We start from the raw sequence: 133,859 nt of genomic DNA on the forward strand, positions 1-133,859 counted from the left end.
GGAACTACTCAACCGCTAACCGCGACTACTATAGAGGTAACACTCAATTTTCCGTGAATAACACGGCAACAAAAAAAGGGGCCAAAATTGTTATCTCACTGTTACTAAATAACCAACCTTGCTCGATGGAGCTTGATACTGGGTCTAGATATACCATTATGCCTTGGGAGAAGTTTAAACTGTATATGCCTAATATGTCTAAATCTGATCTAAAACAAACCTCTTTAGTGATCAGAGATTTTCAAGGGGGGGTAATCTCGGTCCTGGGAACAGCAAATGTACCTATTGTATTCAAGAATGTCAAATGTACCCTACCCATGCTTATTGTAACGGGGGCTAAGCACTCTCTATTGGGGTTGGCTTGGATGGAACCTTTGGGGATTGAAATTTCGGGAGTGTGTAATGTAAACTGTGATAATATGCCTAACTTTGTGCAAGAGTTCCCTGAAGTGTTCAGCCCCACCTTAGGATCGTATAAGGGGCCCCCTATATCATTTTCTATTGACCCCAAGGTCCCACCAGTCAGGCTAAAACCTCGCAGGGTTCCCCTTCCGCTTCTCCCCAAACTAGACCTGCAGCTTGATAAACTTATAAGCCAAGGTATTTTGGTCCCTGTGGAACAAGGGCCATGGGAAACTCCCATAGTTACGCCTCTGAAGCCAGATGGTTCTTTAAGGGTTTGCGCTGACTACAAATCTACCCTCAATAAGGTCCTCCAACACCACCCCTACCCCATCCCGGTGGTACAACAACTCCTACACTCCCTGGGGGAAGGGAAAAGGTTTGCAAAGATCGACCTCGCGCAAGCTTACCAGCAACTCCCGGTCGATGAACAAACAGCAAACGCACAAACAATTGTAACGCACAGGGGGGCTTTCAAATGCACGAGGTTACAGTTTGGGGTAAGCATAGCCCCAGGAATATTCCAGAGCATTATGGAACGCCTATTGTCAGGGGTAAATGGGGCCATTCCATATTTTGATGACATCTTAATTGCAGGGGAAAACCAGGAACAAGTAAACAAAAGAATAAGGGAAGTACTTAAGAGGTTACAGGACAAAGGCTTAAGAATCAAGCCTGACAAATGTGTCTGGGGAACCAACAGTATAGAATTCCTAGGATATAAAGTAGACAAAGAAGGTATCCACCCCACAACAGAGAAGCTGAGAGCCATTAGGGAAGCCCCAGAGCCACGAGATAAGAATGAGCTGCAGGCATTTTTAGGCCTCCTTAATTTTTATTCCGTTTTTTTAAAGCAGAAGGCAACAGTAGCAGAGCCTCTACATCGTTTACTCCAGAAGGAAGCCCGCTGGACCTGGGGGAAAACTGAACGTGAAGCTTTTTTCCAAATAAAGCAATTATTAACTTCTAAAAGTGTAGTAGTCCAATATAGTGCTTCACTACCCATTAGGCTCACGTGCGACGCTTCACCGTACGGCATAGGAGGAGTCCTAGCTCACGTTCTGCCTAATAAGACAGAGGCCCCAATAGCGTTTTTCTCAAGAACCATGACCAGCACAGAGAGGAATTATAGCCAGTTAGACAAGGAGGCTCTAGCTTTAGTGGCAGGGGTAAAGAAATTTCACAATTACATTTTTGGAAGAAGTTTTGAATTAGTCACTGACCACAAGCCTTTACTAGGTCTGCTAGCCCCCAACAAGCCCACTCCGCCTTTTATGTCTCCAAGACTGATCAGATGGGCTCTTTTCCTCTCAGGGTACCAGTATGATCTCACCCACAAGGGGGGGAAGGAAATCAATCACGCAGACGGCCTCAGCAGGTGCCCCATAACAGACTTAGTGGAGGACCCTGCTCCTTCCACAGATGTACTAATGATAGAACTCGAGGATAACCCACTAACCACGGCCAAAGAGGTAGCTGCACACACGCAGCAAGATCAAATCCTTAAACAAGTGGTAAACTGTGTACTTAAGGGATGGCAAAATGATGCTGTGAAACTTGAATTGTGTGACTTCAAAACCAAAAGACTTGAGTTATCTTATGTAAAGGGTTGTCTGCTGTGGGGAGATAGAGTGATCATCCCCAAAAGCCTAAGGGAAAAGGTACTCAAAATGTTACATGTGGGCCATCCTGGGATTGTCAGGATGAAGAGCCTAGCAAGAGGGCATTTATGGTGGCCAGGTCTGGATGCTGATATTGAGAGCTGGGTCTCGAAGTGTGAACCATGCCAAGAGTCACGGCCTAATCCCCCCAAAACAACTCCGGCTGAGTGGGAGCAGCCTGCGGGTCCTTGGTCAAGAATCCACATTGATTTTGCTGGTCCAGTGGGGTCCCAGTATTTCTTAATAGTGGTTGATGCGTTCTCCAAATGGGTGGAAATAATAGCAATGAACAACATAACCACAAGTGCCACCATCAAGGTATTGAGTAGACTGTTTGCCTCCCATGGTTGCCCAGATATCTTAGTGTCTGACAATGGGCCACAGCTAACAGCCAGGCAATTCGAATTGTTCCTAGATGGCCTAGGGGTCAGGCATGCCCTCATCTCGCCTTACTTGCCTTGGGCTAATGGATTGGCAGAACGTTACGTTCGTGTGGCAAAGGAGGCATTGCGCAGGTCAGGCCCTGGGGATGTACAACAAAACTTGGACCAATTCTTACTCACCCAACACATCACCCCTAACTCGCACACACATGTAAGCCCTGCAGAGTTATTAATGGGAAGGAAATTAAGGTCACCACTAGATAGGTTGAACCCAAGGTTCTGTATTAATAATAATCAAATGTGTGTAAAACCTGAAAGGGAAATGTATTTGGGACAAAATGTATATGTAAAAAGTTTTGATGGAAATGTAAACTGGATGAAAGGAATTGTTGTTAAGCAAAATGCACCAAAGACTTATATTGTAAAACTAGAGGATGGTCGTTTGTGGAAACGACACATAGACCACATTCGGAAGCGAACAGAAAATCAATTGCCACAAACCGCTGACATGGACTCTCCCCCTTCAACAGACTTTAACACACTGCCCGAGTTAAGAAACACGCAAAGAGACTTATCGGGCCAGGGGGAGCCATCCAGCGACGCCGAGCCATCCTCATCCTCCGAAGCCTTCGTTGGGCCCGCCAGGCCAAGTCCGCCGCGCCGGGAGAACAGCGGCGAGCCATCCTCCACAGTCGGTGTCGAAGGAGAAATTGAACTGCGCAGGTCAGAGCGAGCTCCACGGAGGCCCCACCGATTGGACGACTTTGTCACATGGCTTTCATGATGGATGTGTCCAACTATGAGGGGAGGGGTGTTGTATCCTGAAATGGCTACCTTGTATTTCCTGTAAATAGTTTGTTCCGCTTTCCAGCGCTGTCTGAGCCGAAGCAGGAAGTCGCTCCTGATTGGCTCAGACGCGGCTGGCTCTTGCTTTGGCGGGAGCCGCAAATGTATAAAAGAAGCGGCTTTTCCAAGCAGAGTCAGTCGGTACTCGCTGAATTGTCACTTTGCCTTGCTGAGCTGTCACTTGTTCTCTGAGCTGAATAAAAGTACCGATTTGCTTGAACCCTGTCTCTGGGTCTACTTCAGGTTTTTTGCTCTTCCTTCCTCTTTCTCTTCTTTTTTCTTGCACTGTGCTTTTATACCTATGGTGGAGTTTACATATAGTTTTAAACATTATTGCGTATAATTTATCTTCTGGTTACCTGTTATTTATTGGTATTATTGTGAAAAAAAATATTTTTCTAGTGTGATGCAGGAGTATTTTGTCTTTATCCTTTGTGCCATCTTATTGCTGCTTTTAATATTGTTGATGGCAAAATTAATAATATTTTGTTAATTTGGTGTATTTGCACTGTTCTGGTAATTTATTTATATGTATGTAATATGTTGATGTCACTTGAATATATTTTCTGCGTTATTAACATATTATTAATCTGTCAAACAAGTGTAGTGGCAGGGTTTAATTTTTTTTAAAAGGTAAATTTATTACATAATTGGTATGTCGCAAAATAAAGTAGTTTTAAAATGGGGGGGCAGACACTTAGGCGGTATGGGCCCCCAAAATTCCTGATGGCGGCCCTGGCTGCAGCATTCAACTCTTCTACACTGATTCCCTCCTTTTAATTTTAGGGGCTAAATAATGAAAGAAAAGAGGAGATCCTGCTGGGAAAATTCATGTATGATACCGAGAAGGAATTAATTCAGACATTCCAACTGAAGGTAAACTAGAAATGGGAGAAGTGGGATAGAGGTAAAACTAAAGTAGGATAGAGTAAAACCGAAGGGGCTGTGTCAGAGGGAGTTGTTTTGAAAGAATCTCTCCAATTTCTGCCCCATCTACTAAAAATCAGGCAACTTTTAATTCAGTACTTTAAGGAGTGGATTAGGCCAGAGCTGGAAAACCAGAGCTCCTCCTGAGGAAATAGAGTTTAGATAATCTGTGGCACTATACAGATAGTCCCCGACTTACAACAGTTCACTTAATGGCTGTTCAAAGTTTCAGTAGCATTGAAGAAAGTGATTTATGACCATTTTTTCACACGTGTAACCATTGCAGCACCCCTATTTGTACACTTGACACCTGACTCACATTTTGGACAGCTGCAGTGTCTCGGGGTCCATGTGATTAACTTTTGCAACCTTCTGACAAGCAAAGTCAAAGGGGAAACCAGATTCACTTAACAATTTGTTAAGTAACAATGTATTTCTAATTAAACAAATGTGGCAAGAAAAGTCGTAAAATGGGGCAAAACTCACTTAGCAAAGTTCTCACTCAGCAACATAAATTTTGAGCTCAATTGGGGTCATATGTTGAGGACTATATATATTGATGGGAGCTAATGGGACATAGCAAAACAAAAAACCCCCACCACAAATCTTCTTTCTGATGAATAACAATCCCAAAGCAGTTATATCAGCATTTGGGAAACAGGTCTACAGATTTATTTTATTTATTTATTTGATTTTTATGCCGCCCTTCTCCTTAGACTCAGGGCAGCTTACAACATGTTAGCAATAGCACTTTTTAACAGAGCCAGCATATTGCCCCCATAATCAGGTCCTCATTTTACCCACCTTGGAAGGATGGAAGCCTGAGTTAACCTTGAGCCGGTGATGAGATTTGAACCGCTGACCTACAGATCTACAGTCAGCTTCAGTGGCCTGCAGTACAGCATTCTACCTGCTGCACCACCCCGGCTCTTGTATATAGATATACGGTATAGGCTTTGTACTCTTCTATTAAAACGATAGAGCCATTCAAGAGGATGACTTCATCTCGATTGCTTTTTATTATGATTGTTCTTTTACCTCATCTACATTTCAGAATGAACAAGAGAAGGCATTCCAGTATGTAAAGATCAAAGTGGAGAGCAACTGGGGAAATCCAGAGTACACTTGCATTTATCGAATCAGGGTGCATTGAAGGATTGCCAATATAAACCATTTGGGCAAGAAAGTGGATGAAATCTCCCAAGATAAATAAAGAAAAACAGGAATATGAACATTTATACTGAGCAAGTGGAAAAAGCACCTAGAACTTGCTCCAGCTTTTCCCACCAGGGGAAAATGGGAAATAAAACATGAGGATATACTAATGATGTTGAGTTATTTGACTAACAGGTTTCAGTTTGATTTCAGTTGAAAATTCAGTTAGAATTGTTGTTAAAGTAATGTAGTTGTTAAACTAATGCAGTTGTTAAACTAATGTAGTTGTTAAACTAATGTTGATTTCAGTTGAAAATTTAGTCAGAATTGTTGTTAAAGTAATGTAGTTGTTAAAGTAATGTAGTTGTTAAAGTAATGTGTAGTTGTTAAAGTAATGTGAGTAGCATGAGTAGATTCTGTCCAATTTCTCAAAAAGATGAGGTGACTGGAGGTGATCTCCCAATAAAATATTTCAGTTCAGATTATAGCATAGAGGCAAATGTACAGAGATATTAAAAGTTCAAATAAATGAGTCATATTTCCAACAAAAATTACCTTAATGTGGAAGACTAATAATACACACAATGAGTATCACTGTATCAAGAAATGGGGTAGATATCCATGTAGTTATAAAATTACGTCTTAATGAATCACTCTGTTGACTGAAAAATAATATGTATCAAGAAAAGCAGTGTGATGAAATGTTAAGGAGCTTTCAACTAAGGCTCACCCTCCATAGATTTGTACACACTGAACAACCTTTCAGCTTTAAATTTACAGCTAAGTCGAAAAACATTTCAATAACAAAAATATACTTTCCACTCAGTTGATGAGCCTGGTGTAGTGTTGGCTATCTTGTTTAACAGGTTCCAAGCCATGCAATGCTTCTATGGGTCAATAAATCCTTTTTAGGAAGAAAATTATTTGAAAAGATAAATATAAGGCCAATGATTGCAACAGGCAAATTAGTTGTTAAAGAAAGTTAGCTTACCAGAACCAGAAGAATTTGTCTGCTTTCACCTTAATTCCACATATCTTTTTCCTTTAGGGAAAATAAATCAGAAAAGGTTAGCATTGTGGCTATATGTGTCATACTCATGTGGTGGGCATAGCCCAACCAAATGGCTGGGTTCCATAATGTGATAGGATAAAGGTGAAGCCAATAGTCCAAGACTTAAAACTGTCCAGTTCATTCCTATTTATTCCAGGCTGCACATGTATTATAATAGTTTCCCATGCATAACTCCCTAGATAAAATGAGATCTTTCAAAAGTCATCCATACATACATATTTCTTGTGTGAATGAATGAGTGAAGACAGCAAGAAGACATGAAAAGCGCCTGGGAAGATGAGCAAATTATCAGCAAATGAATTATATGGGCTCCTCAGTTTGGGCTCAAGACAATGGAGAATATGTTGGCAGATGATGGGACGCCCCCAATCGCATGCTGATTGTCATTGGCTCTTTGCATTTTCTCCCACTCTCTGGAAATCAACCCAAAAATTGTCATTGGCTCCCAAGGAACAAAGTGAAAAAAAAATTAAACCGGGGGGGGGGGGAGTGTTGGTAATGACCTTTAAAGTGTTGGTAATAAACCTGGCATTGGACCAGAATACCTCCGGAACCGCCTTCTACTGCATGAATCCCAGTGGCTGATAAGGTCCCACAGAGTTGGTCTTTTCCGGGTCCCGTTGACCAAACAATGTCATTTGGCAGGTCCCAGGGGAAGAGCCTTCTCTGTGGCGGCCCCGGCCCTCTGGAATCAACTCCCCTCGAAGATTAAAATGGCCCCTACCCTCCTTGTCTTTCGCAAGTTACTCAAGACCCACCTATATTGCCAGGCACGGGGGAATGAAGACATCTCCCCCAGGCTTTCTTATATTTTATGTTTGGTATGTATGTGCTGTATGGTTTTTTTAAATTGTTGGGGTTTTATATAATTTTATTATTAGATTTGTTCCATTGTTATACTGTTTTTTTATTACTGTTGTGAGCCACCCCGAGTCTTCGGAGAGGGGCGGCATACAAATCTAATAAATTGAATTGAATTGAATTATCAGAAAGTCAGGATTGACTAGGACAGTGATGGTGAACCTCTGGCACCCGTGCCACAGGTGGCATGCAGAGCCATAACTGCTGGCACATGAGATGTTGCCCTAGCTCAGCTCCAGCACACATGTGCACGATTTTCAGCTTTTGCAGAGGTCTAGGAGGGAGTTTTTGGCTTTCAGAGGACCTCTAAGAGGTGGGGGAGGGTGGAAAATGGGCCTACCAGACTCACCAGAAGTTGGGAAACTGGGTGCTCATGGCCTCTGGGGGATGGGGGAAGCCATTTTCTCCCTCCCCAGGCATTGGATAATGGGTGTGGCCACTTGCAAATGCCCAATAGTGCACGCACACTGGTGCTTTTGGCACCCAAGGAAAAAAAGTTTCGCCATCACTGGACTAGAATGTTTGACTTGTCTTCTCTCAGGTTCAATCAGAAAAATTCTTTACCATTTGTCCACTAGTGAGTTATAAGACCTTATGACAGTGATGGCAAAACTTTTTCCCATTGGGTGCCAAAAGAGTGTGTGTGTGCCAACACCCACAATTCAATGCCCCTCATGCACCATGCACCCCTCTGCACATGCACACATGATGTCCGCATTGCCCCATGCATGCATGCATGTCCCCCTCCCCCATTTTCCAACTTTTTTTGGGGGGGGGGGGCTTAAGTCTGCTTTTTGCCCTCCTCAGACTCCAGAGTCTTTCTTGGAGCATGGGGAGGGCGAAAACAGTCTCCTCCACCCCCAAGGCCTTCTAGAGGCTGAAAATGTCCCATTTTCCAACTTCTGGTGGGCCCAGTAGGCCTGTTTTTCACCATCTCCAGGCTCCAGAGGCTTTCTGACACCCGTCAAGCGGGTGCAGAAGTTGGTGACAAATCAGTAGCTTGTCACACTTGCCTGATGTTTATGGGAACTTGGGAGGGGTGATTTTCATGAGGGAACAGATGCAACCACAAAGCATTCTTTCGAGTGGTTCAAGGCCATGCTATACCCACCCACCTGGGCGGAAGCGGAGGAAGGACTTGCCCCGCTGGTACAATCTGAGTGGGCAATGTGACAAGTTTGTGGGTGGGGGGAACAAGGGATGTGAACTTTCAACTGAGTGGGAAACTCAGATTCAGGTTTTCCAGTGTGGGTGCCAGGATGGCTTCGGAAATAAATTGGAACTTTGAGGAGTACTTTGACTCAGATTCTGATTTAGTTCAGATGTTACTTCGAACCTTGACACCTCCCCTACCCCCACTAGAGGCTGAAAATGCCTTCCCAGAGCCTCCGCATGAACCAAAAATCAGCTGGCTGGCAAGGACACGCATGCTGTAGGGAAACAGCTTGCGTGCTGGCAGATATTATTATTATTATTATTATCATCATCATCATCATCATCATCATCATCATTATGTCGATACAACATAGAAACGAGATCACTATGCTGGATTTCGTATTTCATCACCAGTCGGGCGCTTCCCAAGCACCTAGGACTGCGTGATGTAGTGGCAAATTATGTTTGCCGATCCCAGTAAAGCGGCGTTTTGCAATTGACAGATGGAGATTTTGTCAATTCCGATGGTTTTCAAATGTCCACTGAGATCCTTTGGCACTGTGCTCAGCGTGCCAAGTACCACTGGGACTACTTTCACTGGCTTATGCCAGAGTCGTTGCAGCTCGATTTTTAGATCTTCGTATTTCACTAATTTCTCTAGCTGCTTTTCCTCAATTTTGCTGTCCCCTGGGATTGCAATGTCAATGATCTATACTTTCTTTTTCTCCACAATCAGGATGTCTGGTGTGTTATGCTTCAGAATTCGGTCAGTCTGAAGTTGGAAGTCCCACAGTAGTTTTGCTTGCTCATTTTCGACCACTTTTTGGGCTTATGATCCCACTAGTTCTTTGCCACTGGTAAATGGTAGTTCCGGCACAGGTTCCAGTGGATCATCTGTGCCACAGCATCATGTCTATGCTTGTAGTCAGTCTGTGTATGCTACAAAAAGATCGCACAGACTGACTACAAGCATAGATTATTATTATTATTATTATTAATAATAATAATAATAATAATAATAATAATAATAATTGGATTTCTATGCCGCCCCTCTTCGAGGACTCTGGGTGGCTCACAACATATAAAATATACAATACACAATATCTTAACCCAATTAACTAATTAAAAATCTAGAAATCCCCCGCGTGCTACCTAAGGCCGCGTGCTTCACCATCACAGCCTTAGGACAACATCCAGCCATTGCTGAGGCAATATATCCCTAATAAAGGCCAGTTTCATATTGCCATATTAGTAGTTCAGCGACATTGTATAATGCTAGAACAGTCTTTATGGGGCAATGCCAATTCTTCACTTTGAGGGTTAAATGTCATGCTAAGCAGGACTCAATTAAAAACCTTTTAGCAATCTGTAGTAAATTGGTAATATTGGTACTATGGTCCTAGATGTTGAACAATAGCAACAGAAGTACATTTTTTTCTGAAAAATAAGCTGCTGAATATAGAATTGGTGAAGAAGTAGAATATTGTTTTCGATGCATCTCGGTCTTGGTGCTGAAGGCAAATATTGGGCTTAAAGTAAAATGCAATCAGGGGTGCCCCAGCCTTTGGATGATGGGCTTTGAAAAAAAATTGTTCTAATAAGCAATCTAGGTATTGCACTTTAAATGCAATGAAATCTGTATCTTAATAGAGGCATTAGAAAGTATAATGAGAACAGAGATAATGAAATGCTTGTCCTTAAATATTTTACTAGAATTAAGATTGCACTCATATATAATAAGCAAATGTTATAAAATCCTGTCGAAAATTTCTATGGAGTATAGTATATGTTCTTCCTTAGCCTTGGGTGAATTAACGAAGGGCCAGATATTTTAAATTAGTAAATATTGCAGATTTCAACTCAGAAAACACAGTAGTTCATTTAACATAGAGAAGGGCAATGTATAACAAAATTCAGAGATGACATTTGCTCATGAAATTTGAAAGAAATTGAATGCATGGGGTAGTAAATAATTGCTTTGGAACAACTCTTGAATATAGGTGTTGTTTAATATTACTGTATTTTTCGGAGTATAAGACACACCAGGGTATAAGACGCACCTAGATTTTAGAGGTGGAAAACAAGAAAAAAAGTATTCTGAATCAAATGGTGTAGTAATATATTATTTAATAAAATACCAGCAGAATGTAGTAGAATACTTTTTACAAACATGTATCCTTTTTACAAACTTCAAACTTGACAGCTTTAAGACTTGTGGACTTCAACTCCCAGAATTCCCCCTCCAGTCATGTTGCTGCAAATGGGGTAATTAGAAAGTAAAATTACCCCCGTTTTTGTGAAAAATGGGCTGGTTTTTTGCCCGTTTTCCTGCAAAAATGGGGTGGGCGAAGGGTCCTGGAAGTCTGCAGGGAATTCCTAGGTGCTGGGGGATGGTAAAAATGCTGTTTTTGCAAACCCCAGGCCATTTTCCACCCATTTTTCCACCAAATGGGGCATTTTTGTCTCCTCCCCAGTCCCTAGGAGCTCTTTGCAAGCTTTCTAGGCCCTTTTCCCACCCCATTTTTACAAAAGAATGGGTGGAAAATGGTCCATTTTTTTTGCAAATATGGGGGCAGTTTTGCCATCCCCCAGCACCAGGAGCTCCGCAGGCTTCCCAGACCCTCTGTCCCATTTTTGCAAAAAACAGGCACATTTTTTCCAAAAGTAGGACACTGGAGCTGGGCTTAGGGACAGCAAAAATGGCTATATTCAGTGTATAAGATGCGCCAACATTTTCATCCTCTTTTTTGGGGAAAAGGGTGTGTTTTATACTCCAAAAATATGTATCATAGCCAGAAATGATATACATCCCAGCAGCCCAAATTACAGCAAACAATGGATTGTCAATATAAAAAGTTGCACTTCTGTATAGAATCATGAATATCAACTTAAAACATGTAAAATTAACTATTAGTTAAATATATACTTTGGGTAGGTGCCATAATTATATGTTCCAAACAACATATAAATTTTAAGATAAAACCGCTAAAGAAATTGTGGCCAGTATATGGTCTGTCTTTAGAAAGTAATAATGAAGGCTGTAAGTTCATGTTTATTAATCATTCACACCCAATTATTCCTTATTCCTTTCATTCTTTGTTCTCTAGAAAGATGCTTTGATGGCTTCCCTTTTATTTTTTTTACAACATGAAACTTCCCGTATATACTCGAGTATAAGTCGACCCGATTATAAGCCGAGGCACCTACTTTCACCAAAAACCTGGGAAAACTTATTGACTCGAATATAAGTCCAGGGTGGAAAATACAGTGGCTACTGGTAACTTATAAAAATGGAATATTCTTCTATTGTAGCTTCTTAAAATTGTTTTTGTAGGAGAATAAAAAAACATATGAAGAATGGTTGCAAGAACTGGATATATCTAATTTAATGAAAAAAGGGACCATGGGAGACATGATAGCATTCTTCCAATATCTCAGAGTTTGCCACAAAGAAGAAAGAGTCAACCTATTCTCCAAAGCACCTGAGGGCAGAACAAGAAGCAATGGGTGGAAACTAAACAAGGAGAGAAGCAACTTAGAACTAAGGAGAAAATTCCTGACAGTTGGAACAATGAATCTGTGGAACAGCCTACCACCAAACGTTGTGAATTCTCCAACACTGGAAGTTTTTAAGAAGATGTTGGATACCCATTTGTCTGAAGTAGTGTAGGGTTTCCTGCCTAGGCAAGGGGTTAGACCAGAAGACCTCCAAGGTCCTTTCCAACCCTGTTGTTATTATTATATTATATAACTTTTTTCCTTCCAAAATGCTTTTTATTTATTGCATCTTTCTTCCTCCCCTTCCAAAATCTTTCTTTTTTTTAAATTCCAAAAACCTCTTAAAATATCTTTAGGAATGTTATCTTAATCTTAAAACCTGTTATCTTAATCTTCATTACAATATCATTATAATTTTCTTAATAATTGGGATTTCATATACTCTTTCAAAACAATTGCTTAAATCAAACTTCCATGTGATAAATATTCAGATTTTCCATTTAAAACGTATTTCATAAGTTAAAATCATTATTACTATATCAATAGATCAGTAAATAACAATTGGGGGTTACTCAATCATTAACTGTAAAATCTTTCTTCTACATGATATTTATCTTGCATAAGGAGAAACCATACTCTTAAAAAAAGTTAAATCTATTCATATTGATTATGTAGAACGAATGATTAATGACAAAATTCATACTATTATATTATCCTAACCTTCGTATTGTTTTAAACAAGTCAGCATTAACAATCTGCTTGGGTAGGATAAATATAGTTGGAAGAAAAAGTTTAATTACACAGAGTTATCCCCACTTTAAGCAACAATTTCTTACAAAATAACCTATCCTGTTAATCAAATTTAAATGGGTAACTTACATTTTACTTGTACATTTTATTTATTTGTAAAATATCTTTGCTGGCTTGATGAGAAGAGAAATCCATGGTTCCTTCCTTCTGAAAGTCTCTTCAACTCTCCCGCCCCTTCCCCCAGTGCTGCCTGTAGAGGAGGAGCTGTGATTGGTACAGCTTGCTGCCAATCAGATAGCTCTCTCAGTGCCTTTCTGTGTAGAGAAGGAGCTGTGATTGGTTCAGCCTGCTGCCAATCAGGCAGCTCAGGGGTAGCAAGAGCAGAAAGAAAAAAAACCTCCTGTTGCCAGCCATGAGGTTTCTTTCCTCCCTGCCTTTCACATCCGAACTGTGGAACTTTGGGACAGTTTTCAGGTCAGTGAAAGTTAGTGACTCTAGTATAAGTCGAGGTTGGATTTTTTCAGCACTTTTTTTGCTGAAAATATCGACTTATACTCGAGTATATACGGTAATTAGATGGGTGAAGGATGGAAGCTTTTCAAAAATCTCTTTTATGTTTTTCCATTGATTATGAATTTCATCTGCATAAATAAACCATCCTCACTGGATAAGTGCTGAAGAACCTGACATTTCCAGTTTTGTGTTTTTCTGTTTTCTCCTCTTCCTATCCTTGTGAGCTAAACCAGGCCAGATTTTAAAGAGAAGGATTGTTTGTGCATGTATTTATAAATTCAATTTGTAATTTCTGAAAATGATGGTCATTAAACAAATCCATTCATTTGATTGGACTTTTTTTTTTGCTGACACCAACAAAAAAATGACAGAAACTGGCAAAAAAACCCCAACCATTTGAATTATGAATAAAACTGTAACTCTCGTATGGGGTTCCTTGTAACAATGGAAACGTGGGAATTATAATCAATAAAGGAGCAAATCAATGTTGGAATCTGAAACCTATGTTTGGCTGTCTTTGTGCATGTCTGTACAGCATACCCATCTGTAAATTTCAAGGAGCAAAGAATTCAGTGGGTAGGAATAGTGGGCGCTGAAGGTAGGAAGAAATAGGTAGCCAATAACTATTTAGATAATAATTTTGTTCCTTGGGAGCCAATGACAAAATTTGGGTTGATTTCCAGAGAGTGGGAGAAAATGCAAAGAGCCAATGACAATCAGCATGCGATTGGGGGCGTCCCATCATCTGCCAACATATTCTCCATTGTCTTGAGCCCAAACTGAGGAGCCCATATAATTCATTTGCTGATAATTTGCTCATCGTCCCAGGCGCTTTTCATGTCTTCTCCCTGTCTTCACTAATCCATTCGCACAAGAAATATGTATGTATCTATGACTTTTGAAAGATCTCATTTTATCTAGGGAGTTATGCACGGGAAGGTATTATAATACATGTGCAGTCTGGAATAAATAGGAATGAACTGGACAGTTTTAAGTCTTGGACTATTGGTTTCACCTTTATCCTATCACATTATGGAACCCAGCCATCTGGTTGGGCAATGCCCACCACATGAGTATGACACATATAGCCACAATGCTAACCTTTTCTGATTTATTTTCCCTAAAGGAAAAGGATATGTGGAATTAAGGTGAAAGCAGACAAATTCTTCTGGTTCTGGTAAGCTAACTTTCTTTAACAACTAATTTGCCTGTTGGAATCATTGTCCTTATATTTATCTTTTCAAATAATTTTCTTCCTAAAAGGATTTATTGACCCATAGAAGGATTGTGTGGCTTGGAACATGTTAAACAAGATAGCCAACACTACACCAGGCTCATCAACTGAGTGGAAAGTATATTTTTGTTATTGAAATGTTTTTCGACTTACCTGTAAATTTAAAGCTGAAAGGTTGTTCAGCGTGTACAAATCTATGGAGGGTGAGCCTTAGTTGAAAGCTCCTTAACATTTCATCACACTGCTTTTCTTGATACATATTATTTTTCAGTCAACAGAGTGATTCATTAAGACATAATTTTATAACTACATGTATATTTACCCCATTTCTTGATACAGTGATACTCATTGTGTGTATTATTAGTCTTTCACATTAAGGTAATTTTTGTTGGAAATATGACTCATTTATTTGAACTTTTAATATCTCTGTACATTTGCCTCTATGCTATAATCTGAACTGAAATGTTTTATTGGGAGATCACCTCCAGTCACCTCATCTTTTTGAGAGATTGGACAGAATCTACTCATGCTACTCACATTAGTTTAACAACTACACATTACTTTAACAACTACATTATTTTAACAACTACATTACTTTAACAACAATTCTAACTGAATTTTCAACTGAAATCAACATTAGTTTAACAATTACATTAGTTTAACAACTACTATTTTAACAACAATTCTAACTGAATTTTCAACTGAAATCAAACTGAAACCTGTTAGTCAAATAACTCAACATTATTAATATATTCTCATGTTTTATTTCCCATTTTCCCCTGGTGGGAAAAGCTGGAGCAAGTTCTAGGTGCTTTTTACACTTGCTCAGTATAAATGTTCATATTCCTGCTTTTCTTTATTTATCTTGGTAGATTTCATTCACTTTCTTGGCCAAATGGTTTATATTGGCCATCCTTCCATGCACCCTGATTCGATAAATGCAAGTGTACTCTGGATTTCCCCAGTTGCTCTCCACTTTGATCTTTACATACTGGAATGCCTTCTCTTGTTCATTCTGAAATGTAGATGAGGGAAAAGAACAATCATAATAAAAAGCAATCGAGATGAAGTCATCCTCTTGAATGGCTCTATCGGTTTAATAGAAGAGTGCAAAGCCTATACTGTATATCTATATACAAGAGCCGGGGTGGCGCAGCAGGTAGAATGCTGTACTGCAGGCCACTGAAGCTGATTGTAGATCTGTAGGTCAGCGGTTCAAATCTCATCACCGGCTCAAGGTTGACTCAGGCTTCCATCCTTCCAAGGTGGGTAAAATCAGGACCTGGGTTATGGGGAAAATATGCTGGCTCTGTTGAAAAGTGCTATTGCTAACATGTTGTAAGCTGCCCTGAGTCTAAGAAGAAGGGTGGCATAAAAATCAAATAAATAAATAAAATAAATCTGTAGACCTGTTTCCCAAATGCTGATATAACTGCTTTGGGATTGTTATTCATCAGAAAGAAGATTTGTGTTGGGGTTTTTTTGTTTTGCTATGTCCCATTGGCTCCCATCAATATATATAGTCCTCAACATATGACCCCAATTGAGCTCAAAATTTATGTTACTGAGTGAGAACTTTGCTAAGTGAGTTTTGCTCCATTTTACGACTTTTCTTGCCACATTTGTTTAATTAGAAATACATTGTTACTTAACAAATTGTTAATTGAATCTGGTTTCCCCATTGACTTTGCTTGTCAGAAGGTTGCAAAAGTTAATCACATGGACCCCGAGACACTTCAGCTGTCCAAAATGTGAGTCAGGTGTCAAGTGTACAAATAGGGGTGCTGCAGTGGTTACACATGTGATAAAATGGTCATAAATCACTTTCTTCAATGCTACTGAAACTTTGAACAGCCATTAAGTGAACTGTTGTAAGTCGGGGACTATCTGTATAGTGCCACAGATTATCTAAACTATATTTCCTCAGGAGGAGCTCTAGTTTTCCAGCTCTGGCCTAATCCACTCCTTAAAGTACTGAATTAAAAGTTGTCTGATTTTTAGTAGATGGGGCAGAAATAGGAGAGATTCTTTCAAAACAACTCCCTCTGACACAGCCCCTTCAGTTTTACTCTATCCTACTTTAGTTTTACCTTTACCCCACTTCTCCCATTTCTAGTTTACCTTCAGCTGGAATGTCTGAATTAATTCCTTCTCGGTATCATACATGAATGTTCCCAGCAGGATCTCCTCTTTTGTTTCATCATTTAGCCCCTAAAATTAAAAGGAGGGAATCAGTGTAGAAGAGTTGAATGCTGCAGCAGCCCTGAAGGACAACCTGGAAGCAGTTCTTGGCCAACAAAGTCAGGTCAATGCAGAAACAAAAAAAAAAAAAAAGGACAAGCAGGCAATCTTTTAATGGTGAGCGGAGTTATTTTATATGAAACGGGCAGAGAGCTACGGAGAGTGGTGTGATTTTTCACCCTGGTGATTGCCAGATTGTTTTTAACATGTTTATTTTATTGATTGATTGATTGATTTTGTCCACTACACAATGAGGGTTTTAGTGGGTATACACATAGTAAAATACATGATGTAGGTTATATAGAGGATATACTCATAGTAAAATATATCTAAGAAAGAGTAGAAGAGAATATAGAGGAATGTTAAGATGCCTATGTTAGGGCTTATGTCAGAAAGCTATGCTGCTAATTTTCAGCAACTCTGGTGTACTGATCTGGACTCTGACTTTCCCTGGAAGTAGCAGGCAAAGGTTTTGTCCATTTCATCCTCCTCCTCCCACATATTGTATTCCAAATCACTATCCTGTACAGGGGTTGTAGTGAAGGCAGGAAATGTCCCAGATTATGGGACCTTATGGAAGTATCCTATGGAGTAGGGAAAGGGACAGTCTTTAAATGAATTCATATGGGAAGCAGCAAAGAAATTGTTAGTCATTTTCTGAATTAAAGACACCAGGGAAGGTGAGGCCGTGTCGTTGGATAAGAGAAATTAATAGACTACTTAGGGTGGAAGCTGATAGAGTTGGGCAGATATAATTGCTTGTCTTAGAATTCTACAGGGGGAATGGCCATTTAGCTCATTACTCCAAATATTGCTAGTTTATCCAGCCTCTACTGATAGGTTGCCAGTCCAGAGAACCTGGCAGTGTATTATGTACCAATCCCTTCAAAAGGAGCTTTTTGAAGGGAGCAATAGCTTGCATATCCCAAATTAAGGTATTAATTAATATTTTTCTTAAATTTGTATCTTACTTTTATTTGTTACAATTTAAGATCTGTACACAATAATGGGCTGCGGCCCCCATGGGAGGGGGACACAGTGGGAGTTGTAAGTTCATGCACTATTTATAGAATACTTAATAATTTTTTTATTGTCCTTCCTTCTCTAGTACCTTAGTATGATCCTTAATTGCTTTTAAAATAGGAAATAATTAAATAGTATGTTTTACCCATAAACACTTTAATCATTTTAATCATTATCTAGAACTTAACTTTTATAGCAATTAAAGAAAATTGAGCTACTTGCTTAATCTGTTATCATACTGAACCTTATGGGTTTAGTACAAAACCTTAAAATGTTACTGTGCTCCTCAACAAATAATGCTGTCTATCATTTGTCCTTTTTGTGGCTATTCAAATAACGTGACTTAATCAACAGAAAAAGAGTTGTCAAGCCACTACCACCCAGTCACATGACCTTTAAGCCACCCCGGTGACCTTTAAGCCACCCTGGTCACATGATTGTCAAGCTACTCCCACCTGGTCACATGGCAGGCAAGCCACACCCACAAAATAAACCATGCCCACAGTGTGGCAGTAAACATTTTGGCAGCTCATTGCTATATGTTCATAATGCTCCCACCTCCCATTTTCCCCCAAGAACTTTGAGAGATGAATTGGTCTGAGGGAGAATGACTGGCCTAAACTCTGCTGGCTTTTATACTAAAGGGAGAAATAGAACTCGGAGCACTGATTTCTAATCCTTCATCTTAACCTCGATACCAGAATGGCTCCATATCCTATTTCAGCTCAATATCAAGGGCATAGTAGCCTTGGTGCTTCCTAAATTGCAGTTCTTTTAATGAACCTTAGAGGTAAGATATACGATAAGTTAAAACAGTATTGTACTCACATAAACCAAGAAATCTTTTAAGGCGCTTGTGATTCCTTCCGAAAAAGCTATTGCTTTAGAGATGTGCTGAGCTGTAACGGCTGTGAGTCGGACTTTTTCAGGCAGCTTAATTACGACTTGGCCTTCAGATCCTGAGAATGCCCAGCAGTTTCCAGGGTAAACATCCGGCTACAAACAGGAGACCATTCACATAAATAAAATGCTTAAAATTGGAATCACTCTATAATATGGAAAGAGATACATTGCTCTGGGGTTAAAATGGTTTATACAAGAAACACCCCCAATTTGGTGGTGGGGTATGTATGCTTGTCGTGTGGTGGGCACTTTTCACTATACACTTGTTTTATGTTGTTGGTATCTTAAAATTGTTACAAATCAATTAAAAAAATGAATTCAGGTCCTGCAGATTGATTTGATGTGTGAGTACAATAATTACTGGGGTTTCTCCAGGAGTAGGGTGAACTTTATTGTGAATGTGTGACAAAATTACTTCTGACCTCTAATCTGTGTTTTCTCTGGCTTATTAAGAGGTCAGATACACCAGCAAAGTAAACTATTAGTGGGTAAATAGAGTTTTGTAATTAAACCAGAATAATATCCCAACTAGTGTAAATTTTCCAATCATTTGAAACCAGGAAAATGTCATTCTTCCCTCATTCCTCCTTTGTAAATGAGGCATTCCCTCTTTCTCATTCTCTTTCTGTCTATCTGCCTTTTAATCTCATTGAGGGGAGTAGTGAAGAGGATGGGCAAGAAAGGACCAGGATCTCCAACATTTTTATTTTTATCCCACTAGAAATGAAGGGAATGGATGACGAACTGGGAAAAAGGATTACATAAAGTGAGGAGAGTACAAGGTGAAAAGAACAGAGAAAAGGGATGGATGGGATTAAAGAAATATTCCCAGAAGGTTGGCAGATTTATTTTATTTTTTAAATTTATGTGTTTGTTTATCAAAACGTGTAAATAATAGCAGGTATTGATATAAACACAAACATAAGTAAAGTAGGGACAGCCAAATAGGACAATAAGACAGGGATGGTAGGCACAATAGTTTGCTTATGCATACTCCTTACTAATAAACTTAGTGTGTGTGTGTGTGTGTGTGTGTGTGTGTGTGTGGATTGCTCAAAAAAAATAAAGGGAACACTCAAATAACACATCCTAGATCTGAATGAATGAAATATTCTCATTGAATACTTTGTTCTGTACAAAGTTGAATGTGCACAACAGCATGTGAAATTGATTGTCAATCAGTGTTGCTTCCCAAGTGGACAGTTTGATTACACAGAAATTTGATTTACTTGGAGTTATATTGTGTTAAGTTTTCCCTTTATCTTTTTGAACTCTCTCTGTGTGTGTGTGTGTGTGTGTGTGTGTGTGTATTTATCACCAAGCATTTATCACCAGCAGCCAATGTCCAGAAAGCATAAATAAGGAGAAACAGTCTACACTATAGCAATAGCAATAGTACTTAGATTTATATACCATTCCACCGTGCTTTACAGCACTCTCTGAGATGTTTACAACATTAGCAGCCCCCATTTTTACCGACTTCAGAAAGAAGGAAAACTGAATCAACTTTAAACTGGTCAGGATTGAATTTCTGGCAGTGAGCAGTTACCCTGCAATCCTGCATTCTAACTACTGCGTCATCACAGCTTTTGCCATCATTTAAAGTCTTCTTAAATACAGCAACTCAGAACTTCACAAACTATTCCAGATATACATTCAGAAACAACATACAAAGGAGAAGATTTTGTTCTTCTCTGGAATATTCTGTTTTTGAGCTGGAGAGTTTTGTGCATCCCTCCCCAGGGTTGGGCTACTGCCCGGATGGGAGGGAACGCAGTGGAGTAGCGAAATTCAAACTCCACCCTAGACCACCCAATTTGCACTGAAAGATGTTGAAAGAAAATGTAGCGCGTCCTGCATAAACCACGCCCACAGTGTGGTAGTAAAAAATTTAGTAGTCCTTCACCCTCCCTCTCCCTGCTCTAAACCAACCGAAATCATATTATTGTAACTTCTGAACTCTGCCTTAGTTTAATGCAATTAAACGCAACAGTTAGATTTTCAAGTCAAAACAAAATAGGCCCTGAAGAACTGCAGAGAAAGTTTGCAGAGCCATTCACAAATATGTGCATCCTTTAATTTTAAGGAAAGCACTGAGCTTTCCTTAAAATTAAATGAAGTCAGATTTTATCAACATTTCGATGTGGAATACAAGATCTGGAGGAAATCCAAGGGCTATAGTGTAGGCTAGATTGAGAAGTTAAAGAAAACATTCAGAAGAAAATAATGACATGTATATAGTTATGAGATAGAAACTGGACTCGGGGCAGTACTATTTTTCTAGCTGAGAAATTGTACTATTCTTCTGAATTAACTAATAGCAATCATAGAAATACTGCACCTGTAAAATAGTTTCAGGGGGGTTGGCTGAAGAGATAAATGGAAACCAACAGTTTTCCTGGTGCAAAAAATCAAAACTCTTAGATGTCCTGTCTTTATCGATTGTGGCTCCTAGATAGACAGACAGATGATTATGTAACCTCAAGTTGTTTTCTATTTCTAGTGAACATTGAGATGTATTTTCTTATGACAGATTTTTTTTAAAGTCTAGAATTGGTAGAGTAAAATACAAAGAGATTTCTTATCAGAAATTACATTCATTCACATGTAATTTCCCAATATTAGTTCCCGCGTAGTCTCCATGTAGATAGATGATACTTTGATAAAGGCTAGAATAAGTACAGAATAAAATATAAAGAAACTTTTCATCAGAAATTAAATTCACTCATATATACTGTAATTATCCAATAGTAATTCATCTTTTGTAGAGTTTAGTGTAGAAAGAGAATAATCTGTCAGATATGATTTCAAATCACTTTCTTATTTTCCCCCCCCCAAGCTTCAGTTCAGGGATTTAAATGTGATGCCCATTAAACATTTAAATCAACCGAAGCTTTCAGATACTTCTCAAGGGCAACCAGGTTCTCAAGATCCAGAACTGGATGTAACTACTGCACAATTCGCAGTTTATGCAAAGTTACTCCTGCTATGAGTTGCAAACCCAAGGCCATTCCATCTTTCAGGACATTACCTATTGACTTTTGAGCCCAGTCAGCCTTCTGTATATCGTCTTCAAAAATCTTCTTAAAAGCCAAATTGAGGATATCAATCATTTCCTGCAAAGGAGAAGAAAAACGCATCAGAGAAATGGTTTATACAAATATCAGTTACATACGTTAGACATCATAAGTTATGAATAGAACCATAGACTTAATTCCAACTGTTAGCAACAGATACACAAATATGGACAATAAAACATCATGTCAAAAAAGCCAAAATTTGCCAATTTGGCAAACGGTTTGTTTCTCAAGTTTGCTGAGTAAAGACAGGAAATAAATGTGCCCAAATGAATAGCCCATAAAGGAATATTAACTGGTATCTAATAATATTTTTCTATCAGATTTTAGCTAAGGAGGAATGGTTGCTGGTGCTTAAAACAGTGTGTACCACGATTCTTTTAGATAGCATTAAGATGTTTTCATATGTCATTTAAGTATGTGAAAAGATGATGTCTATGAAGCATACACTATAGCCAGCCCTGGGACACGGGCATTTGGGGGCTAATGTCAAAAGACAAAAATTTATATCAGTGCAGAAATCTCTATGCAATGCTCATGCATTTTAGACATAAAGGCTGGAACTTCTGTGGAGAAGAAAAGTATGTAGAAAGGAGAGGTGATTTAATAATTCTTAGAGTCATCAATCGATCCAGACAGACTATCTCATGTAGCAGGTTGGAGATGTACAACTTTTGGTAAAGGATAATCCCATAATTTACTATTTTATTTAATTTCTATACCACTCAACTCTCAAAAAAGAGTAATTTTTTTGTCTTCACCATAAAGACTTAAAACATAGTAGAACACCTTTTATTATAAGCATCTCTATCATGAGCAGTGGGAATCCTATGACTAGGGCAGTGGTGGCGAACCTTTTAGAGACTGCAAGCCAAAACCCACTTACTTGTCGCAAAGTGCCAACAAGGCAATTTAACCTGAATACTGAGTTTTTACTACCTAAAATAATGATAAAGGCAGAGTTCAGCTAATTGTTCTACGAAAAATGTGATAAATGCACTTTTATGCCCCTTCATTTTTTCTGCTTTTGAAATATTATGCTCAATAACAATAAAAAAGAAAAAAAAAAGTAATATAATTTCTCTTTCTCCTTTCCCTTCTCTGCTTTTCTCTCTTTCCTTGCCTCTCTTCCTCTCTCTGTGCATCTTTTTCTTTTTTTCGCTTCCTCTTTCCCTCCCTCACTTACCCTCTCTGCTTCTCCCTCCCTCTTTCTCTGCCTATTTCTCTTTCCTTCCCTCTATTTTCCATCCCTCTTTCTCTCCCCCCCCCCCCACTCTTTCTCATTGCCTCCATCTGTTTCTCTCCTCTCCCCCTCCAAACTGGGCTGGGAATCTGGAGGCTGATGAGCCCAGGAGCAGTGCACCAAAGTTCAGCTGACTGGCAGGGAGGCATGGCACCCCAACACAGGCAGCTCTGCAGGAAAAGCAACTGACATCCGGGAGGCCAGAAGGAGCCTAGACCAGGGGTAGGCAAAGTTGTCTCTTCTATGACTTTTTTACTTCAACTCCCAGAATTCCTGAGTCAATCATGCTAGCTCAGGAATTCTGGGAGTTGAAGTCCACATGTCATATAAGAGCCAACTTTGCCTACCCGTGGCCTAGACGATCCAGGGTTGCATTGCGGCTCTGTGTCGTAATGAATTTCAGGAGGAGGGGGACCCCATATCCTCCACTGTGAAACACCTGAGCTATCAACATTTTGTTGATATTGTGGCGACCAAAACTGGATGCAACATGGAAAACTAGTGCCCAGTATGAAATTATAATTTACCCTTTTGCAGCAGGAAAGAAACCCTCACTATGGTTCAATGTTTTCCCTACTGTATTTTTTAAGCATATTTGGTACGAGTGAGGCTGGGCATGAGAACAACTAACAGACTTCAGTTTCGTAAAAGGGGAAAAAATGACATTCTATGGTAGCTAATAGATGTGCAAAAGAAAATGATAATCTGGAAAGATTGAAACCAGAGAATTTCTGAGATTAATTGCAGCTTCCTACTTTCTTCTCTCCTGGTAAGTCACTTTCCTGAAGGATTTGCTTGGTGGACTGCAGAATCCCTTTCTGTATGTTGCTGATCTCAGAATGCATTTGATCTATTTCGTTCTTAAGGTCCTGAATTTCATGGAATTGATCTTCCAGCAGATGTTGAGATTTCCTTGTAATAAAGGAGGGGAAATGGGTGTCAGGATTATATGCAAAACTCTGAAAAACTGTTAAATGACAAAGCAAAAGGATACAAACCCTTTCTATTGTTGCTTCCATCTAGTGTTGCCTGGATTTTTGCTGTAGACTAGTGTAATACAGCTGGTCCTTGACTTACAACCATTCATTTAATAAGTCTGAAATTACAGTGGCACTGAAAAAAGTGATTTCCGACCATTTTTCACATTTAGGACTGTTGCGGCCTCCCCATGGTCACATGACAAAGATTCAGATGCTTGACAACTGATTCATATTTATGACGGTTGCAGAGTCCCAGTGTTGTGATCATCTTTTTGCAACTTTTTTACAGACAAAGTAAATTAGGGAAGCCAGATTCATTTAATAACCATGCTATTAACTTAACAAAGGCAGAGTTTCACTTAACCAGCATAGTAAGATAGTGGTAAACAGGGGCAAAATTCACTTAACAAATGTCTCATTTAGCAACAAAAACATTTGGGCTCAATTGTGGTCGTAAGTTGAGGACTGACTGTAATCATAACTGTTTTCCAGACCATTCCTTGGCCTGCAATGCACCAGCTAATTATTGTGGTTACATAAAACTGTATATTAAGGCATTTCCCCCGAATCTGAAGGATATTAGAATCAAGAAGGGAGATATTAAGCATGCCTGACCCCAATACGGTAAACCAGGGATGTCAAACTCAATTTCATTGAGGGCGCATCTGGGTTGTGTTTGATCTTGGGGGGAGGTAGGCGTGGGCATACTGGGCATGGTCAGCTCAACATCACTTGGTGGCAGCAGAGGCACCAAGAAGCCAATCTTTACTGTTTCCAGGGCAGTCCCGCGGGCCGGATGTGACCCATGGGCCTTGGATTTGACAGCCCTGCCCTAAATATAGTCAGGAATGAATCTTTTTGAATTCAGGGGAACTTACTTCCACAGAAAGGTGGATAGAATTGCAGCTTAAATATTTTCTCCTTGAGTGTGAAAGAATGTTGCACTGTAGTCTCTAACCAAAAGCAAATGCATACTTATACAGAGAGGACTTCCAATGTGTTTTCAGTCTTAAGATTGCCTCCAAAGTGATTGGTGTAGGCCAGGAATAGGCAAAGTTGGCCCTTCTATGACATGTGGACTTCAACTCCCAGAATTCCTGAGCTAGCATGATTGGCTCAGGCATTCTGGGAGTTGAAGTCCACAAGTCATAGAAGAGCCAATTTTGCCTACCCCTGGTGTAGGCCAAGGATGGGATTGGACAACCTATTATCTTAACCCTAATGTACATGAGATAATGAAGCATGAGGCTTACATTCCTAGACCAAGGCATGCCTGGCTGGTGAATTCTGGAAATTTGCCAAGGTTGGGCAGCCCTGTCTTAGTTCCTGTAGTTCTAAGCCTGGCTGCATTTCAATAAGCCACATTCCCCAAGATTTGTACAGTTCTTTTCCTTTAAACCATAACTTTTCTTCCATATCTTAGGTTTGAAGGGAGAGGGGCCTCTTTCCAATGTTTTGGTTTATTGGGTGACGATTTCCAGACTTTTTTTTTTTTTTTAAACTTGTGTGCATTCTTGTTTTTAACTATTGTATTTTGTAAATTTCCCAGAGTCATGAGATAGATTTAAGCAGTTTATACATTTAATTAATGAGTAAAGTCTTTTTCTTTAAAATATTTTGGAGGGATGTATAATAGCCTTACCAGAGATTGTTCAGCTCAGTTTCATTCACTTTTGCTAGTTCCTCTTGGAAGGAAAAAAACATATATGATTCAACTTTTATATAAACAATTTGTAACATGGACCTCAATCATAGTTAACTGTAGTTAATTTATGACCATTTTAGAATATATATAATATATATATATATATATATATATATATATATACACACACACACAGTATATGCTTCTTGACTTAAATTCAATTCCATACCTACCCAGCCAGAATTATGCAGTAAATTATAATCTTATCATTTAGTGATTGCCTCAGATAGTGAGAATTTACCATTACATAGATGATGAAAAACTAACTTTGGAATCAATAACCACATTTATCTTTACAACATCAAAACTGTAGAAATGGTGGTAGACTTTAAGAGAAACCCTTCCACCCTTCCACCTCTCACAATACTAAACAACACAGTATCAACAGTAGAGACCTTCAAATTTCCAGGTTCTATTATATCTCAAGACCTAAAATGGTCATCTAACATCAAAAACATCATCAAAAAAGCACAACAAAGAATGTTCTTTCTGCGCCAGCTCAGGAAGCTCAAACTGCCCAAGGAGCTGCTGATACAGTTCTACAGAGGAATCATTGAGTCTGTCATCTGCACCTCTATAACTGTCTGGTTTGGTGCTGCAACCCAACAGGATCAACACAGACTTCAGAGGATAATCAGAACTGCAGAAAAAACAATTGCTGCCAAACTGCCTTCCATTAAGGACTTGTATACTGCACGAGTCAAAAAGAAGGAGGGGAAAATATTTACTGACCCCTCACATCCTGGACACAAATTGTTTCAACTCCTACCCTCAAAACGTCGCTACAGAGCACTGCACACCAAGACAACTAGACACAAGAACAGTTTTTTTCCGAACGCCATCACTCTACTAAACAAATAATTCCCTCAACACTGTCAGACTTTCTACTAAATCTGCACTTCTATTCTACTAGTTTTTCTCATCATTCCTTTCACCCATTTCCTCCCATGTTGACTGTATGACTGTAACTTGTTGCTTATATCCTAAGATTTTTATTAATATTGCTTCTTCATTGCTTATTTGACCCCTATGACAATCATTAAGTGTTGTACCATATGATTCTTGACAAATGTATATTTTATTTTATGTACGCTGAGAGCATATGCACCAAGACAAATTCCTTGTGTGTCCAATCACACTTGGCCAATAAAAATTCTATTCTATTCTATTCATTTGGTTACCTATCCTCATTGCCTTGTGCTTATCCCATACCCTCTGGTAGAGCCAATACATTTTAATTTATGTTTGCTTGTTTGTATCCTACTTTCCATTATATATATATATTTACAAAATATCCCAACATACCTTCTTCCTCTTATTTTTCCCACAATAACAATCTGAAGCGAGTTAAGGTGAGTGTGTGTGACTGGACCAAGATCACCCAGCTAACTTTCAAGGTTAAGGCAGGACTAGAACTCAGTGTCTCCTGGTTTCTAAGCCGGCATTTTAATTGCTATATCAAACCCAAGCAAGCTGTCAAGTTCGGATGTTACTAGAGGTTGAAAATGCCTTCCTAGAGCCTCCGCATGAACCAAAAATCAGCTGGCTGGCAGGGACAGCATGCTGTAGGGAAACAGCTTGCGTGCTGGCAGATATTATTATTATTATTATTATTATTATTATTATTATTATTATTATTATATGTCGATACAACACAGCAAACGAGATCACTATGCTGGATTTCGTATTTCATCACCAGTCGGGCGCTTCCCAAGCATCTAGGCCTGCGTGATGTAGTGGCAAATTATGTTTGCCGATCCCAGTAAAGCGGCCTTTTGCAATTGACAGATGGAGATTTTGTCAATTCCGATGGTTTTCAAATATCCGCTGAGATGCTTTGGCACTGCGCCCAGCGTGCCAAGTACCACTGGGACCACTTTCGCTGGCTTATGCCAGAGTCATTGCAGCTTGATTTTTAGATCTTCGTATTTCACTAATTTCTCTAGCTGCTTTTCCTCAATTTTCTGTCCCCTGGGATTGCGATGTCGATGATCCATACTTTCTTTTTCTCCACAATCAGGGTGTCTGGTGTGTTATGCTTCAGAATTCGGTCAGTCTGAAGTCGGAAGTCCCACAGTAGTTTTGCTTGCTCATTTTCGACCACTTTTTTGGGCTTATGATCCCACTAGTTCTTTGCCACTGGTAAATGGTAGTTCCGGCACAGGTTCCAGTGGATCATCTGTGCCACAGCATCATGTCTATGCTTGTAGTCAGTCTGGCTCACAACATATAAAATATACAATACACAATATCTTAATCCAATTAAATTAAATTAATTAAATTAATTAAATTAAATTAAATTAATTAAAAATCTAGAAACCTCCTGCGTGCTACCTAATGCTTCACCACCACAGCCTTAGGACAACATCCTGCCATTGCTGAGGCAATATATCCCTAATAAGGCCAATTTCATATTGCCATAGTAGTAGTTCAGTGACATTGTATAGTGCTAGAACAGTCTTTGTGGGGCAATGCCTATTCTTCACTTTGAGGGTTAAATGTCATGCTAAGCAGGACTCAATGAAAAACCTTTTAGCAATCTGTAGTAAATTGGTAATATTGGTACTATGGTCCTAGATGTTGAACAATAGCAACAAAAGTACATTTTTTTCTGAAAAATAAACTGCTGAATATAGAATTGGTGAAGAAGCAGAATATTGTTTTCGATGCATCTCGGTCTTGGTGCTGAAGGCAAATATTGGGCTTAAAGTAAAATGCAGTCAGGGGTGCCCCAGCCTTTGGATGATGGGCTTTGAAAAAAATTTGTTCTAATAAGCAATGTAGGTATTGCACTTTAAATGCAATGAAATCTGTATCTTAATAAAGAGGCATTAGAAAGTATAATGAAAACAGAGATAATGAAATGCTTGTCCTTAAATATTTTACTAGAATTAAGATTGCACTCATATATAATAAGCAAATGTTATAAAATGCTGTAGCACGATTTCCATGGAGTATAGTACATGTTCTTCCTTAGCCTTGGGTGAATTAATGAAGGGCCAGATATTTTAAATTAGTAAATATTGCAGATTTCAACTCAGAAAACACAGTAGTTCATTTAACATAGAGAAGGGCAATGTGTAACAAAATTCAGAGATGACATTTGCTCATGAAATTTGAAAGAAATTGGGTGATATTATTAAATATAACACTTGAATGCATGGGGTAGTAAATAAATGCTTTGGAACAACTCTTGAATATAGGTGTTGTTTAATATTACTGTATTTTTCGGAGTATAAGACACACCAGGGTATAAGACGCATCTAGATTTTAGAGGTGGAAAACAAGGAAAAAAGTATTCTGAACCAAATGGTATAGTAATATATTATTTAATAAAATACCAGCAGAATGTAGCAGAATACTTTTTACAAACATGTACCCTTTTTACAAACTTCAAACTTGACAGCTTTAAGACTTGTGGACTTCAACTCCCAGAATTCCTCCTCCAGTCATGTTGCTGCAAATGGGGTAATTAGAAGGTAAAATTACCCCCGTTTTTGTGAAAAACGGGCTGGTTTTTTGCCCGTTTTCCTGCAAAAATGGGGTGGGCGAAGGGTCCTGGAAGCCTGCAGGAAATTCTTAGGTGCTGGGGGATGGCAAAAATGCTGTTTTTGCAAAAATCGGGTCATTTTCCACCCATTTTTCCACCAAATGGGGCATTTTTGTCTCCTCCCCAGTCCCTAGGAGCTCTTTGCAAGCTTTCTGCGCCATTTTCCCACCCCATTTTTGCAAAAGAATGGGTGGAAAATGGTCTATTTTTTTTTGCAAATATGGGGGCAGTTTTGCCATCCCCCAGCACCAGGAGCTCCGCAGGCTTCCCAGACCCTCTGTCCCATTTTTGCAAAAAACAGGCAAAAATGGGACACTGGAGCTGGGCTTAGGGACAGCAAAAATGGCTATATTCAGTGTATAAGATGCACCAACTTTTTCATCCTCTTTTCGGGGCAAAAGGGTGTGTTTTGTACTCCAAAAATATGTTAGCATCATAGCCAGAACTGATATACATCCCAGCAGCCCAAATTACAGCAAACAATGGATTGTCAATATTAAAAGTTGCACTTCTGTATAGAATCATGAATATCAACTTAAAACATGTAAAATTAACTATTAGTTAAATATATACTTTGGGTAGGTGCAATAATTATATGTTCCAAACAACATATAAATTTTAAGATAAAACCGCTAAAGAAATTGTGGCAAGTATATGGTCTGTCTTTAGAAAGTAATAATGAAGGCTGTAAGTTCATGTTTATTAATCATTCACACCCAATTATTCCTTATTCCTTTCATTCTTTGCTCTCTAGAAAGATGCTTTGATGACTTCCTTTTTATTTTTTTTACAAAATGAAACTACCGTATATACTCGAGTATAAGTCGACCCGATTATAAGCAGAGGCACCTACTTTTGCCACAAAAACTGGGAAAACTTATTGACTCGAATATAAGTCCAAGGTGGAAAATACAGTGGCTACTGGTAACTTACAAAAATGGAATATTCTTCTATTGAAGCTTCTTAAAATTGTTTTTGTAGGAGAATAAAAAAACATATGATGAACGGTTGCAAGAACTGGGTATATCTAATTTAATGAAAAAAGGGACCATGGGAGACATGATAGCATTCTTCCAATATCTCAGAGTTTGCCACAAAGAAGAAAGAGTCAACCTATTCTCCAAAGCACCTGAGGGCAGAACAAGAAGCAATGGGTGGAAACTAAACAAGGAGAGAAGCAACTTAGAAATAAGGAGAAAATTCCTGACAGTTGGAACAATGAATCTGTGGAACAGCCTGCCACCAAAAGTTGTGAATGCTCCAACACTGGAAGTTTTTAAGAAGATGTTGGATACCCATTTGTCTGAAGTAGTGTAGAGTTTCCTGCCTAGGCAAGGGATTAGACCAGAAGACCTCCAAGGTCCCTTCCAACCCTGTTGTTATTATTATATTATATAACTTTTTCCCTTCTAAAATGTTTTTTATTTATTGCATCTTTCTTCCTCCCCTTCCAAAATCTTTCTTTTTTAAAAAATTCCAAAAACCTCTTAAAATATATTTAGGAATGTTATCTTAATCTTAAAACCTGTTATCTTAATCTTCATTACAATATCATTATAATTTTCTTAATAATTGGGATTTCATATATTCTTTCAAAACAATTGCTTAAATCAAACTTCCATGTGATAAATATTCAGATTTTCCATTTAAAACGTATTTCATAAGTTAAAATCATTATTACTATATCAATAGATCAGTAAATAACAATTGGGGGTTACTCAATCATTATCTGTAAAATCTTTCTTCTACATGATATTTATCTTGCATAAGGAGAAACCATACTCTTAAAAAAAAGGTAAATCTATTCATATTAATTATGTAGAACAAATGATTAATGACAAATCCATACTATTATATTATCCTAACCTTTCTATTGTTTTAAAAAAGTCAGCATTAACAATCCGCTTGGGTAGGATAAGTATAGTTGGAAGAAGAAGTTTAATTACACAGTGTTATCCCCACTTTAAGCAACATTTTCTTACAAAATAACCTATCCTGTTAATCAAATTTAAATGGGTAACTTACATTTTACTTGTACATTTTATTTACTTGTAAAATAGCGTTGCTGGCTTGATCAGAAGAGAAATCAATGGTTCCTTCCTTCTGAAAGTCTCTTCAACTCTCCCGCCCCTTCCCCCAGTGCTTCCTGTAGAGGAGGAGCTGTGATTGGTACAGCTTGCTGCCAATCAGATAGCTCTCTCAGTGCCTCCTTTCTGTGTAGAGAAGGAGCTGTGATTGGTTCAGCCTGCTGCCAATCAGGCAGCTCAGGGGTAGCAAGAGCAGAAAGAAAAAAAACCTCCTGTTGCCAGCCATGAGGTTTCTTTCCTCCCTGCCTTTCACATCGGAACTGTGGAACTTTGGGACAGTTTTCAGGTCAGTGAAAGTCAGTGACTCTAGTATAAGTCGAGGTTGGATTTTTCAGCACAAAATATCGACTTATACTCAAGTATATACGGTAATTAGATGGGTGAAGGATGGAAGCTTTTCAAAAATCTCTTTTGTGTTTTTCCATTGATTATGAATTTCATCTGCATAAATAAACCATCCTCACTGGATAAGTGCTGAGCAACCTGACATTTCCAGTTTTGTGTTTTTCTGTTTTCTCCTCTTCCTATCCTTGTGAGCTAAACCATGCCAGATTTTAAAGAGAAGGATTGTTTGTGCATGTATTTGTAAATTCAATTTGTAATTTCTGAAAATTATGGTCATTAAACAAATCCATTCATTTGATTGGACTTTTTTTTTTTTACTGACACCAACCAAAAAATGACAGAAACTGGCAAAAAAAACCAACCATTTGAATTATGAATAAAACTGTAACACTCATATGGGGTTCCTTGTAACAATGGAAACATGGGAATTATAATCAATAAAGGAGCAAATCAATGTTGGAATCCGAAACCTATGTTTGGCGGTCTTTGTGCATGTCTGTACAGCATACCCATCTGTAAATTTCATGGAGCAAAGAATTCAGTGGGTAGGAATAGTGGGCGCAGAATGTAGGAATAAATAGGTAGCCAATAACTATCTAGAGAATAAGTACTGAAGTAGTTGAACTGAAAATAAAAATGCAAAGTTCTCAATTAAAGGAAGACAGAGTTAAAGAGACAGTTGAAAAGGAATCCTCAGTGAATACAAAGTAAGTTTCTGATATAAAAAGGAAGAATTAGCTCTGAACGCTTATTGCTTTTGAAGATAATTATTTGGATAGTAATACAGTGATCTCTCGGTTAGCGCGGGGGTTACGTTCCAAGACCTCCCGCGCTAACCGATTTCCGCGTTATACTGGATGCGGAAGTAAAAACCACCATCTGCGCATGTGCACCATTTTTTTATGGCCGCACATGCGCAGATGGTGGAGTTTGCGTGTGGGCGGCGGGGAAGACCAAGGGAAAGTTCCTTCAGCCGCCCAACAGCTGATCTGCTCCGCAGCGCGGAAGCAGCGAGGAGCAGAAGATGGGGTAAAGGCAAAGGGGAAACCCCATCTTCGGCTCCTCGCTGCCGCCGCGCTGCGGAGCGGATCAGGTGTTGGGCGGCTGAAGGAACCTTCCCTTGGTCTTCCCGCAGCCCAGGCAAAGGGGAATCCCCAAGATCGCTTGCCGCTTGCCGCTTTGCAGCTTGGAGCCTTGCTTCGCCTCCTTCGCTGCAATAGGCAAGCGGCAAGCAATCTTGAGAAAGAGAGAGAAAGGAGGGCAACTTGCCAGTCCACGCCCCCCTGGATGAACAGCCTCGCATGGCCCCAGCGCTGGGCTCCGCTGTTGCCTCCGCCCCCATTCGGCTCTGCAGCTGAGAGGCCTTCCCGGCAGAGCCCTCCCCAACAGCTCCCGCCGCCAGCGCAAAAAAGAAAAGAAAAAAAAATCCCCAAAAGAGGCAGGCACAAAGCGGGGGCACAAGGGGAGCTGCCCGGCAGAGGTTGCTTTTTTTCTTCTCGTGGGCAAGTGGAGGGGGGGAGAGAGAAGGGAGGAAGAGAGTGTGAGAGAGGAAGAAAGAGAGAGAGAAATGATAGAAAAAAGGGGAGAAAAAAGAGAAATGAGAAAATGATTGAAGCATAGTGACAGGAAAGAAAGAGAAAGAGACAGAGAAGTGACTCTTGGTGATGACGTATGACGTCATCGGGTGGGAAAAACCGTGGTATAGCAAAAAAAACGCGGACTTATTTTTTAATTAATATTTTTTGAAAAACCGCGTTGCAGCGTTTCGCGCTAATCGAGAACGCGCAAATCGAGGGATCATTGTAATTATATAAATATCCGGACCTTACAAAAGGATTGCGAGAAAGGATTACCTTGAATGCCTTTTCTATATGCAAGAGTTATTAATTAATTTATTTTTTATTTCATCAAGAATGCATTAGATCAGGGGTCTCCAACCTTCGTAACCTTAAGCCTGGCGGACTTCAACTCCTAGAATTCCCCAGCCCAGGTTGCTTTGCTGGCTGGGCAATTTTTCTTTGCTTTGCTGGCTGGGCAATTGTGGGAGTTGAAGTCTTCCAGGCTTAAAGTTGCCAAGGTTGGAGACCTCTGTATTAGATAACAGATATAAAAACATAATTATGAATACATGAAATGGATATGAATAAAAGGGACCATTAGGGACAGAGACGGTAGGCACACTGGTGCGCTTATGCATGCCCCTCAATGATTAGTATTCCTAATTTTAATATTAGTGATTCCTAATAAAGTAATTGTATATAATATAGGCACAAAACATATAAAATTATGTGTTGCACTTATTGGGCTGTATTAATTATGATATCAGGATACCTGAGCTGTCCCCATCCGAAACGTGAAGTCAGCTCTGAGGGGCCCTTGGATTCTCTGAACTTTCTGCTTTCTTGCAGATGTTTCATTACCCTTTTCTTTGTACCAGTGAGAGTGTGAAAGATTCTTTTAAAGGGCTAAGTAAAGGAGGTCGAGCTAAAATGATTCTCTCAGGCAATTTAGCAGGCCAGAAGTGAAAGCATTATAATACATGTACAGCCTGGAATAAATAGGAATGAACTGGACAGTTTTAAGTCTTGGATTATTGGCTTCACCTTTATCCTATCACATTATGGAACCCGGCCATCTGGTTGGGCAATGCCCATCACATGAGTATGACACATATAGCCACAATGCTAACCTTTTCTGATTTATTTTCCCTAAAGGAAAAAGATATGTGGAATTAAGGTGAAAGCAGACAAATTCTTCTGGTTCTGGTAAGCTAACTTTCTTTAACAACTAATTTGCCTGTTGGAATCATTGGCCTTATATTTATCTTTTCAAATAATTTTCTTCCTAAAAAGGATTTATTGACCCATAGAAGGATTGCATGGCTTGGAACATGTTAAACAAGATAGCCAACACTACACCAGGCTCATCAACTGAGTGGAAAGTATATTTTTGTTATTGAAATGTTTTTCGAGTTACCTGTAAATTTAAAGCTGAAAGGTTGTTCAGTGTGTACAAATCTATGGAGGGTGAGCCTTAGTTGAAAGCTCCTTAACATTTCATCACACTGCTTTTCTTGATACATATTATTTTTCAGTCAACAGAGTGATTCATTAAGGCATAATTTTATAACTACATGGATATTTACCCCATTTCTTGATACAGTGATACTTATTGTGTGTATTATTAGTCTTCCACATTAAGGTAATTTTTGTAGGAAATATGACTCATTTATTTGAACTTTTAATATCTCTGTACATTTGCCTCTATGCTATAATCTGAACTGAAATATTTTATTGGGAGATCACCTCCAGTCACCTCATCTTTTTGAGAGATTGCACAGAATCTACTCATGCTACTCACATTAGTTTAACTACTATACATTAGTTTAACAACTACATTAGTTTCACAACTACACATTACTTTAACAACTACAGTGATACCTCAAGATACGAACCCCTCGTCTTACGAACAACTCGTGATACGAACCCGGGGTTCAGAAAATTTTTGCCTCTTACGAACTTTTTTCGAGTTACGAACCAGCACCCCCCCGAACCCCGAACCCAGGTTCGGGGGGTGCTTGGAAGCCCCCCAGGAAGGCTGCGACCTTTTAAAACAGCCGCGCCGCTTCCCATCTGTCTCCCGTGTTCGGCTTCAGGAGACAGATGGGAAGCGGCGCGGCTGTTTTAAAAGGTTGCAGCCGGCCTGGGGGGCTTCCCAGCACCCCCCGAACCCCGAACCCAGATTCGGGGGGCTGCTGGCAAGCCCCCCAGGCAGGCTGCGACCTTTTAAAACAGCCACGCCGCTTCCCATCTGTCTCCTGAAGCCGAACGGCAAAGCCGAACTTCCGCGTTCGGCTTCAGGAGACAGATGGGAAGCGGCGCGGCTGTTTTAAAAGGTCGCAGCCTGCCTGGGGGGCTTGCCAGCACCCCCCCGAACCCGGGTTCGGGGTTCGGGAGGTTGCTGGGAAGCCCCCCAGCCCGGCGGTCACCTTTTAAAACAGCCGGGCGGCTTTCCAGCAGCCTCCCGAAGCCGAACACACCCGATTCCCGAACCTCCGCGTTCGGCGTTCGGAGGCTGCTGGAAAGTCCTACTTCTCCCCCCCAGCCAAAACCCAAAAGCCTGTTTGCTGCCACACGATTTAGCCAGGACAGGAGCGAAGTGACGTGGAGGAATGGGGAGCTGAAACCGGGCGGTTTCAGCTTTCCATCGCTTCACGTCACTTTGCCGCTAAATCGTGTGGCAGCAAACATGCTTTGGGGGTTTGGCTGGGGGGGAGAAGTAGGACCTTCCTAACTCCCTCCCCCCCAACCAAACCCCCAAAGCATGTTTGCTGCCACACGATTTAGCGGCGAAGTGACGTGGATGGATGGAAAGCTGAAACCGGGCTGTTTCAGCTTTCCATCCCTTCACGTCCCTTATGCGCTAAATCGTGTGGCAGCAAACATGCTTTGGGGATTTGGCTGGGGGGGAGAAGAAGTAGGACCTTCCTAACTCCCTCCCCCCCAGCCAAACCCCCAAAGCATGTTTGCTGCCACACGATTTAGCGGCGAAGTGACGTGGATGGATGGAAAGCTGAAACCGCCCGGTTTCAGCTCCCCATTCCTCCACGTCACTTCGCTCCTGTCCTGGCTAAATCGTGTGGCAGCAAACAGGCTTTGGGGTTTTGGCTGGGGGGGAGGGAGTTAGGAAGGTCCTACTGCTTCCTCCCCCAGCCAAAAACACAAAGCCAGGCAGCCTCCAGCCACCAAAGGAGCCTTCTGATTCTCCCCGCTTCTCTGTCCCGCTCATTACCCGTGTCCGGCAGAAGCTGCTGCCCGATTGCTCTTAGCCGGTGGGATGCAAAGTGCTGGGGTGGGGGGGTGTCCTGACAGGCCCCCCCCACCCCAATGCGAGCGGCAGGGAGCCACCCATGGACGGCAGAAGATCGCTCTTGCTGACCTGATGCCTCGCGGTGAAGCCGGGCAAGAGCGATCTTCTGCCGGCCATGGGCGACTCCCCGCCGCTCGCCCATGGCCGGCAGAAGATCGCTCTTGCCCGGCTTCCCCGCGAGGCATCAGGTCAGCATTCTGGACGGGCGGGCGGCAGGCGAGGATGGGGGAAGCCTCGTCGGCAAGCCGGGCAAGAGCGATCTTCTGCCGGCTATGGGCGAGCGGCGGGGAGTCGCCCATGGCCGGCAGAAGATCGCTCTTGCTGACCTGCTGCCTCGCGGGGAAGCAGGGCAAGAGCGATCTTCTGCCGGCCATGGGCGACTCCCCGCCACTCGCCCATGGCCGGCAGAAGATCGCTCTTGCCCGGCTTCCCCGCGAGGCAGCAGGTCAGCATCCTCGGCGGGCGAGCGGCGGGGAAGCCGGCGGCTGTGGCAGCTGCTGCAAGAGGCTTCCCCGCCTCCTCAAAGCAGCCTCCCAAACCCGAACTTTTGCTGAGAAGCCCCGCCGCCCAGCTGTCACCTTTTAAAACAGCCGGGGGGCTTCTCAGCAGCCTCCCAACGCCGAAGCCCCCAGGCTGTTTTAAAAGGTGACAGCTGGGCGGCAGCGTTTTTTTTGCGGTTTTTTGTTCTTGTTGCACGGATTAATTGACTTTACATTGTTTCCTATGGGAAACAATGTTTCGTCTTACGAACCTTTCGTCTTACGAACCTCCTCCTTGCACCAATTAAGTTCGTATCATGAGGTATTACTGTACATTACTTTAACAACTACGTTACTTTAACAACTACATTACTTTAACAACAATTCTAACTGAATTTTCAACTGAAATCAACATTAGTTTAACAACTACATTACTTTAACAACCACTACTTTAACAACAATTCTAACTGAATTTTCAACTGAAATCAAACTGAAACCTGTTAGTCAAATAACTCAACATCATTAGTATATCCTCATGTTTTCTTTCCCATTTTCCCCTGGTGGGAAAATCTGGAGCAAGTTCTAGGTGCTTTTTACACTTGCTCAGTATAAATGTTCATATTCCTGTTTTTCTTTATTTATCTTGGGAGATTTCATCCACTTTCTTGCCCAAATGGTTTATATTGGCCATCCTTCCATGCACCCTGATTCGATAAATGCACGTGTACTCTGGATTTCCCCAGTTGCTCTCCACTTTTATCTTTACATACTGGAACGCCTTCTCTTGTTCATTCTGAAATGTAGATGAGGGAAAAGAACAATCATAATAAAAAGCAATCGAGATGAAGTCATCCTCTTGAATGGCTCTATCGGTTTAATAGAAGAGTGCAAAGCCTATACTGTATATCTATATACAAGAGCCGGGGTGGCGCAGCAGGTAGAATGCTGTACTGCAGGCCACTGAAGCTGATTGTAGATCTGTAGGTCAGCGGTTCAAATCTCATCACCGGCTCAAGGTTGACTCAGGTTTCCATCCTTCCAAGGTGGGTAAAATGAGGACCTGGATTATGGGGGCAATATGCTGGCTCTGTTAAAAAGTGCTGTTGCTAACATGTTGTAAGCTGCCCTGAGTCTAAGGAGAAGGGAGTCATAAAAATCAAATAAATAAATAAAATAAATCTGTAGACCTGTTTCCCAAATGCTGATATAACTGCTTTGGGATTGTTATTCATCAGAAAGAAGATTTATGGTGGGGGTTTTTGTTTTTTGTTTTGCTATGTCCCATTAGCTCCCATCAATATATATAGTCCTCAACATATGACCCCAATTGAGCTCAAAATTTATGTTGCTGAGTGAGACCTTTGCTAAGTGAGTTTTGCCCCATTTTACGACTTTTCTTGCCACATTTGTTTCATTAGAAATACATTGTTACTTAACAAATTGTTAATTGAATCTGGTTTCCCCATTGACTTTGCTTGTCAGAAGGTTGCAAAAGTTAATCACATGGACCCCGAGACACTGCAGCTGTCCAAAATGTGAGTCAGGTGTCAAGTGTACAAATAGGGGTGCTGCAATGGTTACACGTGTGAAAAAATGGTCATAAATCACTTTCTTCAATGCTACTGAAACTTAGAACAGCCATTAAGTGAACTGTTGTAAGTCGGGGACTATCTGTATAGTGCCACAGATTATCTAAACTCTATTTCCTCAGGAGGAGCTCTGGTTTTCCAGCTCTGGCCTAATCCACTCCTTAAAGTACTGAATTAAAAGTTGTCTGATTTTTAGTAGATGGGGCAGAAATTGGAGAGATTCTTTCCAAACAACTCCCTCTGACACAGCCCCTTCGGTTTTACTCTATCCTACTTTAGTTTTACCTCTACCCCACTTCTCCCATTTCTAGTTTACCTTCAGCTGGAATGTCTGAATTAATTCCTTCTCGGTATCATACATGAATGTTCCCAGCAGGATCTCCTCTTTTGTTTCATCATTTAGCCCCTAAAATTAAAAGGAGGGAATCAGTGTAGAAGAGTTGAATGCTGCAGCAGCCCAGAAGGACAACCTGGAAGCAGTTCTTGGCCAACAAAGTCAGGTCAATGCAGAAACCCCCCAAAAAAGAATTTTGAGTCTTGACAAGCAGGCAACCTTTTAATGGTGAGCGGAATTATTTTATATGAAACGGGCAGAGAGCTACGGAGAGTGGTCACATGATTGTCAAGCTACTCCCACCTGGTCACATGGCAGGCAAGCCACACCCACAAAATAAACCATGCCCACAGTGTGGCAGTAAACATTTTGGCAGCTCATTGCTATATGTTCATAATGCTCCCACCTCCCATTTTTCCCCAAGAACTTTGAGAGATGAATTGGTCTGAGGGAGAATGACTGGCCTAAACTCTGCTGGCTTTTATACTAAAGGGAGAAATAGAACTCGGAGCACTGATTTCTAATCCTTCATCTTAACCTCAATACCAGAATGGCTCCATATCCTATTTCAGCTCAATATCAAGGGCATAGTAGCCTTGGTGCTTCCTAAATTGCAGTTCTTTTAATGAACCTTAGAGGTAAGATATACGATAAGTTAAAACAGTATTGTACTCACATAAACCAAGAAATCTTTTAAGGCGCTTGTGATTCCTTCCGAAAAAGCTATTGCTTTAGAGATGTGCTGAACTGTAATGGCTGTGAGTCGGACTTTTTCAGGCAGCTTAATTACTACTTGGCCTTCAGATCCTGAGAATGCCCAGCAGTTTCCAGGGTAAACATCCGGCTACAAACAGGAGACCATTCACATAAATAAAATGCTCAAAATTGGAATCACTCTATAATATGTAAATAGATGCATTGCTCTGGGGTTAAAATGGTTTATACAAGAGACACCCCCAATTTGGTGGTGGGGTATGTATGCTTGTCGGGTGGTGGGCACTTTTCACTATACACTTGTTTTATGTTGTGGGTATCTTAAAATTGTTAAAAATCAATTAAAAAAATGAATTCAGGTCTTGCAGATTGATTTGATGTGTGAGTACAATAATTACTGGGGTTTCTCCAGGAGTAGGGTGAACTTTATTGTGAATGTGTGACAAAATTACCGTATTTTTCGCTCTATAAGACGCACCTGCTGATAAGACGCACCAAGATTTTAGAGGAGGAAAATAGAAAATAAATATTTTGAGCCAAAAAGTGGGCTAAAATATTTATTACAATAACAGAATAACTTAACATGAACAATAGCCAACAGCAGCATTAAGAACCATCATTACTGTAAAAGATAAGGTCTCTAGTCATTGCGAAATCCCAAAAATTCCTCACAACTGTCCGAACTTGTCACGCTCAGTGGCTCACTATCACTGGTGTCAGGGTCTTCATAAAGGACATCATCCTCTGAACCATCCAAGGCATTACTGATGCCACATTTCTTGAAGGAACTTACAACCGTTTCATCCTTCACGGCTTGCCATGACGGTTTCACCCACTCACAAACTTGAGTGATGGTGGGCCTTTTCATTCTTCCAGTGGGTGTCAGGTCATGATTCCCAGCAGCCATCCACTTGTTCCACTCCTCTCGCATGAACACTTTAAATGGCTTGTTAAGTGAAACATCCAGAGGTTGCAACTGGCTAGTAAGCCCCCCAGGAATGACAGCTAGATGGGTCTTTGCTAATTTAAATATTTTTTTTGTGTTGTCACTGATATGTGCCCTAAACTGGTCAAGTACTAGTAGGGCAGGTTTCTTCAGAAGCCCTCCAGGGCGTTTGGACCACACTTTTTCTATCCATATTTTCATTCCACCTTCATCCATCCATCCTTTCTCATGAACATGGACAATAACTCCACGTGGGATCACCTCTTTCGGCATGGTTTTTCTTTTGAAAATTATCATTGGAGGCAACTTGGTGCCATCCGCGCAGCAGGACAACACAACAGTATAATGGGTTTTCTCATGTCCTGAGGTCTTCACAGTTACGGTTTTTGCACCTTTCACATCAACAGTCCTGTTTGATGGAACATCAAAGGTTAATGGGACTTCATCCATATTTCCAATCTGCCCTATTTCAAAGTCATTTTTCTTTCTTGCATCAATAACAAATTTATGGAAAGACAGAATCTTGGATTCATATTCTTTAGGCATTTTTTGCGCAATTCTAGTTTTGGTGCGCATAGCAAGGCCAGATCTTCTCATGAACCTGTAGCACCATGATGCTGATCCAGTAAAGTCGTCAATGCCTTTCTCTGCAGCAAGACGCTTGGCTTCATATCTTATCATTTTCGTGGAGACTGATAATCCATTGTTCCTGTGATGTATGATCCACTCTTTCATTTCCACATCTATCTGTGGCCATTTTGCAGTATGCCCACGAAAAGTGTGTTTGCTTTTATCTGCTTTTTGCAGTGCTTCCTCCTGTTTCCTCCATTCCCGTATCATTTTTTCAGTTGGAGGTGGCCCAAACTGTCTTTCAGCTGCCCTGTTTCCATGTTCTTTGGCGTATTTTACTACCTCCAGTTTAAATGGGATTTTATAGCTTAGCCTTTTCTGCTTTGACATCTTTGTAAAATTGGATGCAGCAGGAGACTACGGTAGTGTTCTACAACAAAAATGTAATGAAAGAACTGTCATCAAGAGCTGCCATCTGCCCAAGGCACTATTGTGGTGGCTGGGTACTGTATGGGACACTAATATGGGGGCTGGTTACTATATGAGACACTTGTGGGGGGCTGGCTACTGTATGAGACACTTGTGGGGGGCTGGGTACTGTATGGGACACTAATATGGGGGCTGGTTACTATATGAGACACTTGTGGGGGGCTGGCTACTGTATGAGACACTAATATGGGGGCTGGGTACTGTATAGGACACTATTGTGGGGGGCTGGCTACTGTATGGGTTCGAATATGGGGGGGCTGGTTGCTGTATGGGACACTACATGTACATGTATGTGGGGTTGCCCTAAAGTTGCACAGCCCCACATACATGTACATGAATGTGTTAAGCTGTCACTGAGTGATTCTGTGTAGTGACAGTTCAGACAATTCATGTTGTGTTTTACCTTTTTTTTCTTTTTTTTACACTTTACTGTTCACTCTCTTCTCTCTTCATCCACATGTACCGGTATACAAGGTGCAAAACTACAATTCCCGTCATGCCTGCACAGAAAAAAGCTGGTCAGGCATGATGGGAAGTGTAGTTGGACTACAAGCGCCGTACTGCGCATGCGCCGGCACCATACGTGACACGGCGCTTGCGTCACATCCCCCCGTCCTCTCCATCTAGTCCGCCCTCCGCCGCCGCAACGGACCAGAGAAGAGAGAGGCGGCGACAGAGGCGGCGGTCTCCAGATGAAGACCTCCCCTGGACGGCGAAGCGAGACAGAGGCTGTCCGGGACACTTTTGGTGAGTATATCGCCGCCGCCCCCCTCTGATCCAGCGCCTCCCCCCCTCCCTGCCTGCATCTTCGCTCCATAAGACGGGGCTGATTTTTCATCCTACTTTGGGATGAAAAAAACTGCATCTTATGGAGCGAAAAATACAGTACCTTATCTTGTTTAGGAGAGTCCAACATGGTGGAAGTCAATCGGAGAGGATAAAAATAACGTCCCTACTCTACGACTGAGTTTTAAAACTGAGCCCTCTGGGGCAAGTAGGGGGCGGGACAGAATTAATTATTTAAATTCAAACTCAGTCCCTACCAAGAAGACTAGAGTATAACCCATGTTGGACTCTCCTAAGCAGCGCATTGGAGAAGCAACTGACATCCGGGAGGCCAGAAGGAGCCTAGACCACGGGTAGGCAAAGTTGTCTCTTCTATGACTTTTTTACTTCAACTCCCAGAATTCCTGAGCCAATCATGCTAGCTCAGGAATTCTGGGAGTTGAAGTCCACATGTCATACAAGAGCCAACTTTGCCTACCCCTGGCCTAGACGATCCAGGGTTGCATTGCGGCTCTGTGTCGTAATGAATTTCAGGAGGAGGGGGACCCCATCTCCTCCATTGGGAAACACCTGAGCTATGGTGGTGAATATAAAGCATCATGCGAGAGGTGGCATGCAGAGCCCGCTCTGTGGGCATGTGCGTCATCGACCCAGCCTAGCTCCATCGCATTTCTTTGTCAGTTTCATTTTCAGGGAAACAAAAGCTTGTGGGACTAAAAAAAAATTTCACTCAATCAATTCCAACTTTGTGAGATCTTCTCCTTTCATGAGAAGTTGGAATGGATTGAGCGAATTTTTTTTTCATTCATTCATTCATTCATTCATTCATTCATTCATTCATTCATTCAGTTGTGTTTCTGAATGGTTGTCCCTTTTCCATTCCCAACTCAGCCAGTGTGGACAACTTTCACCATAGGGTTTTGGCCTCTGTGGAGGAAGGTAGGATCATTAAGGAAAAGTCAATAGACGGGAAAATTCTTAGGATAAAAATGCTAAGGATAAGAATGGGAATTTTGATAATGGCAAAGGCCACTCAAGGGCATTGCTCGTTCTTTTCCCAACCAGAGGTTTATTAACAAGTCATTCTGAGGGTTGCTGCTGCTTCATGTTTTTTCTCTCTCCTCTCTTTTCCTTGCTTGATATCTGCCATAAAACAATGCGTGGTGTGATATCATCAAAGAGGGTGTTTCCTTAACCCCTAGTGCCAATGGTATCACACTATACATTATGGCTATGCTAGCTGTTGCATGAGAAAGGGAGGAAAAACCTAGGCCAGGGGTAGACAAAGTTGGCTCTTCTATGACTTGTGAACTTCAGCTCCCAGAATTCCTGAGCAAGTCATGCTAGCTCAGGAATTCTGGGAGTTGAAGTCCACATGTCATAGAAGAGCCAACTTTGCCTAGGAAGATGCATCTATTGAGTTCAACCAGTTCAGTTTAAGGTGTTAGCAACATTGTTAGGTATCAGATAGGGGCCTTTCGCAAACTGGATATGCAGATATGGAATTGGAAATTGCCTGCATGTAAAACAGGTCAAGCATCAAATTCTAGGCAATGCTCAGGTTATTAAATTGTTTGAGATATGGAAGAGTAAAATAAATAGTAGAGTTGATGAAAACCAGCAAGAGGATCAGCAGAAAGACTACTTGTGAAGTAGAGGAAGACATAACATAAGCTTTCTTACTGCAAGTAATGGAGGAAAGAGGCAGCTTGAGTCTATGCAAAGGATTCAAGAGGTCCATGGGTGTTTCAGCTGGGTTTATTTCAACATGGCCAACTCTCCATAGGATGATTCACTGCGGGACAAGAATTACAGTAATATCAAAGAAATGGTGGAATAGAATCACTGAAGAATGGAAAATTTAATATTTTAATATGTATTTTAAATAATAAAATTGAATTGTTAAATTGTCCCATGGCGAGTTGTCCTGAGGTGAGTTGGCCATGGTGAGTTGGCAGTGGCAGGCTTGGTTGCAGCGACTTGGCTGGGCTGGATTGATTGATTGGTTGATTGATTGACTGACTTACTGACTCAATCATTCATTCATTCATTCATTCATTCATTCATTCATTCATTCATTCATTCATTCATTTGTGTTTCTGAATGGTTGTCCCATTTCCATTCCCAACTCAGCCAGTGTGGACAACTTTCACCACCAAAGAAATTGCTGAATACGTTCGCTGGAGAAGATATGTGGTTTGGAGAATCTGAGAGAAGTAGACTTGAATTTAGAGGGAAGGACTTGGGACTAGGAAGAGAGAGAGAGAGAGAGAGAGGAACTGCAAATGGGACCATGCAGAATCTGTTACTTTTAAAGTCAAGGAAGGAAGAAATTAAGGAAAATTACTTTGTGCATAAAAGGCACCATTAAAACACAATAATTGAATATTTTATAGTTATAATACATTATTTTAATATAAAACATGGATTTATAAACAAAATAATTTTTAAATATTTAAATTCATGGGGATGTACATGAATGCGCAGGGTCGGACACATATGGGGGGTCAAAAATGCATGCAGGCAGTGGAGGTGCAGGGGGTCACTTGCATATGCATGGAGTGGGGGAGCATAGGGGGAGTGCGCACATATGCAGGGTGCATGCAGGGGAGTTGTGTGGGCAATTGCGAGGCTGGGTGTGTGTCGCACAAGCATTGCATTATGGGTGTGCAAGTATGCTTTCGGCAAGTGACAATAAAAATGTTAATCACCAATGTGTTAGGGTAACACCTCTTTAGCCTATTTAAAGTCTTGCATGTCATCTAATATATTATTATTATTATTATTTATTAGATTTGTATGCCGCCCCTCTCCGTGGACTCAGGGCGGCTCACAACACAATAAAACAATTCATAACAAATCTAATAATATACAATTTAAAATTTAAAATAGTTAAAAAAAACCATTTTTAAGCAGACATACCTACAAACATACCATACATAAATTATATAGGCCCGGGGAAATATCTCAATTCCCCCATGCCTGACGACAAAGGTGGGTTTTGAGAAGTTTACAAAAGGCAAGGAGGGTAGGGGCAGTTCTAATCTCTGGGGGGAGCTGGTTCCAGAGTCGGGGCCGCCACAGAGAAGGCTCTTCCCCTGGGGCCCACCAACCGACATTGTTTAGTTGACGGGACCCGGAGAAGACCGACTCTGTGAGACCTATTCGGTCGCTGGGATTCGTGCAGCAGAAGGCGGTCTCGGAGATATTCTGGTCCGATGCCATTAAGGTCTTTATAGGTCATAACCAACACTTTGAATTATGCCCAGAAATTGATCGGCAACCAATGCAGACTGCGGAGTGTTGGTGTGACATAGGCATATTTTGGAAAGCCCATGATTGCTCTCGCAGCTGCATTCTGCACGATCTGAAGTTTCCGAACACTTTTGAAAGGTAGCCCCATGTAGAGAGCGTTACAGTAGTCGAGCCCCGAGGTGATGAGGGCATGAGTGACTGTGAGCAGTGAGTCCCGGTCCAAATAGGGCCGCAACTGGTGCACCAGGCGAACCTGGGCAAACGCCCCCCTCGCCACAGCTGAAAGATGGTTCTCTAATGTGAGCTGTGGATCGAGGAGGACGCCCAAGTTGTGGACCCTCTCTGAGGGGGTCAATAATTACCCCCCCACAGTGATGGACGGATAGATGGAATTGTCCTTGGGAGGCAAAACCCACAGCCACTCACTCTTATCCGGGTTGAGTTTGAGTCTGTCGACACCCATCCAGGCCTCAACAGCCTCCAGGCACCGGCACATCACTTCCACTGCTTCGTTGATTGGACATGGGGTGGAGATGTGAAGCTTGGTATCATCAGCGTACTGATGATACCTCACCCCATGCCCTTGGATGATTTCACCCAGCGGTTTCATGTGGATATTGAATAGCAGGGGGGAGAGGACCGACCCCTGAGGCAACCACAAGGCAGAGACCTCGGAGTCGACCTCTGACCCCCCACTAACACCGACTGCAACCGACCGGAGAGGTAGGAGGAGAACCACTGAAGAACAGTGCCTCCCACTCCCAACCCCTCCAGCCGGCACAGAAGGATATCATGGTCGATGGTATCGAAAGCCGCAGAGAGGTCAAGAAGCACCAGGACAGAGGATAAACCCCTGTCCCGGGCCCGCCAGAGATCATCCATCAACGCAACCAAAGCAGTTTTACAATTAGAGTCGAGCTCCACCCGGATCTGAGCAATTTTATCAGCGAAAAACGTGTTAAAATCCTCGGCACTACTCTGCAAGGGCTCCCCAACTCCCCCCTGATTAAGAAGGGAGCGGGTCACCCTAAACAGAGCGGCCGGGCGGGATTCCGCTGATACAATCAAGGCGGCATGATACGCGCATCTTGCCGCCTTGAGCGCCACTTTGTAAGTCTTAATAAAAGCTCTTACAAGTGTTCGATCGGATTCAGACTCACTCTTCCTCCATCGCTTCTCTAGACGTCTCTTCTGGCGTTTCAACTCCTGGAGCTCCTCGTTGAACCATGGAGGTCTACGGGGTCTAGCGCCACGGAGAGGTCGCAAAGGCGCAATCCGGTCAAGAACCTCTGCAGCAGCCCTGTTCCAGGCCTCTGCAAGAGACTCCGCCGAACTGTGGATGAGTGCCCCTGGAATAACCCCAAGCGCCGTCTGAAAGCCCTCTGGGTCCATGAGGCGTCTGGGGCGGAACACCTTCATTGGTTCCGCCTCCCTGCGGGGAAGGATTGGAGCCAGGAAGTCAAGCCATAGTAGAAAATGGTCTGACCATGACAAAGGCAATGCTTCTAAGCCCCTTAGTCTCAGACCATTTCTCAATTGCTCGGAAAGGAATACCATGTCAGGTGCGTGCCCTCCCTTGTGAGTCAGACCCTGTACTACTTGAGTCAGGTCCATGGCTGTCATGGTGGCCATGAACTCCTGTGCCAACCCAGAGGTTTCGCCGAGTGACGGCAGGTTGAAGTCCCCCAGGACAATGAGTCTGGGGAACTCCACCGCCAACCCGGCTACCTCCTCGAGTAGCACAGGCAGGGCTTTTGACACGCAGCTGGGAGGCAGGTACATGAGAAATAAGCCCACCTGAACCCCTAAGTCCAACTTCAACAAGAGAGACTCGCAACCCGCAATTTCCGGAGCAATGAGTCTACGCAGGCAAAGGCTCTCCCTGGCTATAATAGCCACTCCTCCCCCCCTTCCCTGGGGTCGAGGTTGATGCCATATCTGAAACCCGGCTGGGCAGATTTCAGAGAGAGGAACACCTCCCTCTGGGCCCAGCCAGGTTTCAGTAATACATGCCAGGTCGGCCTCCTCATCCAGGATCAGATCCCGGATGAGCTTTATTTACCACCGACCTGGCATTAAGCAGCAGCAACCTGAGCCCAGGGCCAGAGTTACACTCATCACCAGTGCCCAAGATTGGGCTCACAGAGCCAGAACAAGGGACCGTCATTAAGCAACGATTCCTCGTTCCCCTGGAACGGCTAAGTCTGTGGCCCCCGCCATATCTGCCTCTCCCCAGCAACACAGGGATATTCCGACCCTCTGCCACCCCAGAGATCGGTGCCCCTTCCTCTCCTGTCTCCCGAGCGTCAGGTGGGCCAAATCTATCATTCACACTACTATCAATCAACTCATCCATACCATAACCCCACCCACCCCCACCAACCCAATCATACCAATCATTCCATTCATACCCACAAGTATATTTATCCCAGTCATCCATTACTTAGAACCCCAATTATATTAAAAAGCAATTAAATTAGTAACAATATAAAATAGCAATTAATAGAAATATTAATATTAAAACACCATTAAAACTGAATAAAAATAACAATAAAAATACAGAAAATACAAATATAGGTAATAGTGAATAATTCAATTCATTTGGAAATCCGGTCAGCAGCAACTAATAAAAGTGCTAAAGTTCTCAAAATGCCAAGTTTCCCAAAGTGCCAAGTTTTTCAAAGTGCCAAGTTTTTCAAAGTGCCAAGTTTCTCAAAAGTGCCAGGCTTCTCAAAGTGCCAAGTTCTCAGGGGCAGAGGTTATTCAAAAGTCAAGGATCATTCAGCATCTCTCTCTCTCCCCCCCCCCCGCCCAGAATAGGGAGGGGGCGTCCATGTCTGTATAACTCTCCCACCACCAGACCTTGATCTACCAGTCCTCCTCCCTTGGTCTCCTTTCAGTCTCCTCTCTCCTATCACAATGGTCGGTCCTCCGTCCGCCAGGTCTCCTCCAGCGCCGAGCGCACCCACCGCACAGCTGCTCGGTGTCCCGGTCTGCCTGGCTGGTCGCATTGCCCTCAAGAGCGTCCTCCTCCAACACAGTCCAACTCATTCGGCTCACCCGACTCACCGGCTTGTTCATTCATGGAACTCACCCCAAACTCCTTCACTCGTCCCCCCAGCCTCAATCTTGGCGTGGGAACGTTCCCGGAGCGAGAGAGGAACTCAGGAAGAGGACTCAGAGGCGGGGCAGTTCGCTCGCTCCACAGCGGCCGCCAACTTCCGAGCCCCAGCTGATCAGGGCTCTCAGCTCTCCGCTCTCCCACGGCAAAAACAGGGAGAGGACGCCGCACAGGAACCGGGCATCAAGATGAAGAACCTTCGGCCCACCGAGTATGCACGCCGGCTCACTGAATATACACGCCGGCTCACTGAATATGCACCCCGGCTCACCGAATATACACGCTGGCGGCCGCCATCTTCCGAGCCCCAGCTGATCGGGGCTCCCAGCTCTCAGCTCTCCCGCGGCAAAACCAAGGAGAGGACGCCGCACAGGAACCGGACACCGAGACAAGGAACTTTCAGCTCACTGAACATGCACACTGGCCTTCAAACTAGTTCAAAACCACCTATATTTTTGATGTTAAAACCGTAGCCCAGCGGAGCAGCGGCATCCCTCCTTCCTTCCCGCTGCTCCGCCGGAACCGGAATCCTGGCTGAGGAATTCTGGGAGTTGAAGTCTACAAGTCTTAAAACTTCCCAAGATTGGAGATCCCTGCTCTACAGTGTGAAGCCCTTCAAATATTTCAGCTAGCTATCACATCTCCTTTCAAACCTCTCTTCTGCTAACCTTATCTAGATCTTTTAATCATGCCTTCGCTTGTAGGACTTCAATGCTTTCACCAGATTCCAATCTCTTCACCATGTTGGTAGCCCTTCTCTGGATTCACTCCAGTTTAAAAAATGTCTTTTAAACTGAGTGGTGGAGGACTGAACATGATAGGCCTAAGGCTGAATACAATTTTGTGTAATCTGATATCTGTTTATCTTGAGGCTCCTTGAGATATCAATTGCTTTTTTTTTCTTTTTTGCAGCTGCATTATACTGCTGTGACATGTTGAACTTCTACTCCACTAGAACAGTCAAGTTCTCCTTATACAGTGGTACCTCTACTTAGGAACTTAATTCATTCTGTGACCAGATTCTTAAGTAGAAATATTCTTAAGTAGAAGCAATTTTTCCCATAGGAACCAATGTAAAAGCAAATACTGCGTTCAAACCCATTAGGAAAGAATTAAAAGCTCAGGATTTGGGTGGGAGGAGGAGGAGTGAGAGAAGGACAGTTGCTGCCAAAGGAAGAAGATAAGATGAGGGGAATGAAAAAAAACACACACTTTAAGGCTTAAAAAATAAAAAAGGACTCTGAGGTGGTGAGGAGGAGCACACGCCTCTAATACACCTGGCGTGAGGTGCCACCCATACACTGCCTCCCATACACTGGCTGCTGCTATCTGCTGCCTCTTCCTTCCCATGCTGAAGGGCTCCCTCCTCCTGTCACTCGTTCGCTTTGTAGCCGCCGCCTTTCCTTTGCTGTGGTCCCAGTGGTACTTGGCACGCTGAGCGCAGTGCCAAAGGATCTCAGTGGACATTTGAAAACCATCGGAATTGACAAAATCTCCATCTGTCAATTGCAAAAGGCCGCTTTACTGGGATCGGCAAACATAATTTGCCACTACATCACCTAGGTGCTTGGGAAGCACCTGACTGGTGATGAAATACGAAATCCAGCATAGTGATCTCATTTGCTGTGTTGTATCAACATGATGATGATGATGATGATGATGATGATGATGATGATAATAATAATAATAATAATATCTGCCAGCACGCAAGCTGTTTCCCTGCAGCATGTGTGTCCCTGCCAGCCACCTGATTTTTGGTTCATGCGGAGCTCTGGGAAGGCACTTTCAGCCTCTAGTGGGGGTAGGGGAGGTGTCAAGGTTCCAAGTAACATCTGAACTAAATCAGAATCTGAGTCAAAGTACTCCTCAAAGTTTCAATTTATTTCCGAAGCCATCCTGGCACCCACACTGGGAAACCTGAATCTGAGTTTCCCACTCAGTTGAAAATTCACATCCCTTGTTCCCCCCACCCACAAACTTGTCACATTGCCCACTCAGATTGTGCCAGCGGGGCAAGTCCTTCCTCCGCTTCCGCCCAGGTGGGTGGGTATAGGATGGCCTTGAACCACTCGAAAGAATGCTTTGTGGTTGCATCTGTTCCCTCATGAAAATCACCCCTCCCAAGTTCCCATAAATATCAGGCAAGTGTGGCAAGCTACTGATTTGTCACCAACTTCTGCACCCACTTTACGGGTGTCAGAAAGCCTCTGGAGCCTGGAGATGGTGAAAAACAGGCCTACTGGGCCCACTGGAAGTTGGAACATGGGCCATTTTCAGCCTCTAGAAGGCCTTGGGGGTGGAGGAGGCTGTTTTCGCCCTCCCCATGCTCCAAGAAAGACTGTGGAGTCTGGGGAGGGCAAAAAGAAGACTTAAGCCCCCCCAAAAAAGTTGGAAAATGGGGGACGGGGACATGCATGCATGCATGGGGCAATGCGGACATCATGTGTGCATGTGCAGAGGGGTGCATGGTGCATGAGGGGCATTGAATTGTGGGTGTTGGCACGCACACACGCTTTTGGCACCCGAGGGGAAAAAGTTTTGCCATCACTGTCATAAGGTCTTATAACTCACTAGTGGACAAGTAGTAAAGAATTTTTCTGAGTCCATGTGCTATCAACTAACATTGTTAGGATTGAACCTGAGAGAAGACAAGTCAAACACTCTAGTCCAGTGATGGCGAAACTTTTTTTCCTTGGGTGGCAAAAGCACCAGTGTGCGTGCACTATTGGGCATTTGCGAGTGTCCACACCCATTATCCAATGCCTGGGGAGGGTGAAAATGGCTTCCCCCATCCCCCAGAGGCCATGAGCACCCAGTTTCCCAACTTCTAGTGAGTCTGGTAGGCCCATTTTCCACCCTCCCCCACCTCCTAGAGGTCCTCTGAAAGCCAAAAACACCCTCCTAGACCCTGTGCAAAAGCTAAAAATCGTGCACATGTGTGCTGGAGCTGAGCTAGGGCAACATCTCATGTGCCAGCAGATATGGCTCTGCATGCCACCTGTGGCACGTGTGCCATAGGTTCGCCATCACTGTCCTAGTCAATCTTAGCTTTTTGATAATTCAATTCAATTCAATTCAATTTATTAGATTTGTATGCCGCCCCTCTCCGAAGACTCGGGGCGGCTCACAACAGTAATAAAAAAACAGTATAACAATGGAACAAATCTAATAATAAAATTATATAAAAACCCCAAACAATTTAAAAAACCATACAGCACATACATACCAAACATAAAATATAAGAAAGCCTGGGGGAGATGTCTTAATTCCCCCATGCCTGGCGATATAGGTGGGTCTTGAGTAACTTGCGAAAGACAAGGAGGGTGGGGGCCGTTCTAATCTCCGGGAGGAGTTGATTCCAGAGGGCCGGGGCCGCCACAGAGAAGGCTATTCCCCTGGGACCTGCCAAATGACATTGTTTGGTTGACGGGACCTGGAGAAGGCCAACTCTGTGGGACCTTATTAGCCACTGGGATTCGTGCGGTAGAAGGCGGTTCCGGAGGTATTCTGGTCCAATGCCAGGTTTATTACCAACACTTTAAAGGTCATTACCAACACTTTGAATTGTGACCGGAAACCGATCGGCAGCCAGTGCAGGCCACAGAGTGTTGTAGAAACGTGGGCGAATCTAGGAAGCCCCACGATAGCTCTCACAGCCGCATTCTGCATGATCTGAAGTTTCCAAACACTTTTCATAGGTAGCCCCATGTAGAGAGCATTGCAGTAGTTGAACCTCGAGGTGATAAGGGCATGAGCGACTGTGAGCAATGACTCCCTGTCCAAATAGGGCCGCAACTGGTGCACCAGGTGGACCTGGGCAAACGCCCTCCTTGCCACAGCCGAAAGATGGTGTTCTAATGTTAGCTATGGATCGAGGAGGACGCCCAAGTTGTGAACCCTCTCTGAGGGGGTCAATAATTCCCCCCCCCAGGGTAATGGATGGACAGATGGAATTGTCCTTGGGAGGCAAAACCCACAGCCACTCCGTCTTGTCTGGATTGAGTTTGAGCTTGTTGACATCCATCCAGACCCCAACAGCCTCCAGGCACCAGCACATCCCTTCCACTGCTGTCTTGCCTTCATAATTTAAGTTTTTAAGTTTTTAAAACTCCACAAGTAAATGAAAATGTCTTCAGCAGGCACTCGTAAGATTAGCCTCCCAGCCTTCTGACTATGAATGAAATAAGGATAGAAGAACCCATAGGGTTAAAAAAAATGGACCCAAGTGACTTTTTTTTTTTTTGGTGCTTTGAGCAATCAATAAATGAACGGTCATAAGTCGAGGACTACTTCCCTGGAGGCCTGCATGTGTTTATGTTCAACAGCAAGGAAAGCTTTCTGAGACACACACATACACATTGTGTGTGTGTGTCCCCCCCACCCCCGTGCTCACCAGCCCGACAATGAGAGTTCTGGCCCAGTTTGAGTTGCATTATGGAGGGATGTCATGCCATCATTGACACGGAGGTGAGAGTTGGTTCCACACTCCTTGACCAAATGCTTGACAATCCCCAATATGACCCTCTTGGCAAGCTAAATACGGTGTGTGTGTGTTTGTGTGGGTGGCACCATTCTTGGTTTGAGCGTTTACCTAACTGGAAAGAAAACTAACTTCAGATTGTGTCCCCTTGTTCTTGTGTTCACTTTCCTATTAAAAACACTTCCCTCCTGAACCTTATTTAACCCTTTGACATATTTATTTTTTTATTTTTTTATTTTATTCATTTGTACAATACACAAATACATAGGAAGAAAAATAGACATGTGGTAATATATATAAGGGTAAAAGTGAACTAAGAGGAGAGGATATATGAAAGGAAGAGAATATATATGATAGGTGAAAGAAAGGAAAGACAATTGGACAGGGGACGAAAGGCACACCAATGCACTTATGTACGCCCTTTACTGGCCTCTTAGGAACCTGGAGAGGTCAATCGTGGAGAGTCTAAGGGAGAAATGTTGGGGGTTAGGAGTTGACACAATTGAGTCCGGTAATGAGTTCCACGCTTCAATAACTCGATTGTTGAAATCATATTTTTTACAGTCAAGTTTGGAGCGGTTTGTATTAAGTTTGAATCTGTTGTGTGCTCTTGTGTTGTTGCAGTTGAAGCTGACGTAGTCATTGACCGGTAGGATGTTGCAGCATATGACCTTGTGGGCAATACTCAAATCGTGTTTTAGGTGCCGTAGTTCTAGGCTTTCTAGGCCCAGGATTGTTAGTCTATTTTCGTAGGGTATTCTGTTTCGAGTGGAGGAGCGAAGGGCTCTTCTGGTGAAATATCTTTGGACATTTTCAAGGGTGTTGATGTCTGAGATGTGGTATGGATTCCAGACAGATAAATGTTTCAATCATGTGCCCCCTTTTCCTTCTGTCCTCCAGACTATACAGATCGAGTTCATTAAGTCTTTCCTGATAAGCATAAAACGTATCAGAAAAGACTTAATGAACATGATCGAAACATTTAAATATGTCAAAGGGTTAAATAAGGTTCAGGAGGGAAGTGTTTTTAATAGGAAAGTGAACACAAGAACAACGGGACACAATCTGAAGTTAGTTGGGGGAAAGATCAAAAGCAACATGAGAAAATATTTTTGTACTGAAAGAGTAGTAGATACTTGGAACAAACTTCCAGCAGACGTGGTTGGTAAATCCACAGTAACTGAATTTAAACATCTCCATCCTAAGATAAAATACAACTTTCAATGGGAAGGTTTAAAACAAGAACTGTTGAATGAAAGAAGCCAGAATGAGTTTATTTACAGAAATCTAGCACACGTTGACTCACTTAGGAAGCTTGGGAAAGTTGTCACTTTGGTGACATCCAACCACGCTTTCACACTAACCATAGGTTGTATGACACAAGAGAGGACTGAAGAGCCTCCGTGGTCTAGTGGTTAGAGTGCAGTATTGCAGGCTATTTCTGCTGATCACTGGCTGCCAGGAGTTTCGCAGATTGAATCTCAAGAGGCTCAAGGTTGAGTAAAATGAGGACCCAGATTGTTGGGGGCAATAGGCTTACTCTCTGTAAACCGCTTAGAGAGAGCTGTAAAGCACTGTGAAGCGGTATATAAGTCTAAATGCTATTGCTATTGCTATTGTATCTTTTCTTTTTTTCACACCTCCCTCTCTCCCTCTGCATCCAATCAGCTGGTGGATGGGCAAATGGCAGTTGGCCGTCTTAGAACTCAGGCTGCAAATTGACATATAACGGATGAAGGAAGGTAGTGAAATAAGAGCCAGGGAAAGACTCAGAGGTTATTGTGGAGTGCCAGAGATTGCTGGGCGAGGCCTTTCTCTTTGAAGTAAGGGGACCCTTACAGGTATGCTGGGGTACAATTTTCCTTATGGTCTACAGCAGTGATGGCAAACCTTTCTTTCCTCTGGTGCCAAGAGAGCAATTTCCTCGGTCAGCTGAAGAGGGTTCATTTCTGAACTCCCTCCCAGATTTCCACAAGCAACCTCAATGGGGAACCAAGCAGAAAGTTTTGTTCCCAATCCCTTTTTGTTTTTTTTCATTCTGTTTCTCCATTTAATTAAGGAAATAGGGATCTCTGGAAGAATCATCCACAAGGGATCACGAGCTGTTTATTATATAAAGTAAGACTGACCTCTAGTGAAAGTATCCAGCACTTCAACTCATTTATTTTTCTTCTTCTTCACCTGGCAGTAAATTTGTGTGATTTGGATAAAATAAAATAAAATTTAAAAAGTCCTTTAGCTTTGAATCCTCATATTTCATACTGAGAATTCCTCCAAAGAAGGAAAAAGGCATTCTCAGAGATCAGATTTTCTGGATCAACTTCTATTTCAGATGGTGCAGAAAGTACAATCATCTGTTAATAGGGAAAAAATATAGCAAAATGTTAGATCTTTTCACAACACATACATTCTCTGGATTGTGCCAAAGAAGATGATTATAACAAGCAACTTTTTAGAAGAGGGTTAGTTAGAAACAAAGGAAGGTTGTTTTGATGTATTTAGTAAACCATTATCTTCACTTCAGGTCCAAGAACTGAATCTGGGATCAATTTATTTGTTTGTTTGTTTTATATTGTTTTATATTACTCACCCATAGTGACTCAAGGCAGCTTACAGAATATAAAACCACATTTGAAACAATAAAGCTAATAAAAAGAATCAAATAAATCAATATAGTATAATATAATAAAATCACCCCCTACCCCATTCCCTACCCTGGCAGTAGCAGATCACACGAGCCATTTAATGGGCTCCATCCCATTCTGGGTTCCCCAGGACCATTGGCAGAACCAGGTCTTCAGCGCCTTCCGCAAGTGTAAAGAGTAGGGGCCATTCTAATCTCTGTGGGAAATACAGTGGTGGCTTGCTCCCAGTTCGCCCGAGTTCTGCGAACGAGTAGTAGTGGTGATGGAAGGCTCCACCCACCTGCCCAGGATGCATGCGCAGAAGTGTTGAATGTGTGCACAAGTGCATGCATGAACCAATAGCAACATGTTTTAGGACCCACTACTGGGGAATGATCTTCCAGAGAAAGGGAGCCACCATGGAGAATGCCCTTCTTCTGAGTCCCACCAGGTGTATCTCCCTCGGGGATGGGACCTACAACATTCCCCGCCTCCCTGTTCTGATGGCTTGGGTAGATGTGATCGGTAGGAGATGGTCCCTCAGATATTCCTGCTTTTGCAACTGAGACAAAGTATGTACCCTTCCTTTCTGATCCTTCCCTAAATAACTTGATTAAAGGATTTTTGTGATGGACACATGAGTTGCGGCTTCTATTTGGCTAACAGCAAAAACGCCTCTACGAATATGCAGAAGTATGCTCCAAAGAGGAACAAAATTCTCTGCTGGCAATACCATATGCCCTATTGTGATGTCATGAGATGATCATGTATACTTCACTGTAGGCCTATTGTGAATCACACGCTGGAGGTCAGGCGGTTAATCTGCACACATCACAGAAGTGCATTGGAAAGACAGAATGGAGGCGATTTTGATGAATGTGGAAAGCAGGGTGCTTGTTTGTGCATGTAACTTTTTGGTGCTGAGATTTTGAGAGCACAATAATTTAGAAGCAACCAACAGAATTCTTTCAAAATACGTCCAATTGTCATGTTGTCCTTTCAGTCATGGATGGGAGACGCTCTGTGCGGAGGTATCCAGCTCAAGCAATGCCAGGTTTTCAAGATAACCCTGCTGAGCAAGGTAGCAATCCCAGGGCAACAAGAGGATCGGGCAAGACCCAGTCAAAGAAGTAAGAAGAATGCATGGATTTAGTTACTGTAACATAACGAATACCGTATTTTTGGAGTATAAGACGCACCCTTTTTCCTCCCTAAAAGAGGTTGATAATTAGGGTGCATCTTATACTCTAAATGTAGCTTTTTTACAGCCCTAACTAGCTGCTAACGATCTTCCCAGTTCTTACCTTGCAGGCTCTTTCATTGTTTCTCTCTGTGAAGAATGTTTTCTAAGCCCTAATTCTTTGCAGGGTTTTTTCATTGCTCTAACTTGCTCTCAATAAGTTTATTTCCTGCCCTAACCAGGTACTAACAATGTTCACAGCTCTTACCAGCTTGCAAGCTCTTTCACTGTTATTCCCTAAGTCTTTGCAGGGTTTTTTCCATTGCTCTACTTGCTGCGAATGTTTCTTTCCAGGTGCTAATGATGTTCCCAGCTCTTACTGGCTTGCAAGCTCTTTCATTGTTATTCTCTCTGAATAAAGTTTTTTTAAAGCCCTAACAAGGGCTTTAACTATTTTTCTTCACACACACACACACACACACACACACACACACACACCTATATTGCTCAAAAAAATAAAGGGAATACTCAAATAACACATGTAGATCTGAATGGATGAAATATTCTCATTGAATACTTTGTTCTGTACAAAGTTGAATGTATACAACAGCATGTGAAATTGATTGTCAATCAGTATTGCTTCCTAAGTAGATAGTTTGATTTCGCAGAAGTTTGATTTACTTGGAGTTATATTGTGCTGTTTAAGTGTCCCCTTTATTTTTTTGAGCAGTCTATATAAAATGTATGATAGGTCAAATTGGGCTGCAAATAGATGTAGAAGTTTATGAAACTGGGACCTCTTTTGCAAGGGAGAGAGCTATTATTGTTGCAATATACTGTATTTGTCAGTGTTCAACTAGTAGGGATGATATGTTTTATTTATTTTTGTCATTTTAACTCACATCTTTTTAAAAATGTTTTAATTTAGTTTAGCTTCTGTTAATTTTTTCCCTCTTTGGATTTTGTGCTTTAATTATTGAATATTAAAAAGTATTGGGAAAAAGTATAATTTAAATGTACATATCTCCCTTTCATAGTCCACATGAACACACATGAACAATGAAAACAATACAATGAAATTTTGGGAAAGATGGGTGTAACAATGAGGTTAAAAGGTTTTTCATGCACCTCCCCTGGATCCTGTCTTCATTGCTGCAGGACAGTTACACCATTTTGGGGAAACTGTAGGCTAGAACCAATTTTTAGGAATAGCAAATAGTATTTTAATATGCTTTGTTGACACAATGGATGGAGTGAAGACACTAAGGAACATCATACTTAGGATAATGCATTGTATTTCAGGCAGCCCCCAATGACAGCTAAAAGCATGAAAAAAGCTTTATTTAGGAGCCGTGGTGGCACAGTGGTTGGAACACAGCATTGCAGGCTCACTCACTGCTCACTGCCAGAAGTTCAAACCTGACCGGTTCAAGGTTAACTCAGCCTTCCATCTTTCCGAGATCGGTAAAATGAGGACCCAGGTGGTTGAGGGCAATATGCTGACTCTTTAAACCACTTAGAGGGGACAGTAAAGCACTATGAAGTGGTATATACGTCTATGTGCTATGGCTCAATGCTAAAGTGTTCGTATTTTTCACGGTAATTAAAAAAGCCGGCACCCCAATATAACAGTACATTTGTAGAGCATTTGCAACTCTTCTTCTTTCAGCTGGTTCCTGCTTAATTCTTCAGGAGGTTGTCCAAGGACATCTACTACCTCATCTAGCCAGATGTCTTCAATTTATGATCAGAGAGAAGACAAGGGGGGTAAGTCTAAGAAATATTTAGGCTTTGGATACCCACTAATGATTAGAGGCCAGGGATTTTTAAAAAAAATCCAGAGAAAATATGTCAGGATTGAATCTTTTTGCTAGTTTAGATCTATGCAGTGTATACAAATCCACTAAAGTAGGAGTCTCCAAGTTTGGCAACTTTAAGCCTAGAGGACTTCAATTCCCACAATTCCCCAGTCATCACTGCTGGCTAGGAAATTTTTGGGAGTTGAAGTCCCCCAGACTTAAAGTTACCAAGGTTGGAGACCCCTGCATAATTTTGCATTTACCCTCATATGTTATCTCTCTTGCAATTGATGCATTCAAGAGGGCCAAGATACAAGAATAGGAAAGAAAACAAACTACTGTACAGATTGTAGAAATGTATATTGATGCAGATGGAAGTCAGATCAGATACTGCAAATCCAGTCTGTCTACAGAAATTATTGATATAGGATGATAGTGATGACTGGATAATGAGAATGGGTTTTCTCCGACACGAGGTTTTACCAGAGAAGTCATTGCTGGTGAGAGTTGCTGTAGCCACTCGTCATCTGATTCCACAGCTTCATCTGAAAGTATGGTGCATTTCATAACTAAAGTTATTCAAGCAGAAGTTAGACCAGCCTTTAATCAGGGATGGAAGTTAATCCTCCAAGACAACTTCCAACTTTAGAGTATCATATTGTTTAGTCTTTAAGACATCATCATCATCATCATCATCATCATCACAACAACAACAACAATCCTAATAATAATGGAATAATATTTAAGTAGATTGGCAAATACAAACTCTTCTGGAGTTTCTTTCTTATCTACTTGACCCAACAATTGTCCCAAAGGTGCTTTTTTGATAGAATGATAGTAGCAAGTTGCTTCACCTCATGCTTTTCTGGAACACCAGTTCTGTAATACAGAATCTTATGTGTTCATCCAAGTCTATAGTAAGCTCTAAAATGCAGGAATGACCAATTTGAGAATATCCTCACCCATTTTACTCATCTACTGTACATCTTCCTATATGTAGAAAAGGACAGTTCATCTCAGAAAATGTCCACTACTAAGGCTGACCCATTGGATATAATAAATGAGCATTTAACTCTAAAAGTCCATCTGCTTTTAGTAAGATTTAAGAAGGCCTAATCTTCTCTGGATTGAATCTAAGGTCAATAGTACTGATTGGCTATGTTAATATAATGTACAGTTTACCTATAATCTACCTAAGAACGTCTCTACTTACAAACTTTTCTAGATAAGAACCGGGTATTCAATATTTTTTTGCCTCTTCTCAAGAACCTATTCCACTTACAAACCCAAGCCTCCAAAACTGTAACCGGAAAAGGCAGGGAGAAGCCTCTGTGGGGCCCCTCTAGGAATCTCCTGGGACAAAATAGGGCCAGAAAAGGCAGTGAGAAGCCTCTATGGGGCCTCTCTAGGGATCTCCTGGGAGGAAACAGGGCCTCCAGCCTCCCTGTGGTTTCCCCAATCACACGCATTATTTGCTTTTACGTTGATTCCTGTGGGAAAATTGCTTCCTCTTACAAACTTTTCTACTTAAGAACCTGGTCACGGAACGAATTAAGTTCGTAAGTAGAGGTACCACTGTACTGTGTTTCAGATTGAGCCCCTTCCTTGTAAATAATTTTGCATATCAGTAATTTGGAGATCCTTATTTGTTAAAATGGGATGAAGATCTAAATCTCAGTGTAACCTACTATTTTATTGTGGAGTTTAATGTTCCACTATTTGCTAAAATAGGGTTTAATTCTACATCTCAGGCTGTGACATGATGAATCACACATAGCAACAGCATAGATGGTGCATAGAGCAAATAGGGCTAACTGTTGTATTTGCCAAGAGTTTGAATTGTGAATTTACCAATTTTATTTATTTATTTATTGCTAGGAAGGTATTTTGATGAGCCTTGGTGGTGCAGCAGTTGAGGTGCAGTATTGCAACCTACTTCTACTGATCACCGGCTGCCAGCAGTTTGGCAGATCAAATCTCAGTAGGCTCAAGATGGACTCTGTTGGGGGCAATATGCTTATTCTCTGTAAACCGCTTAAAGAAGGCTGGAAAGCACTGTGAAGCGGTATATAAGTCTAAATGCTATTATCTTAGTCCTCAGGCAGATCAGATGACCAAACAAGTATATTCCCAGTTACTTTATAAACCTTCAGAATCAACACCTTAATTGTTTTGTGAATTGTTCTGTTTCACAGAAACCATATGCTGCATCCCTAGCATTATTGTGTTTTCTTTTATCTGCTGTCTTCGAAAATTCTGCTGCTGTATTAGGTAAGTAGCAATGTAAAAATGTCCAAAACCTCTTTTGGAATGACATCATAATCAAGACAGCTAACTCTGCATCTAATCGTCTTCTCCATCACAGAAGTTCTACGTTGGGTGGGGTAGAGGTTGAAAATATCATATATTAGATGACATGAAAAACTTTAAATAGGCTAAAGAGGTGTTACCCTAACACATTGGTGACTAACATTTTTATTGTCACTTGCCGAAAGCATACTTGCACACCCATAATGCAATGCGTGTGTGACACCCCCCCAGCCTCGCAATTGCCCATGCAACTCCCCTGCTTACACCCCGCATATGTGCGCACTCCCCCTATGCTCCCCCACTCCCTGCATATGCAAGTGACCCCCTGCCCCTCCACTCCCTGCATGCATTTTTGACCCATGTGTCCGACCCTGCACCTGCATGCACATCCCCATGAATTTAAATATTTAAAAATTATTTTGTTTATAAATCCATGTTATATATTAAAATAATGTATTATAACTATAAAATATTCAATTATTGTGTTTTAATGGTGCCTTTTATGCACAAATTAATTATCCTTAATTTCTTCCTTCCTTGACTTTAAAAGTAACAGATTCTGCATGGTCCCATTTGCAGTTCCTCTCTCTCTCTCTCTTTTCATAGTCCCAAGTCCCTCCCTCTAAATTCAAGTCTACTTCTCTCAGATTCTCCAAACCACATATCTTCTCCAGCCAACGTATTCAGCAATTTCTTTGGTGGTGAAAGTTGTCCACACTGGCTGAGTTGGGAATGGAAATGGGACAACCATTCAGAAACACAAATGAATGAATGAATGAATGAATGAATGAATGAATCAGTCAATCAACCAATCGACCAATCAACCAATGAATGAATCAATCAATCCAGCCCAGCCAAGTTGCTGCAACAAAACCTGCCACTGTCAATTCACCATGGCCAACTCACATCAGGACAACTCGCCATGGGACAATTTAACAATTCAATTTTATTATTTAAAATAAATTTTAAAATATTAAATTTTCCATTCTTCAGTGATTCTATTCCACCATTTCTTTGATATTAGTGTAATTCTTGTCCCGCAGTAAATCATCCTATGGAGAGTTGGCCATGTTGAAATAAACCCAGTTGAAACACCCATGGACCTCTTGAATCCTTTGCATAGACTCAAGCTGCCTCTCTCCTCCATTACTTGCAGGAAGAAAGCTTATGTTATGTCTTCCTCTACTTCACAAGTAGTCTTTCTGCTTATCCTCTTGCTGGTTTTCATCAACTCTACTATTTATTTTACTCTCACTTCTGCTTTTCCATATCTCAAGCAATGTAATAACCAGAGCATTGCCTAGAATTTGATGCTTGACCTGTTTTACATGCAGGCAATTTCCAATTCCATATCTGCATATCCAGTTTGCGAAAGGCCCCTATCTGATACCTAACAATGTTGCTAACACCTTAAGCTGAACTGGTTGAACTCAATAGATGCATCTTCCTAGGTCAGTGCTAGGCAAAGTTGGCTCTTCTATGACATGTGGACTTCAACTCCCAGAATTCCTGAGCTAGTATGACTGGCTCAGGAATTCTGGGAGCTGAAGTTCACAAGTCATAGAAGAGCCAACTTTGTCTACCCCTGTCCTAGGTGTTTCCTCCCTTTCTCATGCAACATCTAGCATAGCCATAATGTATGGTGTGATACCATTGGCACTAGGGGTTAAGGAAACACCCTGTTTGATGATATCACACCATGCATTGTTTTATGGCAGATATCAAGCAAGGAAAAGAGAGGAGAGAGAAAAAACATGAAGCAGCAGCAACCCTCAGAATGACTTGTTAATAAACCTCTCTGGTTGGGAAAAGAACGAGCAATGCCCTTGAGTGGCCTTCGCCACTATCAAAATTCCCATTCTTATCCTTAGCATTTTTATCCTAAGAATTTTCACGTCTATTGACTTTTCCTTAATGATCCTACCTTCCTCCACAGATGCCAAATGGATAACTGTGTGAAATGCTTGATGTTGCTCACCATAGCTGCCTCAGTCATTTATGGTAAGTACTTCCACTTGAGATTTGGAAAAAAACATCTGAATAGCAGGAGGTTCTCATGGATTGAACAAAAAAGGTGCTTGTGTCGACGACCTGAGTGTCAGAAGTCCCAATGTGCCAGATTTTACCCAGAAAAGTTCATGTTTTAACTCACATCAGGTGGGCAAGGCAGTGGTTAAGGAAGGTTTCCTTATTGCTCATTATCACAACCCACTAATGCTTTTCCGTCACTCTGAGTTTACAAACAAAGTCCCACGAGGAAAGAGGGTGATAAGCAGGGGTGGGGCTACTGCCTGTCTGCAGGGGGGGGAACGCAGTGGGGTAGCAAAAATGGAGCTCTGCCCCAGAGCACCCAATTTGCATTGAAAGATGTTGAAAGAAAATGCACGGCGTCCTGCATAAGCCACGCCCACAGTGTGGTAGTAAAATTTTGGTAGCCCTTCACTGGAAATAAGTCCAGAGTTCCAGCAACCAAATAATAGCCCAAGAGTCTAAAGTCTGAGAGCTGAGACCAAGCCCAAAATTCAAGGAACAGGATCCAGTGAAGCTGGGAAGAAGCACATCAAAACAAGCAAGTGTTCCCGACAGACACACCTTCTCAAGCCTCTGATTCAATCAACCTTCCCCAGCTTTCCTTCTGAGGAAGGACGGGGCTGCTTCCTTGTAAGCAACCTCGCTGATCTCCTCTGTGCCCCTCTCCACTCTGCTCTCCTCATCCGTTCCTTGTCAGAGGCAGTCTAGAGCAGCGGCGGGTTCCACTTACCTGCATACCGGTGCGCTGCACGGGCATCCTACTCATTCGGATGGTCATGGATGTGCGCCTGTGCGTGCGTTCCCACATGTGATTTTGCTTTTGCGCATGCGCAGGAAACAAAAACTTGCTGCAATCTCCTGAGGGGACGCTCGCTCGCATACAATTTCGGTGATTTTTTGCTTCCACACACGTGGAGAAGCAAAAAATCAATGACATTTCACGCACCTGGGTATCCCCTCACAGGATTTTTTTAAAAAAAGATGGCGCCAGTCACCAGAATATTGAAGACGGCATCAGAGTGGTTTCACGCAAATTGCGCAATCTAGCGGAATGGAGCTCCGAGGCGTACAGGTAGCAGCCCACCACTGAGAGGCTACCATCTCTGTTGGTCCTGTGCAGCTGCTCTGCTCCTGCAGGAGGATCCCCATCCGGTTGCCCCCCCCCCCCCCCCCGAATCCCACTGCCAGACGGACTTGGGACTTCCTCATCCTCATCCCCTCGACTTTCCACTCATTTATAGAGGACTATGTCTTCCCTGTTGGACAGTCCCAGCTCCAACTCCTGCTCCTCTGAACCAGGATCCAACTGCAGATTCTTGCAGGATGAATACGCATGGAACTGCACAGCGGAAGTATACAACCTGCAAACAAGGGCATGTTATTGTATATCCTATGACCGTTCACCTTTTTCTCAGATACAGATTTTTCTCTCAGTACTGAAAGAGCTTCTGTAAGAGACAATTTGGGTAGGTGGTTGAAGTAAATGAAGGCTGTTTGAATGGCAAGTATCGGTAGAAAAAAGTGAGATTTTAAATGCTCCTTCAGGTAGTGGGAAATGGTTGTGTGTGGTGATATTTTTCTTAGATGCACTTCTATATTACTCTGTGTTTATAAAACTAAAAAGCTTTTCTATTCTTTCAAAAGGAAGGAGAGAACGCGCCCAGTGTTCAATAAAGTTGCCAAATAAACATTTTATAAGAGTTTAAACAGGAATCGGGACTGTCGGTTAATATGGAAAAATCAGAGATTATGTTTTTAAATACAGATCAGAGAGAACAGATAGAAATCAGGAAAGAATCAGGGTTGAAATTAGTACTTAAAAAAATAAAATATTTGGGAATTTGGTTATTGAAAAACCCAGTGAAAATTGAAGAGATGAATTATAGATTAATATGGAGGAAAATGTTGAAACAGATGAGGAGCTGGAAAGAGAAAAAGCTAAGGAGACTCGCTAAAATAAGAGCATTAAAAATGATGATAGCTCCCAAAATGATGTACCTTTTTCAGGTGCTGCCGGGGGGGCTATCCGCATGTAAGGTTAAAGAGTGGGACAAAAAACTAAATTATTGGATTGAAGAAGATAAGAGACCAAGAATAAGGAAAAAGTGGTTAATTGCGAATGAAAAAGGGGGGATGGGGAGTTCCATGTTTGGAGCTGTATAGGGAAGCTTTTCAAATGGAAAGGTTAATGGAGTTGCAATTATGTGAAAATAAATGGGTGAAATTGGAAAAACAGATAAACGGGATGAAGAATAGAGAATTAATATTTAGAAAGTGGAACAGGAGCGACTTAGGTAAATTAATAGGCGCCATGAAAGGGACTATGGAAATTTGGAAAAAATGGCAGGGGAAAATAGGATTATATAAATCTAAACCGTCATCGCTTTATGTAATAAATAGATAAAATGAAACGAATTTAAATAGGGTTATAGGAGAGTTGAAGGGAAGAGGGACAAATAAGATAGAACAGTTATATGAGAAGGATGGCAGGCCAAGTAGAAATCATATAGAATGGTGGTTAGGTAAGGGAAGGTGGCTACAAATTAATGCAATATGTAAATATCTTAATGAAAGGGAGAATAAAGAAGTACTATGGAGGGAGGAGACAGGGTTAGAGAAAATAATAAGAGAAAAAAGTGAGGGGATAAAGGCGCAAGCAACCAATATATATAAATTGCTAGTGCAGTGAAAAGGGGATACGATTGATTGATGGATTGACTAAATGGTGGCAAAATGAGATACAAGTAGAGGTACAAGAGATGGAAAATATAGTAGAAAATATAAGGAAAATTAAAAATACAAGAATCAGGGAAATGAGAAGGAAAATATTACATAAGTGGTATTTTACTCCCGTTCAACTCGCACACTTTCAGCAGAATGTCAGGGGGAATTGTTGGCATGGGTGTCCAGACAAAGGAGTGTTCATGCATATGTTTTGGGAATGCCCGATAGTGCAGGAATTTTGGCAAAAAGTGAAAGAGGATATCAATAGAATGCTAAATATACAATGGACAATCACTAAGGAAATGGCAGTACTAGTAAAAAGCAAGGCGATGGGAGAATTTAGAGAAATAAAAAAAGCAGCAATAGAAAGCGCTCAGGCAGTAATAGTTTTGGGTTGGAAGGATGCGACAAAATGGACAATGCAAAATTGGTATGGGGACGTGATGGACCACATTCAATTTGAAATTATGGAAAAAAGGATAAATTCGGATAATGAAACTGAGTTGGGACAGCTGATGGGACGGTGGGACAAGGTATGACGATATATGATGAGCAGAATCAGAGACCAAGCTACAAGAAATAAATTGGAATCACTCTATAATATGTAAACAGATATATTGCTCTTGGGTTAAGTGGACTATACAAGAAACTCCCCCAATTTGGTGGTGGGGAATGTGTGTGTCTCGGGGTGGTGGGCCCAATTCACTATGCACTGTTTTATGTTGTGTTGTTAAAAATCAATAAAAATATTGTTTAAAAAAAAAGTTGCCAAATTTCAGTGTAGGTAGGATTAATGTCCTTCTTAAAGAGTTTTGAGAAAAGAGGATAATATGCTAGAGGAACATCTTTCCTAATATTCTGTGTAATTTTAGCAATTTCTTGGACATGAAGCTTCAAGACAAAAGGCATTTGTAGAGTTCATTGTAGAAACTTCCCAGTTTTGTTTGTTTCTTACAGGCACCGTTTACATTGCTTGTCAATACCTACAATTATCTGATATCCTGTCATCCAAGGTAAACACCATTGCATGTAAGGGACAGAAAAGGAAGTCATCGAAATAGTTTGGGGCCAGATTGGGGAACTCATAGAGAATTTGAGGATTTGGTCTCAACACAAAAAGGCTGCCACACACAAAGATCCTTTCTTCAGTAACAATTTTCAGTGGAAACAAGCCCTTGCTCGATAATAAGAGGCCATCAAAGATGATGTTCACATTTGTTTTCTTGGGTTTTGAGGCTACCAGAAATGTTGTATCTGGAAAACAGCAAGTGAATTTGTGTATAATCTGTCATCATGGAAGTGACAGTTAAAATCTGGATTTTATTTTTTAAATATAAAAGAATGGCTCAAGTAGCAAACTTGGCTCCACTACTTTTGCATTCTTCAAAAATAGGTACTCCTTATTTAGTGACTGCAATTGACAAACTACAAGTCCGTTGTTCAGCAAAGCTGTCACTAAGCAAAAAATCACATGACCACAATTCTGCTTATTATTTTACTTCAGCTTTCCTTTGCTTTGAAGCAGGGGTGTCACAATCATGGCACAGCTGCATCACACACTGGCCACCCCCACACCCCGGTTTAGCGAAGGGGGAAAAAAGTCACAATACGTCACATAATGACAACATGACAACATGAGTTTGACATCCCTGCTTTACAGCATTAGGATATAACCCCAAACAGTTGTGTGAACCCAAGCATAAGAACATAAGAAGAGCCATGCTGAATCAGGCCAAAGCCCATCGAGTCCAGCATTCTGTGTTACACATTGGCCCCCTAATTGTACATGGGGATCTTGAGCAGAAGGCAAACCCCTCCCTTTCCCTTGACCCCCAACAAATGGTACACAAGGGAATCCTGCCTGCCTCAACCAACATAGAGGCGGCACATGGACATCCATTTCAATAACCACCGATACACTTGGCATCCATGAATCTGTCTAATCTTGCCTTGAAGCTATCAAGGCTGACAGCTGAATTCCATAAACCAACGACCCTCTGGGTGAAGAAATATTTCCCTTGATCTGTCCTTGCTTTCTTACCTATGTGCTTTAAGGAGTGCCTCCTTGCCCTAGTATTGTGTAATAGAGAAAATAATTTTCTCTATCCACCTTTTCTATCCCATGCATGATTTTATACACTTCGATCAAGTCACCCCTTAAACGTCGTCTTTCAAGGCTGAAGGGACCAAGGCGTTGCAACCTGGTATCATAAGGGAGGGGCTCCAAGCAGTGTGGAAGGTGTAGGGAAAACTCAATTTATGAAGAACCTGGAGAATAGGCCAAATCATATACCCCTTTTCCCCTACTCCCCATCGTTTGAAATGCTTACCCTGGCACTGGGATAATTAGAAAGAATGGGAATGGTGTTTGCATTTACATTCACTGGAAAGAGAGTGAACAGGTACATGATGGGGAATATGCATTGAAAGGAGTGTAGCTGCAGCTTCTTGGGAGGCAAATGCCTTCAGGGGTGAAAGTGACTAGGATTTTGTCAATTCCAGGCAGCAGCTGCTTCCAGGCTGTAATCAACTAATTAACGTTACACAACTGAGCCTGTTAAGTTGTTCTTAGCAGTTTTGGAGTAACCACTGCTACACAAACAAGCAGCTCAGGAAGTGACAGCTTGCTTGGGTTTGATATAGCAATTAAAATGCTGGCTTAGAAACCAGGAGACACTGAGTTCTAGTGCTGCCTTAACCTTGAAAGTCAGCTGGGTGATCTTGGCTCAGTCACACACACTTACCGTAACTCACTTCAGATTGTTATTGTGGGAAAAATAAGAGGAAGAAGGTATTTTGGGATATTTTGTAAAAAAATATATATAATGGAAAGTAGGATACAAACAAGCAAACATAAATTAAAATGTATTGGCTCTACCAGAGGGTATGGGATAAGCACAAGGCAATGTGGATAGGTAACCAAATGATGTTGTAAAGATAAATGTGGTTATTGATTCCAAAGTTAGTTTTTCATCATCTATGTAATGGTAAATTCTCACTATCTGAGGCAATCACTAAATGATAAGATTATAATTTACTGCATAATTCTAGCTGGGTAGGTATGGAATTGAATTTAAGTCAAGAAGCATATACTGTATATATATATATATATATTCTAAAATGGTCATAAATTAACTACAGTTAACTATGACTGAGGTCCATGTTACAAATTGTTCATATAAAAGTTGAATCATATATGTTTTTTTCCTTCCAACAGGAACTAACAAAAATGTATGAAACTGAGCTGAACAATCTCTGGTAAGGCTATTATACATCCCTCCAAAATATCTTAAAGAAAAAGACTTTACTCATTAATTAAATGTATAAACTGCTTAAATCTATCTCATGACTCTGGGAAATTTACAAAATACAATAGTTAAAAACAAGAATGCACACAAGCTTTTTTTAAAAAAAAAAAGTCTGGAAATCGTCACCCAATAAACCGAAACATTGGAAAGAGGCCCCTCTCCCTTCAAACCTAAGATATGAAAGAAAAGTTATGGTTTAAAGGAAAAGAACTGTACAAATCTCGGGGAATGTGGCTTATTGAAATGCAGCCAGGCTTAGAACTACAGGAACTAAGACAGGGCTGCCCAACCTTGGCAAATTTCCAGAATTCCCCAGCCAGGCATGCCTTGGTCTAGGAATGTAAGCCTCAAGCTTCATTATTTATTTATTTATTTTTTGGATTTGTATGCCGCCCCTCTCCGTAGACTCGGGGCGGCTAACAACAGTAATAAAAAACATCATGTAAATCCAATACTAAAAACAACTAAAAACCCCTTATTATAAAACTAAACATCCATACAAACAAACAAACAAACATACCATGAATAAATTATAAAGGCCTAGGGGGAAAGAATGTCTCAATTCCCCCATGCCTGATGACAAAGGTGGGTTTTAAGGAGCTTACGAAAGGCAAGGAGGGTGGGGGCAATTCTAATATCTGCAGGGAGTTGATTCCAGAGGGTCGGGGCCTCCACAGAGAAGGCTTTTCCCCTGGGCCCCGCCAAGCAACATTGTTTTGTTGACGGGACCCGGAGAAGGCCCACTCTGTGGGACCTAACCAGTCACTGGCATTCGTGCGGCAGAAGGCGGTCTCGTAGATACCCTAGTCCGGTGTCATGAAGGGCTTTATAGGTAATGACCAACACTTTGAATTGTGACCGGAAATGATCGGCAACCAATGCAGACTGCGGAGTGTTGGTGTTACATGGGCATTTTTGGGAAAGCCCATGATAGCTCTTGCAGCTGCCTTTTGCATGATCTGAAGTTTCCAAACACTTTTCATACGTAGCCCCATGTAGAGAGCATTACAGTAGTCGAGCCTCGAGGTGATGAGGGCATGAGTGACTGTGAGCAGTGACTCCCAGTCCAAATAGGGCCGCAACTGGTGCACCAGGCGAACCTGGGCAAACGCCCCCCTCGCCACAGCTGAAAGCTGTTTCTCTAATGTGAGCTGTGGATCGAGGAGGACGCCCAAGTTGCGAACCCTCTCTGAGGGGGGTCAATATTCTCCCCCCAGGATGATGGACGGACAATTCGAATTGTCTTTGGGAGGCAAAACCCACAGCCACTCCATCTTATCAGGGTTGAGTTTGAGTCTGTTGACACCCATCCAGGCCCCAACAGCCTCCAGGCACCGGCACATCACTTCCACTGCTTCATTGACTGGACATGGGGTGGAGATGTAAAGCTGGGTATCATCAGCGTACTGATGATACCTCACCCCATGCCCTTGGATGATCTCGCCCAGCGGTTTCATGTAGATATTAAATAGCAGGAGGGAGAGGACCGACCCCTGAGGCACCCCACAATGGAGAGACCTCGGAGTCGACCTCTGATCCCCCACTAACACCGACTGCAACCGACCTTATCTCATGTACATTAGGGTTAAAATAATAGGTTGTCCAATCCCATCATTGGCCTACACCAGGCGTAGGCAAAATTGGCTCTTCTATGACTTGTGGAATTCAACTCCCAGAATTACTGAGCTAGCATGATTGGCTCAGGCATTCTGGGAGTTGAAGTCCACATGTCATAGAAGAGCCAATTTTGCCTATTCCTGGCCTACACCAATCCCTTTGGAGGCAATCCTAAGACTGAAAACACATTGGAAGTCTTCTCTGGATAAATATGCATTTGCTTTTGGTTAGAGACTACAGTGCAACATTCTTTCACACCCAAGGAGAAAATATTTAAGCTGCAATTCTATCCGCCTTTCTGTGGAAGTAAGTTCCCCTGAATTCAAAAAGATTCATTCCTGACTATATTTAGGGCAGGGTTGTCAAATCCAAGGCCCATGGGCCACATCCGGCCCCTGGGACTGCCCTGGAAACAGTAAAGATTGGCTTCTTGGTGCCTCTGCTGCCACCAAGTGATGTTGAGCTGACCACGCCCACTATGGCCACGCCTACCTCCCCCCAAGATCAAACACAACCCTGATGCGCCCCTCAATGAAATTGAGTTTGACATCCCTGGTTTACCGTATTTGGGTCAGGCATGCTTAATATCTGCTTTCTTGATTCTAACATCCTTCAGATTCAGCGGAAATGCCTTAATATCCAGTCTTATGTAACCACGATAATTAGCTGGTGCATTGCAGGCCCAGGAATGGTCTGGAAAACAGTTATGATTACAGTCAGTCCTCAACTTACAACCACAATTGAGCCCAAATGTTTTTGTTGCTAAATGAGACATTTGTTAAGTGAATTTTGCCCCTGTTTACCACTATTTTGCTACGCTGGTTAAGTGAAACTCTGCCTTTGTTAAGTTAATAGCATGCTTATTAAATGAATCTGGCTTCCCTAATTGACTTTGTCTCTAAAAAGGTTGCAAAAAGATTATCACAACACTTGGACTCTGCAACCGTCATAAATATGAATCAGTTGCCAAACATCTGAATCTTTGTCATGTGACCATGGGGAGGCCGCAACCATAGTTCCCTCTAAGCTGAGCAGTGAGCAATCGCTCACTTAAAAATCATCATCAACTCAGAGTTTTCCAAACCTGCCCAGAAGCCGAGAGGGAAAGAGTGAGAGGGAAGGAGAGAGAGAGGAAGAGAGGAAGAGAGAGAAACAGATAGAAAAAAAGAGAGGAAGGAAAAGAGAAAGAAAGAAAAAGAATGGGAGTAAGGAGGAGAGAAAGAAAATCAAAATCTAGTTTGAAACTAGCTCAACTATTTAAGTGGCATTTTGATATTGATAGAGTTGCCCTATTATGAGCTCACTGTTGTAGACACACAGTACAGTATTTTATTTTGAAATTCTCTGAGGCAAAACAGGGTGGGTTTTTTATTTGTTTGTTTGTTTGTTTGTTTGTTTATTTGTTTATTATTTCTGTGCCACCCAGTCCCGAAGGGACTGCCGCTCAGACACTATACTTTTCTGCCCACCCCCCAAAAAAATTAGAGGGAACACTGGCCGCAACAGTCCTAAATGTAAAAAGTGGTCGGAAATCACTTTTTTCAGTGCCACTGTAATTTCAGACTTATTAAATGAATGGTTGTAAGTCAAGGACCAGCTGTATCACACTAGTCTACAGCAAAAATCCAGGCAACACTAGACGGAAGCAACAATAGAACGGGTTTGTATCCTTTTGTTTTGCCATTTAACAGTTTTTCAGAGTTTTGCATATAATCCTGACACCCATTTCCCCTCCTTTATTACAAGGAAATCTCAACATCTGCTGGAAGATCAATTCCATGAAATTCAGGACCTTAAGAATGAAATGGATCAACTGCATTCTGAGCTCAGCAACCTGCAGAAAGGGATTCTGCAGTCCACCAAGCAAATCCTTCAGGAAAGTGACTTACCAGGAGAGGAGAAAGTAGGAAGCTGCAACTAATCTCAGAAATTCTCTGGTTTCGATCTTTCCAGATTATAATTTTCTTTTGCATATCTATTAGCTACCATAGAATGTCATTTTTCCCCCTTTTACAAAACCTAAGTCTGTTAGTTGTTCTCATGCCCAGCCTCTCTCGTACCAAATATGCTTAAAAAATACAGTAGGGAAAACATTGAACCACAGTGAGGGTTTCTTTCCTGCTGCAAAAGGGTAAATTATAATTTCATACTGGGCACTAGTATTCCATGTTGCATCCAATATCAACAAAATGTTGAGAAACAAGGATGGTGCTAATTGGGTTTATCTACTCTAATGAAAAGAAGGATTAGGGATGACAACGAAAGCAGTGTTCCAATATTTGAAGGACTGCAGAGAGCAGAGAGCATCAACCAGTTTTCCAAAGCACCTGAAGGCAAGACAAGAAACAATGGATGGAAACTAATCAAGGGAAAAAGCAACCAAGAACCAAGGAGAAATTTCCCAACAGGGAGAACAATCAACCAGTGGCATAGTTTGGACAATCCTAGACCTATGGTGGTGAATCTATAGCATCACGTGACAGGTGGCATGCAGAGCCCTCTCTGTGGGAACGTGCGTCATCACTCCAGCCTAGCTCCATCACATTTCTTCATCAGTTTCATTTTCATGGAAACAAAAGTTTGTGGGACTAAAAAAATATTCACTCAATCAATTCCAACTTCTCATGAAAGGAGAAGATCTCACAAAGTTGGAATTGATTGTTTCCCTGAAAATGAAACCGACAAAGAAATGCGATGGAGCTAGGCTGGGGTGATGACGCACATGCCCACAGAGAGGGCTCTGCATGCCACCTCTCGCATGATGCTATAGATTCACCACCATAGCTCAGGTGTTTCCCAATGGAGGAGATGGGGTCCTCCTCCTCCTGAAATTCATTACGACACAGAGCCGCAATGCAACCCTGGATCGTCTAGGCCAGGGGTAGGCAAAGTTGGCTCTTGTATGACATGTGGACTTCAACTCCCAGAATTCCTGAGCTAGCATGATCGGCTCAGGAATTCTGGGAGTTGAAGTAAAAAAGTCATAGAAGAGACAACTTTGCCTACCCCTGGTCTAGGCTCCTTCTGGCCTCAGTTGCGTTTCCTGCAGAGCTGCCTGTGTTGGGGTGCCATGCCTCCCTGCCAGCCAGCTGAACTTCGGTGCACTGCTCCTAGGCTCATCAGCCTCCAGATTCCCACCACCCAGCACCAGTTTTGGAGGGGTGGGGTGGAGAAACAGATGAAGGCAATGAGAGAGGGAGGGAGGGAAGGAGAGAGAGAAACAGGGATGGAAACAGGGTGAGAAAGAGAGAAGCAAAGGCAGAGAGAGAGAGAGAGGGAGGGAAAGAGGAAGAGAAAGAAAAAGGCAGAGAGGAAGGGAAAGGGGAAGAGAGGCAAGGAAAGAGAGAGAGAAACAGAAAGGGAAGGAGAAAATAGAAATGATATTACAAAAGTTTTTATTGTTATTGAGCATAATATTTCAAAAGCAGAAAAAATGAAGGGGCATAAAAGTGCATTTATCACATTTTTCATAGAACAATTAGCTGAACTCTGCCTTTATCATTATTTTAGGTAGTAAAACCTCAGTATTCAGTTAAATTGCCTTGTTGGCACTTTGCGACAAGTAAGTGGGTTTTGGCTTGCAGTCTCTAAAAGGTTCGCCACCACTGCCCTAGTCATAGATTTCCCACTGCTCATGATAGAGATGCTTATAATAAAAGGTGTTCTAGTATGTTTTAAGTCTTTATGGTGAAGACAAAACAATTACTGCTTTTGGAGAGTTGAGTGGTATAGAAATTAAATAAAATAGTAAATTATGGGATTATCCTTTACCAAAAGTTTAAAGGAAATTTGTATATCTCCAACCTACTACATGAGATAGTCTGTTTGAATTGATTGATGACTCTAATAATTATTAAATCTACCTCTCCTTTCTACATACTTTTCTTCTCCACAGAAGTTCCAGCCTTTATGTCTAAAAACCATGAGCATTGCATAGAGATTTCTGCACTGATATAAATTTTTGTCTTTTGACATTAGCCCCCAAATGCCTGTGTCCCAGGGCTGGCTATAGTGTATGCTTCATAGACATCATCTTTTCACATAATTAACTGACAGATGAAAACATCTTAATGCTATCTAAAAGAATCGTGGTACACACTGTTTTAAACACCACCAACCATTCTTCCTTAGCTAAAATCTGATAGAAAAATATTATTAGATACCAGTTAATATTCCTTTATGGGCTATTCATTTGCGCACATTTATTTCCTGTCTTTACTCAGCAAACTTGAGAAACAAACCATTTGCCGAGTTGGCAAATTTTGGCTTTTTTGACATGATGCTTTATTGTCCATATTTGTGTATCTGTTGCTAACAGTTGGAATTAAGTCTATGGTTCTATTCATAACTTACGATGTCTAACGTATGTAACTGATATTTGTATAAACCATTTCCCTGGTGTATTTTTCTTCTCCTTTGCAGGAAATGATTGATATGCTCAATTTGGCTTTTAAGAAGGTTTTTGAAGACGATATACAGAAGGCTGACTGGGCTCAAAAGTCAATAGGTAATGTCCTGAAAGATGGAGTGGCTTTGGGTTTGCAACTCACAGCCAGGAGTGTCTTTGCATAAACTGCGAGTTGTGCAGTAGTTACACCCAGTTCTGGATCTTGAGAACCTGGTTGCCCTTGAGAAGTATCTGAAAGCTTCGGTTGATTTAAATGTTTAATGGGCATCACATTTAAATCCCTGAACTGAAGCTTGGGGGGAAAAAATAAGAAAGTGATTTGAAATCATATCTGACAGATTTTTCTCTTTCTACACTAAACTCTACAAAAGATGAATTACTATTGGATAATTACAGTATATATGAGTGAATTTAATTTCTGATGAAAAGTTTCTTTATATTTTATTCTGTACTTATTCTAGCCTTTATAAAAGTATCATCTATCTACATGGAGACTACGCGGGAACTAATATTGGGAAATTACATGTGAATGAATGTAATTTCTGATAAGAAATCTCTTTATATTTTACCCTACTAATTCTAGACTTTAAAAAACATCTGTCACAAGAAAATACATCTAAATGTTCACTAGAAATAGAAAACAACTTGAGGTTACATAATCATCTGTCTGTCTATCTAGGAGCCACGATTGATAAAGACAGGACATCTAAGTCTTTCGATTTTTTACACCAGGAAAACTGTTGGTTTCCATTTATCGCTTCAGCCAACCCTCCTGAAACTATTTTACAGGTGCAGTATTTCTATGATTGCTATTAGTTAATTCAGAAGAATAGTACAATTTCTCAGCTAGAAAAATAGTACTGCCCCGAGTCCAGTTTCTATCTCATAACTATATACATGTCATTATTTTCTTCTGAATGTTTTCTTTAACTTCTCAATCTAGCCTACACTATAGCCCTTGGATTTCCTAGAGATCTTGTATTCCAGATCGAAATGTTGATAAAATCTGACTTCATTTAATTTTAAGGAAAGCTCAGTGCTTTTCTTAAAATTAAAGGATGCACATATTTGTGAATGGCTCTGCAAACGTTTTCTGCAGTTCTTCAGGGCCTATTTTGTTCTGACTTGAAAATCTAACTGTTGCTTTTAATTGCATTAAACTAAGGCAGAGTTCAGAAGTTACAATAATATGATTTCAGTTGGTTTAGAGCAGGGAGAGGGAGGGTGAAGAACTACCAAATTTTTTACTACCACACTGTGGGCGTGTTTTATGCAGGACGCGCTACATTTTCTTTCAACATCTTTCAGTGCAAATTGGGTGCTCTAGGGTGGAGTTCCAATTTCGCTACTCCACTGCATTCCCTCCCATCCGGGCAGTAGCCCAACCCTGGGGAGGGATGCACAAAACTCTCCAGCTCAAAAACAGAATATTCCAGAGAAGAACAAAATCTTCTCCTTTGTATGTTGTTTCTGAATGTATATCTGGAATAGTTTGTGAAGTTCTGAGTTGCTGTATTTAAGAAGACTTTAAATGATGGCAAAAGCTGTGATGACGCAGTAGTTAGAATGCAGGATTGCAGGGTAACTGCTCACTGCCAGAAATTCAATCCTGACCACTTTAAAGTTGATTCAGTTTTCCTTCTTTCTGAAGTCGGTAAAATTTGGGACTTCTAATGTTGTAAACATCTCAGAGAGTGCTGTAAAGCACGGTGGAATGGTATATAAATCTAAGTACTATTACTATTGCTATAGTGTAGACTGTTTCTCCTTATTTATGCTTTCTGGACGTTGGAAAGCAAAAGGAGAATTCTCTCCCATTTCTATAGAAGTCTTCATTATTGGGCTTCAGAATGGAAGAAAATGGCCCCTTGTATATTGCTGAAGCATTGGCTGCTGGTGATAAATGCTTGGTGATAAATACACACACACACACACACACACACAGTTCAAAAAGATAAAGGGAACACTTAACACAATATAACTCCAAGTAAATCAAACTTCTGTGTAATCAAACTGTCCACTTGGGAAGCAACACTGATTGACAATCTATTTCACATGCTGTTCTGCACATTCAACTTTGTACAGAATAAAGTATTCAATGAGAATATTCCATTCATTCAGATCTAGGATGTGTTATTTGAGTGTTCCCTTTATTTTTTTTTGAGCAATACACACACCTTCTGGGAATATTTCTTTAATCCCATCCATCCCCTTTCTCTGTTCTTTTCACCTTGTACTCTCCTCACTTTATGTAATCCTTTTTCCCAGTTCGTCATCCATTCCCTTCATTTCTAGAGAGATAAAAATTAAAATGTTGGAGATCCTGATCCTTTCTTGTCCATCCTCTTCACTACTCCCCTCAATGAGATTAAAAGGCAGATAGACAGAAAGAGAATGAGAAAGAGGGAATGCCTCATTTACAACGGAGGAATGAGGGAAGAATGACATTTTCCTGGTTGCAAATGATTGGAAAATTTACACTAGTTGGGATATTATTCTGGTTTAATTACAAAACTCTATTTACCCACTAATAGCTTACTTTGCTGGTGTATCTGACCTCTTAATAAGCCAGAGAAAACACAGATTAGAGGTCAGAAGTAATTTTGTCACACATTCACAATAAAGTTCACCCTACTCCTGGAGAAACCCCAGTAATTATTGTACTCACACATCAAATCAATCTGCAGGACCTGAATTCATTTTTTTAATTGATTTTTAACAATTTTAAGATACCCACAACATAAAACAAGTGTATAGTGAAAAGTGCCCACCACCCGACAAGCATACATACCCCACCATCAAATTGGGGGTGTTTCTTGTATAAACCATTTTAACCCCAGAGCAATGTATCTATTTACATATTATAGAGTGATTCCAATTTTGAGCATTTTATTTATGTGAATGGTCTCCTGTTTGTAGCCGGATGTTTACCCTGGAAACTGCTGGGCATTCTCAGGATCTGAAGGCCAAGTCGTAATTAAGCTGCCTGAAAAAGTCCGACTGACAGCCGTTACAGTTCAGCACATGTCTAAAGCAATAGCTTTTTCGGAAGGAATCACAAGCGCCTTAAAAGATTTTTTGGTTTATGTAAGTACAATACTGTTTTAACTTATCTTATATCTTTCCTCTAACTCCAATTTAGGAAGCACCAAGGCTACTATGCCCTTGATATTGAGCTGAAATAGGATATGGAGCCATTCTGGTATCGAGGTTAAGATGAAGGATTAGAAATCAGTGCTCCGAGTTCTATTTCTCCCTTTAGTATAAAAGCCAGCAGAGTTTAGGCCAGTCATTCTCCCTCAGACCAATTCATCTCTCAAAGTTCTTGGGGGAAAATGGGAGGTGGGAGCATTATGAACATATAGCAATGAGCTGCCAAAATGTTTACTGCCACACTGTGGGCATGGTTTATTTTGTGGGTGTGGCTTGCCTGCCATGTGACCAGGTGGGAGTAGCTTGACAATCATGTGACCAGGGTGGCTTAAAGGTCACCGGGGTGGCTTAAAGGTCATGTGACTGGGTGGTAGTGTTTTGACGACTCTTTTTCAGTTGATTAAGTCACGTTATTTGAATAGCCACCAAAAGGACAAATGATAGACAGCATTATTTGTTGAGGAGCACAGTAACATTTTAAGGTTTTGTACTAAACCCATAAGGTTCAGTATGATAACAGATTAAGCAAGTAGCTCAATTTTCTTTAATTGCTATAAAAGTTAAGATCTAGATAATGATTAAAATGATTAAAGTGTTTATGGGTAAAACATACTATTTAATTGTTTCCTATTTTAAAAGCAATTAAGGATCATACTAAGGTACTAGAGAAGGAAGGACAATAAAAAAATTATTAAGTATTCTATAAATAGTGCATGAACTTACAACTCCCACTGTGTCCCCCTCCCATGGGGGCCGCAGCCCATTATTGTGTACAGATCTTAAATTGTAACAAATAAAACTAAGATACAAATTTAAGAAAAATATTAATCAATACCTTAATTTGTGATATGCAAGCTATTGCTCCCTTCAAAAAGCTCCTTTTGAAGGGATTGGTACATAATACACTGCCAGGTTCTCTGGACTGGCAACCTATCAGTAGAGGCTGGATAAACTAGCAATATTTGGAGTAATGAGCTAAATGGCCATTCCCCCTGTAGAATTCTAAGACAAGCAATTATATCTGCCCAACTCTATCAGCTTCCACCCTAAGTAGTCTATTAATTTCTCTTATCCAATGACATGGCCTCACCTTCCCTGGTGTCTTTAATTCAGAAAATGACTAAGAATTTCTTTGCTGCTTCCCATATGAATTCATTTAAAGACTGTCCCTTTCCCTACTCCATAGGATACTTCCATAAGGTCCCATAATCTGGGACATTTCCTGCCTTCACTACAACCCCTGTACAGGATAGTGATTTGGAATACAATATGTGGGAGGAGGAGGATGAAATGGACAAAACCTTTGCCTGCTACTTCCAGGGAAAGTCAGAGTCCAGATCAGTACACCAGAGTTGCTGAAAATTAGCAGCATAGCTTTCTGACATAAGCCCTAACATAGGCATCTTAACATTCCTATATCTTCTCTTCTACTCTTCCTTAGATATATTTTACTATGAGTATATCCTCTATATAACCTACATCATGTATTTTACTATGTGTATACCCACTAAAACCCTCATTGTGTAGTGGACAAAATCAATCAATCAATCAATAAAATAAACATGTTAAAAACAATCTGGCAATAACCAGGGTGAAAAATCACACCACTCTCCGTAGCTCTCTGCCCGTTTCATATAAAATAATTCCGCTCACCATTAAAAGATTGCCTGCTTGTCAAGACTCAAAATTCCTTTTTTTTTTCCCTTTTGGTTTCTGCATTGACCTGACTTTGTTGGCCAAGAACTGCTTCCAGGTTGTCCTTCAGGGCTGCTGCAGCATTCAACTCTTCTACACTGATTCCCTCCTTTTAATTTTAGGGGCTAAATGATGAAACAAAAGAGGAGATCCTGCTGGGAACATTCAAGTATGATAATGAGAAGGAATTAATTCAGACATTCCAACTGAAGGTAAACTAGAAATGGGAGAAGTGGGGTAGAGGTAAAACTAAAGTAGGATAGAGTAAAACCGAAGGGGCTGTGTCAGAGGGAGTTGTTTTAAAAGACTCTCTCCAATTTCTGCCCCATCTACTAAAAATCAGACAACTTTTAATTCAGTATTTTAAGGAGTGGATTAGGCCAGAGCTGGAAAACCAGAGCTCCTCCTGAGGAAATATAGTTTAGATCAGTGATTTTCAACCTTTTTTGTGCCATGGCACATTTTTTACATTTACAAAATCCTGGGGCAAATCACCAACCAAAATGACCCTCTAACACAGTACATATTATATATATAGTTAATAATATAGTTCAAATATCTATATACACCATCAGGATAGACATAACCAGCTGAGGCTTCATCTAGTGGTGGCAACATTTACCTCCAGTTCTGACCAGGATTAAAAATCGGGACCATGGGGAGGAGTAGCAGCTTCAACTACTCACTGCAGCCACACGATGACAAGTGTGCGGCAGCCCGAGCGGGGACTTTCCTGGGTGTGGATGAGAGGCGGCCTGCTATTGGTTCATCGCTAGTGGTCAGGATGAATCCTAGAATGTGATTGGTCAGTGAGCATTCCCTGTGCCTCCACTCTTCGTGTTGCTGATAGCTGAAGGGATTGTTTATATTCGAATGGAGGTGGCTGGCGGCCGGCCGGATAAATGGCCTCCGCGGGCCATAGTTTGGGGACCCATGTTTAATTTCCCCACGGAACACCTGACCATGTCTCACGGCACAGTAGTGTGCTGCGGCACACTGGTTGAAAAACACTAGTTTATGTTCTGTCTGGGTGCCCCCAGACTTCAACACCAACTGCCAGACACGCTGGTAAAAGCAAAAGCACTTTATAGTTTGAAAAATAAACACAGAGAAAAACCTGTTCTTCCCAACAGGCAGGCTATGAGACTTCACAGCAGAGTCCTGATGGCCAGACAATACAGCAGACTTCTTGCTGGCACACCCACCACTGTAGAGAATAAGACCCACACCTTTTCCCCCCAAGGTTTCAGTATTCAAAGTCACAAACCAGAATTCCAAGACGCCAAAGATCACAGCCAGGTCCCAGGACTCCCAAAGATAATACTCCACAAGCCAGGAAGGGTGGGTCTGCCTTTTCAGCCTTTCCAGAGAGCACCACACCCAAACCCAGCTGTTGCCTCTTTAGTGCTGAAAGTACCTGGCTAATTGTCCCCTTCGTTGTGTTGCTCTTCTCTGCCGGAGATTGATTATTGCTTGTGCATTTTCATCTAAGGAATCCAGGCTGCTTGCTGGGGAGAGCTCCCTCTCGGGGGACTCTGGCTGTCCTCCCTCTCCCTCAGCCTGAGATTCCTCCTCCCCGTCTGCCTGAACCTCCTGTTCCTCATCATCCCCCTCTGAGCAGGAAGCTGGCAGAGGATCAGCCGTTCCCTGAGGGGCCTCAGACGGAATCACAACAGTTTAGATAATCTGTGGCACTATAAAGATAGTCCCCGACTTATAGCAGTTGACTTAATGGCTGTTCAAAGTTTCAGTAGCATTGAAGAAAGTGATTTATGACCATTTTTTCACATGTGTAACCATTGCAGCACCCCTATTTGTACACTTGACACCTGACTCACAATTTGGACAGCTGCAGTGTCTCGGGGTCCAGGTGATTAACTTTTGCAACCTTCTGACAAGAAAAGTCAATGGGGAAACCAGATTCACGTAACAATTTGTTAAGTAACAATGTGTTTCTAGTTAAACAAATGTGGCAAGAAAAGTCGTAAAATGGGGCAAAACTCACTTAGCAAAGTTCTCACTCAACAACATAAATTTTGAGCTCAATTGGGGTCATATGTTGAACTCTATCTATATTGATGGGAGCTAATGGGACATAGCAAAACAAAAAACAAAAAAATCCCACCACAAATCTTCTTTCTGATGAATAACAATCCCAAAGCAGTTATATCAGCATTTGGGAAACAGGTCTACAGATTTATTTTATTTATTTATTTGATTTTTATGCCGCCCTTCTCCTTAGACTCAGGGCAGCTTACAACATATTAGCAATAGCACTTTTTTAACAGAGCCAGCATATTGTCCCCATAATCCAGGTCCTCCTTTTACCCACCTTGGAAGGATGGAAGCCTGAGTCAACCTTGAGCCGGTGATGCGATTTGAACCGCTGACCTACAGATCTACAGTCAGCTTCAGTGGCCTGCAGTACAGCATTCTACCTGCTGCGCCACCCCGGCTCTTGTATATAGATATACAGCATAGGCTTTGCACTCTTCTATTAAACCGATAGAGCCATTCAAGAGGATGACTTCATCTCGATTGCTTTTTATTATGATTGTTCTTTTCCCTCATCTACATTTCAGAATGAACAAGAGAAGGCGTTCCAGTATGTCAAAATCAAAGTGGAGAGCAACTGGGGAAATCCAGAGTACACGTGCATTTATCGAACCAGGGTGCATGGAAGGATGGCCAATATAAACCATTTGGCCAAGAAAGTGGATGAAATCTAACAAGATAAATAAATCCTGCGACTTTCCCATATTAAATTTAAATTAAATTTATTAAATTTAAAATATTTCGTTGGTTCTTCCAAGACAAACACCACATCATCTGCGAATGCTTGTGTTTTATAAATTTCTTTTTTAATCTTCAATCCTTTTATTTCCTTATCTGCTCTTATTTTAATCAACAATGCCTCTAATGTTAAAATAAATAATAGTGGCGATATTGGACAAGTTTGTCTTACTCCTCGTTGTATATGTACTTTTTTGGTCTGTTCACTATTTATTATAATTTTAGCTGTTTGTTCTGTATATATAGTGTCTATTATATTAAAAAACTTTGTTCCTACCTCCATCTTGTTTAGTTGTACTTTCATAAAGTTCCAATCTACATTATCAAATGCCTTTTCCGCATCCAAAAATATAAGCACCATTTGCTTTTCTGGATGTTGCTCATAATATTCTAATGTATTTACTATTATTCTTAAATTATTTTTGATTTGTCTGCCTGGTAAAAATCCATTTTGATCACTATGTATCATATTTATAATACTTTTAAGTCTATTAGCAAATATTGATATAAAAATTTTATAATCTACGTTTAATAGTGAGATAGGTCTATAATTTTAAATTTTTTCTTTTTCCGTGTCAGCTTTATGTATTAAAGTTATTAAAGTTTCTGACGATGTTTTTGGTAATTTACCTTCTATCAATATTTGATTATATGTCTCAAGCATATTTGAGAAAAGTATTTCTGTGTCCAATTTATAAAATTCGGCTGGTATTGAATCTGGGCCAGTCGCTTTATTATTATTTTGTTTCTTTATAGATTGTTTTAATTTTATGTCTGTAATAGGTTTGTTTAGTCTTTGCTGTTGTATTTCAGTTAATGCTGGTAACTCTATTTTTTCCAAATATTTGAAAATTAAATCCTCACTTATTTCTTCTTTCGTATAATTGTTAATAAAAAAATTTATCCATTTTTTGTACTCTGGGTCTTTTATTATAGTTCTATTCATTGTCCATTTTTTTATTTTCCTTTTACCTTTCCAATATATGGATAAGGGGTTGTGATCTGCCCAACTATTTGTCTCTATTTCTATTTTACTAATTTGTTCCATTATATGGGCAGGGGCCCAGGCCATATCAATTCTAGACTAAGTCTTGTGTGGGTTAGAGTAAAAAGTATATTGGTTATCTTTTAGGTATTCTTCTCGCCATACATTTTTAATGATAGTTCCGTACTCATTTTCCAGAACGTCCCAGGTAAAATTACCTTTTTTTTCTTTTCTTTTCTCTTCCCAGTATAATCCATTTGGTCATCTGCAATTGCATTGAAGTCCCCTATTATTATCATATTTTCAATTGATAATTCATTAATTTTTTCGTGCAGATCTTTATAGAATTGTTTTTGATTATCATTTGGTGCATAAATTGAGACAATTACAAGAGGTTTTGTTTCTAAATCTAATTGCACTATTAAAATCCGTCCATCACTGTCATTATATATTTCTTTGCATTCAATTAATTCATCAACATACATTGCTACACCTCTTTTCTTTTGATTTGCCAAGCTAGTATATAATTTCCCCAATTTTGAGTTTTTAAGGAGACTTCATTTTGATTTTTTAATATGAACTTCTTGTAAAATATTTATCTGAGCTTTTTGTTTCATAAGTTTAGTTAACACTTGATTTCTTTTCCTCGGGTTGTTCAATCCATTTACCTTGACTGAAAATATTTTCAGATCTTGTATCATCTTTATTTTTAGTACCTTTTAACTTCTTTTGGTTCTCGAAGTCGGGTTTCCAAAATTAGCTTCTGTGAAGCCTGTGTTTGTTTTTGCTCCACTGCCAGTGGTTCCTCCCCTCCACCACATGTAGCCCCCATCGTAACATCACTACTCTTTGGTTCTATCCGAATTTGTTCAATTCTATCCAATCCGCTGCGTGCTAGGAAAGATCTTGCTTATTCCACATTTTCTATTTTCACTCTCGTTGATTGCCAAGTCAAACCCTCTGGTACCAGCCATCTGAAAACAATGTTCTTTCTGATCAAGATGCTTGTAAGAAAGTAGTATTCTCTTCTATTCTCTCGAACTCTCTTCGGGACTTGTTTGAGGATCATGATTTCTTTCCCATTACGTTGAGTGGTCTCATTTTTTGTCAGTCTCAGTATCTCGTCTTTGATAATTCTTCTTGAAAACTTAATATGAACTTCTCTAGGTAAGTTATGGCGTCTTGCATAGCCAGTCTGGACTCAGTAAACTTCATCGATTTCTCTTATCAATTCTGCTGGGTCCGCCTGCATGATGCCTCCTATGACTTCTGCCATTTTTGCGGACAAATCTTAATCTCTTTCTTCATCAATATTTTGGAACCTCAGACCATGTGAAGCGGATTGGAGTTCTAGGTTGGTTATTGCTATATCAAAATCTCTGCGGGCTGCATAGTTGCGATCTTCCTATTCTTCCACTCTCTGTCCCATGACTTGAATTTTTCCCTCTGTCATTTGTATTCTTTTTTCGCTGTCTTGTAAGTTTTGTTGCATGACTTTTATATTTCCATCCATTTCGGCAACATTTCCTTTGACTACATTTAGTTCAGTTTTAAGTTCAGCAATTTCTTTTTTAATCTCATCTTTCATCTCCTTCATTTCTTGTCTCATTTCTTGCTTCTTTTCTTGTAGATACATTTTCATTTCTTCTTTATTCGTATTTTGTCTGAGTTTGTGTCGTTTGTACGACCTCTTGAATGCCTGCTAGTGCTTCTTGAATAGTCTGGAAATTAGAGTCCATAGGTGGCTTTTCTTTTTTTCTTTCTTTTTTCTTTTTAATAAATTTTTATTGATTTTTATAAGATAGTTACATAAAACAAACATATAACAGTGCACAGTGCATGTGCCCATCACCTAACAACTAGACACCCCCCATCACCCCCACCACCCATACAAGAGGATTCAAAGATTTTGATTGATTTATCTATAATTCCTTGGCTCTATCTTGCATTGAGTATTACTAAAAGAGTGATTGCAGTTTATTTTTCACATTTACAACACAGATTCTACTCAACATATAATCTTTCACCTTATTCCATCGTACCATCAGCTTCTCCAATTTGTTCTCGTCAAAATTATTTAATCTTATTTCCATAATTTGGTCCACCATGTACCAGTACCAATTTTGTAATGTCCATTTTGTGGAATCTTTCCAACCCAATACCACCACCGCTTGAGCGCTTTCCAATGCTGCAGATTTAATTTCCTTGAATTCTCCTAGTTTCCTTTGTTTAATTAAAGTTGCTATTTCTTTTGTAATTGTCCAGTTGATTTTTAACATTTTGTTAATTTCATTCTGTACTTCATTCCAGAATTTCTGAATTTCTGCACACTCCCAGAACATATGCATAAAAATTCCCTTTTCTTGGCACCCATGCCAACAATTGCCCTTCTCTTTCCCCTGGAAGTGAGCAAGTTGTACTGGTGTATAGTACCATTTATGTAAAATTTTCCTTCTCATCTCTTTAACTCTCGTATTTTTAATCTTATATATATATTCTACTATTTCTTTCATTTCACTTTCATCTATTTGTAAATCATTTTGCCAGCATCTTGTCAAACTTTTTGTTACTTCCTCTTCCACCTGCAGAAGCATACTATATATATTACCGGCTTGTGCTTTACTCTCATTAATCTTTTCTCTTATTATTTTTTCTAAACAATTTTCTTCTCGTAAGAGAGCTTCTTTATTCTCACTTTTATTTAAATATATGCTTATTGCATTAATCTGCAGCCATTTCTGTTGACCAATCCACCATTCCAATCGAGTTCTGCTAACTCTTCCATCTTTCTCATATAATTGTTCAATTCTCGTTATCCCTTTGCTATTTAATACTTTAATAATTCTGCTTAAGTTAACATCATCACCTGTATTCAATACGTGTAATGTTGATAGCTTGGAATTCCTAGTTCCACATTTCCTCTGCCATTTAGACCATATTTCTAAACATGCTTTGAGAGGGTCAATTAAATTACTGATTTCTGTTCTACTCCAATTTTTAAATAATAACTCTTTATTATTTATATTATTAATTTCCTTTTCTAAATTTACCCATTTCTTTTCCCCCATACCTGTAATTCCATTAATCTTTCTATTTGAAATGCTTCTCTATATAGTACTAAGCACGGGATTCCCCCCCCCCCCCCTCTTTCTCTTGTGCAAACTGCCAATGTTTTCCTATTCTAGGCTTTTTGTTTCCTTCAATCCAAAAATTTCATTTACTATCCCATTCTCTTAGTTTTGCCCCAGGGAAGGTACCCGGTAGAACCTGAAATAAATACATCATTTTTGGTATTATCATCATTTTAAGGGCCCTAATCTTAGCCATTCTTCCCAACTTTTTCCCCTTCCAATTTTTTATCTGCTTCTGAATTTTTTTCCATATTAAATTATAGTTGGCCGTCACTATTTTTATTGGATTCTTAAACAACCAAATTCCTAGGTATTTCATTTTTTTACAGCCTAATCTTCTTTTCCGCGTATGGATATCACTTACAGTTTTTTTTCTTTTGTTTGTGTTCGCCTTCAGGCTAAAATCTTCTTTAACAAACTTGTAGGAATACCAAAAGAGTTCCCTGTGGTGCTGTTAATCTCCTTTATCTGCCGATCTGTTCCTCGTAGACTTCTGTTCTATTTTTAACTTCCACTATCGGCGACCGCTATGGCTGTGTCCAGGCAGCCGCCTGGGCACAGCTCTCCATTCCGGCAGCTGCAGGGCTATCCCTAATCCCCGGGGCCGCGGCGATCCCTCCCGGGGGATCCAGGAGGCCCCCTGTTCTGGGCTGACCCCCTCCGGAGTCAGCACAACGCGAAACGGCGTCCTGCAGGGTGGAAAGGAAGACTGCGGAGCCGTGTTCGGTTCAGGAGGCTGCTGGGAAGCCCCCCAGCCCGGCTGTCACCTTTTAAAACAGCCGCGCGGCTTCCCAGCAGCTTCCCGAAGCCGAACGCCAAATCCGAACTTCCGCGTTTGGCGTTCGGAGACTGCTAAGAAGCCCCGCCGCCCGGCTGTCACCATTTAAAACAGCCTGGGGGCTTCTCGGCGGCCTCCCGAACGCCGAACCCGGAAGTTCGGCTTTGGCTTCGGCGTTTGGGAGGTCGCTGAGAAGCCCCCAGGCTGTTTTAAAAGGTGACAGCCGGGCGGCAGCATTTTTTTTGCGGATTTTTTTTTGGGTTGCACGGATTAATTGACTTTACATTGTTTCCTATGGGAAACAATGTTTCGTCTTACGAACCTTTCGTCTTACGAACCTCCCCCTGGAACCAATTAGGTTCGTAAGACGAGGTATGACTGTAGTTGTTAAACTAATGTAGTTGTTAAACTAATGTATAGTAGTTAAACTAATGTGAGTAGCATGAGTAGATTCTGTCCAATCTCTCAAAAAGATGAGGTGACTGGAGGCGATCTCCCAATAAAATATTTCAGTTCAGATTATAGCATAGAGGCAAATGTACAGAGATATTAAAAGTTCAAATAAATCCTTCATATTTCCAACAAAAATTACCTTAATTTGGAAGACTAATAATACACACAATAAGTATCACTGTATCAAGAAATGGGGTAAATATCCATGTAGTTATAAAATTATGTCTTAATGAATCACTCTGTTGACTGAAAAATAATATGTATCAAGAAAAGCAGTGTCATGAAATGTTAAGGAGCTTTCAACTAAAGGCTCACCCTCCATAGATTTGTACACACTGAAAAACCTTTCAGCTTTAAATTTACAGGTAAGTCAAAAAACATTTCAATAACAAAAATATACTTTCCACTCAGTTGATGAGCCTGGTGTAGTGTTGGCTATCTTGTTTAACATGTTCCAAGCCATGCAATGCTTCTATGGGTCAATAAATCCTTTTTAGGAAGAAAATTGTTTGAAAAGATAAATATAAGGCCAATGATTCCAACAGGCAAATTAGTTGTTAAAGAAAGTTAGCTTACCAGAACCAGAAGAATTTGTCTGCTTTCACCTTAATTCCACATATCTTTTTCCTTTAGGGAAAATAAATCAGAAAAGGTTAGCATTGTGGCTATATGTGTCATACTCATGTGGTGGGCATTGCCCAACCAGATGGCTGGGTTCCATAATGTGATAGGATAAAGGTGAAGCCAATAGTCCAAGACTTAAAACTGTCCAGTTCATTCCTATTTATTCCACGCTGCACATGTATTATAATACCTTCCCGTGCATAACTCCCTAGATAAAATGAGATCTTTCAAAAGTCATAGATACATACATATTTCTTGTGTGAATGGATTAGTGAAGACAGCAAGAAGACATGAAAAGCGCCTGGGAAGATGAGCAAATTATCAGCAAATGAATTATATGGGCTCCTCAATTTGGGCTCAAGACAATGGAGAATATGTTGGCAGATGATGGGACGCCCCCAATCGCATGCTGATTATCATTGGCTCTTTGCATTTTCTCCCACTCTCTGGAAATCAACCCAAAATTTGTCATTGGCTCCCAAGGAACAAAGTGAAAAAAATTAAAAGGGGGGGGGGAGAGAGACGGGAAGACACTCTAACAATGGATTAGTTCCAGAATTAACTCATCTTCCCAGGTGCTTTTCTTGTCTTCTTGCTGTCTTCCACAAAATTATTCTACAGCGCTAGAAGCTCTCCCATCATCCACATCCATTAGGCCTTTCATTTTAAGTTTCCAATTTTGACAGGCTTGCACTTCTGGCCTGCTAAATTGCCTGAGAGAATCATTTTAGCTCAACCTCCTTTACTTAGCCCTTTAAAAGAATCTTTCACACTCTCACTGGTACAAAGAAAAGGGTAATGAAACATCTGCAAAAAAGCAGAAAGTTCAGAGAATCCAAGGTCCCCTCAGAGCTGACTTCACGCTTCGGATGGGGACAGCTCAGGTATCCTGATATCATAATTAATACAGCCCAATAAGTGCAACACATACTTTTATATGTTTTGTGCCTATATTACATACAATTACTTTATTAGGAATCACTAATATTAAGATTAGGAATAATAATCATTAAGGGGCATGCATAAGCGCACCAGTGTGCCTACCGTCCCTGTCCCTAATGGTCCCTTTTATTCATATCCATTTCATGTATTCATAATTATGTTTTTATATCTGTTATCTAATACAGAGGTCTCCAACCTTGGCAACTTTAAGCCTGGAAGACTTCAACTCCCAGAATTGCCCAGCCAGCAAAGGAACCTGGGCTGGGGAATTCTAGGAGTTGAAGTCCCCCAGGCTTAAAGTTACGAAGGTTAGAGACCCCTGATCTAATGCATTCTTGATGAAATAAAAAATAAATTAATAACTCTTGCATATAGAAAAGGCATTCAAGGTAATCCTTTCTCGTTCGTTTTAAAATACCAAACGAAGATATTTCAAGACGCTTGTAGAATCGCCCTAATTCCCCATAATCATGAGAAAAATAATGAATAGGGAAAATCTATGGGCAATAGATTTATTATAACCGGAAACAGATGCCCCTCCGTATAGCCCCTGATATAGCTTGTCTTTACTCCTCTCTCTATGGCCGACCACGGGAAGTGACGTTCCCCTTTCCACCCACCCAAGACTGTCCTCTCGCCGCAGGAAGGTCGCGCAGGCGCAGAGGGGCGCGGGGCCCGAAGCAAGTGTCTGAAATCAGGCTCGGCTAAGAAGATGTCGCGGGGTCCGGGTTCGGGGATGCAACCCAGAGACCTCCCCGAGGAGGTGATCGGCTACACCCCGGATGAGAAGCTCCGGCGGCAGCAGCTGCGAGAGCTGCGCCGCCGCTGGCTCAAAGACCAGGAGCTGAGCCCCCGGGAACCGGTCCTTCCCCCGCGGAAGGTCGGCTGGGTGGAAGGTTTCTGGCAGCGCTTCCTCCAGCCCGAGAAGTTCTGGAAGAGACAGGTGAAGCCTAGCACAAGTGGTGGTGGTGGGGGGGGATAGGGGATTCCCGTCGGATTCCCATGCTTTCTGGCCACGGCGGCTGAGGACGATGGGGGTTGTAGTACAGCATTTGGCCCGGGCACCAGTTTCAGTGAAGGTGCCTCTACCTAAAGCAAAGGAAGGTTTTTGATCGATTTAAGATTGCAACCCTACATTTTATTGGGATTAAAGGTAGAAATTCCCTTTTGCCATAACGACAAATGAAATGATGATAACAAGTGTAATGCGTAAACAAAAAAAGGGAAATGTGTAACAATTTATTTATTTATTTTATTTGACTTCTATGCCGCCCAATCCCGGAGGACTCAGGGTCGCAATGTCGAATTATTGCAATAGTTATTTTAAAGAAAATATTTCAAAACAAATAACATTTAAGAAAAAAGAAACTCCCTGGTCCACTGGATGTGAGATCTGACAAGCGCTTAGCAGACGTGTGTTATGATTTGTGTGGTTTAATGCCCACATACATACCTCTAATTCAGTGTTTCCCAACCTTGGCAACTTGAAGATATCTGGACTTCAACTCCCAGAATTCCCCAGCCAGCGAATGGAATTCTGGGAGTTGAAGTCCAAATATCTTCAAATTGCCAAGGTTGGGAAACACTGCTCTAATTGACTTTCTTGCTTAAAGATGCCTCTCTAGTATTTACCTGGTGTCTTTTTAAAGTAGAGGTATTGAATCGGTAGGTCATTGGGTCACGTCATTGTCTCAAGAAAGCTAAAATGTTTGATTTTGATTTATATATATATTTATTGGACTTTTATGCCACCCCTCTCTGAGGACTCAGGGCGGTTTACAACATATAAAATAACAATATATAACAATATATAATTAATAATCTAAAAACCCGAAGACCATAATAACACTCATACTCATTCAATCCACTAAGTCGCATAACTTTCGTTGGCCAGCGGGCAGAAGTCTAATAGCCCCAAGCCTGGTGACATAAATGAGTCTTGAGACTCTTACGGAAGGCAAGGAGGGTGTTAAAAAGTGTGTTAAGGTGAATATAATGATATATAACAGTGATAGCATAGCATAGCATTTAGACTTATATACCACTTTACAGTGCTTTACAGCCCTCTCTAATCGGTATACAGAGAGTAAACTTATTGCCCTCAACAATCTGGGTCCTCAATTTTACCGACCTTGGAAGGATGGAAGGCTGAGATTTGATCTGCCAAACTGCTGGCAGCCGGGGATCAGTAGAAGTAGGTTGCAATACTGCACCTCAACTACTGCACCACCAAGGCTCATCATAATACCTTCCTAGCAATAAATAAATAAATAAAATTGGTAAATTCACAATTCAAACTCTTGGCAAATACAACAGTTAGCCCTATCAGCAGAAGTAGGTGGAAGTACTGCACTCTACCCACTGCACGACTGTGGCTATAATGATATACAACAGTGATGGCAAACCTTTCATGGCTCGGGTGCCAAAAGGGCGTGCATGCCCCAAAAAGTGCGCCCCTGCATGCCCATGTGCATAATGCAATGCACTCCTCCCCACATGTGTGCACAACCCCATTATTATTGTTATTATTATTATTAATAATTTTATTAATTTTATTATTATTATAAATTTTATTATTATTATTTTATTATTAATTGGATTTGTATGCCAATTAATAATAATATTAGTAGTAGTAGTAGCATGCACACACACACCCGCCTCCCCCACACATGCCCACAGGCCTCACTTAAACCTCCAGACTTCTGTTTGGCCCATTGGGCTGGGATTTTTTTGCCGTCCTCAGGCTTCAGGAAAACCTCCTGAAGCCTGGGGATGGCGAAAAATGGCCGAATGGGACAACCGGAAGTTGGTTTCCGAATTTCCGGTTGGTCCATTGGGCTATTTTCCCAGCAAAAGGAAGCTTTCCTAAAGCCAAGGAAGAGCAAAAATGGCTGAAAAGAAGGCCGATAATCAGCTGGCCAGCACACACATGTATGCTGGAGCTACATAGGGCAATGCCTTGCATGCCCTCAGATATGGCTCCGTGTGCCACCTATGGTGCACGTGCCATATGTTTGCCATCATTGAAATATAATATGGTAATGCTCCACATAATAAAATATGTAAATATCCCTAGCAAATCAGAACTTCCTGGGTTTTGTTTATTGAGCTTTCTTGACTGGGTTGGATTTAGATACTACCCCTATTTCAGATTGAATCTGAGTGGGTCATGATGTAAAAAGGTAAAAGCATAGTAGAAAATAGGGGGGGGAAATAGAGATTGTTTGTATAAAGGAGAATCACAGCCATTTGCTGCATGCAGCGAATTTTGACTTATGACCACAATGGAGCCCACAATTTTGGTGGTTACGTGAGACAGTTGTTAGTGAGCTTTGGCCCATTTTAAAACTTTTCTTGCCACAGCTGTTAAGTGAATCACTGCAGATGATGAATTAATAACAGTTGGTTTAGTGAATCTGGCTACCCCATTGACTTTGCTTGTCAGAAGGTCGTAAAAGGTGATCACAGGATTTTGGGACGCAGCAATGGTCATAAATATGAACTGGTTGCCAAGCACCTAAATTTTGATCACCTGATCGTGAGGATGCTGCAAAGGATGTAATTGTGAAAAATGGTCATAAGTTACTTTATCTAGTACTGTTGCAACTTTGAACCATCACTAAATGAACGTATTGTAAGTTGAAGACTACTTGTATATAAGGACAAAGGTGATTAATCTTAATCAGGGCCCCAGTATGGCCAAAATAACAACAAAACATCTTTAATATACAGTGTTCCCTCGATTTTCGCGGGTTCGAACTTTGCGGAAAGTCTATACCACGGTTTTTCAAAAATATTAATTAAAAAATACTTTGCGGGTTTTTTCCCTATACCACAGTTTTTCCCCACCCGATGACATCATATGTCATCGCCAAACTTTCATCTGCCTTTAATAATTTTTTTTTTTAATAAACTTTAATAAATAATCATGGTGAGTAATAATCTGAATGGTTGCTAAAGGAATGGAAAATTGCAATTTAGGGGTTTAAAGTGTTAAGGGAAGGCTTGTGATACTGTTCATAGCCAAAAATAGTGTATTTACTTCCGCATCTCTACTTCGCGGAAATTCGACTTTCGCGGGCGGTCTCGGAACACATCCCCCGCAAAAAGTGAGGGAACACTGTATACGTATGTTTGAAGTAGCTCCATTGAAACCCAGGAATATTTTCTAACAGTTTTTCAGCCTTCTGTTTTTGAAAATCTCTGAAAAACTAAATCACAGCTGGTGCAATTAAAAGACGCAGGGTTCTACAAAGGAAGTGAGGCCTGGGCGATGTATTTCTGTAATATATCTGGGATTTGCTATATTTGGATAACAAAGCAGGCTGTTTTCTTAAAGGAATTTGGCAATGTGTGAAAGTTCTTAATTTGGGGGGGGTAAAGAAAATTTGTAGAAGGTCTCTGAAATAACTACATGCTGCAAGGCACCTTTTATCTTTCAGCATGGAGGGAAGAGCTGAAGATCTTGTCTCATTTTGTGTGAACGTTCCTATCTGTACCCAACAAAGTGATTTTTGAAAACTTATTTGGAATGAATTAGCTTTATGGCTAATTCAGCTATGCATAAAAATTATAGTTTAGTGTGGGATAACATGATAAGTATGTACAGATAAATTTATCTTACCCCATGGCTATTCCAGAAGGCAAAGGAGATTTGTTCCTACCGGCTTGTACTGTAGTTTGCTATTACATAAAAATAACATTAAAACATCATTTTTGAATTTCAACAAATCCAATGAAATCATATTGATGCAATCAAGCAGCAAAAAACTAATTTTTAAAATTATTTTTAGGTATTCAAGATGTACAATACTGGAAAACTTACTATAACTAACATTATTATTCCTCTATGGATTTCCTATTATATTGTCAAGTATCATGTCCAGGTATGTATGTATGCGGAGTGTATCCTTTTGCTGATTAATTCCAATAACATATTTTATTTCTGATAGTTGAAAGCTAGGCTTAGGATATGTTAAAGCCCCACCACCACCACCATCAGAGTGCTGAAATCAGTGCTGAAATGTGCCTTCTATTTTAGCTTCTGAGACACAACAGATTTTTTTCTGATGAAGCAGAAATGATGTTTCCTGATTGGAATAGTGCCTGTCCTTTAAGAAGTATTACTGTGCTATGCACTCATGATTTGGTGTGGAATGGTAGAACAGGAGAAAAGAAGTGTACCATATTTTTTGGAGTATAAAACGCACCTTAGCTTTTGGGGAGGAAAATAGGAGGGAAAGCCTGCCTGCCAGATATTCATCTGGCTAGTGTCCTTAGTCTGGTCAGCTTCAGCACATTATTTTATCCCCTGGTTTGGACTTAAAAAAAACCTTATTCAGAGCAAATAGCAATGAAAAAAAGCCTGCAAAGATTTAGGGCTGGAAAAACCTTTCTTAAGAGAAAGTAACAATAAAAAGCCTGCAAGCCAGTAAGATCTGGGAAGATTGTTAGCACTTTGTTAGGGCTGGAAAAAAACTTATTCGGAGCAAATAGCAATGAAAAAAGCCTGCAAAGACTTAGTGCTGGAAAAACCTTTCTTAAGAGAGAGCAACAATAAAAAGTCTGCAAGCCAGTAAGATCTGGGAAAATCGTTAGCACTTTGTTAGGGCTGGAAAAAAACTTATTTGGAGTTAGTAGTAATGGGAAAAAAGCTTGCAAAGACTGAAGGCTGGAAAAAAACCTTCTGACCGATTAGCAATGAAAAAAGCCTGCAAGCCAGTAAAGTCAGGAAGATCATTAGTGCCACGTTAGGGCTGGAAAAAAGGGCTTCAAAAAAACTACATTCAGAGTATAAGACACACCCAACTTTTCAGCCACTTTTAGGGAGGAAAAAGGTACACCTTACACTCTGAAAAATACAGTTTTTTGGGGTGTGTTTGTTCTTGAGTTTTGTTTTGTTGTTTTGGGGTTGTTTTTTTTACTATTCGGTCAATCTGAGATCCAGTGGTGGTACTAAAGGTGATCTTTTTCGTTCTAATCTGATATGGCCCCACCAAGAAAATGCAACATGCAAAAATCTTTAATACCATGCTATTGCAAAATAATAATTGTGAATGCCTAGAGTGTGATCAGAATTTGGTCTAAATCCTTTTAAGGGGTGAGAGATTCTGTTTAAAGCAGTGTTTCCCAACCTTGGCAACTTGAAGATATTTGGACTTCAACTCCCAGAATTCCCCAGCCAGCGTCCTCTGGTTGGGGAATTTTGGGAGTTGAAGTCCATATATCTTCAAGTTGCCAAGGTTGGGAAACACTGCTTTAAAGCATATAAACAACAGTGTGTTGTGTCAATATCTTTCCTGAAAACATTGAGTTAATTTTTTTTTTTTGTGGGAAATGGTACATGAACAGTTAGATTTGATAACTGTTAACTACTCTTTTAAGTACAATGGCTTTTAATATTTTTCTTTTCCTGGGATAAACATATATCCATCTTAAGATAAAACACAGGAAATAGTATAAGGGCAGACTAGATGGACCATGAGGTCTTTTTCTGCCGTCAGTCTTCTATGTTTCTATGTTTCTATAGCTATTCAGCATATTGCCTTGTAAGTATTTTTAGTAATACTTCTAATCTTGCATGAACAACTTGCTTTACAGCAATTTAATTGAGTAAGGTCTGGGGTTTGACTTGACCATTTTGGAATGAGAAAGTTCCTCTGCTATAGTTATTCTCTCGTTTAGGATCATTGTGCTGCATGGCTCACATTTGTGTAAGCTTCAGCTTTTACGCAATACTACTATGATATTCTTCTCCAGAACCTGGTAGTACAGTCACCGCAAAGGTGCTTTTTCAAGAGGCAAGTGGAATTTCTAGTTTTTCGCTTCTCATCCAAAGGAGCTTCTTCAGCTGCATGATGTTTTTTGCATCTTTGGGACAACCATGACCTGGGTAACTGACAATCTCTATAGACTCGCGATGGCGAACCTATAGCACGTGTGCCACAGGTGGCACATGGAGCCATATCTGAAGGCACATGAGGCTTTGCCCTATGCATGCTGGCCAGTTTATTTTCAGCTTTCCAGAGGGTGGGGGGAAGGTGGTTTTCACCCTCCCTACGCTTCAGGAAAACCTCTAGAGCCTTTGGATGGCAAAAAATGGGCCCAACGGACCAAACGAACTTGCAGTAGGCCAGTTGGGCCATTTTTCGCTCTCCCTAGTGTTATGCCAGGCTTCTCGTTAATAGCCCCCAGTGAGAGAGGAATGCAAAGTCAAATACACAGAAGAAAGAAAAGTAGTTTATCTGAAACAATGTTAAAAGCACACACATTTAAGCAGAGTCAAATTTCTCTCACCCAGATAACAGTCATGGAATACGGTCAAAAGCAGGAACAAAAGAGAACAATGAAGTCAGCTGTGATTCCTCACAACTCCCCCTTCTTTGAGTCCACAAGAGTTAACTGTGAATTGTTCAAAGAGTCAACAGAAATCCTGGAATAGTCCAATCCTTGGCAATGATCTCTCTCCAAACAAATAAACGCCCACATGCGCACTCCCCAATGCCCGTAATTTATCATCAACCCCATTAACCTAATTGCTTCAGCAACAGGTGTTCCCCCTTATCTCCGATGATACCTGTGCAGTTGGTCCCTTCTAACCATGAGCCTGCATATTCGGGCATCTATCCACCGATCCTCCTCTGAGTCTGATGACTCACTAATGGGGTCATTAACTAATGGGCTGCCTGCACCCATCTCTCCGTCTGATTCTGCTTTCCCACCATCTGACCTTGGCAATGAATCCTCACTATCAGAAGCTGCTGGCAACAATACAAGTCTCTGTGACCCTGAGGATTCCCCTAAACCAACGTCCAAATTCCCTGTTGCAGGAGCTGGCCCCGAGCCAACCACAACATCTAGGCTGTGGAGACTTTCCTGAAGCCTGGGGAGGGTGAAAAACAGCCCAACAGGCCTTTCCGAAGTCCAGAGGCTTTAGTAAAGCCTGCGTGCATTCCCAGTGAAGGCAGTACAGGAGGGTTGTGCATGTATGGGCTGATGGAGGGCGTTGCATATGGGCGTGGACACATGCTATTGTACATGCGCGTCCTCTCTTGAGCAAAAAAAAAGGTTCACTGATATAGACATTTAGCTATGCATTTTGGAATGAGCACCCTTCAAATTATGTAGGAGTATGAAGGAATGTGGAGGAAAAAACCCTGCAGGTTGCAGGAACCATTTGCGCTTCAGTTTGAGTTGCAGATGACATAGACTCATCACCAACAGCCTGCGCCTCTCTTCAATAGTGAAGGGACGCAGGGCAGAAAACATCTCATACAGCCAAGAAGATTCCACCCAACGTTTGTACTACTCAGGCGACCCTGAGGACACAGATAAACCTCCAAGTGACCTCAGCGACTCTCCAAAAGAATGTGATTGACGATTGACGACCGCTCTGTGAGGAATATAAACCCTTTCATTTTCCACCATCCAGTCATAGCTGAAGAAGCTTCTTGGGTGAGAAGCGAAACATCTTCGAAGAAAAACAAGAAAGTTCAGTTGCCTCCTGAAGAACCACCTTTGGGACAACAATGACCTGGATGACTGAGAATCTCCATAAACATTTGGTAGTACAGTCCTAAATTGTGGCGTTGAAAGTGACCTAAGAGATTGAATTCTCTGCGCTCTGTAACATTCACTGCTTCATCCCGATATAGAACTATCAAGCTTTTCTTTGAAAACTTCCAGAGAAGGGGAAGATTGAGAGTTCCTCCTGCCAATATGTTTTTCTTTATATCTTTGAAGTTTCATCCCATTAATTTTAGTCTTACTCGAAACAAGTGAGAATGAGTCAGGACCCTCTACAGCAGGGGTCTTCCATCCAGCCTTGGGAACTTTTAAACTTGTGGACTTCAACTCCCAGAATTCCTGGCTGAGGAATTCTGGGAGTTGAAGTCTACAAGTCTTAAAAGTTGCCAAGATTAGAGATCCCTGCTCTACAGTGTGAAGCCCTTCAAATATTTCAGCTAGCTATCACATCTCCTTTCAAACTCTTCTGCTAACCTTATCTAGATCTTTTAATCATGCCTTCGCTTGTAGGACTTCAATGCTTTCACCAGATTCCAATCTCTTCACCATGTTGGTAGCCCTTCTCTGGATTCGCTCCAGTTTAAAAAATATCTTTTAAACTGAGTGGTGGAGGACTGAACATGATAGGCCTAAGGCTGAATACAACGGGATAATTACTTTCATGTAATCTGATATCTGTTTATCTTGAGGCTCCTTGAGATATCAATTGCTTCCCCCCCCCCTTTTTTGCAGCTGCATTATACTGCTGTGACATGTTGAACTTCTACTCCACTAGAACAGTCAAGTTCTCCTTATACAGTGGTACCTCTACTTAGGAACTTAATTCATTCTGTGACCAGATTCTTAAGTAGAAATATTCTTAAGTAGAAGCAATTTTTCCCATAGGAACCAATGTAAAAGCAAATACCGCGTGCAAACCCATTAGGAAAGAAATAAAAGCTCAGAATTTGGGTGGGAGGAGGAGTGAGAGGAGGACAGTTGCTGCCGAAGGAAGAAGGTAAGATGAGGGGAATCAAAAACATCCAAAACTTTAAGGCTTAAAAAAAAAAGAAGGACTCTGAGGCTGTGAGGAGAAGCAAGCACCTCTAATACACCCGGCGTGAGGTGCCTTCCATACACTAACTGCTGCTACCTGCTGCCTCTTCCTTCCCATGCTGAAGGGCTCCCCTCTCCTGTCACTCATTCGCTTTGTAGCCGGCACCTTTCCTTTGCTGTGGTGACTCCTCGGATACCCAGAGCGAAGGGAGTGTTTCTTTTCTCTGGGCATTGGCAGAGGTTTACTCTCTGTTCAAGCGCCCAGAGAAAGGAAAATGCTTTGTTCGCTCTGGCCTGCCAAAGCCTCCTTAAGCGCTATCGAAAGGCTCCTCTGGCAGCCCAGATGGCCAGGATTAAAGGGGGAATGGCAGGAAACTGGCCGGTCCTTCATGTCGCTCTCAAATTTACTGGGAAATTATTCTGGGCTCGGGTTCTTAAGTAGAAAATGGTTCTTAAGTAGAGGCAAAAAAATCTTAAACACCCAGTTCTTATCTAGAAAAGCTCTTAAGTAGAGGTGTTCTTAGGTAGAGGTACCACTGTATATGCTGCTCTTGAGCAAGATTTCCCTCATCCTGTATGTTTTTTTTTTTGTTTCACTTAGTGGTATTTAAATTGTTCCCTATTAAATTTCTTCGTTTGTTTCCACCCACTGTTCCAGCTTAAATTCTCCCCCATCTTCTCCTCCCAAGTGGTAGCTATTTTAGCTAATATATCCTGCCTTGATATCTGTTGCAAATTATCTATTCACACAATAATCGCAAGCAATTTGGGTCACAGGTCAAAAAACATGATTCCACCATCATTTCTTTGAAAACAGAAATAGAATCTTAGTGTGATGAGCTTCAGCTTTGCAGCATCTGTTTGCCTGTAGGCAAGAACTTCAGTTAACTTTTTGACCAGAACCACTATTTCCCATTCTAATATTGTACCAGTAATATATTTAGTAAGCACCTGTGTAACTTGGGAAATGTGTTGTTTTTTCATGGTTAAGAATCAGTATTCACTCGTGCTGATATCCACAAATAAGAAACTGATACAGGTATTTTCCATAAGCCTAATAAAAAAATGAGTTCCTCCTATTCATGAAAGTGTCTATAGTATATTCTTATTTTAATTGGCTGCATAGACTTTTGCTGAGAACACATTGAAGTCAAATGATTCCATAGTATAAGGAGCTGGAAAGATACCATGATTGGAAAAGTATCTGATAAATTCCAAAGAATGTCTAAATTATTATGGTACTTCATAATCATCATTCTGCTGCTTTCATTTGCAGGTTACTCCCCTTGGTATTGTTGAAAAAAACCCTACAATATATCCAGTAAGTTGTTGTCTTAATATTCTATGTAACTTCCATTTGTGTTAAAAAAAACCACATTCAATTTAATATTATAAATTAAGGAAATATGGGCTGATTGTATTTCATTTCATTTTTGCCTTTAAATCATTTTTGATTAAGATGACTGCAGTTTTCTTGGTAAGGCTGTTCAGAAGTAGTTTGGCCTGCTTTTCTAAGGCTTCCTAAATGTCTCTCTCTGAGGTACTAGGCCAAAGTCACCCAGTTGCTTTGTGTTAAAGCAGGACTAAAATTTGCTCAGTACCTTCAATTCCTTCCTCAGTCAGGAACATCTACTAAATTAGAAAGTGAACACAAAAATATTCTTTGAAAATAATGGATATGTTGCTTCATTGCTAAGATGGCTTTGGTATGTTCTCTGTAGTAGCCATTTCTTTAATTCTGAACATTCCAGTTACAAATAGGTTTGAAATAGACATTTACTCTTAATGATCTGTAAAAAGATTTATTTTTATGGCCATACAAAATTATTGTGGCTGGTTAACACTGTTTGTCCTACACCAATTTGTTATATAATGAGGATTTCTAAGTTACCAGTAATAAAAAGCTCTTGTATGAATTGTGTGTAAATAGTACCAAATCTTCCTCTTGAAAACAAAAACCTAGAGGTACTTAGTGTATGTTTTCTTTAAAATATTTTCATATTCTGATTTCCCCCCCCCCCCCATTTATAGGGAGACAGGAAAGAGGAAAAAGGAATTCATCCACCAGCACATGGACCTGCAGCAGAATTGCCTTATTGTGAGGACTGAAAGGCTCCAGGACCTTTAAAACTAAAACATTTACTTTACTGTTTCCTATATAAATGAATATAAAATTCAAACTGGAATTTTAAATCATTAAGAAACAATGATTTTGGCTAATGTGCATTATATGTGGGAGGCAAGTGCTATGCTGGGATGATCTCTAAGGGTAGTCACTCATCCAACAGGCCTTAGAAAACATACAACATAGAAACAAGTTTAAAAGATAAATAAAATGAAATAAAAGATGTGAATAGCAGCCAAAGAATGTAAACTTTCTTTATTCAGATAAACCACTTTGAACCCTGAAGCTATTCACATTAAAGCTTCAGTGAGGATGCCATCATAAATATATCCATAACAAACAGGAGGATTAGTGCTTATTGCTTTACTAAGCATGGAGAAAATTTTATTTAAATTAAGTCTGGTAAGGGCCTGTTGACTCTTGATGGCTGTTAAGCAGATTTGACATTTAAAGAGTGCCATCGGCTTAAAAATGATTGGCATTAAAAGCAATTAAGGTCTGGGTATCATACCAGAGTGGAAAATTCTTTTACAAGAGAAAGTCAGAACTCTAAAGAAATCTACCAAAGCACCAAGCCATTTTCAGACAGGCAAACTCAAGCTGAGATTCAACCAGATTTTTTTTTAAATGGTCAAGAAGATCATGCATTAAGATAATTTATGAAGGAAAAGTCACTGATACAACAAGATGTGACCAAAAAAATTAAGTTGGATAAAAATCTTACCAATTCCTCTCATTGTCTTCTATTGTAATTACAATTGACAGCAATAATGATGGAGAGAATGGCACTACAGTGATCCCCCGGTTATTGCGTCCCCGACCATTGCGAATGGGCTACATCGCGATTTTTCAACCCGGAAGTAAAAACACCATCTGCGCATGTGCGCCCTTTTTTCCTATGGCCACACATGCGTAGATGGTGTTCCCCGCCGGGCAGATCAGCTGCTGGGCGGCTTCCCTGGGTCTTTCCCCTCTTGCTGGCGGGAGGGCGAGAAGCCCCCCCCAGCACCCGCTCGCCCTCTGTTCGCCCGCCCTTCGCCCGGCCACCCGCCATTTGCTCGCTGCTCGCCCGGCCACCCGGGTTCGTTTGGCTTCGGGACTCAGTTGGGAAGCGGCACGGGTGTTTTAAAAGGTCTCCGCCGGCATGGGGGGCTTCTTAGCACCCCCCCAAACCCGGGTTGGGAGTTCGGGGGGGGTAGGAAGCCCCCCATGCCGGCGGAGACCTTTTAAAACACCCGTGCCGCTTCCCAGCTGAGTCCTCAAGCCAAGCGCAGAAGTTAGCCTTGAATCCCTTTGAATCCCGCCGCTTCTGCTGGATACGGGCGATGGGGGGGGGCGAGCTGCCACAGCCCCTGGCTTCCTCACCGCTCGTCCCACCCACCGCCCGTATCCAGCAGAAGCTGCTGGATTCAAAGTGATTCAGGGAACAGAATGGAGCGTTCCGCAGCGGGGCTGCTAAGGGGGGGGGGGAGCCGAGCCCAGCCCCGTGACATTCGCTTTCCTGCCACCCGCAGCCGAGTGATCCTGGGCTCCTTCGCAACCTCGGAGAGCTTCCTGGGCATGAAAGCTCACGTAAACCAGGAAGCTCTCTGAGGTTGCGAAGGAGCCCACAATCACTCGGCTGCAGGCGGCAGGAAGGCGAATGCCACGGGGCTGGGCTCGGTTATCCCCTCGGCTCCCCTCCTACCAGCCCCGCCGCGGAAGGCTCCATTCTGTTCCCTGAATGGAGACCGCCGGCCACTCAATCGGGCCGGCAGGGAACAGAATGGAGCGTTCCGCGGCGGAGCTGGTAGGAGGGGAGCCGAGGACGGAACCGAGCCCAGCCCCGTGGCATTCGCCTTCCTGCCGCCTGCAGCCGAGTGATCGTGGGCTCCTTCGCAACCTCAGAGAGCTTCCTGGTTTTCGTGAACTTTCATGCCCAGGAAGCTCTCCGAGGTTGCGAAGGAGCCCACGATCACTCGGCTGCAGGCGGCAGGAAGGCGAATGCCACGGGGCTGGGCTCGGTTATCCCCTCGGCTCCCCTCCTACCAGCCCCGCCGCGGAAGGCTCCATTCTGTTCCCTGAATGGAGACCGCCGGCCGCTCAATCGGGCCGGCAGGGAACAGAATGGAGCCTTCCGCGGCGGGGCTGGTAGGAGGGGAGCCGAGGACGGAACCGAGCCCAGCCCCGTGGCATTCGCCTTCCTGCCGCCTGCAGCCGAGTGATCGTGGGCTCCTTCGCAACCTCAGAGAGCTTCCTGGTTTTCGTGAGCTTTCATGCCCAGGAAGCTCTCCGAGGTTGCGAAGGAGCCCACGATCACTCGGCTGCAGGCGGCAGGAAGGCGAATGCCACGGGGCTGGGCTCGGTTATCCCCTCGGCTCCCCTCCTACCAGCCCCGCCGCGGAAGGCTCCATTCTGTTCCCTGAATGGAGACCGCCGGCCGCTCAATCGGGCCGGCAGGGAACAGAATGGAGCCTTCCGCGGCGGGGCTGGTAGGAGGGGAGCCGAGGACGGAACCGAGCCCAGCCCCGTGGCATTCGCCTTCCTGCCGCCTGCAGCCGAGTGATCGTGGGCTCCTTCGCAACCTCAGAGAGCTTCCTGGTTTTCGTGAGCTTTCATGCCCAGGAAGCTCTCCGAGGTTGCGAAGGAGCCCAGGATCACTCGGCTGCGGGCGGCAGTAAAGCGAATGTCACGGGGCTGGGCGCTAGCTGTCGCCGCTTTCGAGCTGAGTCCTGAAGCGAATTCGCTTCAGGACTCATCTCGAAAGCCCGCTAGCGAGGAGCCGAAGATTGGGGGCGGCGCGGCTGTTTTAAAACGTCGCCGCCGGCATGGGGGGCTTGCCAGCACCCCCCGGACCCCCAACCCGGGTTTGGGGGGCTGCTAGGAAGCCCCCCATGCCGGCGGCGACGTTTTAAAACAGCCGCGCCGCCCCCAATCTTCGGCTCCTCGCTAGCGCTGCGGAAGTTAAAAACACCATCTGCACATGCGCAGATGGTGTTTTTACTTCCGCAGCGCTACTTCGCGAAAACCCGCTCGTTGCGGGGGGTCCTGGAACGGAACCCTCGCAACGAGCGGGGGATCTACAGCTATTTACCAACTGACAGATAATCTTTGTTTTTAGTCTGGCACCAATGAGTTAGTTGATAACTCAAAGTTCAGTTTGAATATCCTCCTTCTTGTGATTCTCCTTTCCCCAGCCAAAGAGTTTCTATTCTTCTTTTACTATTTATTGTTAACTAATTGTTAAACTAAACATCACCATCCGCGAGTCACATGCCAGTGGGCAAATATACACATTTAAATTGTAGATCAAAAATAAAAATCTTATTAAATTAATTGGAATGCCTACTTTCCACGTCAGCTCAGGAATATAAGTTATTTATTTATTTATTCATTCAGAAAAGTGCACCTGTAACCTGGCCTTTTTTGTTTATGCCTATTGCCACCTCTTCTTTTTTCATTTTCCTCTGCTCTGATGTTTCCTTTTCAAGTCGTGGTGGGTTTCTGTCAGAAAGCTGTACGTTTTTTCAGTTGTTAGCTGAAACATCAGTGTCTGAAGACAGCTGAACAAACTCAGGAGTTATCCAAGTTAATGGTTTGACATAGTCAACAATAACACAGTTGTCCGAAGAATTGCCGCTATCTCCATTTACTTCATTTGCTCAGGATGGTGGCCCCAAAGCATAATGGGAATTGTAGTTCAAAAGTTTATTGCTACTGTAAAGTGTATGGTGTGTGTGTGTGCGTGCGTGCGTGCGTGCGTGCAGGGGGTGAATTGGCAGGTACACATTCTCCCCACTCAAAAGGGACAAAAGTGACGTTCCCAAACTTTTCTTACCCATACAAATCAATTTGTCAGTCAATATGGATATCAAAAGAGAAAGAAGGGCTCTTAAACTGCACAATCTTAACACGTGTTTATTCATGAATTAAAAACTCAAATCAAAACGAATTCAGTGCAGAAGTTATTATTTATTATTATTATTTATTAAATTTGTATGCCGCCCCTCTCCAAAGACTCCTGCTGTCTTCTTCCCTTTTCCCTCATTCATTCATTCATTCATTCACTCATTCAATTTACGTATATACCATCCAACTCCCAACAAATTTAGGCAGTTTACAATATGTTAAAGCAGTGTTTCCCAGCCTTGGCAACTTGGAGATATCTAGACTTCAACTCCCAGAATTCCCCATTTGCTGGCTGGGGAATTCTGAGAGTTGAAGTCCAAATATCTTCAAGTTGCCAAGGTTGGGAAACTGTGTTAAAGCACACCTAAAAGAAAGAAACAACATAAAAGAAGACAAACAAAAGGAAACAAAGATGGGAATGATAAACTAACCAGATGGGGAGCAGAGTAAAGACGAGGGCTTCAATCATACTTGCCAAATGCATAGACAAGATTCTTCTCTGATGTCCCGACTCCTAAAGGTGCTTTTTCAAGAGGCAACTGCACTTTCTGGTTTTTCCTTGAAGATGTTTTGCTTCTCGTCCAAGAAGCTTCTTCAGCTTCAGGGATTGTTCTTTGGGACAGCCATGACCTGGATGACAGAATCTCCATAGACGTTTCTCTGCTGAAACTCGGAAATTGAGTGTTTGTGGTGCTCTGTTTTCCTTCTGTTTTTGTCTTTGGATGTTGGGAGGGATGTGTGCAGGGGTGGGCTGCTGGCCGGATGGGATGGGGGATGCAGTGGGGTTGCGAAAGTGGAGCTCCACCCCAGAGCACCCAATTTGCACTGAAAGATGTTGAAAGAAAATGCAGGGCATCCTGCATAGGCCACACCCACAGTGTGGTAGTAAAAAATTTGGTAACCCTTCACTGGATGTGTGTGTGTTTGTAGTGGGCTTATTTAGAGGAGGCTCAACACCTCCACCCCAATTGATCTTAGGTTATTAGAGTTCTGCCTTAGGAGGCAGTGTCATATTTACAACCTTGCCGCCTCAGAGTCCCTCTTTTTATTAAGCCTTAAAGTTTTGGATTTTTTTTTTATTCCCCTCATCTCACCTTCTTCCTTCAGCAGCGACTGTCCTCCTCTTTCTCCTCCTCCTCCCATCCAAATTCCAAAGTTTTATTTCTTTCCTAATGGGTTTGCACACAATATTTGCTTTTACATTGATTCCCATGGGAAAAATTGCTTCTACTTAAACTTTTCTACTTAAGAACCTGGTCATCGAACGAATTAAGTTCTTAAATAGAGGTGCCACAGTACATTGAGAGCCTATGCATTAAAGACAAATTCCTTTTGTGTCCAATCACACTTGGCCAATAAAGAACCTATTTATTTATTTATTTATTAGATTTGTATGCTATTACAGTATTCTATTCTATTCCACTCCACTCCAATTCAATCTCTATTCCATTCCATTTTCTATTCTATTCTATGCCAATCTAGTCCAATCCAAATTCCTATTTCTATTCCTATCCTATTTTCTATCTCAACTACGTCTGGGGATCCCTGGGAATCTCCCTTCCCGAAGGGAGGGGGGAAGAGGAGAGGCGGAGAAAGAGGCGGAGGCTTTGGACCCCTTAACAAAAATGGCTCTCTCGCCTTCCCTTTCCTGCCGCTACGCGAACATCACTTCCGGAGGGATGACGGGGCGGGGCGAAACGAGAGCGGGGCGAAGCGCGATCGGGTAGAAAGCGAGTATGCCAACGGTAAATTGTCGAACTCTGGAATGGCTCTACACCCTGGTAAGGCGGGTGCGGCTTTCTTTGCCTCCTCACACAGACACACAAAACTCGCCTATTTCTTTTGTTGTTTGAGGGAGCGGGACGCGGCGTCTCCCTCCAAAGAAATCCCGGGAGGTCGATTGACGGGGTCAATCCCTCATCCGCTGCTCAAAAAAGGAAAGAGCGGTGCGGGATAAGCCTCATATATCAGGGGTGGGGAACACCATTCAGTTAAAAGCCAGTCCCCTCATGCTGGCTAAAGCCAAACTTCGGTCTCCAGCACCGCATTTACGAGCTTCTCTTTCTTTTAGCTTCTAGAACAAGGGTCTCCATCCTTGGCATCTTTAAGCCTGGCGGACTTCAGCTCCCAGAATTCCCCAGCCAGCAAAGCTTTGCCTCCTCACAGCAAAGCTGGCTGAGGAATTTTGGGAGTTGAAATCCGCCAGGCTTAAAGTTGTCAAGGATGGAGACCCCTGCAGACATATTTTCTAAAGGGATTCACCCAGCGTGTGCTGGCTGTTGCCTCAAGTATTACTATTAGCTTTATTATTAGGCTTTACTATTAGCGTTTATAAGCAGTCCTTGAATACACTTACAACTTTTCAGAAACATACTTAGTTGGGGGGGGGCAGCAAATGTAAATTTGCCACTTGTGGGAAATGCTACTGAGAATCTATGTCTATTAATCAAATCTCAATGTCTTCCCTTGTTTGATCCCTTGCTTTCTGAGGTATTGTATTCATTGATTTCTGTACTCTATAAATTTAATTTGTTAAACTTAACAACAACGCCCAACTCCTTGCAGACTCTGGGCAACGTACAGTAATAAGGCCTTTGACATCCCCCCCTTAGTCAATGCTTTTTGCTTTGCCTGAATTTCTTGATGATTTATATTCTATCTCAAATTCAGGGATCTGAAGCTTTTATCAGCTGGATACCAAGGCTTTCCATGGTGGTGTCTAGATTGTCTGGATACAGCATTAACTCCTATGGCTGGACCACCTCAGCCCCCTGCCCTTGGCATTTGACCTAGTTTCCAGTTATAATACTGGCATTGATAGTAATAGCATTTAGACTTATATACCGCTTCATAGTGCTTCTACAGCCCTCTCTAAGCTGTCTACAGAATCAGCATATTGCCCTCAATAATCTGGGTCCTCATTTTACTCACCTCATAAGGCTGGAAAGCTGAGTCAGTCTTGAGCCAGTGGTGAGATTTGAACTGCTGAACTACAGCTAGCTGAAGTAGTCTGCACTCTAACCACTGTGCCACCATGCCATTTCCCATCCCCTTTTAAATCTGAATAGCTGAATGTCTATAGGGGAGCTGTATCAAGAGTTTACAGATGTGTCAAGTTATAAATCAGAAGCTGAGATTGTGAAGAATCGATCATTAACCCACTTTAAGCGATAGCTTCTTGCCTTTCTTCCTTTCTCTCCAACTTTAATCAAAGACTAGGTTAAATTTAGTTAAATTTAAACAGATGGCAGGCTTTGATTTAGTCCTTTATAATAATGTTGTTTCTTCAAGCCATTGCATGCCTGGCAACTGTTGCTGTGGTTTACATGGCAACGTTTTCAAAAACAGCTGGTAGGTTTTTCCTTGTTAGGGCTGAGAGAATTACGGCCTCAAGATCATTCAGTAGGCTTCCTGCTTAAAACAGCACCAACACTCTTTCTTTAGAGTGGGCACATTTTATGTCTGTCTTTATCGGTAAATCTCTGGAGGATTTGAAATTTAATCCACATTTTTTTTCTGAATCCCTGCTGTCCAACAGTTGCAATCATTGAAAAGCCTGTCCAAACTTTCAAATTGAATTGTAAAAAAAATAAATTCCCAAGAGAGACAAAATAAAAGTTAGATGAAAAGACTTGTGAGTTTTCTTCTAATCTTACCCCAAACATCTGAAATAGGCATGTACTTTTTGGCTTTCTTGTTAAATCATGTTTATCTATGTGAGATGAGTTTGCCAATTATTTCATACTCAAAATACAGGGACAAATTTGGTTCACAGTCAAAGGTTTATTGAAAAAGCATTTGCAAAGGTGGCCTCCAGGTCTCTTCCCAACTTGGATTGAGCACAAGGAAAGCAAAAGCACATTTTACAGTCCATACATTTTATACTTACCCCCTTTATTATGTTAACTCATTGTCTATGTTATTTTTTTCTAAAGGGTCAGCATGACAATTCTCTCCATAATCATAACTCATATCTTGTCCTCTATAGTTTTGCCCCTGGGCATCTTTCTTATCTTACTGCATTTTAACCTGACTGGGTGTTCCAGTGGTTTGGCCTTGAGTGTGTTCCAGGAGGAATTACGGTATCCTAAATACATTGTGTTACTGTATACATTCTGGGTTAGTTTATAAAAAGTTACTAGCTTTTTAATATAAAACTTGCTAGTGTATTTTTAAGGGGTAACTCATCCTTCTTCTCTTTTACCTATTTTAGCCCTTGATGTGATTACATTTTGACTTTTTTTCTGTCTTTCATTCTTGACAACTGTCTGGCGTTTCTGCCCTTCTTCTGGCAATATTTTTCAGGTACTTTACCATTGCTTCCTTCATGGGGCTGAGAAAAAAAATGAGTGGCCTAAAATCACCCAGCTGTGCTCGAAGCCTAAAGCAGAACTAGAACTCCTAGTCTGCTGATTTCTAGACTGGTGCCTTAACCACTAGACCAAACTGTCACCAATTCTGGCTTACAGGGATTTAAATTAGATTATTATGTACTGTAAACTATGCTTTATAATTTAGCAAATTAAATGCAAAAAGCAAACTATGATTTATTCAAGAAAAGTAGTTAACTTAAAACTTATTTTTGCACAGTATGCACTGTGGTTTGGACTAGGATGGGGAGAGTTAACTTCTGATTCATTCTCGGTAATGGAATTCCACTATATATCTTAAGGCCAGCCATATTCTCTCAACGTAACGGGAATAAAATAGAGACCCTCATGGAAATTTGAACTCCTGTGGAAAAGGCAGAATGAACATTTAATAAATAGTAGCCCTACAGTACATAAGCACAATCTTAATAAGACACCCATCTCACATGACCCTCTTCAGGCCCTGGATTCTTGTAAATAAGCTGCAGATTTGATTTTGGTGGTGAGGATAAAACAAATATAAAGAGAGGCTTGTCATATCAAATGTAAATCCATATTAAGGATATTTTGTTCCTTTCTTTCACAGATTCTTCTTGCTATTGTATTGCTTTCATGGGGCTATGTCATTTACGCAACCCGAATAGCAGCCAAATGGCACTTAAAAGAGATGTATCCCATACAAGCCCAGAATATTTGAGACCTCTTCAGAGTGGAATACCACAGAAATACAAAGACATTCTATAACTCCGTAAATAATAATCTGCAAAAACATGGATTCCCAAATGGAGTGATTGAGCTGCAGGAGTATTATTGAAGTTTCAAAAATACAGATAAAGATAACAAAACAGCTTTGAACATCTGATACTCAGCACTATTAACATATAACTGAGAAAATATATTTGAATATTGTTTTTTAAAAAAGAGAATTTTACATTTTTCCACTTTACTGCTTATTTCAATATATTTTAGATGAGTAAGGCTAGAAGTATTACAGCAAGTTATAGAAAAAATACCTAGATACTTTGTGCAAGAATGTTTGGTTTGGTTTTCAAGTTAAAAGTTACACTCTTACACAATGGTAATGTTACAGAAATAAATGCCTTGACATCTATGGAAGGATTGGCAAAAATGTAGTATCCAGTGAGAATTTGAAGTTAAACAGATGTTCAAGTTATTTGATGCTGTTCTGAAGAAAAATCCTCATCATTTTGGTATGTTTCATTAAATATATCCACTCTTCAATATATAGTTGAAATCCAAAGTTACCTAATTAGGCACATTTTTAAAGGAATATTTATTTTTATTTAATAATTTGTACAAATTAAAGTGTAACTAGTCTATTTTTGCTTCATTTATTTATTGTATTAATTAAAATAATTGTTTTAGTGTACCAATTGAGTTCTTAATAGCCACTCTGTAATATTTTGAATTTACTTGTTTAATTTCATCTGCAGCTTCTATAAAATCCAAGGTCAGCTATTAAAATCAGGAGTACAAATAGATTCAACGGAAGTGTCAATAACTACAAAACACCAAAAAGTGGTTCCCAAACTACCAACCAATTAATCTGTGAGTATAATCAATCAGTTGTATGTAAAATACCTGCATGGCAAGGCAACAATTTGACTTTTGGCCAGGGCATTGTTTTACATTCAGCTTTTACTGGGCAGGCAAACTCCAAAACTAATCTGGGTTATAACTGGCATTAGTTGATCCTTGATCCACATTTAACCTGATTTTTAAAAAAATGTGGGCATAACTTATGATCTATACATCTATATCTCGATGTCAAAATGATGTGAACACATATTTTGGGGTTCACTGCAGAAGCCAAAGCACCTGCTTTTAAAAAATTCCAATTTTTAGGAGCTAGTAAGGATGCATTCTGGCTCCATTATTATTCAGTTTCTATATATTAATGCACTTGGTGCTTGTTTAGACTTATCTTCCAGAAATTTTGACCATTTTATGCTGGTGACGGATAATTCTAAAACTCCTGTCCTCATTTATCAATACCAATCAGGACAGACAACTCAGTTGTTAAATGAGGAGGGTTGCTAAGTGAAATGGGATTGTGCTTAAGATCTTACTTTGGCTTTCCTTTGTTTTACAGGCCTGTGAACGTTGTAAAGAAGAGGATTGGTCACTTTTTCATTGCTAACGTAACTGAACAAATGATGCCAAATGACAACTACCTGTATATTTAGGAAGTGATGTATGCTCTTTCTACTTACTGTGACAATATCTCGGTAGATTAGCGATCGGATCGGTGGATTAGCGATCAGATCGGTGAATTAGCGACTCTTTTACTTTGAATACACAGATTAAACAACTGATTTGGGCTTGCTATTGCTATGAGACTTACGGCAGATTAGACTTTAAATTTCTGAATTGTGCTGAATTGGATTGAATTTGGACTGGAAAAACGGCAGCACACAGTAAGAAAGACTTTTGAATGTGCGGGTGATAAGTGAAAGCGAATGTGAACAAAGACGGCTGGGAGAGTGATTCAGCAAATAGAAGGGCGCACGTAAAGAAGAGAGACAAGTAAATCAACATGCTCATTTAATTATAAACTGGAAGGCTTCGGTTGAATAACTTTTTAGGAATAAATTAAGTAGCTCAGAGATCATAGTATACCAATGTTTTGTTCCTTTTTCTCTGACAATACAAATTAAGATCTACAAGAAGTGGCAAAACCTTGTGAATAATAACTGTAACAACTGTAAAGACACTTTCGGATACTTATTGACATGGCAAGCAACAACAGCTCAGGGGTTACTGCCAGTTGAAATACTGACATCAATAATAACTATAACACAGAATGTAATGGATTAATTAAGTATTATGAATTAATTTTATATTACTCCTGATTTACTCCTATCCTTCACTGCTATTCTGCTTATTTACCATCACCACGCTTTGGGTATTGTTTAAACATATCGGATTACATTGATTTATAGAATTGAATGAAATAAGCAAATATTAGGTCTGTTAGGTCTGTTAAAACTTGATTTATGGCATTATAGTAATTGTTATAGTAATTATAGTTTTATAGTAATTGATGGAATATTGTTTGAATATAACACTAATACTTCTTGCTTTTGTGAAACCAATCCTTCCTATCTATTGTTATTAATATAAATATAAACATAAAGATTAGGATAACTAGTTAGACAGTCACTTATCTCGCACAAATTATTATATCATTAATTACTATTTTCAAATATGGTACTGATTTGATTTTGATCTTGAGGATTTTTGATTAAGAATATTGAAATATCGGAATTGTAAGTAAGATAATATATTGCATAGATTTATGAGTATTGTACTTATTAGAGAAAGTCGGAAAATTTGGAAAGGTTGCCGGCCTTAAAATCAACAGGGTAAAAACCAAGATTTTAACTAAAATATGTCTAGTAAACAAATGAGTGAACTGGAGAATTTGTTTAATATTGTTTAATATTGATATAGCAAAAAGAGTAAAATACTTAGGTTTGACACTAACATCCAAATGCAGTTCCATAAAGAAAGACAACTATGATAAGGACTTCTAAATAATGATTAGACTACAAAGCAAAAACTTGTAACAAAGTGGAAAAATAAGATTTCCAAGAATATTTAACAAAGAATATATAGTAATTTAAGAGGCTTCTCTTACTTTAATCTTTTCCTTTTGGATCTGCGCTTTTCTCACCAAGAAAAGTAATTCATTATTCTTATGATTTGCAGCACCATCTCAGGAACCTGCAGAAGATGGTGATGCAGATCTAGTAACGTCTGTGGGGCTAAAGCTGCACAGTTGGATAGGTTGCTCTTTCTTCTATTGCTATTCCCATGTTATGGCAGGGTCTTGGAATCTTCAGGGGTGACACCCATGTATTTCATATCCTCTTTGATGCGATCCATCCCCCTTTTCTTTGATGCGATCCAGCCCCCTGCCACAGAGTTGCTAGTCATCAAGATCCAGATGCATAGCTGTCCTCAAGGGAGTATTTACCTCGTAATGGTTCTACATAGTCAACAAGAGTGTTGTCAAATGAATCACAACTGGCATCATTGACTTCTACATTTGCTGGTTGTGACATCTGCAACCCAATTATATTTGCAGAAGGGTCTTCATCTTCCAGAAGCATGTCAGTATCTGCAGAAGCATGAATTTGCTCTCATTTAGAATAGGATGGGCCTGGTGTTTCATCATCCCAAGGTGTCTGGCCTGTGTCACTTCTGAAAGCACTGCATTCAGGTACTTGGGTTTCAGTTTCATCAGGAGATATAGCAGTAATAGAAGACTCAGAGTTGCTTCCTTCTTTACCAGTTGGAGCTGGACAATCATCATTTGTGTGCTCATCATATGCTTCTATTTCAAAAGGACATCTAGCAGTTGATAAATTTGTATAAGAAGCATTCCTAACTTTGGGATAAGAAAAGGTGTAGTTCATTAGCACATGCCTGGCTTTCTAGATCAAACCTGATTAAATTGTGCATTATATGTTGTACAATATTAATGGGAGAACCATGAATTCCAAACAGGACTGTAAGCTCACTTTTAAACCGTGGAAGCTGCTCTGAAGGCAGGCAGGATTCCTAGAGAAAATTATGGTATGTCTCTATAACCCCTATTACTGGCACTTCCATCTATGGACCCAACAGAGGAGGATGAGGATGCAGATCTATGATGCAGATTTGTTTCTTTGTATCACACCTTGTATTAGGGATCTTTCCTTCATAAATAATTTAAATGCTTAGGCTTCTTGGCGGTTTTTCTTCTTGACTTGTTGAGTCTGTTTGAACTTGCCTGTCTGCAAGGCTAGCTGGCTGGGGCTGGGGCTTTAGTAACGATTCAGAGGCTTTAGGCTTTGTAGATGAGGTTTCCTCACTACCTCTCTGGTACAATACTCAGACCTTACCTCAGACCTTAAAGTTATCTCAATCAACTTTTAGCTGATGCACTTTCATCAAAGAGTAAACAGGGCAACCTTACTAGATTTAGTTAAATGTTTTCCAATAATAATGCTAGTAATAATAACAGTAACCACTAAACCTATTTATTAGTTATGGAGATTATGATGGTCTCACTAAAGCTTTAGTCTCAGTAGCTTCAGGGTTCAAAGCGGTTTACCTGAATGAAGAAAGTAATTTCTTTGGCTACATATTCCATTTTGTTTTATTTCTTTTTTAATCAATGTTGTTTCTAAGTTGTTTGTTTTTAAATACCTATCCACCAAAATAAAGTGTTTTTAGTATTGGAATGAGTATCCAATTATGATTAGTGGCTGCATTAGAGATTATTCCAGCTAACAATGCCTCTCCGATAACCCACATTAGCCCAATCATTAAAACTGCTAAATTATATGTTCATTTATACGGAAAACAAGTTTTTGCTTATGAGGTCCTGGAATCTCTCAGTCCTCAGAGATTAGTATTTCTCCTCCAGTAGTTTCTGGTGATGGTGTTGCTTCTTTTTCCTCCAGCCTGTCTTCCTGATAAATGAAAAAAAAAGTTATTATATGCAAATATTTTAAATGGCTTTTTTTTCGGAGGAAAAGTTGGTATTTATGCATAAATTATGCAAGAGGTATTTTTCTTAACTTAGAAATCTTCGGTATATGACAAATTGGTGTAGGGCAAACTATGTTAGCCCCAATAACTATTGCTGTAAAAATAAAAATTAAAAGTCATAAGAGTAAATGTCTCCTTCAAACTTGCATTTGTGACGAGTTTTAATATTCAGAGTTCAGAAATGGCTACTACAGAAAACATTCTAAAGCCATCTAAGCAACGAAGCAACATACCCATTATTTTCAAAGGAATTTTTTTTGTTTCTTTTCTAATTTGGTAGATGCTCCTAACTGAGAAAGTAATTAAAGATACTCAGCAATTTTTAGTCCTGTTTTAGCACAAAGTCAACTGGGTGACTGAGCTAGTATCTCTCTCTAAGCCTTAGGAAGGCAAGCCAAACCACTTCTGAACAACCTTGCCAAAACAAACCAGCAGTCAAAATTATTTGAAGGCAAAAATTAAAAGAAAAAGAATATGCCTAGGTTTATCTTAATCTACAGTCTTGGGATTTTTTTTATACAAATAGTAAAATAGTTAGAGAATAGCAGACAATTTAGTGGATATATAGTAGGCTGCAAATGTAAACAGAATAATGATCATGAAGAAAGTAATAATTTGGACATTTTTAGAATATATCAGATAGACTTTTCTCATCTTGGTATGTTTTCAGTTCCTTATACCTTAATGTGTTCTCAGCAAAATTCTCTGCAGCCTATCAGAACATAGCCACTTTTACAAATAGGAGGAAGTATTTTTTTATTAGGCTTCTGGAAAATACCTGTATCAGTTTCTTATTTGTAAATATCAGAATTGAGTGGACAACACTGCTTCTTAACAGTAGCAGGTGCTTACTAAATATATTACCGATATGGTCAAATGGCAGTATTAGAATGGGAAATAGAGGTATTGGCAAAAGAAATATGGAAATTAACAGGCAAACATGTTTGTAAAGCTCATCATGCTAAGATTCTTTGTTTTCAAAGGTCACTGCAGAAACACCTGTACACGGTTGATGTTAAGTGCTTTGTTGATTTTATTTTAATTTAAAATTTTATATTTTACTGCAGAGCTGAGGCCAAATCAAACAATAAAAAATTTAGAACCATAATTCCATTAACAAATTTAATTCAAACCAAATATAAAATAAAATGTGTTCTGCTCAAAAACATATCCTAAAGTTCTGTTCCTGGGTCTATTTGATCCAGACTGCAAATTGTTCATTTTAGGTACTTATATTTGGTCTTTTTGAAAGCTTTTTTCATTTGGAAACAAGTTTGAACATTTCTGCACACAATGAAATGAAAATTGAAATGAAAAATTAATGCTTATTGGTTTATTTTGCTGATAAATTGCCCCCCCTCCATTTTTGTGATAGTTTTTTTCCAATTTATAGTTTTGCCTGCAAAATGCGTTCTATTTTACTAAAGTTGGTGTGGGATTGGTAGCTTGAACATTTCTGAATATAATGATATGAAAATTGAACTGAATGATGCTTATTTGTTTATTTTGCACATAAAAGTCGTTCCCCCTGCTGTGTTCAATTATTTCAATTTATATAAAAATTATGCTGTTAATTTCAAAATTACATACTTGTTTTTAGTAAAATGAATTTCTTTCATAAAATCAGTTGTCTGGCTATCATGTGCTTGCTTTTCAAAAGGATATTCAAAATATTTCTAGCCAAATCTATATAAAAAGTGAAAATAATAGCACACGGCAAGGCCGAGGGGGTAGCCCATTTGTGAGCAAAATAAACAAATAAGCATAATTTTTTTCAGTTAATTTCTAGTTTTCTTATGATCAGGAATGTTCAATTTAGTATATCAAAAGTTTTGGGGGGAAATTCCTTAGAGATTTGTAGCCTAACAAAATATAAACTGACACAAAATGCTGAAAAAATGGAGGGGGGGCTTTTTGATCAAAATAAAAATATAAGCATCAATTTTTTCCGTTCAATTTTCATATCATTACATTCAGAAATGTTCAAACTAGTTTCTCAGTGAAAAACGTTTTCAAAAAGACCAAAGTTAAGTACCTAAAAGATTTTTTTTGTTTCGGGTCAAATAGACCTGGGAACAGTACAATTTTAGGTAAATCTTTGCCCAGAAAAAAGTTAGCCCCCACCCCCCAAAAATATTTTTATGATGATCAGCAATGTTAAATTGAGTAAATCAATGACTAAGATATTAAAAATATTTCGGATTTGGAGCCTAAAAAAAATTTAAAGTGAAAATGGTTGCAAGCAGCGGGGGGGGGGGGCTTATTTCTGATTTTAAAAAACCAATAAGCATCATTTTTTTCAGTTCGTTTATATTTTTCTTATGTTCAGAAATGTTCAAACTACCAATCCCACACCAACTGTAGTAAAATTGAACGCATTTTGCAGGCTAAACTATCTATAAATTGAAAAAAAGTTCAAAAAAGGGAGGGCTGCCTTTTATGATCAAAATAAACCAATAAGCATTAATTTTTTCAATTCAATTTTCATATCATTGTGTGCAGAAATTTTCAGACTACTTTCTAAGTGAAAAAGGTTTTCAAATTGACCAAACATAAGCACCTCAAATGAAGAATTTTTGGGCTGGGTCAGGGTGACCCAGGAACAAAACTTTAGGCCTATTTTTTTCAGCAAGAAGCCTCCCACCTCCCAAAAAAATTCTCATAGAGAGAACCCCTGAAATGATGCAAAGTAATAAAATTTCAAGTTTCAGATATGCAGGGAATTTTTTTTACAGGGTTTCAAACTTTGATTTCGGGCCTCACAGACCTGAACAGAACAGTTAAACAAAAATTCTGGGTTTTGGGAGGGGGGGTAAGTTCATTCTCTGAGCTTACCCTTTAGCTCCTGAATATTTTATTACCAAACTAGGTAACATCTTCAGCAGGACTTTGGGTGAAGTGTCTTGTTCCACTTCTCTTTTGTTTAGATAGGTCTTGTGGTCAAGTCAGGTCAGATCATTGACTTGGCGCGAAATTCAGCTGTTTAAGGGGTAGCCAGTTCCATTGTCGATTCTGAACAATCCTATTTCTTATAGGTTCTTATGCTGGTTATAAATCAATGTGTTTGTTGATAAAACCATTTGTAGAGTACTAGATTTTGATAAATTCCTGTATATGGTGCGTTTTAGCATGGCTAATGTTTCTGCCTGTTGAAATGGGACTTTGTTCATTGTTGACATGGCTTGAGATCATGGACTTCTGGTCATACCCGCTGACTAACAGCTGGTGTTCATGAATTCTGGTTTTTAATTGTAATCCAGTGTCAAGACATAGAAAAGGAATATTTTAAAATACTTATAAAAGCAACTATAGCATTCTGGTCATCAGCACCAACAATCCTCCACAAAGCAGCAATAGGCAACAACCACACTAGCTGCAAAATCCCTGGATCTTGATTGGCCATGTGACCAGATCTAACCAGAAAATAAGGCCAAGACTGATTTTTAGTGTGTTCCTAATAAAAGCTCTACCACTCAAAAATAAGCCTGAGTAAAGGTGTGTTGGTATCTGTGGTCAGCACTCGAGATGGCGAGTGTGCAGGGGACAAGTGTCCAGCAGCACACACAGTGGAGGTGACTCAATTACTTTCACAAGCAGCAGGCAGAGGTGGGGGGGGGGGGAGGCAGACAATCCAGACCTACCATGTGGGCAGCAGGAAAGCTGAGAGTTGGTAGGCCAGAGTGGGTGGGTGGCTAGGACTGGCAGATGAAGGCAGGGGTTCCGGGGAGGCAGGCAATCCTTACGTGCTGCACGGCCTGCAGGCAAGCTGAGACAGTGGGGCGAAGTGGGCAAGCGGCCTCTGGATGCTCATATTTGCATCATTCAGCTTGCCGGCAGCCCATGCAGCACATCAGGATTGCCTGTTTCCTCCACACCCTGCTACTTGGACAGGTAATCAATTCACCTGTGCTGCCTAGACTGTACAGCCCAAGTGCACCAAAGGGTCAGCAAGCATGCTCACCACCTCTTGTGTGTGCGTTGGGAGTGGGGCGCTCAGCAGGGGTGATCACCCCAATATTGTTTCCCCCCAAAGAAGCTCTAGTGCATCTTTTGGAGCAAAAAGTCTTATTTTGGGGGAAACACGGTATAAAAACCAAGTCCTTTTCTTAACAAAAGACGATGGAAAGGAATTGGTAGGATTTTTAGACTTCATTCTCTTTTGTTTCTTTTTGTCACACCTTGTTTTCCGTGACTTCTCAAACTTCATAATTTCAACACTTGGGTTTCTTGTTTTTTTATTCTTTCCTTCTTGAGTCTCCACTTGTGCTTGCCTGTTTGTATTGCTAGAAGCTTTTCCACAAATGGCCTAATGCTTTGGTAAGGGTGTGTTTAGAGCATACAAATTTAATAAATAAATAAATAAATGAATTGCTTTCTCTTGTGGAAGAGGATTCTTTTGTACCTCTGTGGATCCTCTCCTAGTAATTGCATTTTATATTTCCTTTTCCCATATAGCTTTTTGCAGGATGTCCTCTATCAGGATGCCTGGAAGTTCTTGATCTGTTCCTAGACTGGCTTATCAGTTTCTTAATCTATATCTTTCATCAGGCTTGCTTTCCATATCAGCTCTGGAATATTGATTATCTATTCATTCAGAGGACTGCTGCATTTTGTAATCTGGGTTTGTAGACTGCCTTCAATACTGTGCTCCAATCTGAATCATATATTTCTCTATTAATAAATAAGGTATTCAAGGATATTTTCCTGATATTTCCCAATTATGTGCTATTAGTGTTAAGTATCACAAAGCTAAATTTGTATTTCTGAAGGTTCGTGTTGCTGCTGCATCTTAACAGATTTTGTATTTGTAATGCAGATTTTTGCAGATATTATAGAATGTGCTTGTATTTCTTTGTATTCCACTCTGGAGGTGTCTTAAATATTCTGGGCTTCTGTGGGATACATCTCCTTTAAGTACCATTTGACTGCTATTCGAGTTGCGTAAATGACATAGCCCCATGAAAGCAATACAGTAGCAAGAATCTGAAAGAAAAGAACAAAATATTCTTAATATGGATTTACATTTCATATGACAAGCCTGTTTATACTTGTTTTATCCCCATCACCAAACTCAAATCTACAGCTTACCTACAAGAATCCTGGGGCTGAAGAGGGTCATGTGAGATGGGTGTCTTACTAAGATTGTGCTTATATACTGTAGTGCTACTATTTATTAAATGTTCATTCTGCCTTTTCTACAGGAGTTCAAATTTCCACGAGGGTCTCTATTTTATCCCAGTTAGGTTAAGAGTATGGCTGGCCTTAAGATATACTCTGAAAATCCATAGCTGAAAATAAATTAGAATTTTACTCTCCCCATCCTAGTCCAATACCATCACCTCCAAATCATCCCAACAATGATTATTGTGCAAAAATAAGTTTTATGTGGATGCCCCGGCTCTATGGAACCAACTTCCGCCTGATGTCCGTACTGCTCCCACCCTGCTGGCCTTTCGTAAGGCCTCAAAGACCTGGCTTTGCTGGCAGGCCAGGGGGCCATAAATTTACATTCTTGATGGCCAACTCTATGAATGGTGTGAATGTGTATGGCTGTGACTGCCTTTTTAAATAACTTTTTATGGGGTTTTAGTTTTAGATAATGTTTTACTTTTAGATAATGTTTTTCTTTTTATCGCTTTGTATCTATTTATATTGTACAGTATTTTTATTATTGTTGTAAGCCGCCCTGAGTCCTTCAGGATTGGGCAGCATAGAAGTCGAATAAATAAATAAATAGTTTGTTTTTTGCATTTAATTTGCTATATTATAAATTATATAATTATAATTTACAATACATAACGGTCTAATTTCAATCCCAGTAAGGCAGAACTGGAGCCAGTCTGGTCTTGTGGTTAAGGCACCAGTCTGGAAACCAGAAGAGTATGAGTTGTAGTCCTGCCTTAGATATGTAGCCAGCTGGGTGATTTTAGGTCATTCACTTTTCTAGCAGCCCTACAAAGGAAGCCATGGCAAACCACCTCTACAATAGGAAAACTGTAGGCAGTTGTCCAGAATCAAAAGGGAGAGGCAGAAAGAGAGGCTTTCCCAGTTACATTTGTGTGTTTCTGAAAACTTGCAAGTGTATTCATGAACTTTCAGAATACATATGTACAGTATATCTTTCCATATATATATGGACTTCTGGAATTTTTTTAAGAGAGGCTAAAATACAGGCAGTCCACAATTTACAACAATAGTTGAACCCCAAAGCGTCTTGTTGCTAAGCATTTTACCCCATTTTTCAACCTTTCTTGTCACAGTTGTTAAGTGAGTCATGAAAATTATTTAGTTACAATGCTTGTTAAGTGAATCTGGTTTCCCCAGAGTTTGCTTGTCAGAAAGTGAACAAAAGACACTAAGCCAAGACACTAAACCGTCATAAATGCAAGTCATTTGCCAATTGTTGGCATTTTGATCCTGTGACTGTGGGGATGCTGCAACGCTCGTAAATGTGAAAAATGATCATAAGTCGTTCCCCACCCCTCCCCCGTCCGTGATATTGTATAACTCTGAATAGTCGCTAAATGACACAGTGTTTAAGTGGAGGGCTTGCTGAAGTTGCTAAAAAAGCAAGTTCTCACCTGCCAAAGAAATGGCCTTGGCCAGGCAAAGTTGGCTCTTCTATGACTTATGGACTTCAACTCCCAGAATTCCTAAGCCAATCATGCTATCTTAGGAATTCTGGGAGTTGAAGTCCACATGCCATAGAAGAGCAAACTTTGCCTAGCCCTGGCCATGGCTAACAAGCGAAAAAACGTGTTTCTTGCCTGTTCATTCGAGGCACGGGGAGATAGCCCCCCCCCCCCAAATGTATGGGACCGATTCTGCACCCCATCTTCCTTTTTGAGCAGCGGATGCGGGCTCGGGCTCGTAAACCGGCCTCCCGGAATTTATTTTGTAAGGAGATGCTCCCTCACATAACAAAAGAAAAGTGCGTGTGTAAGGGTGGGGGGAAGGGGGAAGGAAGCAAAGAAAGCGGCCTCGCCTCACCAGCGAATAAAGCCATTCCAGAATTCGGCTGCCCACCATTGCCATTCCCGGCTTTTCCCGCTCAGGAAGTGACGTTCGCAGAGCGCGGTAGGAAAGGAAAGGCTGGAGCGCCATTTTTATTAAGGGAGCCAAACCCTCCTCCCCCTCCCCTCCGGGAAGGGATATTCTCAAGTATCCCCTGAAATTAGATGGCTGGGACGGTATTCTTCCATTCTTCCGAACTGCAGAAACAATTGTTTGCTGTCTCCGGCAAAAAATACGTGGCTGTTCCTTGTTTTCATTCCGTCCTCCCCGATTTCATATCCTTCCCTTTCCCTTCCTTGCCAAGAACATCAAGAATTGTCAAGCCTGAACCCCTGCAATATACTTTTGAATAGGTGTGTAGAATTGCCCGTGGCTACCATCCTATATCCAAATTCATCGCAGAGGTGAAAATCTTTATACATTAGAAACTGTGGAAGTCTGCTAAAGTAACAAGTGGCAGCTGGTCAGGTGCTTTAGAGAATAAAATAACAGGAGTTGAAAGGGACTTCGGAGGTCCTCCAGACCAGTGTTTCCCAATCTTGGCAAATTGAAGATATTTGGAATTCTGGGAGTTGAAGTCCAAACATCTTCAATTTGCCAAGGTTGGGAAACACTGCTCCAGACCAATCCCCTGCTCAAGCAGGAGTCCCTATATCGTTTCAGACAGGTGGATGTCCAGTCTTCCCCCAAAAGCCCTCCAGAGATGGCGCACCCCCAAACTCCGGTGGCAAGCAGTTCCAGTGGTTAATGGTTCTCACTGCCAGGGAATCTCTCCTCCATTCCAGGCCAATTCTTTCCTCCACCAACCTCCATCCACTGCCTCCCATCCAGCCCTCAGGTGCCCCAGAAAACAGGTTAACCACCCTCTGGGGTGGCAGCACCTCAAATACTGGAAGACTGCCATCATGTCTTCCCCAGTCGTTCTCCTCATGAAACTAGACATACCCACTTCTAGAAACCATTCTGTATAGGTTTTAGGCTACAATCCCCCAATCATCCTTGTTGCTCCTCTCTACACTATCTCCAGAGTCCCAATTGAGTCCCTTCTATACTAAATACTATATACTAAATCTGTTGAAATCTTTGAAAACCTGAGATTAATCCAGCGGTGCAGGGTGATCCTCTTCCAAAAGAAAACCCATTAGTAATTGTCAGTGCGTCTCCCCCAGCACCACACACATATAACCTCTATGGACAAAAACTAAATTACAAATCAACAATTTCCAAGTTTCACGAGAAGAATCTTGGCCTATGCATTTGGCAAATAGGATGGAAGACCTCTTCTTCCCCACCCCCTTATTGATTGTTCCCATCTTTGCTTCTTTTTTCTTTGTTTTATGTTGCTTTCTTGTTTTGGATGTGTTTTTAAGATTTGATCAACCGTGGAAAGTTGCTGCAAATCATAATCAATAAACAGGAAGGCAACAGAGGACAGCTTCTGTATGGAGACTGAATTTTGACCAAGTTTTTTTTCACGAATAAAATATGAATTAAGACACCGCAGTCAAGAGCCTTGCTTTTTTCCTTTGGTGTTTGTCCCGGCTAATAAATTGATAATGATGTCTGGGGAAAAAATAGATTGGGAATGTGGCTTTTCCCCTTTGGAGTGAGAGGAATGTGGACCTCCCGATGCACCCCAACCTCCACATTACAACAACACTAAACTGTATATTTTTTTTGCAAAAAAGTGTGTTTTTATTCAACACTCCATACATAAATCCATATTTCTTCAAATGATACAGTATTATATTAAATACAGGTCCATTTTAATCAATCATTCATATATTCTTTATATATAAAACAATATATTCCAGGTATATTTTTCTATAATTATATTGCTTCTAAAAATAAAAAAAATAAAATCTAAATTTGTCTTCTGGGATATCCACCGATTATTTTAAAAAAATAAAATTCCCCCCTCCCCCAAATTAACCACTGTAAGTTTAATTTACCAAAATAGATATTCTTTGTCTTGCCATTTAATAATTATGCTATATTTGCTTCCTCACCTTTTAAAATTAATCTTATTTATCTTTCCCCCCCCCCTCCCCTATTTTATCATAACAAAATGCCTTATGGCACTAAACTATATTCGAACTATAACTCCCGAGATGCTTTGGGGCCACCGTCTGGATCGCTGAGGCTTCTGGGAGTTGAAGTCATGGCCGTACAAACTTTTCCCCCATCCAAGGAAAAGCAGGGATTGAACCGTTTTCGTTTTCAGTGGCAAAGCGCAAACTTGCTTTGGCCTGCTGTTGAAATAAAAATTTAAATAAAAAAAAAAGGAAAGCCCAACAGTGCCGGGATTTGTGTTTTTTTTTTTTTATTAACTCCGCCCACCTTTTCCCCGCCGTCTAACCCGGAAATGGACCCACTCCCACTCCCGGCCACTTTGGATTGTGCTTCCGGGTTGGAAAGGACGGGGAAGCAACCTGAAGCAGCCGCAGCCGCGGCGGCAGCCTTCTCTTTAGCTGGCTTCGCTCGCGCCGCCGTTGCCCATGTGTGACCCCCGAGAGCGACGGAGCCGAGCCGCCGGCGCCAATGGCCGGCGCCGCTGGCACCAACGGTCCAAATCGGTAAGTGAGAGTCGCTTCTTTGGGGCGCCCAGCAAAAAGCCTGGCTCTTCCGGGCACTTTCCCCCTGAGGAGGGGAGAGCAGGGCGAGGTCGTCCGTCCTCTGCTCCCGGCTGAGGGTCTCCTTGCCCTCGAGAGCCATTTTAAGGTCTCTCAGCCGATGGAGCGTTCCGATAACGGAAATAAGTCAGCATGCCCGCTTTTGCCCACCTTCAGTTTTTCTCCGTCCTGGCGAGGAAGCTGTTGGGTTGGATGAATCTGGGAGGTGCCGTTACTTTCGAGGATTTTTGCCAGGCTCCGTTTTGTTTAGATACCGCGTAGTAAGTTTGACGAGCAAGTGACTCTTCTTTTTTAAAACAAATGTTTTTTAAAAATTCCATCCTATATCAAATGATTCCATCCATATAAGCCAAACATAATAATAGGAAACTCTAAAAGTATCTTGCTTTGATTTCAATCTGAACCATCAAAATCTGCCAGTCTTTCTCCTCCTCACCCTTCTACTTTCTTTAATCTTCTGGCCCCCTTCCTTCTCCAACCTCTATCTCCTCCTACCTTTCCATTTCCTCTCCTTTCTTTCTTTTCTTTTCCCTGAAGTGACTATTCTTCTGACTTAGAGGCTTTGAAGATTGCCCAGTCCTTTTAGGCATCTCATAGTGATGGGAGACGTAAATCAATCTTCTTCTGACTCCCAGAATTCAGGCAGCTCTGTTAGTATTTTATATCTGCTTTTATATCTCTATCTGCTTTTTGAAAGTTTTAATTCAGAAAGCCATATCCTTTGCCAGGTTTCTAATTTCTGATTAAAATAGATTAGAATGGAATTTTCTATTCGCCAAGTGTGGACACTCTTGCGGAGACACAGGATATTTGTCTCCAGTGCATATATAAACAGACACTAGTATAATATAAACAGACACTAATAGGTCATATGTCACAGTTACAATCATTAGTCACGAGTTACAAACAAAAATTGATAAATGGTTATTGAACTTGCTGCTCAAAGCAGGATGTCCACCAACCTGGAAAAGGGATATCAGGGAAATCGGCGGTTTGGGAAATATCGGGGAATATCAGGGAATTATCATTCGTGAAAAAACCGGAATAAATCAGTGAAAAAACAAACTATTAAAATGTTTAAAAGTCAGAGAAAAATCATGTTTAAAAAAACGGATCACACTGCCTGGCAGAGTCAAGGAAAAATGAGCATAATTGTGGCAACAACTTGCTTCCTTGGTTACCGATATTTCTCCACGGTTTAGCCATTTGGTATGATGTCATCTACGACTGTGCCTTAACTTGATTGCAAGTTACAGGGAAATGTCAGGGAAATATCAGGAAATTTCAAAATGCTTTCCCCCTGGACATCCTGTCAAAGACGTTGGGCAGCTCTCATGGTTCACACAAATCTCAATAAAGTTAGTAATGCATAATAAGTAAAGAAAAAAGAAACCAGGCACAAGGTAACAAGGAATCTCACTTTTGTTACCCAAAGTTAACAAAAGGTTGTCATGCTTCTTCTAAGCAACAATGTGGGCCCGTCTGTCCTAGGAGATAAGAATAGGTCTCTGAATAAGGAATGAAATAACTTAGCCTTGCAGGAAACAAATTCAACTTGATAAATTGTTGCTATTTTTACATTGTACTTTTCAATACAAACACACAACTCATGTCAAGCTTACATTGATGATTGTATTTTCTTTTCCATTTTCAGGGCCTGGCAGATTTTTTCCCAAAGGATAATTCACTCTTATCTGGAATCAATAGGCTGCAGCAGACAATGCCAGAGGAAATATCTCCAGATTCAAAGTGCCCGATCTGCCTGGACATGTTTGAAAATGTGGCCTACTTGGATCGCTGCTGGCACAGATTCTGCTACCGGTGTGTGTTGGAGTGGTCCAAAAACAAAGCAGAATGCCCACTCTGCAAACAGCCCTTTCATTCCATCGTGCACAGCATGAGATCTGCAGACGACTACAAGGTGCATTCTGTGAGGCCTTCAGAAATGGAATCTTTTGCTAATCCTAACGGGAGGCGATTCCGTTATCGAACTACGTTAACAGGAGAACGTCCTGTTAGTGTTAATTCCCAGAGATCTTCCTCTTCTCGAAGGACAATATCTTCCCCAAATTGTGGGATCTTGTTTGAAGGCTTTTCAACCCAGAGAATAAGACAGAGAGATGCAGAAATGCATCAGATGATCAGGCGGCTTGCGTCAAGGCGACAAGCTAGTTTGGAAGGCAGATTTATGCGGCACATTCAAGAGCAAGAGATGATTAGCTTTCGAAAAGCTCTGTATCGTTCTGGCACACGTGTGAGAAGCATTGAAGATGGAGGGCGTTATAGAGACATATCGGCTGAATTTTTCCACAGGAATCCTGCCTGCCTTCATAGGTTGGTACCATGGCTAAAACGGGAACTAACGGTCCTCTTTGGAATTCATGGATCGCTCATTAATATAGTTCAGCGTATAATAATGAGCAATTTGGTAAAATTTGACCTGGAAAGCCCGGCATTTGCCAACGAACTTCAGCCTTTCTTACTGCAAAGCACACAGCATTTCTTACATGAATTTATAAATTTTGCCAGGTGCCCATTTAATATTGACGCGTATGATGAACGCGCCAATTATGATTTTCCAGCTCCATCACGAGAAGAAGGAAGTGCATCTGAATCTTCAATAATCACAATATCACCTGATGAACCCAGAACCCAGGCACCCGATTGCAGTTCTGGGATTGCAGCACCCTGGGATGATGAAACACCAGGTCCCTCCTACTCTACCACAGAGCAAGTGCATGCTTCTCCAGCAACTGCATTAAACACTTCGGAAAGCTCTGATGAAGAGCCTATTGGAAATAGAACAGAGTTGCAGATGTCACAAGACACAAATATAGAGGTGAACGGTGACATCTCTGATTCATCAGATAACTGTATAATTGTGGACTACGTCAAACCATTAGCTGAGAGAACCCCCGAGCTTGTTCAGTTGTCCTCAGACTCTGAAGTTTCAGCAGATGATGACAAAAAGGAAGATACGGATAAAGTGCAGCCTATGCAATTCTGCAGTTTTAGCCCGACGGACATCAGTAGATCTGCTTCGCCATCTTCTGGATCCAGAGATGGTATTGCTAATAAGATTAATGAATGTCTCTCTGATGTAAAAAGAAAATCGAAGAGGATCGAAAAAGATGAGATTAAAGTCAGAGGAGCATCTTCGTTGCAAAGCTTTTCTTCAAAGGAAGCCTGTTATGAACCCAATTCATCCAGAAGAAGGAAACTTGAATTGCACGGGGAGCATTCCAACAGAGAGCATCACAGTTCGAAAAGGAAGAGGAAGCATCGCAGCAGGGAAAAACGAAAAAAGAAAAGAGACGGCAGTAGACATAAGCACAAAAAGAATAAAAAGAGATCAACTCGAGAAAAGAGTAGGTCCCGATCTTTTTCCCCAAGTAGTGAAAGCACTGAGCTTAGAGATTTAAGCTGGTCACGATCTCAAAGCAGAGAATATAGTGGAACTTCCAGGAGTAAAGACACGGATTATTATTTAAGAGATGATTACCCCAAAAGCAGAAAATATGCTTTATACAATCCAAATGCAGTCAGGGGTTATGAAAGACATAGATCGAAAAATTGGTCGAGAAGTCAATTTAGCAGTCCATCTAGCAGCAGATCAAGAAGTCCATCTAGCAGCAGATCAAGAAGTCCATCTAGCAGCAGATCAAGAAGTTCCAGGTATCCTGATAGAGGTTCTGAAAAGCCAGGTGGGAAAAGGAAATATAAAACACGTCACCTGGAGAGTCGCCAAAGAGGTAGTGAGGAAACCTCTTCCATAAGAGAAAACAGTGCTCTAAAGAAATGCTTACTGAAGGATCAAACCGTTTGTGCAAAAGCCACCAGTGTTGTAGACAGACAGCCTCAAACAGAGACTGGACACAAAAATAAGAAGCGGTCAAGAAGCCCAAGTGTGGAAATTGTTTATGAAGGGGTGTGTACATCAAAGTATAACAAAAAGAAACCAAAAAGAATTAAGTCTACCAATCTTACCAATTCCTCTGCATTATCTTCTGTTGTGATTACAATTGACAGTGATAGTGATAGAGAGAATGGCATTACAGAACCTGAATTTTTCAACCAGTTGCCAACTAAGAAATCATCTTTGTTTTTACGTCTGGCACAAATAATAAATGGCAATTCACATTGCCAGCTACATTCACCAGAGCAAGATGTGTAATTTTCTTCTTAGATAGGTTAAGCCTTAGATGTAGATGTAGACATAGTTTTTTTTAGTTTTTAATGTTTTTAATAATTGTTTGCTATTGTTTTTAATTTAAAAGAAAGAAAAAAAAATAACTTGCTTTATGAAATAAATTTTATTAAATAAATAAATAGATAAAATAAAATGTGACCTTGAAGTTTTTTGTGCTTTCTGAGTTTGATTTTTGGCTTGTTTCATTATCTGACTATATAACATTCTCAATGCTAGTAAAGTATGGCCTTCACACTAACTACTCATTAAAAGTGACAGCATAGATCAATCCAGTATCATGATAAAAATCTTCCCAATTTTTTAAAAAAAACCTTTGCCTTAATCCAATTTCGTTTAATTTTTGTTCTATGCTTATTTTAGTTTAAAAGCTAAACCTAAGACTGATCTTTTAAAAGTGATGTATGTGCAAATAGTTATGAATAGGCTAATATTTCTCATTTGAGTTAAGATGTGATACCAATCCAGATAAAAGCATTGACATCAGAAGGATGTGGTTGGCTTTTATTGGATTATCATTGCACTGTGTAAGTCCCCCAATTAAAAAGTTCATTAATAATGATAATGATAATTTTTCAGACTTGTATGCCACCCCTCTCCAGAGACTCATAAAACCTACTCCTACTAAATTATAACTGGATTAAATTGGGATTCATTTTTTTTAATGCTAGAGGCCTCTTGAAGGGAACATATATGTCTATACAGTACATGCTATTTTTATTCCTAAGCTTATGTGACAGTCCTCAAAAGCTTTAATGATGATTTAATCATCATTGTTGAAAATTAGAGTCTGGAGGAATTGTTAGATTCCAGTACCAAAAATTTTAAAATCAATGTTTAATAAGGAATTTTAAAACAATATCAAGTGGACCAGGTATTCACTTGACTGATTTTTGCAGCCTTATTTGAAAAGAAACCATCACAAAAATAACATATATAAAAGAAAAAAATGTGCCCTTTCTAATGAAATCAAAATGAAGATGATTGAAGGTGAGAAAACAGAGAGCTCTGTTTTCTCACCTTCAATCATCGTCGTTTTGACTTCATTAGAGAGAGCAAGTTTTTTTCCTATCATATATGTCGTTTTTGTGATTGTTTCTTTTCAAATCAGGCTTCAATTTCACTTGTTTGACTTGACAAAGAATGATCCTATTGTCACGGGTTTTAATCTGGATTGATATTAGGAAATTAATTGTGTTAATAAATATGGATGCTAGTCTTTGATTATGGAACATAGAAGCAGTTGTTCAAAGCAAATCAAGTATGTGATGCACAATCAGCCTGATAATTAATTGACAGTAAGGCAGTGCATGATCATTCAATTTCCACACAATTTCTCTCCCCTTGTTCCCCACGTCAGTCTAAATAGTACCAACCTGCCTTCCTTGAAAAGAATCTTCAAGAGTGACTTTTTTTTTGTAAACCAACTACAGTACTTGAATCTTTTTTTAAAATAAACCAACAAAATTGTTGAGGTTTCGCTTTCTCAAATACAACATTTTCTATTCTTTAATTGGTTCCTACTGTTGCTTTTAACTTTTACTATGCTCAGCCCAAGGCATTTGCAAACTTGTAAATAAAAAGCATCTACATTAAATTCATTATATTTTTAGGTTTGCCCCACTACTGAACAAATGTTGTCTAAATAAGTTTTGCCTTTGAGCAATTTCCTATGGTAGCTTAATAGCCTAGGTTACAACTATGAATAAATATTACCTGGAAGTCATTTCCACTTTCTCAATCTTAATTATTTTAAGATCTGTTTACCCAATCCTGGCTGGGGAATTCTTAAAAAGTTGTTGAGGTTTGTGCCCCGTTTATGTTCAAAGACACTGGTTAAGATACTTCTGGGTTTGAAATGATTAAAGGTGACAACACCTTTTTTGAGGTATGCTTCTGAGGGCTTCATTCATGTCCCCATCAAGGAGCTGGAGCCTATGACAGGAGCTCGCCCCCGTGATGTAGCAACACTTTGATCTTGATTGCTAACTTCCAGTCCAGCATCCTAACCATGTGCTCTGAAAAATACTGATTTGAAGTAATGCATATTGGTTATTAAGAGGGTACATAGTGATTGCTGGGACAAAAAAAGAGGATTTTCCCCCATCTGAGAATAGGAAGCTCCAGTCATAAAGGGATTCTCCATGACCTTTAAATGTCAGGGGGGAAATATAGAGACCTGCCAGTCCAGTGCTATCTGTCCATCATTCATCCATCATCTATATCAATGTCATATGTTCTCTTATCTATATTATCTGTCTGTCGTGTTTCTCTGAAAATAAGTCCAAAATAAATTATTTTGAGATGCGTGGAGCAAGATGGGGCTCCTCTCGGTGTCTTACTGATTCCCAACTCTGCCTTCCTAATCCTAACCAGAGGAGATGGCAGGGATTGGCTGCGCATGCGTCTACATATTTTGGGGGAGGGCTTATTTTTGGGAAAACATTGTATCTCTTTCACATCTCTATGTATCTGTATCTAAAATCCACTTCTGAGATATGCATTGGTATACAGTATACCCAATAATGTACTGTATATCCACTGGTCATAAGCACCTTTTAATTCAGACCAGGAAATACAGTAGTATGACATCTGAATGTGCGCTGTTATGTGGATACAATGTCATTCACTCTTATTTCTATTCTTCAGACTGAACTGATTTAAGTAATCAGAAATAAACAGCTTTCCGCTATCCAAACCATACAAGGAAAGTTGGTTGTTTAGAAAAGAAAGAAAGATGGACATGGATTTGACAATTTGCAATACAGAGCATTGAATTACTGTCACCTACAGAATCATCCTGCAGTTTTGTTTTGGATTATGCATTTAGTTTGGATAACTACGTATGTGAAGCTTCTTTTTCTCAAGCAAACTTTAAGTGCCAATGGGAAAAAATTCAGTAGACAAAAAGAATATGCAGTGGTATTTATAACTTTTGCAGTATCTATAGTATATCTCGGCTGCAAAGTTCTTAACTGCAATAACTAATGGTCCACCAGAAGCATCAGATAACGTTTCCTGCAGTTCGTGCCCAGAAATCCAATATAACAATGGAGACGATAGAAAATACATACTCAACCCAAGGTTTTCAAATAACCTTGCCTTGAGTATACAGTATATAGTTAGAACTATAAATGGAACAACTTGCCTCCAGAAGTTGTAAATGCTCTAACACTGGAAGTTTCTAAGAAGGGATTGGATAACCATTTGTCTGAAGTGGTATAAGGTTTCCTGCCTAAGCAGGAGGTTGGACTAGAAGACCTCCAAGATCCCTTCCAACTCTGTTATTCCATTCTATACTAACATTGTGTGGTGGCCGCTATAGACTGCTCCAGTTTCCTTTCTTAAAGGTTTTAGTATAAAGATTTAGCTAATTATTAATAGAAAGAAATGTTTATTTCAATGGTTCACGCTGTAGCAGCACGGACATCTTTCTCATGCATAATCCATCCTTTCATATTCTTCTAAAACAGATGTTTCCTTATATATGGCTAGCCACAATGTCTATATAAATGAATATTTTGTTCTTTCTACATATTTGTCTTTGATACATATGCTATATGTCTCTTTACATAGGATTTGCTGTGTGATGTAGTCATTTATTTCAAATGGCTGGAGCCAGACTTCTCTTTTATAAAAATATTGTAGAATTGCTGCTATCTAAACAATCTTTTATGAAGTGCACTTACTGACCTCTTAGGAATCTTGATAGGTCAACCGTACATAATCTAAGGGTAAAGAGTTGGGGGTTTGGGGATGACACTACGGAGTCCGGTAATGAGTTCCACGCTCCGACAACTCGGTTACTGAAGTCATATTTTTTACAGTCAAGTTTGGAGCGGTTAATATTAAGTTTAAATCTGTTGTGTGCTCTTGTGTTGTTGTGGTTGAAGCTGAAGTAGTCGCTGACAGGCAGGACGTTGCAGCATATGATCTTGTGGGCAATACTTAAATCTTGTTCAAGGCGTCTTAGTTCTCAGCTTTCTAGGCCAAGGATTGAAAGTCTAGTCTCATAGGGTATTCTATTTCGAGTGGAGGTGTGAAGGGCTCTTCTGGTGAAGTATCTTTGGACATTTTCAAGGGTGTTGATGTCTGAGATGCGATATGGGTTCCAAACAGATGAGCTGTATTTGAGGATGGGTCTGGCAAAAGTTTTGGAAGCTCTGGTAAGAGCTGTAAGCTCTGGCAGAAGCATCGCGGGGCGGTCCTTCGCTGTTTTCAGGGCAGTCCTGTAGGCCGGATTTGGCCCTCCAGCTTTGAGTTTGATACCCTTGCCCTAGAGGTAGTACTTTCTTAGAGGTTTTCTGATCTGCCCTATAGGATCCAGATTCTACAATCCTAGGTAAGGAGTTAGCTGAAAACGCACAGAGCTAAAACCCTCAATCAACTGTGTTTTTGCAATCAATGACAACAAAAACTTATCAAAATTTAGGTATCCTGGTGCTTTTGGCCTGCTAATATGCACACAGAGTGACACAAAGGAGTGTGAAAAGTAACCATCCTCACCTGTGATCTGTTTACATGTAATCAGTGTGTGTGTGTAAAAGGTCAATGAGTTTTTGGCCTCCTGACAGACCCTGGCATCCAATGCCGCACTGTCATGTCTACATTTTGAGTCATGGGGGAAGCAAAAGAATTAGGATTGGCGGGAAAAGATACCTGAACTGTATAAAACAGGAAACGGATGTAAAAAGATATGCA

The 133,859-nt window shown here is 40.9% G+C and overlaps 5 protein-coding genes across 6 annotated transcripts; 4 read left to right on the top strand and 1 right to left on the bottom strand.

Moving 5' to 3' along the window:
* Window positions 1-15,182: 15,182 nt before the first annotated feature.
* Window positions 15,183-25,628, bottom strand: LOC139159573 (sperm-associated antigen 4 protein-like). Its single transcript, XM_070736882.1, has 7 exons — window positions 25,567-25,628; window positions 23,700-23,856; window positions 21,656-21,740; window positions 20,966-21,075; window positions 18,550-18,717; window positions 16,579-16,668; window positions 15,183-15,472 (listed from the first exon to the last, which is right to left on the bottom strand). Exons 1-7 carry the CDS (start codon window positions 25,626-25,628, stop codon window positions 15,314-15,316), a joined length of 831 nt encoding a protein of 276 aa, XP_070592983.1. The 3' UTR covers window positions 15,183-15,313.
* A 30,658-nt stretch (window positions 25,629-56,286) lies between these two features.
* Window positions 56,287-82,821, top strand: LOC139159574 (SUN domain-containing protein 3-like). Its single transcript, XM_070736883.1, has 14 exons — window positions 56,287-56,392; window positions 56,871-56,997; window positions 58,717-58,814; window positions 59,323-59,397; window positions 61,042-61,117; window positions 63,093-63,157; window positions 66,869-66,924; window positions 69,129-69,169; window positions 72,583-72,739; window positions 75,259-75,343; window positions 75,924-76,033; window positions 78,164-78,331; window positions 80,215-80,304; window positions 82,675-82,821. The coding sequence occupies exons 1-14, from the start codon at window positions 56,287-56,289 to the stop codon at window positions 82,819-82,821; spliced, it is 1,401 nt and encodes a 466-aa protein (XP_070592984.1).
* Window positions 82,822-90,430: 7,609 nt separating this feature from the next.
* On the top strand, window positions 90,431-101,539 carry NDUFB6 (NADH:ubiquinone oxidoreductase subunit B6). Its single transcript, XM_070742455.1, has 4 exons — window positions 90,431-90,741; window positions 94,592-94,684; window positions 100,636-100,680; window positions 101,391-101,539. Exons 1-4 carry the CDS (start codon window positions 90,511-90,513, stop codon window positions 101,466-101,468), a joined length of 447 nt encoding a protein of 148 aa, XP_070598556.1. The 5' UTR covers window positions 90,431-90,510; the 3' UTR covers window positions 101,469-101,539.
* A 5,517-nt stretch (window positions 101,540-107,056) lies between these two features.
* On the top strand, window positions 107,057-115,433 carry SMIM27 (small integral membrane protein 27). 2 transcript variants are annotated; one of them, XM_070742456.1, is made up of 4 exons: window positions 107,057-107,153; window positions 110,329-110,953; window positions 111,197-111,311; window positions 111,856-115,433. In XM_070742456.1, the coding sequence occupies exons 1-2, from the start codon at window positions 107,109-107,111 to the stop codon at window positions 110,437-110,439; spliced, it is 156 nt and encodes a 51-aa protein (XP_070598557.1). In that variant the 5' UTR covers window positions 107,057-107,108; the 3' UTR covers window positions 110,440-110,953; window positions 111,197-111,311; window positions 111,856-115,433. The 2 variants fall into 2 exon arrangements, with proteins under 2 accessions (XP_070598557.1, XP_070598558.1); XM_070742457.1 differs by lacking the exon at window positions 111,197-111,311.
* Window positions 115,434-124,711: 9,278 nt separating this feature from the next.
* On the top strand, window positions 124,712-129,294 carry TOPORS (TOP1 binding arginine/serine rich protein, E3 ubiquitin ligase). Its single transcript, XM_070742458.1, has 2 exons — window positions 124,712-124,894; window positions 126,606-129,294. Exons 1-2 carry the CDS (start codon window positions 124,817-124,819, stop codon window positions 129,123-129,125), a joined length of 2,598 nt encoding a protein of 865 aa, XP_070598559.1. The 5' UTR covers window positions 124,712-124,816; the 3' UTR covers window positions 129,126-129,294.
* The last annotated feature ends 4,565 nt before the right edge of the window (window positions 129,295-133,859 follow it).

The sequence above is a fragment of the Erythrolamprus reginae genome, chromosome 2 (assembly GCF_031021105.1).
Source record: "Erythrolamprus reginae isolate rEryReg1 chromosome 2, rEryReg1.hap1, whole genome shotgun sequence".
NCBI classification, from domain to species: domain Eukaryota; kingdom Metazoa; phylum Chordata; class Lepidosauria; order Squamata; family Dipsadidae; genus Erythrolamprus; species Erythrolamprus reginae.

Coding starts and splice junctions, on each gene's coding strand:
- LOC139159573 (XM_070736882.1), bottom strand. CDS start 25,628: ATGTTTTTTTCCTTCCAAGAGGAACTAGCAAAAGTGAATGAAACTGAG. Junction 23,857..25,566: donor ACTGAGCTGAACAATCTCTG/GTAAGGCTATTA, acceptor CTTTATTACAAG/GAAATCTCAACATCTGCTGG. Junction 16,669..18,549: donor TAAAAGATTTCTTGGTTTAT/GTGAGTACAATA, acceptor TTTTAATTTTAG/GGGCTAAATGATGAAACAAA.
- LOC139159574 (XM_070736883.1), top strand. CDS start 56,287: ATGGAGAATGCCCTTCTTCTGAGTCCCACCAGGTGTATCTCCCTCGGG. Junction 56,998..58,716: donor GGCAAGACCCAGTCAAAGAA/GTAAGAAGAATG, acceptor TTCTTCTTTCAG/CTGGTTCCTGCTTAATTCTT. Junction 78,332..80,214: donor TAAAAGATTTTTTGGTTTAT/GTAAGTACAATA, acceptor TTTTAATTTTAG/GGGCTAAATGATGAAACAAA.
- NDUFB6 (XM_070742455.1), top strand. CDS start 90,511: ATGTCGCGGGGTCCGGGTTCGGGGATGCAACCCAGAGACCTCCCCGAG. Junction 94,685..100,635: donor TTGTCAAGTATCATGTCCAG/GTATGTATGTAT, acceptor TTTCATTTGCAG/GTTACTCCCCTTGGTATTGT. Junction 100,681..101,390: donor AAAACCCTACAATATATCCA/GTAAGTTGTTGT, acceptor CCCCATTTATAG/GGAGACAGGAAAGAGGAAAA.
- SMIM27 (XM_070742456.1), top strand. CDS start 107,109: ATGCCAACGGTAAATTGTCGAACTCTGGAATGGCTCTACACCCTG. Junction 107,154..110,328: donor TGGAATGGCTCTACACCCTG/GTAAGGCGGGTG, acceptor TTTCTTTCACAG/ATTCTTCTTGCTATTGTATT.
- TOPORS (XM_070742458.1), top strand. CDS start 124,817: ATGTGTGACCCCCGAGAGCGACGGAGCCGAGCCGCCGGCGCCAATGGC. Junction 124,895..126,605: donor GGCACCAACGGTCCAAATCG/GTAAGTGAGAGT, acceptor TTCCATTTTCAG/GGCCTGGCAGATTTTTTCCC.